The sequence below is a fragment of the Pelodiscus sinensis genome, chromosome 22 (genome assembly GCF_049634645.1).
Source record: "Pelodiscus sinensis isolate JC-2024 chromosome 22, ASM4963464v1, whole genome shotgun sequence".
Taxonomy (NCBI): Eukaryota; Metazoa; Chordata; order Testudines; family Trionychidae; genus Pelodiscus; species Pelodiscus sinensis.
Genome location: NC_134732.1, coordinates 20371845 through 20496853, shown reverse-complemented (window position 1 = coordinate 20496853; position 125009 = coordinate 20371845). Strand labels below are relative to the sequence as shown.

Below are 125009 nucleotides of genomic sequence, written 5' to 3'. Positions count from 1 at the left end.
CCCTATTCCATGTATGTGTTTGCAGGGTAGATCCCTAAAGTTATTTCTAACTAACAAGAATGACAGACACAAGGTAATTTCTTCCCCTTATCCCAGCATTTGGAGGTGGGTCATCATACTAGCATCCACCATCTTCATATGCGAGGCAGAACTAATGCCTCTCTGCTTGCCAAACGTAAAGAAAGAGTATCAATCTAGAACTAAAACTTCATACAAAGCTTTCTTCTAACAATAGTGCAAACAGTTCTATTTAACACACTGGCAGAACCCACCAACTGAAAGATCCATTTACTCTAGTCATTCACCGGCCTAGGTTACTGGTTCAAGTCAAGAAGAAATACATGGTTTAAACTATTTATTCACACATAGCTGTAAGAGTCTTAGCAAATGAGCCCATTTTAAATATAAATAAATATAAAAGGGAACACACCAGCACGCCTCATTCAAATGCAACTATTTCTAAATTCATATTAAAAATAGAAACAACCATCTTGTTTTAAATAACGAGTCTAAATGATTCAAGGATTGCAAGTGTGAGACTATATCATATAAGTGTAAAAATCTAAAACAAAGACCCAGTCTGCAAAAAAATTTTTATCAGATAGCATTATCATTCATAGAGGTGCTAAACCTAAAAGGAGACTCATTTTCTTCAAGTACCTGGGTAACAAGAAAAGTTAGAAATTAAACTCACTAGCTAAAGACCTGTTTTTAAACAATGATCCATTTCAGGCTTTGAAAACAGTGCATCTCTCAAACACGTGTAAAGCTATGGTTGAGATAGTTTAGGGGTTTTAAGAACATTTTATACATAAATGTAATTATAAACAGCATTGTAAAATAGAACATAAGTTTGCCATACAAATGAGAAAGTTTTTACCTAGAGAGAAACCGTGGGCAGTTTAGATTATCTCGTTTGGACATTGTAATGGTTATCAGTTTGGGGACACCATTCAGGACTGACTGGCAAGTGAGAAAACTGTATTACAGTTATAAAAACTTGCAGTGAGAGATCAGATACCTTGGCAACATAGATCATCATCTCCAGTACCAGTGAATATAGTTGTCTTCCTCATCACTCCCACTTGTGACGCATATGGGTTTTATAGATCTTTTCTCATGTCTGTCAGTGTTGCAGGGAACTTTTAGGGACCAAGTGCTGTTTTAGGTGAAATGCCGGTCCATTAAAGAAAAATTAAACACTTCCTAAAGCAAACATAACCCCTAGAATACAATAGCACTGCTATGCCAGATCCCCGCCACTCACGTTTTCCTAATTGTCGTAACCAAGCATCTTTGCCAGCCAGTCAAGAATGGAATTAGCCTAGCTGGGTGCCCTTCTGAGGTAGTTGTTCTGCCAGATGTCTCTGGGGTAGCAACGTTACAGTCTCACACTGTCGCATCTTGCTTATGAAGAATAATCGGTAAGGAGGGTTACATGTATGTATGCATGCTAGATATGCCACTATAAAAACTTTAAACAGTATTTTCACATAATAACATTCTACTGTTTTGCACATGAAATTTCAAGATCTACATTTTAAGTGTTGTTATTTTAGAAGCACAGAGTAAATTACATATAGGAATTATTAAATAGTTACGCAGTGAGACACACTGGATTTCTACAATTGTTCTGAAATATTAACATTTAAAATCCTTTTGCTGTCCCATGGTTAGATCTAGATTTAATTTAACAAATCGGGGTGCAAAACAAAATTGCTGCCTTGTGTATAAATATAGCATGTATATTTACTAAAGAGGTTGCAAAAGCCATTTAAAGTTAGCTGTGTGGAAGATGAAAAGGACTTATGGTAATTTATCAAAACTCTTGTGTTTTCCCTCTGCTTAAAATATTTAAACAAAGTGGAATACTTGTTTGAAAAAAGGTACTTTCTTAAATTTAACAGCCAGAATTAAAATAGACCATTTCTTGTGTTTGATTTTCTATCTGGCTAACACTTCTGGTCTTACTAATGAAACCAGACTAACAACATGGATTATCTAAGTCACAAGTTTTGGATGGAACCTTATTTTTTCTGGACAGCAGTCAATTCTGTACATACACTGACAGTATGGCGCAGTTATCAGAACATTTAAAATAGATTATAAAACACTGTAGTGTAAACAGTGAAATTGGGAAGGACAGTGCCAACTGAGCATAATCTACAAGTACAAAAACACTGGAGGATTTCAGAGGTGTATAAAACAGTCTCTCTTGCTACCATTAGCCATACATAATCATCATCTTCTGGATTTCCAGGCAGTTCTGGAGTAAGGAGTAGTCCTTTTTTTATCGGGTGGTTTGAAGTAAGAATAAGCTGGTGGTGCTGGATATTCCGCATCTGGATTCTCTGCCATCATTTTCAGCTTGGCTTCAATAGCTTTTATTTTTGCACTGACACTGGAAAAGGGAGAGAGTTTGAAGAGATAAGTCTAGCGTGTCTTTTACCAGAGACCAGAACACTGTTCTCAAATAATCCAATATCTCTTGCATCAGAATATTCAGGCATATCAGGAGAAGAACAGGCGTGGGCAATAAGCAGCCCACGGGTTGACGTGGTTCACTAGGGTTAGCCCCTGGCAGGCTGCTGGAGCTTTATTTACCTGCGTATCCTCAGATATGCTTGCAGCTCCTATTGGCCGTGGTTCACCATTTCCAGCCAATGGGAGCTGCGGAAAGCAGTGCAGAACGGGACACCGCTGCTCACCGCTCCCATTGACCAGGAATGGTAATCCACAGCCAACCGGAGCTGTAAGCAGCTGTATCAGCAGACTTGCAGGAAAATAAACAGCTGGCAGCCCACCGGTGGCTAACTCTGGTGCATCCTGTACGGCCCGCAGGCCACTTCATACCCACCCCTGAGTTAGAGGGAGATTCATGTTAACTTCATAAAGGGGGTAAAAGTGGTAACCAAGAATCTATTAGGTTAAGGTCTGAGCTACAGTTGCACTTGGAATGCTCTGAATGTTTTGGCGAGTGGGAGATCTGACCTGCATTACTGCACAACAAATTAAGGGTCCCCTTCACACTCAGATATTCTCGTTTGCTTTGACCCAGGGAAGCATGCCTAAAGTCTTTGCTCTATATGCAAGTTATGCTACCTTATAACCCGTCTGAGCAAGATGTGATACCACCCCAGAGTCAGCCTCATACAGAGCCACTGGGAGTCCCAGGCTGTGTCTACACTGGGCCACTTATTCCGGAAAATCAGCCGCTTTTCCAGAATAAGCTGCAAGCTGTCTACACTGGCCCCTTGAATTTCCGGAAAAGCACTGACGACTTACTGTAAGAAATCAGCTGCTTTTCCGGAAAAACTATGCTGCTCCCGCTCGGGCAAAAGTCCTTTTTCCGGAAAACTGTTCCGGAAAAGGGCCAGTGTAGACAGCACAGCAGTCTTTTCCGCAAAAAAGCCCTGATCGCGAAAATGGCAATTGGGGCTTTTTTTCCGGAAAAGCGCGTCTACATTGGCCACGGACGCTTTTCCGGAAAAAGGGCTTTTCCAGAAAAGCATCCTGCCAATGTAGACGCTCTTTTTCCGGAAATACTTATAACAGAAAACTGTTCCATTTTAAGCATTTCCGGAAAATCATGCCAGTGTAGACGTAGCCCCCGGGAAAAATGCAAGCCAGGCACTTCCTTCAAGCTTCAATGGCATTTTCCAGCCTTAATATACACTTAATAATGTGTCAGGGGTTATACGTATCAATAAAGATAAAAGTTAAGGGTCAAAATTGCTCTGGATCAGATCAGTTATTTTGCAGCAGGACCCATGTTCCCTAAGATACAGTAGTTACAGTAACTGGTTTTAGTTAGGATCCAGAAAACAAAAGAAAAAAGCTGCCCCAAAGATGGGCCCTTTTCTGCTTCCACTGAAGTCAAAAGGGAGTTTTGCCTCTGGACTGACAGATTTGGCCACATTTTAATTATGTAGGTTCCTACCTTAGGTTAGACTGGGTTGGCTCAGTGCTGGAAGATGGTTCAAGACTGATTGGAAGAATTTTCTCATTTTTATTATGATCGTATCTCTGCAGGTGAGAAAAGAGAATTTGAAGTAATTATATAACTTGAATACCAAGGCTCTGAAACCACCAGGGTTTGCCAACAGAGAGACTTCCAGTCTGGATTAACCTCACTTTATTATGCTGGCAAGCGTCTACACAACTTTTACCAAAAAGCCTTTAAGTTAAACCACATGGTAAAATGTAATGATCCTAGTGAACGTATTTGTTTTATTTGAAAAGGCTTCTGTTTGGAGTTCACATATGTCTAAGTATGCTGTATGATTATCACATGCACTTCATTTTGGATCTTTTAGGCTACCACCATTTCTCAGGTTTAGAATTGCTTCTTAGAAGTATGGTGGTGGGGAAATACTTGAAGTGTAGCATATAATAGAGCCACTGGCCAAAGGTAAGTCTACTACAGGGTACTAATACATATGGCCTTTGTACAAGGACAGTGCTGAACCAGAAGAGAACCCATAACGCTTGCTTCCTGTTGGAATGCGGTCATATGGAATTCTGCTGTGGAAATCTTCAAAACCCGTTCCATTCAGCAGAAGGCAGTGTGTGAGCCTCTTTTCTGACAGCAACGGGCCTCCTGAAATATTCACAGTGCGTTCTGCTTCCGTATTTCGCCCAAATTCAGGTTTGTTTTTCTGTAAAACTGCTCAAGATGACAGCATCTTGTAAGGTTTCCTTGCTTTTTAAAGCCTTGGCTGTTCATTTTAAAACCATACAGCGCAGCGTTGGCACTGCCTAAAATAAACACTTGTCACAATAAGCAAAAGTCTCCTGCAGTTAAATCTTTCCATTCAGAGAATTGCAAAGACTGTTGCAAATGGAACTAAAGCTTTTTTGCACATTATTTGCCATACTCCCACACTGCTTGGGCATTAGGGTTTTCTGCAGAATTCCTCTCTATGCAGACATTTGCTGTGCTGACTGAAATTCCATTTATGGGCTGACCATTTTTCACGCATGGAGAAACATGTACTCTTCTACGAGAGAGCTACAGGATTTAAGAGGTCATCAAAATAGAGAACATGTTTCCAACATGTTTTCATCATCTAATAAACCATCTTGTTAGTCTTTAAAGTGCTACATAGTCCTGTATTTTGTTTCCAAGAGTTTGTATGTATTCTAAAAATACTGAGCCTTTAGGGTTTGACAAAAAAGCATGGTGGCCCTCAACAAGTAGGTTGCCTTAGTCTTAGGGAATGTGAAAGGTTAACCGGTAAGCATCGCCCTAAATGGGAAATGCTTACTGGCTCTGGTTAACTGGTAACCGACGCAGGCTGGAGCAGCACCCTGCCTGCCGAGGGCAAGGAGCTGCTCCAGCCCTGCACGGGGCCAGCCGCAGATAGGGGCTGCTCTCGTTCACAGCAGCCTCTGTCCGCGGTGGGCCTGGGCACTCCACAGGCAGGGGCTGCTTCAGCGTCTGGAGCAGCCTCTGTCTGCAGGGAGCCCAGGCCCATTGCAGATAGGGGCTGCGAGCCGGGAGCTGGCAGCAGCCCCAGAGCGGGGCCTGGGAGCTGACAACAGTGCCAGCCCCAGCGCAAGGGATGAGGGAAGGAGCCTGGCAGGCTGAGGGCTGCTCCAGGTGGGCTGGAGTGGTCCTCAGCCTGGATCCTGCTTAGTCAGTTAACTGGTTAAACGTTTGGTTAACCTAACGTTTAACTGGTTCACTGATTAACCAACATTTCACATCCCTATTAGCCTTTTACACAAATACAGCATGAAAGGTGGGAGAATTCCATATGTAACAATCTACGTTGGGTAGTTTGCATTCAACCGCAGCAAGTCGCTCCCAAAATCTGGTTTTCCCAAAGAAAGTTGCTTTGTTAAATACAACTAGAAAAGACCCTAAACTGAAGAAATTAAAAGATAAGAACACACGAACAGCCACAGTAAATCAGACCAATGGCCCATCTAGCCCACTATCCTGTCTTCCAACAGCGGCCAATGCCCGGAGCTTCAGAGGAATGAACAGAACACGGCAATTATTGAGCAACCCATCCTTTCACATCCATGCTCAGTTTCTGGTCATCAAAGGCTAGGGACACCCAGAGCAGGGGGTTGCTTCCCTGACCTTCTTGGCGAATAACCATTGATGAACCTCTTCTTCGGAGCTCATCTAATTCCTTTTTGAACCTAGATCTACTTTTGGCCTTCACAATATCCACTCGCACTGAAGTACAGACACTCCCTGAGCTACAAGCATCTGACTTACAAACTTCCCCACATACAACAGAAGCTCACCTGCTGCCGCAAGGAGCAGGCAAGAGGCACAGGTGGTGGTGAGCAGTGTGAGTGATGGCTGAAGGACTCCAGAGGAGCAGAGGGCAATTGTTCAGCCAGTGGCTGGAGAGAATTGGTGCTTTGAAGAGGCACATATATAACCACTATTTCTCTCCAGACACCGGCTGCATGGCTCCTCCCTGCCACTCCAGAGTCCTCTGGCTCATGATTGCACTGTTCACTGCCTCTTGCTGAGTGGGTACAGTTGGTGGGGACAGGAGTTATTAGCTGGGAAATGGGGCTGATGCACAGCCCTCGGCGGGAGGGGGGCATCAGCCAGAAGTCCCTTTACCTCCTCGTCCTTTCCTAATTAACCCTGCCTTTCCTCAAGCACTAGTATTCAAGGTTAAATAAACTATTTCTACTATTTTTCTATTTCAGCTCCATCATGGGCTAAATAGGCTTTTGCGGGCTAGTCTGAGAACCTATCATTTATAACATCATGTCTATGGGAAAACGTGCAACGCGTTCCAAACAACCAACTTACAAATGAACTTTGGAACACAACCCGTTCATAAGTTGGGGACTTCCCGTACTTCCATTAAGCCTGCTATTAATTGGGTAACCCCTGTGCCTTGTGTTATGAGAAGGGCTAAATAATGCTTCCTGGTTCACTTTCCTCAGACCATTCATGATCTTACAGAACTCTACATCCCCCCCTTAGTCAGCACTTTTCCAAGCTGAAAAGTCCCAGTCTGTTAAAATTCTTCTCATGTGGAAGTTGGTCCATACCCTTAAATCATTTCTATTGCTCTCTTCTGTACCTTTTCCAATTCTTATGCATCTTTTTTGAGATAGAGCACCAGAAGTGAAGCCAGCATGGAAGGTGTTGGTGTACCACGGATTTATATCATGGGATTCTCCAGCTTCCTCTCCAGAGGTGTGGACTTCCCCAGTTCCCAACAGGTGCTCTGCCTCAGGCCTTGCCCTCCTCCCATTTCTTCTTGCCTCTTTCCGCTCCTCTCCCCATCTCTTCCTGCTATGCCACCCCCCCCCCCCCCCGCCCCGTGCCACCTGAATGCTCAATCTGCGGTTGGTGGGAAGTGTGGGGAGGGTGAGGCAGGGGCTGACTGCGAGGGTGGGTGGTGGAAGTGCTCATCTGCAGGGCTGCTGAGCACCAACAATTTTTTTTTCATGGGTGCTCCAACCTTAGAGCATTGAACAAATGCTTCCCCAACACTGTTAGCCTTTTTGACTGCACATTATGGAGATGTTGGAGATCAACTATGATGCCAAGATTTCTTTCTTGAGTGGTAACTGCTAATTTAGATCCCATCATTTTGTACGAACAGCTGGGATAACATTTTCCAGTGTGCATTACTTTGCATTTATCAGTACTGATCAATCAATATTTGCAAACAGACCTTACCACCGTGCCTCAGACCAAAACCAACATGTGTCAAAATGAAAGGTAAAGGTGATTTGCTTTTTAAAATCAGAAGTAATAGACTCTACCACCTGCAGACAAAAGAATCCACCACTTTTAGGAAGCAGAACAGAAAAACTAGTAAATGCAGAATCATTGACCCACCCAGTCCCAAAAAGTACTGGGGGTGATCTATATCCTCAGACTTCCAGACAAAAAGCACATAATTAGCTAATCTTTTGTGGGCAAGTTGTTATGGAGATTTTAAGACCTTCTTCTATAGTTCCTGGGACAGGGTGGTAGAGAGGATGCTGTTTTTGACGGATTCCTGTGTACCAGCTCCCATCTTTCTAAATTATATGAGTATTATATAAATACAATTGATACAAACCTGTCCTTTACTATGTGGCATAACTGATTTTTATGACACAAGTCAAGCAGTCTGTAGGAAACATTTAACACACAATTTCTAAAGGGTCAAAATACGAAAGGAATAAGATGGCCAGCAACAGTCACGTAGCAGAATGATACCAGCTATGAACAAAGTAGAAGCTGAAAATAAGATCACACATGAAGCTTAGGTAAGTTCTGAATGCTTAAATGAAAAGTTAGAGGACAATTATGCAACTCTCCCTGCTTTTGATATAGCACAGAGATAGGATTTTTTTCTCAAATTATTCATCCTCATAAGGCAGTTAACGTTTGCAGTAGAAAGCTTACCTTTACTTGTGCATGTGCCCACCGCACCACCAGCTTTTTGGAGAGGGCCAGTTTACCATTGAGACATTGGATTGCTCGTTCTGCTTCCTGCACCAAAAGACAGTTAACTAAATAAACCAACTCAATCTTTTATCAAAATCTAAGGACCCTTTCTTGCATGTATGAGATTGATGTACGTTAGTTATCCCTGTCAATCATACAATCTATGCTACAGTTCAGTTAGTGTTTCTGGGAACCCTAAGCACCCATACAAGTTACTATATCCTTATAAACTACTGCAGAGATTACTCATAAGGCTTTTACTCATGGCAGAATAAAAACATTACAGAAACTTCCAATAAAGAACAGTGTTTACATTGCTCAGTTACCTATGGGAAACACCTGCAATTTACTATTTGTATCTCTCTCACTAAGGCTTGCCTAAACTATGGGTTTTACACCTATTCTGTTAAATAATTAGTATTACAAAGATTTGAAAATTAGACAAAGGGATAGACTATGAAGATCAGCCACATACTAGAGATGTCAATGATTAACTTTATTAGGTGATGCTTACGAGTTAGCCAGTGGCCAAGCTGGGCTGGAGCAGCTTCCCAACTGCCCCATGTAAGTGGCTAACGGGTTAAACATAACGTTTAACCAGTTAACTGACTAAATGGGATTTTACATCCCTACCACCGACGAAGCAATATAATCACTGTTTTCCTGAATCCTTAATATTAATTGGCTGATTCAGGCCAGGTTCTAGTAGATCCTGCTATTTCTTCCTACCCAACTTGTCTGTCACGGCCTCTGAAAAATGAGTTTCCAAAAGGTTCCATTCAATTGCAGAAGATGGTGGAGGAGGGAGGAAATGACAGTCAGTCTGTTGTTAGCTTGAACTCAGGAGTTAATTTCTTGCTCACTACTTTAAAAAGCCTTAAAGTTCAAATTACAACTGCTTCTTACACTTATTCTGCTGCCCCAAAATGCTTCTATGCAGTGATCCCACTACTATTAACCTTCATGGCTGTATTATTTTCCCAAGTTCCTCCCTATCCTGCATCAGCGGTCCAATGTTACTTCCTGAGCTATCAGGGAATGATACTGAGCTGTATGTTATGGCTTTATTCCACCTCCTGATTGGTGATACAGCAACAAAAGAGGAAGGCCACACAAAACAGACACTTTATCCGTGCAGCTCCTTGCAGCTGCATCCAATCCTAGTTGAACTGTGACACCATTTGTGACCATAATAATACAGGCAACCGAAATGTCAACCCATGCTTTAGAGTATAAAATAAGCCCCACAGGGATCAGGAGGGAATATTTCCTTCCCCACATTCCCAACAGATGGACAGCATTACACAGGTGGAGAGTTGTACAAGGGTGGGGGTTTGTGTCTTCCTGAAGCATCGGGGCTAGAAGAGCAAAAAAACGGGAGGAAATAGCAGTGGTAGCGCTAGGTTTAGTATGCCACATAATTTGAAACTAAGAATTTATACCGGTTATTAACAAGCACCTTCAGTCTATATTAGACCACTCTGCACTCAATCTAATGGCTTGCTCATCCCAGTTTTCGCCAAAAAGCTTTAGCAAAACAGCCCCAGGGAGGCAGTGGGGAAACCACCTCTGTTACTTGTGGGGACTGCACCATATGGGTGGGATGGGTATGCTGAGGGGTTTATGTATTGAAAGGTGATCAGGCACTTTCTTTTTTCCTTCATTATTGTCTTCCATCTCATCTTTCAGTTGATGTAGTTAATTTAGACCATAAAGATAAATCAGCCTGTCACAAGGATCAAATGTTACTAGGGGAAAAAAAAAAAGCCAATGTACCTGTTTAGTTTCAAAATTCACAAAACAGTATCCTCTGGGCTGCCCCTCCAATGCACCTGACTTATGGAAGAGAAAGTCAAATTGCTTTACTTTGCCAAATTTCTGGAGGAGTTTGAGGAGGTGATATCTGAAAAGAAAAAACACAACACAGACATTTATAGGCAACCTTTCACATGAAGTTACAGCAAAGAAACGTAAAGAGTGAAGAAGGCACTGCATATACTTCAGCATCTTAAATCCTGTATTGTGCTCTCTCTTAAGCGTATGCTCTCACTTCCAGATATTTGCCAACCAGTCTAGCATACATCAGCCCTCTGATAGTCACATCTCAGAAGTACCCAGTGTTGCCAATGGCTATTTTGTCAACTCAGAACATAAAAGCCTTAGAATGTATCCATCTCCAGCAGTACCATCTGAATAGTTTGCAATCTGGGCTAAGATATGATCAATCATATTCGCTTCATACCAAAATCAGAGAATCAGCAACATACTGAAGGCCAAGACTCCATAAAGCAGAGGCTGGAGGCCACGGATGCACAGAAAAATCAGTCGGGGCCTGCACACAAGTGAGAAGTAAAAACAAAAAACCCAACCCCTCGCTGACGCTGTGGCCACCGTCTGAGGAGGAGAAAGACACTCCCCGCTTTCCCCTCCCACACCAGCCTAGCAGATTTTGTACCCTCCAGCCCTGCGGTTGGATGGTGGAGGGGCTGGAGTGCTAGTGCAGGCTCGCCCATGCTGAGGAGGCCCCTGAACCTCAGGGGCCAGATCCAGGAAAGCAGGGGGCCGTATATGGTTCCCCATCCTTGTCATAAAGGGATCGAGAAGTAACAGAAGACCAGATGAAAGCTGTTAATGTTTTACTGGTTGAGGCATACAAGCACTGACATGCTCTACTTGCTTAATTTCCACTGTGGACATGAAGGTTGCAGGCACGTCAATTATTTTTGTAAATGTGTTTTGTTAAGCAAAATCTAAAACTCAGCTATATAACTGCACATATTGCTTAAGATTTTGTGCTTGATGTGTTTGTTTTGCAGGTTAGTGCACCAGACACACAAACTAAGGACTAATTTTGTTAGGTGAAAGTTAATTCTGCAAGTTCTCTGAACTTTTGTTGTTTCCCTCCACCACAGTCTCTGAATGATGGCAGTTGATTTGAGAAGAAACTAAATGGACTAACGCTTTACTGGGCCAGACTTCTTCCTCCACAACATGAAATAATACCTGGAGTAACTGCAGCCAGACCTCATTGTGACTTGCTGTACAGATGTAGCAAGTCACATGACTTCTCCGTGCCTATTTTCCACTATGTTAAATGGGTAGAATACTTGCCTCTCTACCTCAAACTTAATATGTGCAACACAATGAGATTCTTGAGTGAAAGAAAATAAAAATTAAAAGCTGCCTATGCACAAACTCATAAGTTCAATTGTTAATCCACAACTGCCAATGTACCAAGGACTTTCAGCAAGATACATGAAAAGTGAGGATACACAGACCTTTTCCCTAATTAAAGCCGGTTTCAAACATTTTTTCAGGCTAAAGGCAAGAGAGTTCCTGGAAACTAAGTAATCTTCCAGGACTGGCTAAAGTGGACGTGCAGGATGTGTGGTGTTTAAAGAGTGAAGGTGCAGCAAACTTTCAGGCCACTGGTAGATGTGAAAGTTGTTTTGGACAGGATTAAAGCATATTTTAATTGATTATCAGAAAAGCCTTCCACCTCTTACAAGCACAGATGAAATACTGATATGATTATCTAAACTATGTTCTGCCAAAAGACTTGTAAACACAATCGCTGCTCAGGAGAATAGGAGCAAGTTAGACATCAGAAAATATATTTAAAAGCTTCTAAGCAAAAATGATGGAATTAATAAGATGCTGGCAAAGTTCACCACTCTTTCCCTTCCTGTTGCATCCAAAGCCACACAATCAACAAATCCAGACAACTTAACATCCATTTCTAGGATGTGCACTCTTGAGGTGCTAAATTCTTCAAGATATGGAGACCACTCCCAGTCACATCATCCAGACCCAGGAAACTTATTGAAATTCCAGGGCCTTTTGAAAGGCATTTTCACATCATTAAGTAATGTTTTATTAGCTATTTTTAGAAGTATGAAAATAGAGCCCCGACCAAACTGTTCTTTCACCAAATATTGTTTCAAAGTAGAAGGAAACAATGTCTCTGACCATATTTTGTTGAGAAAAAAAACCCTAATTTATATAGCGACCTTGCCAAAGGGAACAGAGTTTGTTTTTCTTATGAAAGCCCACTCATCCAAATAGTGACTATTTATTTTTACTTTCTTGGCAGCAGAGTGGTAGTTTGTAAATGTCCTAAAATACGATAATCTGGAAGATATCTCCAGCAGATTATATTCAGGTCACATTTGACATAAACACCCTTTATCATCAAGCCACAATTAGCCAAATTTCTACAAATGCTGGATAAATCTATTCTGGATGAACTACTCAGAATGGCCGTCTCGTAGGAGTAAAAAATGGTAGGCTCAGAATGCGCCTTTTAGCTATTGATACTTTTAGATCATTAATAATAATCAAAAGTTTAACCAAGGGGGTTTACAAATAACGTGAAATTCAGAAGTGAAGGAAGACTTGCCAAGGAAGTATGTAGTCCCAAAAAAAAGTGGTCTGCTGTAAAAATCCCATGTTTGAAAACTTTATTAGACCAATCACTTGAGCTACATGGAGCTTTGAGCTATTCACACATGTGGCCCTCTCAGATTGCTTCAGCCAACCCCATTTTCCACTTCCTGTCATCTGATGCAAATGTGAGACAAACCAGCAGCTCTCCCGTTTCCTTTTCCGTTGGCCTTCCTCCTGGCACCCTGAGCGCTATTCAAACACACTCAAGGCTTCCTCTGAACAATGCTATTCCAAGGATACTGAAAAGGTACCGGGCCACATGCTAAATCTATTACTGGGAATTTTCCCCCATAGGGAGCCAGTAAAATGTCTTAACAATAACTTATGTAAACATTGTTTTCCAGGTAAAACTCATCAGGTTAGAATCTTAGACAAGGAACTGCACAGTGGAGTAAGGAGAAAAACATACTACGGGCTGGAACTCCCAAAATCAGGACTCCCTCATACGGCAACATCCATGGTCCAGCAGGACCACGAGCGTTCCTGGACCAGGGAGTCTCGGCTGGGAGTCCTAGTGGCAAGAGGGCTGGTGGCTCATAGCTTGGCGGGGCTGGGACCAGTGCAGCAGGGACTGTGGCAGTCCCAGGAGCAGGGCCGGGGATATGGCAGCCGCAGCAGCACCGATAGTGGGGCCAGGGACACGGCAGCCCTGATAGCGGGGCTGGCGCAGTCCAGGCTACTGGAGCCGCAGCAGCATGGCAACCCGGTGGGGAAGCGGGTGGGTGGCTGGGGCTGGCAGCGGGGCACGAAGGTAATGTGGGGAGCAAGTGGTCTGGGGAGCAGGGGATCTCCTCTGGTCCAGCAAATTCCCTCATTCGGGACCAGTCAGCTCCCGAGGGTGCTGGGACAGAGAGGTCCAACCTGTATGGACGCTTACACACAGAGTCATTCCTTGGCTACTAAGAAAATGGAAGTCAATACACGTGTAACAAAGTAACATCGTAAATACAATATTTGCTTTTTGAAAATATTCTTCAAGTAATTATCTCAGAATGATTTAGACACAATTAGCCTCAATTGCTGTAAGGAAGGCACTTTAAAAAAAATGAATAAAGAAAGACACAGAAAGATTAAGTATCACATCACAGCAGGTTAGTGGCAGAGAACAGAATCCAGGTGTCTTAACACCTAGTACTCCACTAACTCCTAGAACAGAAGTTTGCAAATTGTGGTCTGTGAACAATAGATGGTCTCTGGAGGACTTGCTAAATAGTCATACACAGATGTCTGGTCAGGTGACAAAGTGGAGAAAAAAGGGCTTTTTAAAACCAGATTGGTTTAATGTAATCATATTTGTCTTTTTAAAAATAAACCAATTTAAAATTAATGTTGAAGTTTGACAGTCTGTATTAAAGGCCTACATTTACTATAATCTATTAAAATAATACAGCCACTCCCTGAGTTACGACCACCTCCACTTACGACCATCCGGACTTACGACCAAAGCGAATTACGAAGGGTGATCTGCGCTTACGAACAGTGCAGTGCGGTCGCCATGTAACTCTATGGGATCTGAGTTACGAACACTTCGAGTTATGGACCAAGTGCTGGTCTGTAACTTGTTCATAACTCGGGGAGGGACTGTATAAATAAAAACAGTGTTTAAGCAGTACATGTTTGCTGCCAAAGTTTAAAGAAAGTCAAACCACTGAACTGGTAGACGTTTCTGGCTAATCACCCACAATCTGAGTTTGTTGAAGTGCTAAACCTGCTTTTGACAGCAATATTCTCTTCTGCACCTGCAGAATATTTAATTTCAGTTTATTTCACTAGTTTACTTCAATGACTAAGCCTTTTAAAGTTAAGAAACCGATTGTGAGCTGAAAAAGCAGGACAGCTACTTAAATTGGAAGAGAATAAAAGTGAAATGAGAGGATGAGAGCTACTAGTTCTAATATCTTAAAGGACCTGGTGACTAGAAACTATCAGGTGAGTTCACAAACTATAGATACTTTATATAATTAATCAGCTTTAAAACAAAGTGTTTTGATGTATTTTTCTTATGTATGCCTCGAAATTGAGAAAGTTTTAACTAAACAATTTAAAAGGCCCTATTTGTGCATTTTACTGAATTCCAATGTTCGTCCAAATACAGTTTGATACAAATCATAAGTATTCGTCATACTCTGGTGAACAAAAAATTTTATCACTCTCTATTTTCTAACAAAAGATGAGGAGAATTTAAGACCTGAATAAATGCATGTGAAAATATATACTTGCTTAAATTTGGGGTGGGAAACCTCAGGCCCAGGGACTGGATGCAGCCCCTGGCTTGCCTGGATCCTGCCCCCTAGTCTCAGGGACTGCCCCCAGCACTGGGGAGCCCGTGCTGGCACTTAAGCCCCTCAGCTGCCCCACTGTGGGGCTGGAGCACTCAAAATCTACTAGCCTGGGCCCCCCTAGTCTCTGGTGTGTGGCAGCTCCTGACTGATTTTTCTTGGGTCCCCACCCCTGTCTTAAATAAATGTGATAGTGCAGCCTCTTGGTTTGCAAACAATCACCAAATTGAACATAAAGGCAACATTTAACTGCAAGTGAACATGTACAGTTATCAACCAGTGATACTCAACCTCTCTTTAGGAACAATCTACCCACCCAACATGTGCTGGCTTACCCTCTTTCTAGCTGCTACCCTGCATTAGATGCTTCCTAATACTATTTTTCCATATAAACATTTGAGATTACAAAGAGAGGTCTGTGCAAATATAACTGGGAGAGGGCATGCCCATGGAAATCTCTCTATTAAGCCACAGTACATATAATGAAAAAGAGAGAAATCCACAATAGAATAATTGCCATGGTATCTGCCATTCTGATAATTTTTAGATAGGAAATAGTCTCCTGAAATCCACATACTAGTGGTTAAGTAATATGCAGGAAGCAACACTCCCTACGCTTAAGTTCCCACTTTTTAATATTCATAACTGTACTGTGAGATTTGTGCTCAAACTTGCACATTTTCTACTGGCTTTACAGCACCCAGTTTGTGGCTATGGATTGCTTTTAAAGGGTTTCAATACTAAGTTCAGTGTTGGGACATCCATTTAAATAAATAAATATAAACCCTGTTCTTTTTGAGGGAATCACAATATTAGCATCAAGAAACTTTACTCAATTACAAAAAGAGGGAATGTAAAAATTCCAGTAGGCAGTTCCCTGAAAAAAATTGAGATCTGCTGCAAACAAAGATTGTCATTTAGTTTTTAGATGTGCTTGTTTCCCTGATTGGTAAGCATAACTAAGATCCCAATGAAAGGCAAGAAAAAGCAAATAGACACAGAGGTGATCAAGAAAAGGCAGGAGCCAAGAGATCTCTTCTGATATGTAAACATTTAGTGTAGTGCCATGATTAAAGATTCAGTTTCTTTACTCAAAGTGGAACGGGGAGCTGCAGAGAAGTAAACTGAAAGGCTGTTTAAAGCCTGTACATGGTTTCGTCCTCTGCTGAAATGATTACATCTTTACCATACCACTCAGCAAAAAAACTAGCAATCCCTGAATTTACAGCAACAATACCCTGGATTACAGGAGGAACTACAGTACTTTTCCTCTTTCACTGTCAATGAAAACAGAATACTCTCCTACCTTTTTTATGCTAACACTAGAATACACATAGATCTTAACACAGAATTACAAAACTTTAAATGAACTTGATTAGTTTAAAAACATATATTGCCAATAACGAGGAATTTTTTTAGTGACTATCTTTAGTGTTGGGAAAAAACCTCAGCACAAGTATAGAATGAGTAGCAGCTATGCAAGAGTCACCCACAACTACTCACCAATGTTTCAATCCTTTTAGAGAGGGACCACTGCCGAGGGTGAAAGTGGAATTCAGCCTTCTGCCTCAGATGAGATTATCAACAAGTGGACCAATTAATGCAAAAGTAACAGTGCGTTTTTGGGGGGTAGGGGGGGTGAACACCTGATCACCAGAAGGAAGTGAACTGAGACTGTAACACACCAAACTAATTTCACACAGGACACCTAAGAGCTGCCAGATGGTAACAACATTCAGTCATTTTTAAGATAGGCTGGATTTGAAGTGATGATCTACAATAAGAGGCTCTAACAAAACATCTTAAAACAAGATGTAAGAACACTGCAGGAAGGAATGTCAGAGGAAGTTATACAGCCAATCTATTTAACAAGCATACTATACTTCTTCCCTCACGCTGACCCTGCATCCTGAATCCCCAAGGACTTTACAAACAAATATTTCCAAGAGGCCATATATCTAATCACATCATCTCGTGCAATTATTGAATGCAGACAAACCAAAGAAATACAACTGTGGGGCAAAAATGGTAATTAATGCAAAAGAGGTGGCAGTAGCCTAGAGCTGAACGATTGAAGAGGATATTACATTAATGATGGTCTCCACTTAGAGACACTATTAGAACACTGCTCTGTTAAAAGCAACTGCACTCAGAGCAAAAATGGATCACTTGCAAAAACATAAGGAGCAGAACAAAAATTGGTTCCAGGACTGAGACACATAGGTTCCCCCCCCAGACTATCCTATTTACTTGAAGTGTGTAAACCTTTGATCTATAAAAAATGCCTAAGATTTTTAGTGTGCTGTACAACTAGCATCTCATATTTTTACAGCAATCCACCTACATCCCTGAGATTTTAACTGTACACTTCAACTGTTCAGATGTGTTAGCATAATATTTAATTTGCATTTAATCATTCCAAGGCCAGGGAAGTGTGATGCTTACACAAATAATGTGACAGCAAAATTTAAGAGATTAGGGTCATACTATATTCTTTGTAGCAGCTGTTCAGTTAACTGACAAGGACAAGATAGTAAAATATCCACTGGGATCTTTCTGCAAAGTGTCCCAATAAGTCTCAAGTTACTGAACACATTTTAGAAAATAAAAGGGCTCTTTTCATCTCCAGATTTCTAGTCTGAAAAGTGACTCATGGAAACATCGCATAAAATGCACTAACACTGTGGCCACATGAATTCTCTCTTATGATAACTGTAGAGCAGGAGCTGTTCTCTGTATCTGCTGTCCACTTCTGGAACCCTTTCTTACTATTTCTCTAGAAGGTACTGAACCATGGTAATACTCAAGTACTATCCTGGCACCCAGGGATATCCAGATGAAAACAAATCAGCAATTCAGGCTAAACACACTATTGAAAACCACTGAGTTAGAGCAATCTGGGGTCCACAGATGAGAAAGGTGAAAACCATTGTTCTAATCCATTATATTATCTTCTAGATCACTTACATATTGAATCACAAAACAGAAAAGGCCCTCCTTACACTACTGAAAATACCATGCTGATGCCATAAATGACAACACTTTAGTATCCTTCTCTTCCCTAAAAGGGCCAGGAGGACTTATCTACTGTACATTTATAAATCTTAAATGTTCTCCAATATTTTACTTCCAAGTGAAATTAAAAGTAGTAAGTTTAACACTTCAGTATACAGTGGGTAGTGGTGACAGGGCCTGATTAAGACCTTTAGAGGCACTAAGCACTGAAAAGATTATGGTGCACCTCCCCCTTATGTAATTCAAAATAAAAACAATACTATACCATAAAATCTCTTCTTTTTTTCTGTGTCCCTGCTAGAAACCCTAAGCTCTGAAAAGATTATGGTGCCCCCCCCATGTAATTCAAAATAAAAACAATACTATACTGTCAAATCTCTTTTTTTGGTGCCCCTGCTTTGCTGGTGCCCTAAGCATTTGCTCCGTCTGCCTATTGGGTAATCCAGCCCTGAGTAGTGAGTAAAATCAACTGGGAGTCAGGTGAAGGCTTCTTCAGCTCATGGATCCTAGGCTAGCCCTTTCACTGGATGGTCCATCTTTCTGATTGCCATTAGTCATTATATACTACCTACCACATGCATCTGACGAAGTGGGTCTTTGCCCACGAAAGCTTCTGCTCCTACACTTCAGTTAGTCTATAAGGTGCCACAGGACTCCTCGTCGCTTTTGCAGATTCAGACTAACACGGCGACCCCTCTGATACGTCACTCCTAGTTTTAATTGTCCCCAACAAGCACTCGTTCTGCTTTCCTTGGGATGCTAATGTAAACACGGTCTAGGCTAGGCATACAACTCTGATACAGTCCGATGGCCGTTCAATCTGACTCCGTATACAGTATTAGCAGCTTTAGAGACGATTGCTAAAGCATCCGTAGGCAAATCTTCAGCAGCAGCAGCAGCTAGACACTTCTACTGACCACTCGCAGGAACAGGGTGGGACTGGAGGCCATGCAGGAAACAGGGGCTGTTTTAAGCACAGTATATTAACGCTCGTGTTAAAGATTAGCCACAGGCGCGTGGCAAAAGGCGGCGGGCAAGGCTCTGAGGATGAGCAGCGCCTCAATGACCCAGTATCGCCAGGAATCATGGCGGGGCCACCCCCCCTGCGGAAGGAGGGTCAGAGGGCCGGGCGGCTGGGGAGGCGCCGCTCTGTGGCCGGGGACTTACTCGGTGATCTTGGGGTCCAGGTTCCCGATCCACAGCCGGTGCCCCTCTTGCAGGGAGCCCTCCGACAGGATGGAGGCGTTCTCCAGAGGCAGGGCGCCGATCTCCGCCGCCATCAATCTGGGCAGGGGACACACAAGCGGCGAGGGCCGGTCAGGCTGCGGGTCCGTCCCGCCGTGCCGGGGAGGGGCCTAGGCGGGGCTCTAGGTCGCGGTGACCGGAACCCGGCCAGGCCCAGCAGGCGGGGCGGGGAGGCCGCTGCCATGGTGAGGCGGCGGGCAGGTGGAGGCCGGAGGGGCCGTTGCCATGGTGAGGCGGGGGCGGGGTGACGGCTGTTGGCCGTTGCCATGGTGAGGGGGTGGGGGGACACGAGCCGCACCGGGCCGGCCACACTCACCAGGGGCCCGCCACTCCGGACCGGCGGCGCAGCGTCGGCTCCGCTCCCTTGGGCCCCGCCCCTGCCTGGGGTAGTGACGCGGCACGCCGACGTCTGACGCAAGGACGTGTCGCGGGGGGTGACGCGAGCGCCGCGCGAGGGGCCGAGCGGCGAGCCGGAGCGCGAGGCCCAGCGGCGGAACCCGAGGCACCGAGCAACGCAAACCAGAGCAGTGGGCGGGGCTTAAGGTCTGGGGCGGGGCGGGGCGGGGCGGGGCTGAGCGAGCAAGGGAGCGGCCTGAGGGTGGGGGCGAGATTGAGTGAGCAGCGTGAGCGCAGGGCCCTGGGGGGCGGGGCTCGGGGGGAGCAGTGGGAGGAGCTGTGCATCACGGGGGCGGGGCTGGAGACTCAGGGGGCGGGGCTGAGGAGCAGTGGGAGGAGCTGTGCATCACGGGGGCGGGGCTGGAGAGCAGTGGGAGGAGCTGTGCATCACGGGGGCGGGGCTGGAGAGCAGTGGGAGGAGCTGTGCATCACGGGGGCGGGGCTGAAGACTCAGTGGGCGGGGCTGGGGAGCAGTGGGAGGAGCTGTGCATCACGGGGGGCGGGGCTGGGGACTCAGTGGGCGGGGCTGTGCACTAAGAGGCAGAGCTCCAGGAGTGGGGCGGCTGGGGGACAAGGGGTGGAGCTTACACTATGGGGTGGAGCTATGCACCAGGAGGCAAAACTCTGGGAGGCAGGGGTGTGGTTTGCACCAGGAGATTGGGCTTGGGGAGCAAGGAGTGGGGTTGTGTAACTGGTGGGCAGGGAAGGGGCTCCTGAGGCTGGATGCCCACTTAGCCTGAATTTCTGATCTGTGACTTCATTTGAGGTCACAGTGATGCGAGAGTCTGTTAAGCTTGAGGTACTGCAGGGTGATCTGTAAAACCCAGGTCTTGGCAACCCTTAGCTGGTAAAGATCCCTAGACATTTATTGCTAACACCACAGTGTGAATGCCTCCCCATAGCCCAAAACAGGAAACTATCTTCTTCCTCCCTCATTTCCTATTGCTGTTTTTAGCTGGGTGTGGTATTTCTCACTTCCTGTCCTAAAACCACAGGGCAGTGTTTGTGTGGCTACCGACCAACCACCACATCCTATTCTCTCTCTCTCTCTCTCGATATAATTGAATTATGCTGCTAATTCTCACTAGTGGTGTGTTTTACAGTAGTTGGTATTTTTATGTAAGTCCCAACTCCTGGATTCGTGTGAATAAGTGAGAATTCCAGCAGTCATTTAATGTTTTTAAAAAAGGTTCACAGCTCCTCCTGGGTGCAGAGAAGTGCTTGGAAATGTGACCTATGAGGACAGTAGGTGGAAATTCAAAAGCAAGAAAGCAAATAAAAAGAATCTCACACTCCTTATTTCTACATGATCATATTTTTAAGCCATTCTCATAATATTTGAATGCTTGGGGTTGGCAGTAGCGTATTACTGCTGCTATTCACTTGTTTTGTGGGAGTACTTTGGAAGCTTGGACAAAAATCAGGTGCCTGTCGTACATGCTGTAAAGACAAGTAACAAAACAGTGCCAGAGAACTTAGAATCCCGGTGACACAGAGGATGCAGAATTTGGACAAAACACACACAAGGAAGATTAAAAACAGCCATAGTCGGGTCAGACCAATGGTCCACGTCGCTTAGTATCTTGCCTTTGACCGTGGCCAGTGCTGGAGATTCAGGAGGAATGTACAGAAAAGGGCATTTATAGAGTGATTCACTCCTAGCTTCTGGCAGTTAGAGGGTTAGGGTTTCCCAGACCGTGGGTTTGTGTCCCTGACCAGCATTGATAGACCTACCCTGCATGATTTCTCTAATTGTTTATTGAATCCAGTTATACTTTCAGCCTTCACAACTTCCCTTGGCAATGAGTTCCACAGGTAGATACTACATTTTGTGTGTACTTCCTTTTGTTTGTTTTCTACCTGCTGCCTAATAGAAGGGGTATCGGTGATCAGAAGGCTGAGGTAGGGTTTATACAAGGATTTTTAAAGAGGCTAAGGAGACAGATTAGAGTCATTCCAACAATAGGACAGCTCTGGGCGGCCACCCCAGGTCCAGAGTTTTTGTTGGCCCCATAGCAATTGCCCCAACCATCCTATGGATGGGAGAGACCCGGAGGATGACTGGGGGGCCTGGCGGGAAGGCAGCAGGGGACGATTCCATCCCCTCACTCACCATGGCGACAGCTCTGCTCTGCTCCGCTCCGCCACCTTCTCCCGACCGTTGCATTTGACTTCTCAGCGGTGGCAGAAAGCAGAGCACCTGGCTCCTGAGCACTCTGGAGCAGCGGGCTGGGAGGGCGGCACGGAGCAGGTTGCCAGGCCGCTCCAGCTCCTGCTGCGTGAAGAAGGGATCAGCCCCTGCGGCTGCCATGCCCCCATAATTCTTCCGTCTGTGTTACTTGGGGGAGGAGACAGAGCAGGGGTAGGGCCTGCAGTGGTGGTGGTGGTGGGGTTGCCCTGCAGGCAGGTTATAAGGCCTATATCACCTGAGTATCTGAGCATCTCGGGGTGACTGTATTTCATTGGTGGGTGAAATGATTCCTGAGTATATCAATGGGGGTGAATTAGGAATGTGAGCAACTAGTTAAGTAGTCAACTATCCAATAAACAAATGCTTATTGGATAGACAACACACTAGTCGACTAGTCATTTTCCCCCCCTCCCTCCTTGCTGCCTCTATCGAAAAGAGGCAGCAAGCGGGGGCGGGCGGGAGGAGGGGAGTAAGAGGAAGGGGCACTTCAAAGCGGCAGTGCCTCTTGGAGCCAGGGGCCAGTTGGGGAGTCCCCAGCTGACCCCAGGCTTCATGTGGTGCTTCCGCTTTGAAATGCTACAGGGAGCATGGGGCCAGTGGCCCCATGCTCCCCTCAGCGCTTTCGCCTTTGAAGTGGAACAACAATCCCAGGGCGCCCTTATCAACTAATCGAATCGTCAATGCAAATCACATCGACGATTCAATTAGTCAGTTAATCAAAATGTAAAGTCCCTAGGATGAATATGAGGAGACCACTCATGGTGACCAATATTGTATTTTTTGCTCCTCTATCAGTCTATAGCCACGTCTTGTCTTATAGTTAGATTGTAAGCACTTTGGGGGCAGGCTCTTGTTTTGTTTGTCCAGCACCATGGGGGTCCTAGCCTAATTGTATTGCTGTACAATTAATAAGTCATTATCGTTATTTTAAAACGGGAAGGGGGCTGACGGATTCTAGAATCTCAATTTTGTGCCATCAAAAAGGAAATTTAAATCTGTATTCCACTGACAGGTGTAAATAGAGCATCTTGTAAAAAAAAAGTGGTATCAATTCCTTCCAGTATTTTAAGCCTGTGGCTAGAGGTTTCTTCTCATCACAGCCTCCATACCCTACTGGAAGATGCCAGTATTAATGCTGTATAAGCACCTTGGGTCCAGTCAGCCTGCCTTTTAAATCAGCAGTAAAACTGCCATGATGCATTAGGACCAGAATCAGGCCTATTGTGCTCTGATGGATATCATGGTCTTACATTTTCAAGTGTAAGATTAATCATTTTTATGGGAAGACTGCTGAGGACGGTACTTGTATCTTCTGTTTTTCCTTTTCCCAGGTGAACTACAGTGAAGTTGTACACCATGGCAATGGCATTAAGGTGCCTCCGTCAGCTGCCTCCCTTGCTTCATAATTCTCTCTCAGGACTCACCAGGCCATCCCTAGAGGTACCTTTGAGGTATACGGCCTTGATCCTGAATGACTGCAGGCAGTGTGTGATCCACCAGACAATGTTCACTAGACATCTCGCTACCAAGAAAGCCAAAGGTAAAGAAAGAAGCCTCTTGACTAGAATTTGCTACCCCGGATTGTGTCTCCCTAATTTGCTGGAAGCAGGTTTTATGTCGTGATGTCGTTTACCTTTTAATGAACATTTCCATTCCACCTCTTCTTCTCCGGAAGCCCCTTTATTATGGCGAACTCAAGGTTTTATTTTCTTCTAAACTTGCCAATAGTTTTAGTTCTTGCACAGCTGAAATGTAATTAAAAAACAGTCACTGAGCACTTCTGTTGCCATGAATGGGATTATTTGCATGAGGAAGGCCATTAGTCCCTGCTCCTGAAAGGACTCCCACAAGAATGTACATCTTTGCAGGATCAGGGCATGAATCTTCATGTGCTACATTGGAATTAGCGTTGCAAAATGCACAGCGTGATACGCAGCTACATTTGGGATCATGGGAATTTACTGTCTTAAAATATATACATTTCAGTTCACGCTAAACTCCTGTTACTAATCTGAAAGTTGTTGCAATGGCTGCTTTTTGTTTTCTAATGTGACTGCTCAGTAAAAGACTGTGGCGTTGTGAGTGGTACAGAAATTAATTGTGTGTGCAATTTGCAGCTAAAGGTAAAGGGCAGAACCAAGCCAGAGTGAATATCAATGCTGCCTTAGTTGAAGATATTATCAGTCTAGAGGAGGTAAATTGTGAAATGCAGGCAGTGATCGAAACTCTTAAGGAAGATTTCAGCAAAAATCTCAATATAAGAACCTCACCAGGTCAGTAACTTGCTTGTATAATTCTCTACTGTCTATAAAAAAAAAAACCCACTGAGCCTTTGCAGCCCAGATCTGTGTCTTTAATTTTCTGTAAATTGATTTTCGTTTTATTGAGTTACTCACTGGGCACCCAATTACAGCAACCCTGAAATCCCCAACTAAAGACTTTCTTCACCCTGAGCTTGACCAGGAAGAATCCATTTTTGTTAATAACTTCCTGAAAATGGCTTTTGTAAGTGGGAGATGTCAAAAATGTCTAACGGAACTGTTTGCAGATGTGATGAAGAAGCAAGTTGTCAGCTAATGGTGCAGTAGGGCAGGAAAAATCCAATTGCCATTAAATTAGCCTTTTGGAAATTGCCATCGGGCTGGTGTCTGGCATATGCAGACTTCTTCTGCAATGCATATTTGTGGTTAGTAACCTTTACAGACCCTATTCACTTAGTGAATTCTGTGTTCATAAAGAAACGTGAACATATTTGACCAAGCTACAGTTACTCCAGCACACTGAAGACATGCATTTGTAAGACGTATCCAGTTTCAGGGAGAAAACTTAACATTAAACAATGGCCAAATATGGATCATTCACCACCCCCAACTTAGTCTCTAATGGAGTTAGAATGTGCAGTGCAATTGCTTAACTATTTACTTTAAGCTCGGGTTTTTTTTCCTTTCAATTATACTGATAAAGTGCCCCATCTCCCTTGTGCTTTCTGGCCTGTTAACATTTTGCAGCAGAAACTAGAAAGCAGATTAAGGAGATCTTGGAGTGAAATAAAATACTTTAAATTAGACAATGAACTGCACCTCCTGTGGGGACTTAGTAGAGGAATGCTGCCAGCTTAAAAATCATATAAATCTTCTTTATGTGTGTTATAACAGCTTAGATCATTTATATTGCATGAATTTTAAATAGTTAATTTCCTCTTTACTATTTATATTCTTTGTTTACCTTTTCCATTCTGGCAATGAAAACAAACTAGTCAGTTTCACTTGCTGGTTTTCATGCACTAGCATAATCCTGCCAAGTTTGGATGGCAAAGCCACAGGGGGTTGTATAAATACAAACAACAGGACTGTTTGTTCTGCAAGGGAAGAACAGACATTAAAAATATATTGTCTGTATTTTGCATAACATGAAGAGGTAGGAGTTGGAATGCATATTGTAATTGCAATGCTGTTCAGTTGTTTTAAACATTGTTATTTTGGATTATTTTAAGGGGCTCTTGATCATATAACGGTGACAACAAACGATGGAAAGTTTCCATTAAACCAGCTTGGACAAATCTCGCTGAAATCTCCTCAGCTCATTATTATAAATATGGCTAGTTTTCCAGAGGTAAGTGGACATAATTGAAAGGATATGAAGGTCCAAATGCCAGGAAAAGGGGATTGAGCAATTGAGAAGCATAAGTATTGTATCTCCAAAACCAAAAGGAATATAATTACTGTAGGAATAATGGAATGAAACTGAGCAAAGGAAAAATTTAGACTAAATGGGGCAAATTCCACTCCAGTGGAACTAAAACAATTCTTATTGACGTCTTACCTCTGTGTCACTTCCTGATCTTACAGTAACAGAACTCCGAGGGGTTGCTGTGTTAGTTGGAATCTGCAAAAAAACAAAGAGCCCTGTGGCACCTTAAAGACTAACAGGTTTATTTAGGCATAAACTATAAGTTTTTACCCACAAAAGCTTATGCCCAAATAAATGTTAGTCTTTAAGGTGCCACAGGGCTCCTTGTAGTATAAGGACTGGATGTTTCACTACTGAATGTACATGTTGACTTTCCTGTGCTGTCCTGTGTTTTGGGTGCCTCACCTTTGCAGCAGCACTGGAATGTCACCATTGCTAGATGACATACCTACTCCATCAGTATCAGGAGGGAAAACCCTGAGTGAGCCCTTTTAGCCTTGTGGAATAGTCTCCTAGCACTTGAATCATTTAAAACGGGCCTGAATAAAGCTATAGAGAATGTACTATAAAGGGAAATCCTGCTCTGGCAGAATTCTGGCTTGCCATGGCCTGAAACAGGGGTGGGCAAAATATGGCCTATGGGCCAAATGCAGCCTGCCAAACATTTTCCTCCAGCCCTCCATGACCCTCCAGGCCGGGGCTCCCAAAAGTCCGGCAGCCCAGTGGAGCACTTAGATAGATAGGCTGCCTGCTTGCTGGGGTCCCAGCCGTACCACTCACGGAAGCAGTGCAGCCGGCTGCTGTCGTCAAATGTGCGTCTGCATGCCCTTTGCAATGAGTCTTTACGTTTACCACTCGCCCCAGCACCATCCACCCCACACACAGGTAGCTGGTCCGTGAGGGGAGCTGGTTTTTAAACTGGCTCCCCTTGTGGACCAGCTCCCACCTGGCACCTTGTGCTGCTGCTTCTGAAACAGAGGCAGCAATGTGAAGTGGCAGGGGGCTCCTCAGGCTGCCAGCCCCACCCCCGGGGACTATAGACTAGTCGAGTAAATGAAAAGAATTCATGAGGTTAATCGACTATTAAATTTACCGATATTTAACATCCCTAGTGGAAACAGACCCTTCCCCTCTCGAGCCAAGCCCCATTTGCCTTAGTCATGGGCAATGTTCCGAAAAACCGATTAGATGTTCTGTGAGATGGTTGTTTTTCTAACAGGAGTAGTTCATTTGCTGGAACAGGGTGGGGGTAAAGTTGTATTTTTCTCCTTCCTTTGTCTCAGCCAATGTATATGTTAAACAATATTGCTTCAGCTGAGCATTTCCTTCCCAAAGCCCAGACACCGGTCTGTCACATCACGTGTCTATGGCTTTAAAATGCTGAACTGATTTACTACTTTGGGTTTTCTCTGTTCTCAATGTTTTTAGCTTTTTTTTTTTTTTTTTACTTTTAAGTCCTCTTAAATGCTAGTGATTTACGCCATATTTGTATGCAAATGCAACACAGCTTCAAGGGGTGCCTTGATTGATAAATGATACACACTGTAACGTGGCCTTAGTGTTTGACTGTATGATCAGAAATCCCTGAACAATGGAACCCAACAAAAATCCAGTGTGGGATTGATCCAGGTTGCATTCAAACAGAATGCTTGTCATTCCTGACTACGAGACACACTCTTTGCATCCTTCCCCTAAAGCATCAGCTCTCCAAGTGCTGTACAGGCTGGATCTCCCAAAACCAAGACTCCTTCATCTGGCAACATTTGTGGTCCAACAGGGGGCTGCAGCAGCGCCAGCAGCAGAGCCGGGGACGAGGCAGCTGCGACAGCCCTGGTAGCGGGGCTGGACCGGGGTGCAGCAGCCCCTATAGCAGGGCTGGGGCCGGGACTGCAGCAGCATGGCAACCTGGCAGGAGGGCAGCTGGGGACGGCAGTCCAGAGGGAAGGATGCCTGGGGAGCCCGTGACAGGGGACCTCCTCTGGTCTGGCAAATTCCCTCGTTCAGAACCGGTCAGATCCCAAGGGTACCAGACCAGAGAGGTCCAACACGTACTAAGAAGAACCAGTGATGCCACACCACATCTTATGGGCTAGAGAGGGTTGCAACCAAACCTTGCGTTTGGAAGGGATAAGTTGTGTTAAAGAGGCAGGTTTGTCTTTCATGGCTCCTAGGGAGATAAAACGAAGCAAAAGGCGAATGCGTTTGAGAAGAACTCACACAGAAAGGGATCTGCGATCTGATGAGGCTGTGCAGCTCCCTTTAACATTTCAGGGGGGTCCCTCACGAAGTTCTCGGACAGGTGAATTTTAAAACGGGAGACGGCTGTTGCATCTCAGGTTCAAAGCCCTGATTCAGCAGAGCAGTAAGCAGGTACTTAGCTTCCAGCACCCGAGTGGCTGTTCTCAGTGGTTTTCTTTCATGTTCTTTTTTCTTCACTTTATTCTGCATTTAATACACATCCCAGATAGATGCTGCAAAACACCACCAACAGGTCCATAATGCCTAAGTACACCACTGACTCAGGGTCTAAATGGACTGTCAAGCCATGTGGGCCAAATTCATCGCTGGTGTTGAACCGTTGAGGACAACTGGAGTCACCTTCAGGAGCCCAGTTCCTTTAGTCAACAGAATAACTCTGTTCTTGTCTGTACTCCATTCCTATGTCACATGGAAGCTGTTGGGTTGGTTTGGACACTTTGCTGTGACCACGCATACCTGTTGTATCGGTACTTTGCCATCCACGCAGTACTGGAAAGTTGCCAGGGCCACAGGAAGCTGGCATGCAGCAGCCACCTGGGAAAGAGTTATAAAAAGTTAAACATAAATGATGAGACACTTAAAAAATACAACAGAGCCTGGTTGTAAAAGCCCTGCCTGCATTCCCCAGCCACCAACAAACGTCTGGATTTCACCCAGCGTGAGTGTAGTGCCGCATGAGTTAAATTAGTAACTTTTTTAAATTGGCACAATGCGATTTCTCGTGTAAAACATTCAACAGGAATTTTTAAAGGCCGAGAATCTTTCATCTCCCTTTCCCCCCATACAGGCTCTCCCATGGGGATTCATTGTGGTTTTGCTCTGCATTGCCTCAAACCATTCAAATAGTTTCAAAGAAGTAAAATTGTTTTCTTTTGTTGTTGCTTTCTCCCCCCTCGCCACCCCTATTACCCTGGTACCAAGAATGGGTGTAGTTTGCAATTCCATTTGATCAAAGCACTCTGCACCAATGTAACTTCCTGATCGTACTGGTAACAGAACTAAATGTTTCCATGTTCTGGTGAGATGGATTGCCAGCTATCGACAGAGTCCTGGCATCTGGTAATAATTATTTACTAATTCCCTTTACCTTTTGATCTGGTTTACAGAGTACAGCTGCAGCTATCAAGGCTATAAGGGAGAGTGGAATGAACCTGAACCCGGAAGTAGATGGGATAATAATTCGGGTGCCAGTTCCTAAGTAAGTAATTATAATGACTGTCTGTCTAGATTCATGGTTATATGAGATGATGTAATGGGCTGCAGTGGATTTCCATTTGTGATCCTGGTTGCATGGACTCCGGGGGCTAAGCGTGCATGGTTACTGTAAGGGCTTGACACAGTCGCTTTCCGTACGGTTACATCTGGGGTTTAGAAACCCAAGCCTGTAAGAAATATCTGATGGAACCTCTTCCAAGTGTCAAGCCAGAGATTCCTGCAAATTCTCCAGCCTCGCAGGATCCATTCTTTTGATACACGGGGCTCTGCTTCACTGGGTTTTTTTTACCAGTTTCCCACTGTGCAGAAGGGAGCTGGACAGTGGGTGGCCGCCAGGGGTGAAAGTAACTTAAATTTCTCACAGATACTATCGTCTGGCCCCCCCAGGGGCTCAGGGCAGGGGTCTGCAATATGACAGCGCTAGTACGAAATGTAAGTGTGGGGGGCTCAGGACAGGGATGGGTAATGGGGGGTGCAGAAGTCTGGGCAGCAGTTCGGGGGTGTGGGGCACTCAGGGCAGGGGGCCAAGAGTGGGAGAGGGTGCAGGCATCAAGGTTGGGGTATGAGGAAGGGCTCAGGGCACAGGGTTGGGGTGTGTGTGGAGCAGTGCAGGAGTCAGGGTTGGGGAAATGTGGGGGGTGCAGGCGTCAGAACTGGGAGTGTGTGGGGCTCAGGGAAGGGGGTGGGAGGTGCAGGAATCAGGGCAGAGAGTTGGGGTGTGGGTGCAGGAGTCTGGGTAAGGGGCTGGGAATGTGAAGGGCTCTGGGCTGGGGTCGGGAGTGGGCGGGGACAGGGGCACCATTTGCAGGGGGGGGCTGATGCCTTCCCACACCCCAAGATTGGTATCAGGAGGCTGCTTACTCTTCCCCTTCCCAGGACTGTCAGGGAGCGAGGGGAAAGTCCCCAGCGTGGATCGCTCGATCCTCTGACCCTGCCTTGGGCAGCCAGGAGGGAGAGGAACACAGGCACCCAGTGCCCTTTCCCCTCGCTCCCTGACAGCGAGGCTGGGAACAGCAAGCCACTTCCCGGTACGAATCTGGGTGGGGGGAGCTTTATCCCTCCCCCCCGCCAAAGGGTGGCCTGGGAAGGCTTGGGGCTGGGTCAGTCCCAGACGGATGCGGGGCATGTTTCCAGCCGCCTGCTGCTTAGCCTTCCTAGACACAACCCCACCTCCTCCTGTAGCGGTGCCTCCTTGCAGGAGCGGCCGACGGGGGCACACCGCCTTGCTTTCACCTCTGGGGGCTGCAGCATTTAGCAAGGCATCAGAGGCGATGGGCAGGCACCCACACGTTGAACTTTCCTAAGAGAGCTGATTTGAATGCCCTGTTCCAGGCCTGATTCGCTGCAGCCTTACTGTAAATAATCGGAGTTACACCAGTGTCTAACCACATGGATGCAGTGATGAATCACCACCGTGGAGATGAACCATCACCCCGCTGCTGAGGGAGCAGCAGGGGGGAATGACGGCCAAAGAGGCCGAGAGGGAACCTGTAACGATCAACATCTTTCACTTTTCCCAGGAAACTGCTATATGTTATTGCTGTGCAGCTGTTACACAGCCATCGAGTTCTGCCCCAGAGGCAGCTGCATTACAGTGGTGGCTGACGCACTTCCTGTGTTTATAGTAGTGCAAATCCAGAGTAACGCCGTTAACTTCCAGACACAAACCAACGTACTGGCATGCAGAATGCCTCTCCATTGTGAACCTGAGATGAATTACGGCAGGGGTGGTCAAGAGGCAGCCTTGCTGGCACCCTTACTACAGAGCAGCTCACCCTGTTTTAATTAGCTGGCTGCTGATTGCTCTGCAAGCTGGGGAGGAAGAGGAGAAGTTGGGTACTATCCCCGCCCCCAACAAAATCCTTCCGCTCCCATTGGCCAGTTTCTGGCCAATAGGAGCTGAGAAATGTTGCTGGCAGCAGAAGCAGAGAGAAGCCTCTTTCCTCCTCCCAGTGCTGGAGCCGAGCCACATGGAGCAGCCCTCCCAGCAGATAGGCAGAGAGCCTGTCTCAGGTTCCTGCTGGGCTGCTGGTTGGAAGCCACCTAACGAAGCGCCTTCCAGCCAGAGCCTGCCTCTGGCACCCCACTCCTCCCCCCCTCCAAACTACCTGCCCAAAGTCCCCAGCCCCTCCTGCCCCAGGTCACCACCCAAACCCTCTATATCCCCTCTCGCCACCTCCCTCCCAGACCCCACACACCCTCCATAGAAATGTGGCTCTTGACTGCTTATCAAAATCTTGACATGGCCCCCCAATTACAAATTATTGCACCCCCCCTTCCCGAATTAGGGCATGATCCAGCTCCTGTTGAAGTCAACAGTGAGAGAAGAGCTGATGCTGGGCGGGGTGGACATTAGTATATTTTACAGCCTCAGCCCCTCTCAGGAGGCTTTGAAGATTAGCGACGTCTCTGTTTATTGGTGGTTTAATTCTGCAGAATACATCAGACAACATTTCAATAGGCCAATCAGAGTATTCATTTATTTTTATTCATTCTGACATCCACAAAATGCTTATCCACAGATCCAGACACATGAGCTACGTCTAGACTGGCATGATTTTCCGAAAATGCTTTTAACGGAAAAGTTTTCCGTTAAAAGCATTTTCGGAAAAGAGCGTCTAGATTGGCAGGATGCTTTTCCGCAAAAGCACTTTTTGCAGAAAAGCGTCCGTGGCCAATCTAGACGCGGTTTTCCGCCAGAAAGCCCCGATTGCCATTTTCGCAATCGGGGCTTTTTTGCGGAAAACAGTATTGTGCTGTTTACACTGGCCCTCTTGCACAAATGATTTGCGCAAGAGGGCTTTTGCCCGAACGGGAGCAGCACAGTATTTCTGCAAGAACACTGATGATCTTACATGAGATTGTCAGTGTTCTTGCGGAAATTCAAAACGGCCAGTCTAGACACAGCCATGGTGAGGGCACTAACCTAGTACTTAGGAGATCCAGGCTCAAATCTCTACTCTGCCACAAACTTCCCTTGACCAGAGGCAAATCCCTTAGCCTCTCTGTGTCCTAGCTGCAGTATTGCTATGCAGCTGTTACACAGCCATCGAGCTCTACCCCAGAGGCAGCTGCATTATGGTGGTGGCTGAATAGGGATAACAGCCCTGTCCTGCCTCTCAAGAGCGCACTGAGTGTTATTAAATATATGAGACACCACTGCCCTATAGTCAGGGCTTGACAAATGGTGGTGAACTCTACTTGTCAGCCCTGCACTGTGCATGCGCAAGACCCGCATTGCACATGCATGCCCCGCCGGTGAAATCTCGCTGCCACGGGCGAGTAGAAACAGCGATTTGTCAAGCCCTGCCTATAGTAATGGGGGCCATATCCATGCTTCAGATAGATAGAAACCTGGCAGAATTGACAATTGACATCCCAAGCCCTGTGAATTAGGGCACACATCTCTGAGAACGGTCTGGAATACTGGTGTAAGGGCCCTGGTGGATTCTTACCATATATTTACAAGTAGGTGACTTTGGCTAAGAATAGACAAACTCGAGTTTGGTTGTGTGACAGATCTGCTTAAAGAAATGACATTGTGTGTCAAGCATCGCAATCAGAGAAATCTCGAATTGCTGCTCTCTGTTGCTTTCAGGAAAGCAGAGTGGAATTTTCATTCCATTTGCTGGTTCTCTGTCTTGCGTATGCTCTCTCCCCTTCCCCCTAAGAAGGGGCAGGATAGAAGTGGAGAGCACTATTATCTTCATAATTGCCTAGGATCTTGGGTTGCTACATAGTAGTTTGATTGTTAATGGGCACTCGGGGCACCCTTGAATATGAATTACAGGGGAGGAGGAATCCATAAATAGATAAATCCTTTAACAAAAATTTGTTGTTAAACAAGTGTGTATGTCCGGTCACTTTTTTTTCATGGCGCTACAGATGAGGTATGCATTGCAGTGATGTTGCCTGTTCATCTATATTGTCAGCGCTAGGAAATCTGTCCCACGGATTTCATTGTCCCCTCTGGGATATCTGTTCATTCTTTGTTTCACTTTTCCTGGGTGTTTGGCAAGTCAGGGAGTCCCAGCTTAAAACAACATTGTCTTTCTTTAGCAGTCCCAGTTCTAACTGAGGACATATGACCAGCAGGTCTCCTGCACTAGTTCACATTTATCTCCATTTCCCACTTGTTCATTTGTAAGAAGACTAGATATTAACAGGTTCAACTAGCCTTTAAAAAGGGATGCTAACTTGATTAGTTTCAAACCAATTGCAATTTTTTTTAAACCCAGTGTTTGATAAAAGTGGCTTTTTTTAAATAGTATGTCCTCAATTTTTTTTTGTAGAAATTCTTCTAAGTTTTTAATCCACTTTTCTGCTCCCTGATGGCATTCACAAAAGAAAAACTTACTGACTGCTCAAGAGAAAGTGAAATTGACTATGCAGAAGTGATGTCCACTGTGCATAATGAAAAAGCCTGAAATGTTTTCCATTTATCTTTCTTCAGAAAGAGTTATTTTAGGTATTGTTTGTACCAACGATAAATATAACACTTTCCACACAGAGATGTGAGGGATCAAGTTTGACATTATCCCTTAAAGTGTCATTCTTTAGCTACGAATCATACTTTAAGAAATCTAACTACTCTGCAGTGTCAGTGGTGGTGATAACACAGGTAATTACAGTCCTGACCAAGCAACCAGATACATGTGGGTGTCAGAGATCCAGTTGCAAGGTCACGGCCTGCAATTATTATAGCATAACGTTTTCACAATCTAATTGGCTGTTCTCTATGCTGTTTGTTTTGTTTTTGCATTCCTCTCAGCTTAGACAACTAAAGGAGGCTAGTCAGTTTTATTTTTGTCTACTTTTATTTTCATGTCAATTTCCCTTTTAGGGCCTCTGGCACAAGCCTGCTTCAGTCTGTGTGTTGCAGGGGCGATGTTTATTTGTGTTTTTTAAAAAATGATTCTGTTCCATTTCTTTTTAAAGTCATGAGAAATGTTCTATCAGTTTGATTTCTCAGCCAGATCTGACCGGACATGTTGCCCTTTGCGGCACAGTCTCATGTTCGGAGCCATCTCTTTTTCGCTCTGCTGTGAGAAACTGGATGTTGTTTGTACATTAGTAATATTTTTACACACACTTAACTTTCAAATGACTCACTGGACTGTCAGTTAAGTGCCTCTGCTTTAATTCTTTTTCTTTAAGATGGACCCGCAGTCCTCAGTATGGGGCAGAAGGACTCACAAAATGTCATTTGAACAAACCAAAACAAAGCTGTTTTGGAACCTCGTATTCCAGTTCTTTCATCATCACCCGACTATGTCATTCTCACCTCGTTGTGGGTAATTCATCTTGTACATGAACTTTCAGCATGTATCTCACATCATGCAACTGGAGTATCCAGTTGCACCTAGGTACTTCTTCTTGATCCCTCTCGCCCACAGGAAATTCCTAGCATTTATGCTACAAAACCGTTCTTACCGAGGGAAACGTCTTCCAGGGGAGAGCAGAAGTGGCCTGCATTGTTTTCCCTCTGTCTTTGTGCCTGTGCCTGTGCCTCCCGCTCAGAAGAGAGCATCGAAATGCAGCTGTGGTTGCATAACTGGCTGTGGACTGAAAGAGATGAAGAGGAGGTGTCTCTAGCAAGCTGAGCCCTGCACACTTTGAAAAGTATTGGGTTTAAATTGCCCAGGTTTGGGCCTGGTTTTCTGCTCAGAGCTTGGTGTTGGGCATCACCCCAGCCAGAGCCTGCTGGAGTTCTAAGGGCAGGAAGTGTCTATGCCTCAGCACAGAGCCAGTTCCGTGGGCTGGTGTGAAAGGGAGATGGAGAAAGGGCAAGTGCCTTGATCCTTTTCCCCACTTCTGATTGGATCCCTCGGGCTCCCCTTCCAGCCCATTGCTTTAAAGAGGAGACTGGGACAGCAGTTCTTCCGCCCAGAGCGAAATGTGCACAGATCAGCTGTGACATGGGCAGAGCTGATGGCAGAATCCCCACGTTGAGGGGACGGGTGGCCTTTCCAACCAGCTGCCTCATATTGATGGATTCCTGAGCAGGAGCCGCGGCTGCCAGAAAGAGAGACATTCTTGTGGCATGATTGGTGGTAGGACCTCAGAATCTACATACAATCTCTGTGGAATGTAAAAGCCACAAAGAAAGCTCTGTGTCACTCCACATTGATACAAAGAAATGGGCATTAATAAAGACAGACGATGAGATGTGTGAGCTGGTGCCAAGAAGCAGAGGAAATCTGGCAGCGCTGCATAAACAAACGTTTCCTTAACTGTTCAGCAGCTCCGAGCAGCCAAATGATACCCTGGGCAGGATCCGCAAAACATTTACACACGTGGGAGGTGAACAGAGTTCATACTGGATCTACCATAAGTCAGGGGCTCCAGACCCCCACACCTCACCATCCAGCAGGGAAGTCAGTGAAGAGAGTCCTGTCGAGATTTCCAGTCCGCAGAGTAGCAGACGGAGATGCTCCCCTGAAAACATGGGGAATCTGACCTCACTTTTGCGACACTAAGCTAGGGGGAGAGGTAGATACGTTGGAGGGCAGGGATAGGGTCCAGAGTGACCTGGACAGATTAGAGGAATGGGCCAAAAGAAATCTGACGAGGTTCAACAAGGACAAGTGCAGAGTCCTGCACTTGGGACGGAAGAATCCCAAGTATTGTTACAGGCTGGGGACCGACTGGCTAAGTAGTAGTTCTGCAGAAAAGGACCTGGGGATTACGGCGGATGAGAAGCTGGATCTGAGTCAACAGTGTGCCCTTGCAGCCAAGAAGGCTAATGGCATATTAGGGTGCAGTAGGGAGCATTGCCAGCAGATCTAGAGAAGTGATTATTCCCCTTTATTAGGCATCAGTGAGGCCACATCTGGTGTACTGCGTCCAATTCTGGGCCCCCACTACAGAAAGGATGTGGATGCATTGGAGAGGATCCAGCAGAGGGCGACCAAAATGACTAGGGGGCTGGAGCACATGACCTATGAGGAGAGGCTCAGGGATTTGGGCTTGTTTAGTCTGCAGAAGTGAAGAGTGAGGGGGGATTTGATGGCAGCCTTTAACTTCCTGAAGGGGGGTTCCAAAGAGAATGGAGAGAGGCTGTTCACAGTAGTGAGGGATGGTGGAACAAGGAGCAATAGTCTCAAGTTACAGTGGGGAGGTCTAGGTGGATATTAGGACAAACTGTTTCCCTGGGAGGGTGGGGAAGCACTGGGACGGGTTCCCTAGGGAGGGGGTGGAATCTCCATCCCTAGAGGTTTTTAAGTCTCAGCTTGACAAAGCCCTGGCTGGGTTGATTTAGTTGGGATTGGTTCTGCTTTGGGCGGGGGGTGGACTTAATGACCCCCTGAAGCCTCTTCCAGCTCTATGGTTCTATGACCCCTATTTCTGAACAATAGCAAAGGAAGTTCTTGGAGGCTGGGGCCATTCATGGCTGTTAGCCAAGATGCTCAGGGATACAGGCCCAGACTTGGAGTGCTCCTAATCCTCCCACCGGACAACAGAGGATGGCTCACTTCATAATTGCGCTGTTCTGTTTGCTCCCTGTGAGGCACTTGGCATTGGCCACTGTTGGCAGACAGGATCCTGGGCTCCGTGGGCCCTGGGCCAGCATGGCCGTTCTTACGAGCAGCCTGTGCTGTTTTGGCACGTGTGGCGCTTTTCATAGGCCACAGGATTGCTGGTTCGTAATTCCCAGGCGAGACGCCCTGAAAGGGTTGGTGTTCTGTTTCACGGTTGCGCACGCCTACGTCAGTGGCTAAGATGCAGGCTCCAGTCTAAGATGACAGATGTTTGCCCTGCATGAAATAAACAGACGACCTCCATCCAGGCCTCTCCAGCACCAAACTGTACGGCCCCAGTGGCCCTTCCTGTGGACAGGTCGCAGCAGAGGAGACAAGATGCCCGTTGCCAGACCGCAGCAGCAGCGCTGTGGTGAGGTGAACACTGCTGCCGCACTGGATGTGCCCTGGACTCCAGTCCGAGTCTGTCAAATCCTGCACTTTTCAGACACTCCTAGTAATAATCGAATCATCAGCTCTGGAAAGTCTGTATTCCCTCCTGCCAACCTGGGGTAGAAGTAAATGAACAAGCGTCTGATTGGCCAAGGCCTCAGCAAACATCTGCCTTGAGCAACGTGGCTGCAAAGGGAAGAACTCCAAGGGAGTGTGACTTATCAGACAGCGAGCAAACTAGGAAAGGGTTCAGCAACCGCTCGGGTAATGAAAGACCCTTTATAATTAACACCCGCAAAGGGGCATAACGAACATTGCTAAGGGGACCCTAACTCCCCACTTCCTGAGTGCCATGCAGCGACCTAGCCCTGTGGCAGTCAATTTCTAAATACTCCTGTGAAATGTTTACTCTGCAATATTTCCTGCTAGCAACAGACATTCTCTTGCTAACGATATGTAGCGCCAGCATCACGGCACTTTGAAAACATTAGCAGAATAATTCATCCTCGTGGTAGGTGCTGTCGGAGCACTGTTTTCCACACAGGGAGAGTGAGGCTAAGTGACTTGACAAAGGCCGCTGACAGTGGCAGCTCCTTTGCCCCATTCTCATGCTCAGGCTCCTCAATGCCACTTTCTAGAGCAGAAAGGAGAGGTGCTATCAGGAGAGTTTTCTGTGCAGTGTTTGACTGCAGTTCCTGACCCACTATGAAGAGTGGGACTTATGAGTGACAAGTCTGGTTTAAGATCCCTGCCTACTAGAGTTGGATACAAACTGAACTAATTATTTTAGAAAATGTTGCAATATGGTCTCTTCTCAACCAGCATGTCAAATACGCACAAGGAGAAATACCAGCCTGGCTCCTGCATGCCAATGACGAAGTGGAAAATGGGGGAACACAGCGATTCCCCCTGTAGTTGGTGTTGCTCCCAGCTATCTTTTGCAGACCGTTCCAGTTGCACGGAGAGGATAAGGGGTTTCCTTCTGCCCCTTCACAGCTTTACAGCAGGATTACACTTTTCAGCTCAGCGGCTCAAGTTTGGGGGTTGATACTCCCTCCTCACTCTCACAGATGCCTTGGCAGCACAAGAAAGAAAAGCCTAAACATTTCAGCATGATTTCCAGGCCCTGCACAGACACGTAACAAGATCTGATCCAAATCCCTAAGCTACTGCGATGCCAATTGCCTTCCACTCCAGCCCTGAGACTTACGTGACTTAGTTTGAAAGGTGTCGGTCCCCAGCGGATTGTACTCTCTCGGCTTGTCAGTTTATCCTGCACACATGCATTGCAGTGAGTAGATCAGCTATGTGCTGTGCCTAATGCCTTTTCCCTTTGCTTCTCCCGGCTTAGGGTAACAAGAGAACACCGGGAAAGCCTGGCCAAACTCGCCAAACAGCTTACGAACAAGGCTAAGGACTCCTTGCGAAAGGTCCGGAGCAACGCCATGAACCACGTGAAGAAGGCCAAGAGCACAGTGTCCGAAGACACCGTTAAGATGATAGAAAAGCAGGTATTTTTTCCCCGTTGGGTGTGTTCCTTGACGATGGGGAAAACACCATCAGGGAGAAGCTAAAGCTGGGCCAGATATGGGTAACAAAGTGGAAATTTCCAGAAACCCGTGTTAGGAGCTGGGTCCAGGGGGCCGTTTTGAGAGGGCAGAGGGCCTACCGCCGTGTGTACCGGGACACGACTTGTTCTTCCTCTCACACTCCGGCAGCGAGATGAAAGTACACAACTTGTCACATACTCCTCCCCTCCCCAGCCCGGAGTGAGGCACATGCCGGCAAGCTGTGTATTGTCCCCTCTCCCTGAGCGTGAGGGGAAGGGGAAGCAGAACAAGCAGCGTCCCGATACACATGGCTGGAGCCCTCCCAAAATGGCACCTTTGCCCTGGCTTTGAGGGGAGCCTGGGGCTGCGGGAAGCATGGCCCCTTTTTAGCGGGTTTCTTTTCTTTAACGAGTCGTAACTGCTGCAAATCGGCGTTTCCACTTTACCGCTGGGAAAACAGACACCAGAGCTAGGGTTAGACATCAGGAGAGCCTGGTCCTGAGACATGCATGCTCAGACCAGTCCGTGTGCACCTGTTACCATGTTGGTGGCAAGACGCATCTGTCGGGGGCAGGGGGAGGAGGGGCGGTTGTTAACAGCTTGTAAAATAACAAGCAGGCCTGTGGCACCTCAGAGACTCACACATTTATTAGCTTTCGTGGGTAAAACCCACTTCATCAGACCTGATAAAGGTCATGGCCTAATAAATGTGTCTCTCCCTGAGGTGCCACAGGCCTGCCCGTTTTTACGGTTACAGACTTGCAGGGCGGCCCCCTCCTGAAGCTTGTGAAATATGTGTCTGATCTTCCACACGCAGTCAGTTGGCTTCTAGTCTTGGTTCCTCCAGGAACAGGCCATTGACTTCAGAGGAGTGACTGGGTTTACACAGGGAGCAGAATTGAGCCGGGGCTTTGTGCTGGGGAGCAGAATTGAGCCGGGGCTTTGTACTGGGAATTGCCCGTGTAACACAGGGCCCTGTGACATTGCTCCAGATCCAGCAAATGGCAGACGACGCTACCACAGAGATGGAGAAGCTCCTGGCAGGGAAGACCAAGGAGCTCCTCAGCTGAGTGAGCGTGGACAGACAGTCACTACGGACGGCAGAGCACCGCCGACCCAACGCTCCGGGCTTGGGCCTAGCAGCCGCGTGCGACAGGCCAGGCGGACTAGCTCAGACCTCACGAGGCTGCAGTTGCTCAGGGGATGGGCCATGGCCGTGGTTGCGGTGGGGGAAGCCAGTCGGCGTCTCCCTGATTCAAGCAGTGACAAAGGAATTCGGATTAAAGAAGCTTCAGCGGAACTGAGGGACACGGGGCGGGGTGGCTCTTAGTCGTCACTCTTCACCATGGCCACAGCAGCTTCTCTGCCACTGGCATTAAAGCACCAATTAGTGAATGTTTGTCCCCCTTGCAGAGCTTTCTTACACCCCCTGCCATGAAATTCCCATTAGGGCCTGTCTACACTAAGCTCCCTTGCTCTGGTGTAACTAGGTCCCTGTTGCGAAGTGGGGTTAGACGGGGCCTAAAAGGCAACCGCAGCAGCAGGGCCATTTGGCCCTCAAGTCGGCAACTCCGCAGGTGTCTCCCCCAAGGGGCTTGGCTGAAATTTGTGCCCTGGCCAGGGACGCAGTGTAGCTTTGGCCCAGTGGGACCAGAGGGCTCAAAAAGCCCAGAGCTGGCGATAGCCTGAGTCCAGTCACGCGGCGCAGAAGGCTGGCCTGGCAGGAGCCTCCTTTCCCAGAAGGCCCGGTGTACCACTCAGTTCTGAAGGCTCTGCCGTCCTTTGGGGGAGCCGGCAGCCCACGCGGACTCAGGGGTGAGAGAGGAAATGGGGAGGGGGCGGCTCTGCACTCCTGGAAGGGGGGGGGCCTTGGGTGCAAAGAGGCAGGGTGGGGCCAGGGCCAACCAGCATGATGTGCTGTCCAGAGCGCGCCACGCCATCCCCCCAGCCCTCCGAACCACACGGAGCGTGCAGCGCGGTGCTTCGGCGGCCATTTAACGAGCCCAGGCCTCTGCTGCATGGTGACAGCCAGGAGCCCTGCATCCCTTTGAATCGCCAGGGCAACGGTCCCCTTTTCTCCCCCTCTGCCGCAGCCTGGACCCCAGCTATCCCTCACCCTCAAGCTGGGCGAAGAAAGGGAAGTGCCGAAGGGGAACTCGCCTGCTCCTGGCCCAGCTGTGCACCAGGCCGTGGTGGTTCAGCTACAATACAATCAGAAAGCAGTGTTCAAAACCAGCCCTGGCCGTTCCCGCTCACTCCAGTCCCTTCCCGTCGCAGGAGGGTTGGCGTAAGGCTCGCTGGCTGCTGGGCACGGGACAGCTCCGCGTGCAGCATGCCAGCCGGGACAGCTCACTGCACAGCCCAAATCTCCATGTGGCTGGACGCGGCCGTGGTGACGGCTGCCAAACCCACGAGCTCGGGGGCTTGTCGTGCTCACTGATAGGCTCGGCTGGTCCTTGGCCCAGAGTGCTCCTGAGCAGAGAGAGGCGTGTGTGTGTGGGGGGGGGGGATTTCTGTTGCCTGGGTTGTAGCAGTTTCCTGAATACAGAGATTTGAAACTCCAGAGCTGTTAATCCAGCAGCTTTGGCCAGCACTAAACTCGCCTGAAGAGAACTTGAAAGCGCAGCGCTAGAAGCCTCCCGAAAAGCCACGTTCTGCGCCCCGCCCCTGGCTGCAGGATTTCCAAAGGAAAGCGTGGCCCCGGTGTGGAGCACAACTTGCGCTAAGCGTCGGGTGCTTTGTAGCAGCCGCCTGCCCCTCATTAGCAGCAGGTACTTCCTAAGAACACAGTTTATCCTCCTAAACAGAGGAAATAGTGAATTATGGAGTAACCCAGCTCCAAAGGGCGTTTGGGTCTGAGTTCTCTGTAGCCTTTAAACAAACAGCCAAGAAAAAAAAGTTATTTTGTGCACAGACCAGGGGGTGGGGGCGGGACTGAAAGATTTTCTAGACTTGGGCCCCACATGTCAACAATTTCTCTGCTTTGTGTATTTTGGCCGAAAGCGTCTCTCATGATAAATGAATAAAGGAAAACGGGAAGCCCAAGGCGGTTCCACGGCTCAGCAAATTGCTTTCAGCTGATTACTTCATTTCTTTTGACATTTATCAAATAGTTTTGGGGTGGGGGTTTTTTTTTTTTTTTTTTGCCAGTCACCAAGGTTGCCCCAACAGAAGAGCTCCCCTCAGACCTGCACCGACGTGACTGCGGGGAATGATGAGCATGCTCAGAGCCGTTTTGAGGGGAAGCAGGTGTGGTGGTTTAGCAGGACTTGGGTAACCTACACCTCGACTGGGGGGGTGTGCGCTAACCCATGGAGTGGCACTGACAGAGGAGGAGTTTGCTCAGCAGCTGTAGCTAGGAGCCAGGTGGCTTTTAGCTCAGGCTGAGGAGGCTTCTTATGGGGCGGGCACCTCCCGCCTGCCCCCCCCCCCCCCACGGCACCTCCCCCCGTCTCCCCCCACGGCACCTCCCCCCGTCTCCCCCCACGGCACCTCCCCCCGTCTCCCCCCACGGCACGTCTCCCCCCACGGCACCTCCTACTGGTCGTTCCAGGAATCAGCGCTCCTGCCTCAGAGCGCCCTCTGCTGGTCGGTGTCCCAGCCTCTGTGGCTGGTCATCTGCGGGTGCAGCGCAGTGTCCCTTCCTGGTCACGGTGTCCTTTCCTCCTCAGGCTGTCCTAGGTCAGGGCCGGGTCCTCCTCTCCCAGGAAACCCCCAATTTCCCTACACCCACCTTGCCCCAGTGACCCAGTGCCTGTCGTCATCTAGCCCCTGCCACAGGGGCAAACTACAGCCTGAAATGGCCCACTCGGCATTGGCAAAGGGGTGTGGCTCTGCCGCCTCTTCCCAGCCTGGCAGTCCCCCTGCCGCTCTGGTACTCTCAGGCCTTGCTTCAGCCCCAAGCTCTCCAGCTCTGCCTGCCTTTCCCCAGCCCTGCTCCGTCTCAGGAAACCTCTGGCTCCCCAGCTGGCACAAGCGTGGGTCTGTCTCCACCTCTCCAGGAGCCCTTATTTATACAGCCCCCGCTGGGCCCTAATTGGCTAATATCTGCCTCAGCTGTGGGCTCTGCTCTCAGCCCAATCCCAGGGCTGGGTTTTAACCCTTAAAAGGGCCCGTGTGGGGCAGACGCCCCATCACAAGGCTCACGCACGAAGCTCCAGGGGTCCCGGTTTTGGGGCTGCCTGTTGCAGAACCCAGCCTGGCGTACCGCCGCCTCGAACGACTGCCCCCTCCTTCGGGGCTGGCTCTGCACACCTCGTGCGCTGTCACACGCAAGAGGAAGCCTGTGAAGGTAGCAAAGGGTGGTAGGTTTGGCTCCTGCCCCCCACACTCTTCCACAGGCCAGGAATGGGGCGCCGGTTGTTTCTGGGAGCCACTGGATGGAGGAACGTGGTGGGCCATTTAGAGATGCACCAGCCCCGGGACCGTAGCATCTGGCTCCCGCTCGTGAACTAAACCCGTAGCACCAAACAATACCACGCAGGCTGGGCGTGGCTCCAGCCGCTTGAAAAGTGACTCCCTCAGCCGGGGTCTGGAAGGCTGCCACCTTCTCGCCAAGCACAGAGGAAACTGGTTCCAGCGACACGGGTGCAGGCCTGCCAAACCTTCACCCGCTGGGGTCTCTTCCGTCCAACTGGACATGCGTAGGCAGAGTCACTCAGCTAAAGAATTTACTAAGCCCCCTGCAGTTGGTTGGGGCTGAGAGTGAAATAAAGAGCGCTAGCTACGCAGGTTAGAGTGAGCAAGCCTCCGCGAGCCAACAGCACCCGTAGTAAAACCGAAAGCACCGAGAGCTTAAAATCTGCTTGAATTCTCCCCGCATAACGCCCTTCCTGTCACTGCAGCTAGGGCAGATTCCCCCGAAACCGGAGCAGAATTTGCCCACTAGAACGGCGACAGCAGGACCGGCATGAACCAAGTGCGCCTGTCAGGATGCAGTGTGCATCCCCTCGGCCAGTCACAGCCGATCAGAGGAAGACCAAACGCTTGGAGTACGGGGGCAGACGCAGTGCTGCACTCTGCAGGCTGCCCCCCGCACATGGATGGCCACAGGCATGTGGGGAGAACTGGCTGACGGGGGTAACTAAGAGCTGTGATCCATGGCACGAGGTCAGCCTCGGAGGCACCATGCAGCACTGCTCCGGCTGGTTTTCAGGACCCTATTTCTGTGGCACCAGCCACAAAGAGCAAGTTACTTGAACATGCTGCAATGCCGAATTTGGGCAGAGCTGGGAGGGCCTCGTGTGGGGGGTAAATCTGGAGTGCCTCCTAGGGAGGAGGGAGAGCAGCGCCAGTTGCTCAGGACCTGATCTTTGGTACGCTTGCATGGTATTTGCACTAGTGCAAAGTGAGTGTGAGACACTACCATTGCAACGTGGCAGCAACTTATGCCCATTTTGTTCTATGTGTGGCTCTACCAAACACAGGCCAATGCCAAGTCTGCGCCCCAGCTTTTAGCTCCGTCCCTGCTCCGGGTTAGGCACTTGGTCCAGGTCTACACTAAAAGGGAAAGTTGAATCAAGATATGCAACTCCAGTTACAACCTTGTTTCGATTCCCCCCTCCCCATCCCCACAGCAAGAGGCCAACAGGCACAAATGCTCCCTTCGACTCCCCTTACTCCTCGCAGAAACAGGAGTACCAGTCGCCAACGGGGGTGCCCTCTGAGTTCAATTTAGTGAGTCTTCACTAGACCCGCTAAATCAAATGCGGGAAGATTGATCGCGGCATTGAGCTTCCATTTAGTGAAGACCTGGCCTGACTAAGTAGCAGCAAAGATGAAATAACGGAGGATCTTAGCAATACAGGGGGAAGTCTCCCTTTGACTTCCATCTCACCCTTAGCGGATAACAAAAGTTGACTAAGCAGGTGCAAATGCCAACAGAGGCATTTTGAGGAAAGACAATCCTGGACAGGCTAGGAGCACTCAGCAATGCTAGGACAGTCCTTGAGTGTAAGAGAACATGATGCTGTTGGCAGCATTGGGCTGACATGGCTGGCCCCGGGGTCTGCTTGGTTGTTCAGCTGCAAATGACAGTGGGCAGCCAGTTAGCTGAGAGGTTGCAATGGAATACAGGGCGTCCCCGCTATACGCCCAAGATACATTCAAAAAAACATGGATGGGTAGCGAAAGGCCAAAGTGGGGAATTTTTTCCCCGTGGATGACTTCCATTTGCGCAAATCGGGGTGGGGTTTTTTTTTTGGCGTGACAGAAGAACGGGGAATGGGAGGACTTAACAAAACAGTTCCCAGAAGCACCAACGATGCTAGGGCGGAACCAACATTTACCAGGGTGACTTAGAGCGGGACCACCCTGTATAGCACGGAAGAGAAGACAGGAGCCAAGCATCACGGGGGTGCCTATTTACCGTCGCAAACCAAACCTCTCCAACAGCCCCACATTGCACCCTTCACACTAGGGCCGTAAGAAATTTAACTGGTTAACTGATAAGCATCAGCTGATTGCTTCCAGTTATAGGTTAAATTGCTGGTGGGGCCAGCAGCATTGACCCACGTAAGCAATTGCACTGTAATCTGTTACACAGTTAGTAAATTTTAACTCTTTTTACATCACTGCTTCAAATCCTGTTTTGATAGCGTCTCATCCCGGCGATTTACGAGTCTGGTCCCTTCCCCCGACCTCCCCATCTGACTTTCAGAGTGTGAACTCAGAGGTAAGGCTTGTGGCTTCCTTTTGCTTGGAAAGAACCCGCGGAAACAGCTGGGAGACCACACGAGTGCCATTCTGCGGAGGCTGCACCGCGAGCTGACGTGTCTTTTCTTGGCTGCAGAAAGGGGCATGGGTTTTAAATAACTTGGTTCCTTTCCCACTCAAGTTACTAAGAAAAGGCAAATGGTAACATTCAGCCCTGTGCAGATGGCCTCACGGAGCCAATATCAGACCCTCACTAGACCAGGACAGAAATCCCCTCCCGTTCAGACCCTCAGAAGATGAGGATTGAGGGGGGACATATGAGTGATGTGGAGGCCGCATAAGAACGGCCAAACTGGGTCAGACCAAAGGTCCATCTAGCCCAGCGTCCTGTCATCCAACAGTGGCCAATGCCCGCTGTCGCAGAGGGAGTGAACAGAACATGGAATTAAGTGATCTTTCCCCCGTCACCCATTCCCAGCCTCTGTCAAACACGCTGTATCCGTGCAGGTGGGGATTCACCCCACAGAGGGACGCCCATGGTCTCGTTTTCTGAGAATCCCTTGGTGCTATTGAATTCGTGGTTGTGGCAGGAGGACCAGACGTGGGTCTTGGAGTGAGGAGCAGGGGAAATTCCAAACCCCCTTTCAAATTAAAAACCCGCCGTGGAGACAACATGCAAACTGGAAACGACACGAGGGAAAAACTCGGAGGAATCTGCAAGCTCTCCACATCCTTAAAAAAAAAAAACCCAACACGGCTCTTTCAAAATAGATGTGATTGGGCTCCTTATGAGTCATCGAGCAGAGCCACCAAGATTGCTCTGCACCGCGGACGAGCCCGGGCGCTGATTGTGAGCTTCCTGGATTTGTATAAACCCGAACACGGATGGCATGTCAGAGTTTACAACTTGCATACATTTTCGACAGTGAGCTTTGCAAAACGTATCCGTGCAATCTCTGCCACCTATATTCAGTGTTGATTAGACACGATTTCTGGCTGGATTTTCAGAAAGCTCAAGTGCTTTTTTAATCACTACAGAAGCTCATTACGGCTTTCCAGTGACTCTTATGTCCTTCAGTTCTCCTTTCAGATTAGAGTCTATAGTCAGATGAATATTGGATGATTTCATTACATACAAATGCAATCAACAGTTTTGCATAAATTTCTCCTCTTTTCTTGAGTTTCAATTGACCTCAGCCCCCGCGGAGGCAGGCGCAATACACATGTAAATGAGCTGGAGTTGCTGCAAAGACCAGGATCCAGAGAAACAAAATAAACTACGGGATGATATTGGAGCTTTTAAGGGAGACCAGAATACTTCCTACAGTCCCACCCAGCAAAACAGCATCTGCCGCGGATGGGAGGTAGGGTCGGCTGGGTTCGCTTTCTGGCTATGGACAAATGTCCGGGAGCGGGAAATACCCAACCCCTGGGCTAAAGGATTTAGTAGGAAGAGTCCAACTAAGACTGCATGGGTGAACAGGCATCCCCCGGAAGGGTAGGTTAATGAGAAAACCACATGGCAGGACTGTAGAATGACATGTAGGCAGAGGTTGAAGAGGCCTAGATCTGAGCAATGGAAGCAAACTGACTCCAGTGATTATTCCACGGAGCGGATTGATCGGTGACTGCTTTATGGAATTTCAACAAGACCTCGGAGGAGGATCCGGCTCTTCTGGAAGGCGATGCAGCCCTGCCAGTGTAACACACACCCCTAGGGTACGCCTAGATTACATGTCTCTGCCGACAGAGGCATGTAAAATAGGCTACCCGACAGTCAATGAAGTGGGGAATTAAATATCCCCGGCTTCATTAAAATAAAAATGGCTGCCGCTGTGCCGGCTCAGCTGATCATCGGCACAGCGTGCGAGTCAAGACGCGGATCGGTCGACAAGGGAAGTCTTTGTTGACTGCTCGCTTATATCTCGTGAAACGAGGTTTACAGGAGCGGTCGACAAAAGCGTTCCCTGTTGACCGATCCGTGTCTTGACTCGCGCGCTGTGCCGACGATCAGCTGAGCCGGCACAGTGCGGCGGCCATTTTTATTTTAATGAAGCTGGGGATATGTCACTGACTATGTCGGGTAGCCTATTTTACATGCCTCTGTCGGCGGAGGCATGTAGTCTAGAGTAGACATACCCCTCGTGTGGTTACTGAGCAATGCAAGTGGTACCTAGACCACAGCAACAATTAAGACCAAGAGACCTCTACAGCATGGGCTGGGAGCCAGCTGGCTTTTAGCTCAGAGGGCAGAGGTTTCTATACCCCGCTTCAGAGGTTCCAGGTTCAAATCCACCTGGTAGTAGTTACACCAGCGTGCGGCAGGCCGGGTTGTCTTGGCAAGGCCCATTTCACCAGGAACTGGGAATGAGAAAGAAAAGGAATGGCTCACATCTTGAGTTTTGTGAAGAGGGGCAGGACTGAAGCTGCAGGTGCTCGAACGCACAGCATGCTCCCATCCCCCTTCTGCCTTCCCAGAATTCCCCACAGCTCTCCGTCCTGTCACTGCACTGGCTGGCGTGTGGCTGAGCACACAGATAAGAACTGGGTCAGACCAAAGGTCCATCTAGCCCAGGATCCTGTCTGCCAACAGTGGCCAATGCCAGGTGCTCCAGAGAGAATGAACAGAGCAGGTAATCATTAAGCGATCCCACCTCTGTCACTCATACAGAGGCTAGGGACACCATCCTGGCTAGTAGCCATTGATGGACCTGTCTTCCATGAATTTATCTAGCTCTTTTTTAAACCCTGTTAAAATTCTGGTCTTCACAACATCCTCTGGCAAGGAGTTCCACAGGTTGACTGTGTGCTGCATAAAGAAGTAGCTCTGCTGGAGAGAACAAGGCTTGCTTGGGGACTGGCTTGGACCTGTCACAATGTCACACCTCTAATGGCTGAGGCCTGGAAAGAAAATGTAACACACCTCCAATGAGCCCCACAGTGCTCTGGGCGGGAGGCTGGCATTGAGAGCCCTGTGTTCCAGGCAGCAGGTACAGCATGGGGACTGCAGGGTGCGCTGTAGTCATCTCAAAGCAGGGGACTGTCTTTTTGGTACTGGCTTGTACTGTGGACTTGTATCATGATAGCCTAAGACAGGGCTTCTCAACACATGGCCTGCAGGTGGGATCCCTTGAACATGGCCTCCACTGGGAACACGCTCCACAACGGCAAGGCGTCTCCCAGGCGGGGTGAGCATTGAAAGACGCAAGCGGACGGGCTGGCTGGAACAGATGGGTACAGGATGTCGGCGTTTCTAGCCCCCAGGGAGGAGGTGCCAGGAGCACCAGGGCATTGTGGGAAAGCGACTTGCATCTATATTTGCATGTCTATGCAACCACACTTAAGTTGCGGCCCTCGGCATGTGCTGTGAGTATCATTGTGGCCCCCGGGGCTTCCAAAGTTGAGTAGCCCTGGCCTAAGACATGCCCAGCGGGGTTACCACCTGGCGGGTATTTGAGCAGCCTGGCCAGTGTTTTTTTATGGATTTCCCAGTTGCCAGAAAAAGAAATTAATCTGCTGGGGATTTTTTTTTTAACCTAGGTCTAAAGGGGCGGGGAACCTTTTTTGGGTCAAGGGTCGCTGATCCACAGGGAAAAAAAAAATCAGTCAGATGCCGAACACTAGGGAGAAGCCAGAAAAAAACCCAAACCCCTTCACTAACTTGGCCCTCGACTGAGGAGGAGAAAGACGCTCCTCACGTTCCCCTCCACACCAGAGCCTAGGAGGGGCCCAGGCTGGTTGGGACTGTGTGCTCCAGTCCCATGTGGGACAGCGGGGGCGCTGGAGGGGGAGCCCTGAGCCTCAGGGGCTGGATCCAGGCAAGCGGGGGACACATCCGGCCCCCAGTCCTTAGGTTCCCCACCCCCATGCTAAAGATTCGCATGATCAATACAATAGGATGCTCAACGCTGCTGCAGCAGCGTCCCCACCTCTGCACTTGAACAGATCCCAGCCCCTGAACGTACAGCAGCTGCGCGCCCACCACCCGGCTTGAGTCACACGAGAGGGAGGAGACAGGGGAGGCACATGAAACCATGGCAGATCAGGGGCGGCGGAGCAAGGGATCCTTCTACATCCCCAGGAAAAAAAAAAAGAAAAAAAGCTTCCATCTAAAACTGCACCTTCCCTGACACATGCCGACATGAAACTGACAACGGGCATGTCCAGCTGGCAAAACGCACTGATAAAACAACCCCCCGTTTGTGATCAGTGCGGCCGCTCATCTCCCCCGTGTGCGCTCTCCCCCCAGTGCTCTTGTAAGCGGCGGTTGAAGGGGGAGTTGCCGTGGGGCTGGGGTTGTACCCCGCTGGCCGGGTGCAGGGAGGGTGGGTTTGTTGCATTTCAAAGGTGGTACCCTAGTGCACAGATGCTCACAGAATCCCTCCCTGCCAAGGCAGGTCCGGCGCTCCGCTCCCTCCACGGACTATGCAGGAAACATGGCTTCCCTGCGGCTAGCGGGGTTCACTTTCCCACGGGAGTCGCTGCCCCAATTGCTCCACGGAGCAGGCAGATGTGTCACGACAGAGAGAGGGGCCAGCGAGGCGGGGAAAACAACGAAGGACGGCGAGAGCCAAGGAGGAAATTCCTACCTGCAATTTAGGAGGCAGGGACGGATTATAGGGGCAGGGGGTTGACCGTGGGGCAGGGGAATGGGAGGGAAACACGGGTGGACAATCCTGCTCCTCTGAGTGTTTTTTGGTTGTTCCCAGCCCTGCGTGTCCAGCCAGTGGGATCCAGCTCTTGCTCAAAGCAGAATGTGGGCTTCGTGGTGCACAGATAAAGCACCTTCTCCATCCGCATCCCACTTCTCGAAGCGGCCGAGGGGCGAGGCTGGCTTGCTCGGGAAGTGTCGCCCGCCCGGCGAGGGGGACTGATTGCCAGCTGTCTGTCCGATTTGGGAAGAGCCCCCCGGCCCCGCGACTCCGAGAACGGCAGCGCTGTTATTCCCACAGGGCAGCAAAAGGATCAGATTGGCACAAAACCATCACGCTTCCGCGGCACAGAACCGCACCGCTGCTCGGGGCAAACATCTGAGCCCCCAGGGGAAAATAGAAACACCTCTTCCAGGGAGAGCTGCAAGCGAGCCCCCTTCACTGGGGTGTCCTAGACACTATAGTGAGGTCGGCCACCTTCCCAGACCAAAGAGCCAAATGACTAAAATTCAGAACGCGGGGTCCCCAAAGAGCTGTCATAATGCCCCTGTGCATGACTGAAAACACACAGCTTCATAGGACCGGTAACTGACATGCTGGTTAACAATAGCACAAAGGAAACGTTGTACTCACAGACTTGATTTCAGGGGTCTTCTGCCACTGCATCTTTTCGCACATTTCTTTGAAGTTTACATCTAACTGGTCAAATCTAGTGCGTTCAGGCTGTCTTCTGTCAATCTTAAGGCAGGGGGCTGGGGATGTGGGGGTGCAGGAGTCAGCGTTGGGTTGTATGAAGGCCTCAGGGCAGAGGGTTTGGGGCAGGTGCAGGAGTGTTATGGCAGGGGACTGGGGAAGTGGGGTACAGGAGTCTGGGTTGGGGTGTAAGGGGCTCAGGGCAGGGGGTTGGGGGGTTGCAGGAGTGTTATGGCAGGGGACTGGGGAAATGGGGTGCAGGAGTCTGGGTTGGGGTGTAAGGGGCTCAGGGCAGGGGGTTGGGGGGTTGCAGGAGTGTTACGGCAGGGGACTGGGGAAGTGGGGTGCAGGAGTCTGGGTTGGGGTGTAAGGGGCTCAGGGCAGAGGGTTTGGGGCAGGTGCAGGAGTGTTATGGCAGGGGACTGGGGAAGTGGGGTGCAGGAGTCTGGGTTGGGGTGTATGAGGGGCTCAGGGCAGGGAGCTGGGGTGTGTGTGAGGTGTGGGAGGTAGCAGCAGTGCCTGGACGAGGGACCAGGCCAGGATCGCCGCAGCTGGATCGTGGCTTCCCCTCCTACCTCTGCCGCCAGCCCTTCCTGCACCCAGGACTGCGGGGCCAGCCCCAGGATCGGAGCCGGGGACAGGACGCTGCCCGACTGTGGCATTGTTGGCACACGGAGCAAACCGCCCGTCACATGGCCCACCCCGGAACCATGCGGCCCGCTCTGGGCTGGCACACGTGGGAACAAGACAGGTAACATTTTATGCTGATGCTCCACCCGAACCGTTGGGGCTACTAGAAACAAAATCATGAAACTGAAAGGACCTATTGGCCAGGAAGCGGGGGACGTGTCGGCACCTCTGCAGGGGGTCGCTCCGTCAGCTCCGAAGCCCTTACCTTTAGAGGAGTCATTTCAGTAAAAACGCTCCGGATCTGGCCTGTCTACTTGGCGACAGGGGCAGGAGGGGAGAGAAACTCTTGGGTTTCTTCTGATGCCTTCACTCGCTAATCGTCTTCACCGATTTTTAATTAATGGGCACGGAGCACTCTGCCACCGTGAACACTGTTGGTGCAATTGACGGCTGGATTAGTCCCATTATACGCACAAATCGCTCGTCTCCAGGCTTCCCGGCCCCCCCGGGAGGTCCCCCCACTGGACATGCCAGGCAGCCCCATTCTGAAGCAATTTTGGTAAAATAAACTCTCTAATCAGGTAAATAATTCCATAAGGTAAATTGCTCCCTTCCCGCAGCGTCCCCCTCCCCCGCCGGGAACCTGCCTCCTTTCAGGGGAATGAACCAGGCCTCCAATTACAGGCCCATCTCAGATTTGAAAACCAGGCTGGGAGAAGCCTGCAGCTCTGAGGACCCCTGGAAATGCAGCATCACAAGAATTCAAGCGTTTAAGCTGTCAGTCGGAATAGGGGAGAAGGCCTGATTACCTGGGGTGGAAACACAGTGTATTTAGGTTCGTGTCTGTTGCAATTTCCTGGCCCCCAGCGTTGATCCCGAATGACTAGTGCTCAGGTCAGGTTTCCACACGGGGTCCCTCAGACACGTGGGCTCCGGTCTCGCTGATCCTGACCTTTGGGCCATTAAGGACGTCCAGGGGGTAATGATCCTGGAGAAGTGGAAACGTACAGCTGCCTGGGGGAAGGGAGGCTCGCCCGCTCGCCGTGGCCGTCCTGCTCCAGCGCGGCGTTCGCCGACCTTTGAAGAGGGGATCGTTGCCTGGCCGTTAACGCAGAGGCCCTTGAGATCTATTCCAGACTATGCCACTGACTCACCGACAGGCCTTGAGCATGTCACCTGTTGAGCACTGCTGGGCCTCAGTTACCCCTTCTATTTACTCAGTTCCTGGCTTGCTTGTGTCTACATCCAGTGACTGGAGCCATGCAGTAAAGGCTGGTTTCTTACCAGTATTCCTGTGCATGCCGCTTGCTACAGGGCCCATGCGATAGAAGGTCCCTCCGAGGGGAAGCCATGCATCAGGCTACCTGCAAGCCTGCTCTCCCAGATGGTGCATGGGGCTGGTTCCTCTGGAGCACCAGAGAACCCTGAGCAGCAGGAAAGACCTAAATTTTGGAGCCTGCAGCTCTCAGACTCCAGGGGCTGGATTAGGCCCTGCCCTTATACAGCTGTGCTGGGACATCATAGGAGTATAAACAGCTGGCCCTTTGCATGGCACAGCAGGGCCAACCACAACTGCTGCTGTGGTGTCGGGGGGGGGGGGGGGGGCATCTAAAAGGCTTTTCCTGGGGCCAGCTGCACAGATGGGGTGGGGTGAGGCAAAGGGCAGGGAAAGCTAGAGATTTGCCCCCCATCACTTGCTGGCCACCAGAGTAGGCCATGCTGGGAGGGGGGAGAGGTGCAGCTCTCATGGTGTGCCGTGTTCAAAGCTGCACTGCATCCGCAGCCCTGTGCTGTCCCAACAACAGCGCACGGTCAACCTGTGGAACTCCTCGCTAGAGGATGTGGGGCAGGCCAGGACTTGAACAAGGTTCAAAAAAGAGCTAGATACATTCATGGCAGGTAGGCCCACCAGTGGCTGTTAGCCAGGGATGGTGTCCCCAGCCTGTGCGTGTCAGAGGCTGGGAATGGGTGACAGGAGAGGGATCACTAGATGATTCCCTGTTCTGTTCACTCCCTCTGGGACACCTGGCATTGGCTGCTGCCGGCAGACAGGACACTGGGCTGCATGGACCTTTGGTCTAATCTGGTGTGGCCGTTCTTATGTGACCACCACGCTGCCATCCCGCCGGGGGGCTCTCTGCTCACAGGCCAGGAAGAGCAGCCAGGAGGCAAGGCGCACGTTGCTTTTGGGAGCCAGATCCTCGCAGCCCATCCTACCACCGCCGAGGGGGCAGTGACCCCGCTGGGCTTGGCCAGGCGTTCGAGGATCACGGACGGGTTTACAGCCGGCTTCACGCAACCTCCCGCTGCAGGACACACGGCGCCGCACTGCGCAGGGCAAGAGGTTCCAGGCTGGCTCCAACCAGCCACGTCCCGCACGTCACAGGCCAGAAGCTCGCTCGTGCTTTCTAATCCGCCCCTCACACAGTCCCTGCTCTGGAGGTCGGGGCCATTCAGAACGCTCCTGCTCCAAGAGATCGTAGGCGCCGAGCCAGGGCTGGAATTGGCCACGTGGGCCAGTCTGGGTTGGGACAAATAGCCGACAAGATTTCCCCTGGCGTCTTTGCTCCGTGCCGTGAACCCGCCCCATGCAGACTGTTCCCCTGCCTTCGTCTCCTTTTCTGCAGTCGGAGGCCGGACATGCCAACACAAGTGCCCAAAGGAGCGCCCGCGGCCTGCGCATCCCCCCTGGCGGTGGTGCCCTGCTGGGCGCGTCACACACATCGCCAATGCCGTCACAAGGCCATGCGTGGATCTCAGCTGTGCTTGCGAACGCCTTGATCAGTTACTGCCATCCCAAAGGGGGGGGGGCCTCGCGAGGACCACCCCCATTTCTACCGCACATCGCCCCCAGGCGCGCGCTTCATCCGCAGACAATTGTCAACACCGATCCGGCCCGGCGTGCAATTCCTCCTCCTCTCGCTGCACGCCAGCGCGCCACGGGGACATCCCCACGTAGCAGGGCTCCTTCGTCGGCTCAGACCCTACGACAATCAGAAACACGCTCCCTCAGGGCCAGTCCGAGAGCTGAAAGCCCAGCGCACGGAATACGAAGCCACATTTTCCCGGGCGATTATAAAAATTGAACAGAAATGAGTTTTTTTTCCCCCCAGAAAGACGGGGAACTGAAATGACTAGAAGGCGGGTGAACAACCGGTTGAGGGAGGGACCGTTCAGGGGGTTGAGCATTGGCCTGATAAACCCAGGCTTGGGAGTTCAGTCAGGGCTGGCCATTCCATGAGGCGAACTGAGGCAGCCGCCTCAGGTGCCAGACTATGGGGGGGCACCATGAGGACCCAGAGTGCAGAAAGTTGTGTCTGCTGCCGGTGCCTGTGTATTCTCTCTGCTCTAGATGCACAGAGAGGATGGAGTGCTGTGCTGGAGGAAGGAGAGCACAGAGGAAGAAAGCAGAATTGAGACATTTCAAAGTTTTGGCCCAAGCAAGGGGCCATGGGGGGTGTCATTTCACTGTCAAACTGCGGGGGGCAAGTAGGGTCCAGCAGAGCCAATCCTGGGTCTAGTCTTATTCCAGGGGTTTAGTGGTGCCTTGGCAGCGGACAGCCGGGAGGCGTGGCAGGCACTTTGGTGGGCAAACTTCCCATTCAAAACAGCCTCGACGAACTGGAGACGTAGCCTGCATTCGAGAAGACGACGTTCAGGCGAGACGTGGGCAAAGAACGTCACGTAAGGAGGACGCATCAAAGGGACGGTTCGAAACAGAGCTGGCGAGGCAGCCGTTTGGCTGAAAAGGATCGGGGGTCGTGGCGGCTCGCAGCCCGAACACGGGGCCAGCCTCTGACGCAGCTGCGGGAAGGGATAATATTCTGGGGTGAATCAACGGGACAGGCGCACGTCGGGCACGGGAGGGAACGGTCCTGTGTTGCCCAGCACGGGTGAAGCCTCAGCGGTGTCCAGCTAAAGTCACCGCACGACAGGGAAGATGTGGACGAATTGGAGAGAATTTAAAGGGCAACAAAAAAAGGCCAGAGGCTTGGAAACCCGGCCTCTGGGGAAAGGGTGAAAAACCTGGCGTGTTTCATTTGGAGCAGACTGAGGGGGACTGGTGCATCTTCCGCAGGGCTGCTGGGGGAGGGGGAGAAACGGGGCCGAGGTTCCAAGGCCTGGTGATTTAAACAGGACAGGAAGCAGCCGCAGCCCAGCCCCGGGTCCTTGAAATTGCCTCCAGAGCCCTGGGCAGAGCTGGGGGAAGCTATTCCTAGCCCCATCTCTTCTGCCCAAGGCCCTGCCCCTACCAGGATTCTGACAGCCCTGGTTGTCAGGTGTGCAGAGAGCTGGTGTAGAGAAGAGTTCTCCAGGCCCTGGAGGGCCGGCCAAGGAGCAGTGGGTTTAACCCTGCAGCAAAGGAGCGCAGGTCCGATATTAGGCAAAACTCCAACTCTCAGGCTGTGTCTACACTGGGCCACTTATTCCGGAAAATCAGCCGCTTTTCCGGAATAAGCTGCGAGCTGTCTACACTGGCCCTTGAATTTCCGGAAAAGCGACGACGCTCTACTGTACAAAATCAGCCGCTATTCCGGAAAAAACTATTCTGCTCCCACTCGGGCATAAGTCCTTATTCCGGAACACTGTTCCGGAAAAGGGCCAGTGTAGACAGCCCAGGAGTCTTTTCCGGAAAAAAGCCCCAATCGCGAAAATGGCGATCGGGGCTCTTTTCCGGAAAAGCGCGTCTACATTGGCCACAGACGCTTTTCCGGAAAAAGGGCTTTTCCGGAAAAGCAGCCTGCCCAATGTAGACGCTCCTTTTCCAGAAAAACTGAAAACGGAATAGTATTCTGTTTTAAGCATTTCCGGAAATTCATGCCAGTGTAGACACAGCCCCAGGGTAGTTTAGCTCCGGCCCAAGCTCGCTAGGGAGGCCGTGGGATCCCCTTGCAGGAGGTTTTCGAGAACAGGCTGGAAACTGGGATGGTCTCTGTTTATGTGGCTCTGCCTCAGCCTCGGGGCTGGGTTCGACGCGTCCCGGAGCCTCCCTGCGACTCTCCACTGTGCCCTAGGAGACAGGGCTGCTCTTCCCTCAGGAGTTCCTGCTTCCCCTGGGACGCGCACGCCGAACAAGACCCCCTGAGACGGAGCCTCAGGGCCAGACGCTGCCATTCAAATGCTGTGGTCACCGGTGCAGCGGCGCTGTGGGACGCCAGCCGAGAGCTGGCCCATCCGCTGGCAGCCGCCTGGGGGTGCAGCCGTTAGTTCCATCCAGCACGGGCCTATCAGCAATAACGCCCTTCCTGGGCTTGAGGGGAGCCTGTTCCCCAGCACCCCCAGGTCGCAGGGCCAGGGCGGGCCCTGGCTGCAGGATCTGAGCTCCGAGCACAGATCCCCTGGCGGTACTGGCCCGAGAGGGGCCGGGGCGCATCCCGCTCCTGCTCGCGTTGGCAGAGCGGTGCAGCGGCAGCGTGATCATTAGCTCCTTTGGGAAGGGGTTGGACACCCGACCCTCCCATCGACTTCAGTGGGAAGTTGGGGCACTCAGGGCCAGGCAGGATCAGAGGCACATGCTCTCTGCAGATCCACAGCTGCCTCCAAAAATCAAGTCACCCTCTGCGGCAAACTCAGCCCTCCAGGCTGCTGGGACGGGGAGACGTACAAGGAACCTCCTACTCCCTTGCGCTCCGACACGGCCTGAGCCTGGGGAGTTTTTAAATCCAGGTTTGGGGGGCCCAGAGAACTCTGGACCATGGGGATCTAGGTCCCCCACATCCCTGCTCCCTACGACTGGGGGTGTTGGCAGCCCGGGCGAACAACGCTGCTCACACTTCCAGCTCCCACCCCCTGCCGGATCCCCCAGCTCGTCTCCCTCGTCAGCCAGCAGGGGAGGGAGCCCAAATATTGGTCAGGACCAGAGGTGTAGTGGGAGGTAGCCACAGAGGGAAAACCAGCCATGGTACCGGAGGTCAGGGCCGGTTCGAATCATCCACAACTCCCGGGCCTTCGCCAGCAGCCCATCTCGGGATCTCTTGGGATGCTGCTCTCCCCAGACTGGATTTCTGAGGCAGGAGGGGAGGGATTTCCAGGGCTGGCTCCCAGCACTGCAGGAGAGAGCGATGGAAGAGATCTGGGTGGTCCATTCCTGACTGGCCAGGGCAGCACTGCTCCTCACGGTGCTTTTCCTGGTGCTTTGCTAGCCCCGATTCTGCGTGCCGCAAGCGCTGGAACTTCCTTGGAATCGCTGCCGTGGGAAGGGGGCAGGACAGGCACTGGAAAAGATTCCCTTTTTACTTTTCCCTGCACGGTTCCCCTGGCATGTCTGTTTCCCATCACCCCCACAGAACCACCGGAGAACCCCCTCCAGGGCTGGTCCCGGAGAGAACCACAGGATAACGATGGAGAATCGGAGAATCCGAGGGCGGGCAGAGACTTCAGGAACATCGAGTCCAGCCCTCTGCCCAACGCAGGAGCAACCCCAGCTCAATCAACCCAGCCAGGGCTGTCAAGCTGGGACTTAACCTCTAGGGATGGAGATTCCACCCTCTCCCTAGGGAACCCAGCCCAGGGCTTCCCCATCCGCTCGGGAAATAGTTTTTCCTAATCTCCAACCTAGGCCTGCCCCATTGCAACTTGAAACGATTGTTCCTTGTTCTGCCATCTGCCCCCACTGAGAACAGCCTCTCTCCATCCTCTTCGGAACCCCCCTGCAGGGAGTTGAAGGCTTCTATCAAATCCCCCCTCGCTCTTCTCTTCTGGAGACTCACTAAGCCCAAATCCCTCAGCCTCTCCCCATAAGTCATGTGCCCCCATTCCCGAATCATTTTGGTTGCCTTCCGCTGACTTTCTCCACATCCTTTCTGTAACGGGAGAGCCCAGAACTGGATGCAACCTTCCAGATAAAGCCTGAACCTTTCTTCCTGAGAGCAACCAGCATTTATCAGAACATCTCGAAACCCCCAAGAAGTTTGCCTGCCCAGGCTCATCCCTGCGTGAGACCAAGGTGGAGAGAAACAGCCCCGGCACCCTGCCATGGCCGAGTTCTCGCCGGATCCTGTTTGTTACTCTGCTGTCCTGGACAACAAGCAGCCGGGGGAATCCTACACCGCGGGAGTAATTGGCATCAGATGCTTCTTTGACCTACAATATCTCCCCGAGAACCTGGAAGCATTTATTTGTCTGAAAATATAAATCTATCTCCCTCCGTAGGAAGGCTTGGAGCTGGGCTAATGAGTCCGAGCTGCGCGCCCATGATGAATATGATTGCTGAAAGCATTTTCCTGAGTTCTTCTTTCCTGGGGATCACGTTACAAGTTACCAGACTTCCTGTCCAGCCCAAGCTTTTCATTTCTTATTTGTAGCCTTCTAAACACTGTCTGTCAACTCCCGGCGTCGGCGGAAACGGCTCCGTCCCTTCCCCACCCACCACAATGGGAGGGCCTGCCGACCCCAGCTGTTCCCAACTCCCGGCTGGGCGCTTGTAACGCGGCCACCTCCCACAGCGACAGCCTGATCTTGGGCCCAGCAGCCCCAGAGGGAGTTGGTTTCCTCTCCAGCCCGTTTCAGCCCTGGGCACGTTCTGCTTCGCGGGGCTTCCCCAGCGGGTGCAGATGCTGTTGTAGTGCGGCCAGATTCACAAATTAACCCGCGGGCTCCAGCGGCAGGACCAGGGAGGCAGGAGCCCTGGATTCCGGCCATGACCCTACCACGGGGCTGCCGGACACCTTGGGCCAAGTCGCTGCCCCTCCCCGCAGCTCCGCCTGCTCATCAGCCGCTTTGGGAAGCGCTTTAAGCTCCATGGACCAAAGCAGCCTGTGAGAGCAATGTCTGAGCACTACGGTTGCCAGATAGTTTAACCAAAAAAGCGAACAGCCCCCCCCCTCCCAAAAAAACCCCAAAACACTGTTAAGAAAAAAAAAGGGGGAGAGCAAAGGGATCCCGACAATTAAGAAAAAAAAATACAAAAAACTAGCATGGCCCCTTTAAGGCCTTTGGGGCTTTTTTTGCCGGCAACCATCTTGTTTTCTTCCTCAGTGCCAGAAGACAGCTTCCCTGCAGAACCAGGTAAGTGGGGGGCGGGGGGTGGGAGGAGGAGACCCGCGGGGGGCCGTCGCCTGGGGGCTGGGCCTGGTTGCTGAGTGTGTGTAGGGTTGCCAGGTGTCCGGTATTTTCTGATTTTTTTTAACCGGACAAGAGGTGAAAATACCGGACTGTCCGGGTCAATACCGGACCTCTGGCAACCCTACTGAACACCCAAACCCCGGCAGAGCCAAACCAGGGTCTTGTTTCAAGCTGCCTGGCCCAGGGCACTTTTTCCTACAAGCCATAGGTTTGCCAGGGGCCTGGGAAGGCCTTTCAGGTCTGGCTTGCTAGGGTTGCTCTTTGGGGCCTCCCTCTTCTGTCGGTGCTTCCCTTACAGCCGTGGTCACCAACCAGTGGATCGGGATCGACTGGGAGATCTTGGGGCCTTTGACAGGGGATCCTGACAGGTTTGGCCGGGAGGCTGTCAAATGCCGGCCCTTCATCTGCCCCTCAGCACTGCCCTCTGCCTTGGAACTGCCCCTCGCCCCTGGGAGCCTCCTGCTTGCTGTGCAGGGCATGGGAAGAAGAGGAAGGGGGGGGTGCTGATCTCAAGGTGCCCCTCCCTCCACCCTGTACCCCATCTCCACAGAGCGGAGGGGGCAGGGAGGGAGTTTGCTGGCTGCTTTTGAGAGTGGTGCAGGGTTTGGACGGGGGGAGCCTGCCTTAGCCCCCTGCGTCACCCCCCAGAAGCCACCTGTGGTAAGTGGTGCCCAGCTGGAGCCCGCATTCCGAACACCGGCCCCAGTCCTGAACCCTCCTGCACCCCGAACCCCTGCCCCCAGCCTGATAAAAGAGGAGGAGGATGGGGGGGGGGGGGAGGACGGAATGAACAGGGGCGGGGCCTCAGAGAAGGGGCAGGAAGGAGGCGGGGCAAGAGTGTTTGGGTTTGAGATAGATCCTGGATTGCACGTAAATTCAAAAAGCTTAAAAAGGTTGGAGGCTGCTGCCTTACAGGCTCTTCCGCCTGCTTCTCCCCTTTTTTGGCTTGCCTGCACCCTGCTCTCTGGAGCATCTCAGCCCAGCGTCAACCCCCCACCTCACTCCTATCTCTGGGTCACACCTGCTCCCTAGACAGGCACCGACTCAGCAGCAGTGAGCCCCTCCCCTCACCCCACAATGGATCCTGGGGGGCAGCCCTGTGAGAATCCGGCAGCGGATCACCCTCCGCCAAGCCGTTACCCCCTTTGAGCAGGTTTCTCAGGCATCCCGCCAAGGCAGAGGCACCGGATGGACAAAGGAGACCCAAGGAGAATTACGGCCCCTCCAGGTATCTTCCCCCTGCCCCGCCCCAGCCAAGGACGACGCCTTGTGGGTGCTGCACAGGGGGAGCAAGGAGGGAGGTTAGATGTTACCTCCCTCCTCCATTTCCCATGGGGAAACTGAGGCACAGGGCAGGTAAACGAATCAATCACGGAGCAGGGAAGAGATGCCGGCTCCTCGGTTCCTAGGGCTGAGTGTTAGTCCTTGGAGGATGGTTGCTACCCCCTCGCCCCCGGGTCACCTCCAGGCCTGTGCGCGCTGATACTGCACCCCAGCGGCTATGGGCATCCCCCCAAACTGCAGGAGGGCGAGGCAGAGCTAATGCAGCACAAACTTCAGGCCTCTCTCTCCTTGCACCCAGGTAGGACATCGGGGTGACCATTGGCTGTCCTGCTGGCAAATCTCACAGCAGCCTTTCACCCCAGATGCCGATCTGCTCAGCTTTCTTTAAGGCTCCATGATTCAGAAACGCACAGGGCTGAGTGCGATTTGGTAGCCACCAAAACCCATCCTCTGGCCCGGACCCGACCGCCCCCACCCCTACGGGGTGAGTCCCACGGGAGACACAGGGTCAGCTGCTGTATTAGCACAGGGACGGGAGCAGGGTCAGCCCGGGTTCAAGCCGCCAGCTGCAGGAATCTGGGATGCTGCCCGCAGCTTGGGTCTCTGAGAGGTGCCGAGGTCCCAGGGAGGAGGACCAGGACAGATCCAAGAACGTCTCCCCCCCATGCAGGGAGCCGCAGCAGAGGCTGGAGCCAATGATACGGAGCACTTTACAAGAGCCCCTGGAGGGCGCAAATCTATCTCAGCCCTGTTTACTCGGAGAGGTTGAGTGACTTGGCCAAGGCTATAGAGGGAGTTGGTGTCAGAGCCGTGATCAACACTCATGACTTACTGGCTCCCCTCTCCACCGGTGCTTGGGCCCTTCCTGGCTCTAGAGCTGACTTGGCCCATTAGATCTTCGCCACCTCTGATTCCTCAGAGAAATTCCTAACGAAGATCATTTATTTTTCTAAGTGGGCCTATTTGCTGAGCCCATCAATTCAGCCTTTCAGTCACTTGACCTCCCGTGGCCCCCTCAGAGCCGGAGGTCAAAGTCCTTCCCACGATCGGCCGGCTGGGAATGCCCATTCCAAACACCCGACTGAAACACCTGCTGCCTCCACACTCCAGACCACACGCACAGTCGGCTCCGACCTCCAGCGCCTTGCGCTCCCTCCCTGCCCCCCCTCTGCAGAACAGCCCCTGGGCGAGGGTCCCACAGGGAGTGGTCTGAGCTCCCCAGGTGGGCAGCCAAGCGCTTTTTCCCCCGTGACAGGTGAAACCCAGCAGAGGGGACAGAACGGTGTTAGTTACAACCCCAGCGAGGCAGCAGCTGGCCTTAACCCCCGGAGCATCCTCCCCTTGGGCAGGGAGGCTATCCCCAGCCCCGCCTGGCCAGAGGCCGCAGGTACCAGCGCCGCTCATCGAGATGGGCATGGGCTTGCTTTAGGGAAGTTGGGTTGTGGGGCTGGAGGCAAACCCTGAGTCCGAGGAGCTGAACTGAGCCCCACGTGGCTGGGAGAAACAGGCAGCCCCTCCAGGCCCACACCCTCCGCCAGGAAAACATGAGCAGGGATGAGGCCTGAACAGCAGCCGAGCCACGTGGCCTGAGGGGGTTCAGACTCTGGGACTGGTGAACCTGTGAGAGCCGTGCCTGGGCGAGAGACACTCCAGGGGGGAGAGACCCCCGGCCACGCAGGGACCGAAGCCGGGGGCGTGGAAGCCCGGTTTGGGAGAGGTCTAGCGCGGTTTGGGGTGCCGGCGAACGAGGACCCTGTCCCTCGATTGGTTCCTGAGCCCCTTTCAGACGCGCGACCGAAACACCTGCTGCCTCCACACCCGGCTCCGTCAGCCAACGCGACGGCTCCGACCTCCAGCGCCGCGGGCTCCCTCCCCACCCCGCGCCGCGGAACAGCCTGTGTCCAGGGGAGCAGGACGGTGCGTACTCGATGGAAATAGAAACGCTGCCCCAAAGGAGTCCCTGCCCCTCTAGGTCAGGGGTGGGCACGAGAGCCTCCACGGGCTGGATCCAGCCCACCAAGCAGGTTGATCTGGCTCACACACAGCCTGCCACTCCTCCGCCCCCGCCTAATCAGGGTGTGGGGGCAGGAAGTGTCCTGGCCCCTCCCCGTCTGCCTGAGGCCCTGCCGCTTCTGGGGCAGCAGCCAAAAATGTGTGACGTGCCCCCCCCCCCCCCTTCTAAAATTATTGCCCACTCCTGTTCTAGGTTCTCCTCGGAGCTGGAACACGGACTGAGTTCTGGGCTGGCTGCCTGGGTCGAGCAGGGAAACCGGACAATCCCCCCCCCCCCCAAAAAAGGAGCGGGGTGGGGGAGAGGCACTTGTCTGCAAACACACGGTGGGACTCTCCCCACTGGGCTGGGAGCCTTCTCTGCAGCCCTGCGCTGGGAGCGGCTTCCCAGAACCAAATCGCACGCCGGGGAGCACAGCTAGGGAAAGGGCCCCGACCTGTCCCAGAGCAGCCGTTTCCCAGCCTGGTGACATCGGGGAAAGGTTCATGGTTCTCCAGCCTCGGCAGAGAGAGATGAATTAACACCTGGAAAAAGCACAGAAGGGAAACTCAAGGGATTTGCTGAGACTGAAACTGGCTGTGGGAGCCCAGGACACGCGGGGCTAAGCCCGAGCCAGACTGGAGCTGGCTGGCTTGCGCCCCCTCACCCCCAAATCGTCTTTTGTCTCGCTTTACAGAGGTGGTGCTTTACTGCCATCCTGTGGGAGAAGGCGGATTAGCGAGGGTTTCCCTCTGTGCTTCATTTCCCACCCGTTTGTCCCTGCCCTAGGAGGATGTCAACTTAACAGGCCGGAGTCCTGTTAACGGTTCTCCGATGTCACCCGGGCGGGAAGCCAGAGCGTATCGGCTCTATATCAGGAAATGCAAACGTGGAGGCACCGAGAAGAGATCCCCCTCAGCTTTACAACGGGGTTACTCCCCCCATTTCCACGGAGATACTCCGGAGTCACTGGGGTGCGAATGAGACCAGAAGCCGGACACACAACTCCAAAGTTAGTCAGAGGGCGAGACTGGGAAACGCCACTCCTGGAGGAGATCTGAAATGCAGCCCTAGGAGCCAAACCGACCACACAGGCTCGCTCATGATATGCCCAACGACCACTAGGTGGCCTCACTAGCGCATCTTTCAGAAGGGTCACCGGGGTCGATTGTTTCGGCTACACCAATAACGAGTCAGGTGGCACTTGAAAGACTAACAGATTTACTAGAGCAACAGCTTTCCTGAGACACACTCACTTCCTCAGAGGCTGAAGAGAAAAGGAAGACAACAGAAGAGGCAGGGATACAGAGAGGGGAGTGCGCGTCAGCAGATGTGGCTCATCTCCAGTAGTGGTGAGAAGGTGGGAGCCCCTGCATGGGAAAAGACCTGTCGTAATGGGAGAACCACTCCCTGGATCTATTTAAAGTTTGTTACAGGGTGTCAGATTTGCACATGAATTCCAGCTCGGCAGCTTCTCCTTGCAGTCTGGTTTGGAAGAGGGTTTTGCCCTGTGAAGGGTTCTCCCGCTGGTTTTTGGATGTTGCCTTTCTTAATTAATATCGGATGTGTGTCCTTTTTTTGGCATAGAAACAGTCCAGTGTGTCCTCTCTACATGGCAGAGGGGCATTGTTGGCACATGATGGCATGTGTCACATTAGGAGACGTGCAAGTGTATGAGCCTTTCATGATATAACTCAGTGGTTCCCAAACTTTTTAATACTGGGGACCGGCAAACCCATTCACAAACTTTTGGCGAGCCAGCATCATTTTATTTGCATATTCATCATGCAAATGATGCACATGGAAATAAAACATTGGCATGATCTTGCGCAAAAACTCTTTTAGCGCAAGAGTTCTTGCGTTAAAGTAGTTGTGCAAGAGAGCGTCGACACTGGCATGTGCTTTTGCACAAGAGCATCTGTGCCAGTGTTGACGCTCTCTTGCGCAGGAAAGCTCTGATGGCCATTTTAACCATTGGGCTTTCTTGCGCAAGAAATTCACGTTGCCTGTTTACACTGGTCTCAAGAACAGTTGAGCAAAAGGGCTTATTCCTGAGTGGGAGCATCATAGGTCTTGCGCAAACAGCCCTGATTTCATACAGCAGAACGTCAGTTTATTTGTGCAAGAACACGCAGCCAGTGTAGACAGGCAGCAAGTTTTTGCGCAAGAGCGGCTGCTTTGGCGCAAGATTGCACCAGTGTAGACACAGGCTAACAGTCTGCCAAAAACCCACCCCCAGAGCCAGTCCTAACCCTTAATCCCCCTCACCCCTCTACTACCCTCTAGAGCCAGCCACTGATCCCTGAGTCCCCTGCACCCATCCCCCTTAGTGACAGCCTCTGCCCCCAGAGCCCTCAGGGCCAGCCCCCCCATACCAGCCTCCTGTTTCCAGAGTCCCACTGCACCCCCTGAACCTCCTCCAGGCCAGTCCCCAATATTAGCCCCGTCCCGAGCCAACCTTGCCCTCATAGCCCCCACACTACTAACTCAGCCTCCAGAGCCCCCCAGCACTAACCCCACTCCTGGAGCCCCCCCGGGCCTGCTCCGCCCCCCATCAGCTAGCCCTGCATTGCTGCCCACTTTACGGCGGCTCTGGGGGCAGGGCTGGGGCACACCGCCCAGCGCCTCCCCTCCTGCCACGGATGTTGGGAGAGGCGCGTCCTGCCCTGCCTCTCAGCCAACCGGTACCGGGCAGGGGCGGGGTCTCTGGTTGCGGAAGAGCGCTTTCCTGCATAGCGGGAGGGCTGCACAGTGCGGAATTTCCTCTCAGCCATAGGAGAGTGGGAAGCCTGACGCCTCTCCCAACAGCCGCGGAGAGAACGGTGTACCCCAGCTCCGGCCCCCAGAGCTGCCGCAGCCCGGCAGCCAGAGGGCCACGGCCTGGCGGTTGGGAACCACTGGTATAACTGATGCAATTAGGTCCTGGGATGCTGGTTACATTTACTCTCCCCTCCCCTCCCAAGACCTCACCCCATCAGCTAGACCAGGGCTAGTCAACTCTGGAAGCCCCGGGGGCCACAATGATACTCAAGGCACATGCTGAGGACCGAAACGTAAGTGCGGTTGCAGATACATGCAAATATATGCAAATAGCTTCTGTCACGCGGAGGGGCATGCATGCAAAGATGAAGGCAAGACGACAACACGCAGGCCCCATTTCAGTCAGTTCTACTGAGATCAATAAAATGCACGACTGACCCGATTTCCCCCACATGTCAGCACTGGTAATGAGAAATGACAGTCCAGGAATGTAACTACTAATACTATTGACTCACCGTTGCGGAGCGTGTTCCCTGTGGAGGCCACGTTCAAAGGATCCCACCTGCAGACCATGTGTTGAGCTCAGCGTAAACCCAAATGGCTCCGTGGGCCGCAAACAAAAAGGCCGCGCGTTGAGTAGTCCCGCTGTAACGGCTTAGACTCGCTGCCACAGCGCCTCCTGCTGGTCAGTAGCTCTGTGCAGCTGAAGTGCGCCACTTTCGGCTGGTGTCCCGCCCGTCGTCCGCTCTACTGTCTCCGCCATGTCTCTCTGGGCCCACATCGCCCCCTGCACCAGGAAGTCCTCTTTAGGATGTTGCCCACCGCCCTGTTCTCACCCCCTTCCTGGCGTACAGCACCCTCAGCTTGGCCCCAAATCTAGCCCCTCCCTCAGGAGCAAGCGGCAGACCTTTGCTTGGCCACTCTCTGCAGCAGCTCGTGGGCAGAAGGCGTGGCAGGCCACCCACTTCTCTAGGCCCTGACCCACGGACCCTGGAGTGGCAGCTTCTTACTATTGCCTGCCTGTAGGGTTGCCAGGGGTCCGGTATTCACCCGGACCGTCCGATATTTTCAGCTCCTGTCCGGTAAAAAAAATAAAATTCAGAGAATACCAGACACCTTTCCTCCATTTTTCCTCAACTTTTTATTGATCCCAGCCCCTACCTCCACACACCCCACTGGCTGCCCTCAGCCACCTGAGCCCAATCCCATCCCGAGCTATCCTCAGGGTTTCAGCCTTATCCCTGGCACAGAGATTGTTATTTTCAGGGGTTAGACCCCGATAGGTACATCCCGAACCCATGGCAATAACTCTGGGCTTCCATGTAGCAGCTTTGACATCTAAATATATAACCTCCTTACCAGCCATGCAGCTGGAAGTGCATGTGTTGTTTCCCATTGCTGTCCCTGTGTGCATTTAAAAATGGGGACCCTCGTTTGATCCACCTATTATTCATTTGCCACACCATCTCAGGCACATGGCCATCCCACCCCTTCCATTCGTCCTTACATGCAAGGCCCAGCCGAGTATTTACAATTCTATTGCTGCGTTTCACTTTTCCAGCAGCCTGGGACTAATAAGGTCTGTGGAAAACCCACTTGATTCCTGTCTTTGCACAGCCCATTCAAACGGGTACAGGGGTCTAGCTATATGGGCAGTATTTGGGATAGGATTTCTCCAAAACTTAATAGCTCCCCAAAACTTCTGTCATTCCTACTTGCTGGAAGGTGCCTGCCAGCTCAAGATTTTATCAGTGACAACGTTTGGGATTACGTGTCTGCTGCTAGACCAAAAAATACCTACAAAAGTAACTTCCTGGGCAGGTCCCTGAATTTTACTGGTTTTAAACCTAAATTCATGTCGCGTTAGGTGTAACAAAATAGCCTGCCCCACTGCATACACTTGCTCTGGGGTGTCCGCCCCCCCCCCCCCCCCCGATCATGCTATACGGTTGGAGGTACAATTCTGAGCACTTCCAGTTTCTCCAATAATTTAGAGAATACTGCCTCACTGTGATCTCAAAGATTGCCACTTATCCATTAATCTTTAACTTGTATATATTGCAAATTTAGATTTTTAATTTTGAAAATTAACATGAAAATATTCACTCTGAAATTAGAGATTAAAATATCATTTACTGCAAATAACTTTCCAGTTCTGTTGCAGGGCTGTAATGCAAAAAGGGTGCTTATCAGAAAAGCAATACAATTAGTTTAAAAATCTACTTCTCGGTCAATATCATAAGGTTTTTTGGAAGAATTAATCCCTGGGCAACCCTCCCAAAACCCCCAGTTTTATATAGTTTTATAAATGTGTTGTTTACTCGTTTTTGCATTATTGTAACCTGACATCAGAACTAGTCAGTATCTTCCCTGAATCCTTTTTTGAATGTGAAAATTTCTATTTGCCATGGAATGGTTTAGAACAGTGTTTCTTAAACTATGTTCTGCGGAACACTGTTGTTCTGTGAATAACTCGCAGGTGTGCCAAGACCTCTATTTTGTTTTTGTCTGACAATTGTTTTTTTTTTTTAAGAAAATTTTCATAGGTGTTCTGCATAAAAAATAGTATTGTTTTGTGGTCTCAAAAAGTTTAAGAAACACTGGTTTAGAAAAACAACATTTGTAGCTTTATAATATGCTATTGTTACATGATTGCCCTGGGACTCCGTTGTTATTCAGTGGTACAGACTAAATATTCCTCTAACCGTCCTAACTTTGAATGTAACAAATAACCACAAGAAAAGTCAAGTGTGAAAGTGCTCCAGAGCGCAAAATATTTTATTTAAGAATTTACAGTGTCAAATCCAACACTTCGGAAAGATAGCAGCTCCCAGCTCAGAGGAAGCCTTCTTGAATTAAAAGGTATTTGGCAGTCTCCACTGAAAGAAAAATCAGTCGCACGGCTGAAGTAGATGAAGCCAAGTATCTGAACAGGCTTTCGGTTGCAAAAGAAAGCCACACTGATTGCTGCTGACCAAAGTCCAGGCTTTAGAGTATGGACCATTATCAGAAGGCTAGTGAGATTCCTCCAGATCACAACATTTTATTTCAAATCATATATAATCCCTTTGGAAATATACTTAAGGCTGTCCAGATCTCAAAAAGGTGGCATTACTCAGCAAAAGAAAAAAAAAGGGGGGGCCAACAATTCCACATGTACATTATTTCAACTCATGGGCAGAAATGCAAGTAACATCAATCAGCTTCCTCATCAAATCCTAAAGAAAATGATCTAATGATTTAATAAATATTTGAAAGTTTATTCTCTCTCCTTGCGGGACATTTAGACTTTCCAATGCATGTGAACGTTACCCCTCAATTGTGTTCAGAATTTTCTATATTAAACCTAAAGCTTTTCAAGTCCATCAGTAGAGGTCTAACCCAGATAGTTGAGTATGAGATTCGGTTGTTAGCTATTTAAGACCTTAGTTACTGTATTAATGGAAATTCAAGAGCAGAGTATTAGGAATAGATTCTGGCACACAATAGGAACATTATTTTCAAACAACTTTCAAGCTGTTATCACCTTAATTACATAGTGCCAGTAGTTTGAGAAAGCAAGTAACCATATTGCACTTAACACTCATCAGAAAATAGTACAGCATTGACTATTGTACAAAGAGCTTCTTTCAGACTATACAATTTGTTTTACAAGGAGTCTAAAACACAAACTACATACATACTAGATAAAATCCAAATCAGACTAATTTTAGATTTTATTACAGTCACAGTTTTAATTCACTATAGGTCAATTTATTTATTTGGATGAGCTGTGGCCCCCCTCCCCTAAAAAAAAAAGCATGTGAGGCATTTCCTAGATGAGCATCTTAAACCTTCATATGTTGGCAAATGCCAGTATTGTTTTATATGCATAACAGCTGTGCATGGTCCTGTTAAGGCCATAGAGTATTCTGTTAAAAGGTGGACATGTATGTCCTACATTGGGAAGGAAGCGTCCTTCAGAAATGATCCTGAAACCTAATTTGTATCTTCAAGTCACACTGGTAGGTTTAAAATCAACCAAACTCCCCCCTTTGGTTGCAGTTTACAGTTGGTTTTCACAACAGATAGCAACCATATCCTTTTCCGTTCATTCTTCTCCAAACCCAATAGGAGATTATACATTTCTAAATCAGGTTTTAAGGGGAAATATATTTTTTCTAGTTTGGTAATGATTCATGTACATGAGCTACAAGTTGGGAAACCCATGACAAAGGATCAGCCAGCATTAAATTACTCTCATGTTAATTTCAAGATAGTAATGATACTACTATGTGCCATAAAATCTGAGTAGTTCTTTGAATGTCCAGAACTATGTAAAAGTGATCCAAATGTCATTATATTCTATTTCAATGTTGGATATTTCCTCTGTCCAATTCTTCCCAGTCTTGAACTTCCAGTAGTTGCAGGAGACTGAAAAAGAAAAAGGCTTATACAACTCAAGCAACTTAATGGTTCTTCTCACCTGTTAAAAGTCCTGCAAAAATCTTACTACTTTTCAGAACAAACACTGATCTTTTCTTTCTGCTTGAGAAAGACAGAGGTTTAATACATTAGAAGTCTGACCCAATTCCTAGTGATTTACATGGGAGCTGGATTGGTCCACAAGCAAATTTAACATCCTAGCATCAATGGGAATTACTTAAATATGAAACCAAAATGTATCAGCGATTCAGTTAGCATGGCAGATAATAATTTGCTTGTGCGCTGCCACTAAGTGTTAAGATACTCAGGCACATTTCAAAGTAACACGTATTGCATGCGTGAGCACAAATTCAAAAGTTATGTGCAGGATGGGAAGGCAAAAGAACCTGATCTGCTAATAATGACAGCTTGCTGTGTGGCTATCTCAGTATTCCTGTCTCCTAATAGCAAAGCCTGGAAAAAACAAAGTCTCCCATGCCTCTTCTTTTGACCCTGCATACTTGGGTTGAGACAAGCAAATGTAAAGGACTATGGCTTAGCATTTAAATCTTATTAAGTTCCAGAACACTATGGAGGGCAGGACAAGCAGGAGCAGGCCAAGTCATTTGCAAAATGAAGAGACTGGGACCATAGAAACAAGGGATCAGAAAGATGAACCGGAGCGAATACAGGACAGAGTATGCAGAGATGAGACAGAATGAGATAAAGGGCAGCAAAGAAGGCAGAGCGCTCATATCTTTGAGGTACTGGTACTTGAGGTCATGCCCAGTCATTTTCTGAGGTAGATGCAAGAGGCAGAGACAAACTCAAAAGCTTCACCATCATTGTCAGCTATGTTGGCAACATTTTGCTACTTGGCTTTGTGTTCAAGATAAGGAAGTCCACACAGTTCCTCTAGCAACAATGAGGGTTTCACTCACTTGTGCAAATTGAGAAGGGTTGTAGAACTGAACAGTTCCTGCCGGAGGTCCCCCAGAAGGTGGCACACTACGGAGAGGCTAGAAAGCAGATTACATACCATTAACGCTATGTACAGTCTCACCCAAGTTTTGTTTGCTTACTAGTAGAAAGAAGAAATAGATACAGAGCAGCAGATTGTAATGGATGCAAAATGTGTCAGCACTTTTTGCAATTTTTTTTTATTACTTGCTTAATGTCGGTTTTCGCAAAATAGTCACATGCACAAACTGTAAACAGCTCTGAAAATCCAAGCATGCAAAAAACAAAAGTAACACCACACCAGTGCAGCTTTACTGAATTAGTATCTTATGGTTTTGTTAGTACAGCTTAGGCCTTCCCAAAGAATAAACTGTCCCATCGGTGATAACTGTTGTGCTTTATTGTAAGTACAAAATTTTTATTATGTCAACTCTTTACTGAAATTTAACAGCAGAGATGAAGCATTCCTTTAATTCCTACAGGGGTTATTTACAGACATAATGGGCAATGTTATCACTACGGAGTTCACAGCATATTAACTGTTTTTGTTTGTTTTTATGTAAGGCAACTGACTACCTTGGCTCTCTCATTAACATAAGGACAGAGTTGAGCAGAATTACCAAGTGACATACTTCAAAACAAAAATAAAACAAGCATGCCTAGATTATGTGCTTTTTGATAAATGTAATGGTAAAATTTTGAAGGCCCTGCTTGTGTGTTAAAAGGAACACTGCATCATAAGTTATTTTTAATGTTAAATCTGTGAAATGGAGAAGGGAGAAAATGATGACTTAAAAGTAGCATTAGTAAGAAACTGAGCAAATAAAAAATAAAGGGGAAAAAGCCAATGTAAGTGAAAATGGCCAGCCACATGTACCTGATTAAAATGCTGGCTTACTTCACGTGATAATGAACTCATTGAACTAGAGCGCGAAAGCTACAAAACAGCAAGAACACACACATACAAAAAACACAAATAAAAATGTCGTCATGCATGTCACTGCCCCAAGCTTTCAGTCATTTTATTTAATTAAAAATGAAGTTTCACTCTATGAAAGGTTTAAACTAATTTCAAATTAAAAAAAATTAAGAGCCAGAAGTTAGTTTAAATCAAAGGATTTGTTTAGAAAGCACAAAAATTATAAAGAAAACATTTAGTAGGAACAAAGGTGGCCTGGCACATGGCAATCTATCCCCTTTTTTGTGTGTCAAACATTTAATATTAGTGAAATTAAATGCATGAACAAAGGCGAGACCCCAAAGTACTGTTAATGTGAGACTGTTCTGAAAAGACCATTTATGATTCTGTTCAAAACAGAACAAGGTGCTCTTGCAGCAATGAAATTAAGAGACATAGCTTGTACTCTGCTTATGGAAGTAAAGGGGTCTTTTTGCTTAGATTTTTAAAGGCAGTACCTAAAGTTTTCTCCTTAGCTATTCACCAGCAATTGCATCGGTTATTTGCTGCTTTAGATTATGCAGGTTAAGACCATTACAGCCTGATGGTTAAAATATGCTGCACAGAACCATTAACTGACCCACTCTGAAGCAACCCTTACCTCTCCTGATTGGGAGCCATCTGGATTGGAACCAGGGAGTTCAGAACCAGGGGGAAGCATTGCAGAGTTTAAATACTATTAAAAAAAAGAAAAAAAAAAGAAGAAGTTACTGTTCATTTTCAATATTTTAAGTCAGTGAGGTCACATGTTGATTTCCAGAGGGATTCTGTTTTGCTTTATACTTGTACTAATACAGATTGAATCCTTCTAGTCAGGCACTGTCTGGTCCAGCATGACTTTAGTTAGCCAGATGTCCACTTATCATGAGTGTGTCCAAGTTTCTCGCAGTCCTAAAACATTAGTTTCCAGCCACCGGTCCTGGCTCTCCGTGTTCTGTGCTGTATTTAGCTCTAATTTACCCCTACATGTCTCCTAAAAGTCGAGGAAGCAGTGGAAGTGTTGGCGATGCTACTAGACAATACTGACCTCCTGTGATTCGGCAAATTCTCTGGTTTGGCATCAGTCAGGACCCAAGGGTGCCAGATTAGAGGAGTGCAATCTGTACTTCTGAAGCAACTACCAAGTAATACACTGAGCGATCACACACTTGATAGGACTAACACTGCTCAGCAGGCTGCCATGTTCTGCATGATCTGAAGCTTTTGGGTGTCTTTCATGCTTAGCCCTGTGAAGACCCTCTCTCGAAGTTAACATTTGTCAGCTGACAGTTTGAGAAATACATAGGAACCAAATGTACGAACAGAAATTCAATGGCAGCGATTGCAGGGACTATTTAGGACTCAATTTGTACTAAGCTAGCACCCAGAGAATCCAACCATGATCGATCCCCCATCATGCTACTGCAACAGAATCTCTGCCCCAAAAAGCTCACAACGTAAATAACTGAAATTTACATCTTAAATATGTGACAGAGAAATAGAGCATTATATTAATAGGTTATTGGTATTACAAAATTCTACATTTTGGGAAGAAGTCATAAGACTAACGAACTCCTGGCTATGTACTGACTGATATTCCAACAACATAAATGCGGCTTGACTACACAACACAGTTATGAGTAAGATGAATAATAAGGTGAGTAGCATTGAAACATGGAAAAGATGCTTCATCTCCACAGAGCAGCAGATCATATCACTCTCAGGCTACAAGCTACCATTGACATACAGGTTTCAGAGGGGTAGCCATGTTAGTCTGTTTCAACAAAAAACAACAAGTTGTCCTGCAGCGCCTTAAAGACTAACAAATTTACTTGGGCATAAACTTTCATGGGCTGCGACATATTTCATCAGATGCTTATGCTCAAATACACGTTAGTCTTTAAGCTGCCACAGGACTCCTTGTTATTTCAGTTATATGGAGAGTGACTACCTACATATTATATAGTAGGAAAAATAAGAGGTCCTAATCCAACAAATGCTCTGCACAGGACCCAGGCAAGGTTTTCCATTTTATTCTTCTGTGTTTTCTCTTCTCTTCCTAGTTTTTTTCCCTTCTCTCTTTAAGGTTTATTTAGGTACAGGTATCACATGCTTTTTAGGTTATACCACTAGGAAATTGCAACTGTAATACTTGTTTTTTTCAGCCAAAGTTATAATTGGATATGAATGGCGATTGCATCTTTACTGACCTACCTGTGGATCTGCAGTTGCATCAGCGCTGACTTGATTTGCAGATGTCACCTGCTCGCCTGCCCCGCTCCCTTCCAGAGGTTGCTGCTCCTCAGGAACTACAAAAGAAACTGGTTTTAACCAAAGATGAACACTGTATCAAGCCTTACAGAGATATGAGGAACAGGATCAAGAGTAGAACTAGGTTTTCAGAGTAGCAAACTGCAATGGGAGACTGATTTGAATTAAAAACCTCATCTGGAAAGTGACACTGGTTTGACTATATTCAAGGAAAAAATATTAGATCTATTTCCTCCATCTCCCCTCTAAGGGTATGTCTACACTAGCTCGGTAGTTCGAGCTAGGTAGGCAAATGAGGGCAACCGGAGTTGCAAATGAAGCCCGGGATTTAAATATCCCGGGCTTCGTTTGCATCTTCCCGGGCGCCGCCATTTTTAAATCCCCCTTAGTCCGAACTCCGTGCCCGCGGCTACACGCGGCATGGAGTAGGTAGTTTGAATTAGGATCTCACGAGGTGTACCGGTAGTTTGAATTAGATATCCTAATTCGAACTACCTACTCCATGCCGCGTGTAGCCGTGGGCACGGAGTTCGGACTAAGGGGGATTTAAAAATGGCGGCACCCAGGAAGATGCAAACGAAGCCCGGGATATTTAAATCCCGGGCTTCATTTGCAACTCCGTTTGCCCTCATTTGCCTACCTAGCTCGAACTACCGAGCTAGCGTAGACATACCCAAAGATAGTGGCAAGTCTTGTTCAAATGGAGAAGTGTACAGCCAATTAGCAATACGGAATAGAAGCATACACTTTTTATATGGGAAATCTTAGAGCAACCCAGTAAATAGTAGGGATGTAAGCGAGTAGTCAAGGACTCAACTAGTCGAGTCCTCAACTACTCACTTCCTCCCAGCCCTTGCTGCCTCTGTAGAAGAGACAGCAAGGGGGTTGGGGGGGTGGAAGAGACAGGAGCCTATTCTGGGGAAAGCCAGCTTAAAAGCCGGTCCCACCCCCTAGCACCATCTCCGCAGCACCTGCCCTTGCCCCACCCCTGCTGCCTCCATCAGCACTTTTTGTCTAGCAAAGAACATACATTGCTTAATCAGATTACTCTATGAAATGCTCTTTTGTGGGTAAAAACTCCCATGTCTTAAATTCAACTAAGAGTTACTGCATAGCAACTCTTGTTTAAAACTGCCCTCTTGTTGAGAGAACAGGTGCTGGAATCACGAAGATCAGTTGTCCTGATGGCCTAGCTGCCTATGACAGCAAAGACATAACCTCTCTTCGTACACATGGTCTAGAGCAGTGTTTCTCAACCAGTGGCACGAGTGCCCTCAGGGGGATTCAAGAGAAATCTGGGGAGTACAGCAACACAACTGAAATTTGGAGAAAACTGAATGTTTGTTTTAAGTTTTACAGCGTTTTATTATTTTTGTACTTTTTACATCCAAAAATGTCATCACCCACCCGGCTATGATTAAGTTGTTTAAACAAATGTGTTGCAATGGTAGAAAAAGAATTGTGTGTGTGAAAACTGTAGGTACTGAGGGTACTTTTTTTTTTTTTTGATAAAGGGTACTTTATAAAAAAAAGGTTGAGAAACACTGGTCTGGAGAACATGGTTTGTGAGGTGCAGAGTAGCAGCTGTTTTCGCCTAGTGGCTGTCTCCAGGCTGAGAGGGAATTCAATGACTGTTAAAGAAGCTTTAAAGTTTAGACCAATGGGAACAAGAGTTCACTTTGGGTTTTTTTGTGGGTGAGGAAAGAAGACTCAAAAGGCTATCTGTAATATGCATCATGGAGAAGTATTAAGATACCTGCTGCTTGCAATTTATCTGCATTGGGTTTACACACCTGAGTTTGGAACAAACAAGTTTGCAGGAATAGGCATTGGTGCCAAGGGGGCAAACAGGTCTAATGGGGCAGGAACAGCACCACTGGATTTTGCTCCATTTGGGTTCAGAACGTCAACATAACGAGCTCTGGTTCCTGCTGAAACAGGACAACAAAACATGGAAATACGTCAGCCTGCAGCAAAAACGTAAATCAAAACAGAACATTATTTCTGGTTACAAAATCTTTCAGGATCGGAAAAAAGCAGGCCCCAAGATTAAGATGGTAAACTGCGAATCACAGCATGTGGCACTGGCAGCAGTCACAAGGGTGATGCTAGCTTACCCAGCAAAGCTGATATTGCCCTCCACTCCAGGATGTGGCAAACTGCCAAGTGCTCATCAAAGAAGCTGCCGCCTCCAAAAAGGTGGCAACTTCACTTTTGAGTTCTGCACAACAGGGATAATAATCTTAAGCTTTCCCCTTTAGACTGAGGAATGCCATCCCCTACTGCACAGTTACCTGCTCTTCTGGAGAACATGTTCACGCTGGGTGGACCACCAGGCCCAGGTGGAGCAGTCTGAGGCGTTTTAGGAAAACCTGTTGGAGGTGGCGGCGGTGGCTTGCTCTAGAAACAAAAAGCAGTGTTAGCCTTTGAATGGCATTTTTCAAGCAAACATTTCTCCTCAGTCACTCCATCAATAACAGAACTGGACACACACCCCTTGTGATCTTGCTCAGAATGTCTCAACCTTTCCAGGCAACCCCTTATTTGAGATCAAACATTGACTATAGAAGCCTAAAAAAGTATCAACAGCAATATGTAACTGTAAAGAGTAAGAGTGTGCAGGGCGGAATATTTTGCTTAACGCTGTAAAAATTTGACAGCTTGGGACACCTTCTCCCACTGCCTTTATGCCCCTCCCCTTCCATGAGGATCTGGATGAAGAAAAGTGGCATAAATGGTGCCAACTACCACAGATCATATTCTACTTTCACTTACTCCAATGTACATCAGTGTAAGTTTCACAGTACTGACTGGATCCTCAGTAGTAACAGAGGACAGAAATGGACTCAGAAAACACATGCTTCCTCTGATTTATGTAAATTGTTTACTAATTACAGCAAGTGTCATGCTACACATTTTAACTCCAAGTAATCCAGCAAAATGACATTTAAGAAGCACTCTTTGAAAGTCCAGTTATCTGACAATTATCCACTCAGGCAAAGAAAAGCAAACTCCTCAGATTTTTACCTCCTCTTCCGGCTCATCTAAATCAACCCAGCGCTGTTTCTTTTCATCCCAAACAATCTATGAAGAAATCACAGTTCAAGAATTAAGAATGCAAATAGATATCACAGCCAGTAAGCAGGAAGTTATTTAGAATACTCATTTTGAAGCCATGTATAAAGATTTTTTGGCCACAAGAAAAAAAAAATCCATAACCTGTGGATTAACACACTGTTGAGCAAATTAACATGTATGAGGTGTGCTATGTTTTAGGGCCCTTACTGATTTGTTCTTATCATCTGGAAGGTGAGCTTCATTCTTTCCTTTTCCCATCAGCCATCGAAACCAATTTGCACCACCCTAAAAATAAATACAAGACTTTTTAGTGTATTCGTCCAAGAATCTGCTAAGAGCAGATTAAAAAAAAAAAAAAAACACAACAAAAAACAACTAACATCATACTATTCCATTTCAATTAGTCCTTCATATAAACTGTATCCCAAGAAAGTATAAATGATAGCCAATAAAAAATTAAGGCTCATAGAAAGGAGAAAGCTTCCACTAGTAGAAATATGAAATTATTAATGTCAAACGGAGGCAGAGGGATACTAGAAGGTTGAGTCAGACAAAAGAAGTTGTAGCGGGGAAAGCTCTTTTCAGCTGAAACAGATGTACGTTTAGTCAAGAGATCAGTGCTAACTGAACAGAAATGAGTAGTAAAGGGGGAGTTAAGACAAGTTTTGAAAGATTGGTTGAAGTTCATTTTGGAGGGACTGAAGTCAGAGAAAGCAATTTTGAACTGGATCTTAAGGGCTTGTCTTCATTATCCAGAGATTGATGTTCTGGATATCAATCTCACAGGGTTCAATTTAGTGGGTCTAGTAAGGACCTGTTAAATCGACCACTGATGGTGCCTCGGTTGACCTCAGTACTCCACAGGGACGCAAGGAGTAAAGGAAGTTGATGGGGACAGTTTTGTCCATTGACCTCCTGCAGTGGGGATGCTGCAGAAATTCAACAAAGTATATTGACTTCCGCTATGCTACTCTTGTAGCTGGAGTTAGGAAACTTCCTAAAATTGACTAAAGATACACAAGAGAATAAGAAGCCAACTGCAACGTGCATCGTTCTTTGGTGCATTCAGTGAATGTTGGAAACCTAAGTGGCAGTATTCTGCACATACCGGAGTCGGGGTCTCAACTGAATATGTAGACTGAGGTTTCAATAGTCAAGACAAAAAATTCGTCTGATTCAGGTAAACAGCCTCTCCCCCATGTTAGCACCATGATTTACAATAGCTGCCATTAATCACTGCTACTTGTAACTAGATACCCATTTTCAATGTACCTTTCTCACTGCTGTCTCCTTCTTGATCTCTTTGTTGGTCTCTTTCCCTTCAGGTATGGATGGAGGAGGAGGAGGAGAGGGCTGCTTTGCTGTAGAGTTACATCTTTCTCGCCCTATCGAATGGGTGGAGGATTCTGAGGTGGTCCGAGATCTTCGCCCATAGCCCTGTATTACAGATATACAAGGGTTTTAAATCATCTTACTATTAACCTAGAGGGATTATATTTTATTTTGCTTAAGAAGTTCCTTCTTTTGAAATATCAGTGCAAACAGAGATGCAAAATCATTAGAAGTGAGTGAAATGTAGATAGGAAAGATGAGATAGTGAAAAACAGCCTGGTCGTGGCATACCATGTGTGCTGAAGACTGAGAGGTGGATCTGGATCTTCGTCCTGGTGCCTGGTTAAATACAAAGCCAGCACATGCTTTAATAAGCAAGCAACTGAACACAAAGTAGACAGTAAAGTCCCCTCCATTTCCAATCTTAATGTACATGTTCCCAAACAAAATGCAAGACATTTGAGTTAGTTATTCAGGCACATCTCTATCCTCTGGTTTAGGTGCATAGTACAGACGCAGAGAAAGCTGAAACCTAACGATGCTTTCACAGTAATGTGGCTGATCTATTAAAGAGGTAATCAAATCAGGGCATCCCACTGCATGGACTCAAAGACTGTAAAAATATTAAAAAGTGACAAAAATATTGCCATGAATAATGATGTTTGGCTACATTGTCTGTAGGTGACCTTTAAATGTTAATTTAGCAACGTTGGTATTAAAAATACCACAGTTTTGACCTGTACTTTTATTTAACAAGTTGTTGCGCCACCACTTCATCCATTGGCAATAACATCCCTAATTAAGCAAAATTAAAATTAATTCTGTTTCAGTTAAGCAACTATTACCTTATGAGGCTAAATCAGTTCCCTAAATGTCCAACTTAAGTGACTAATGATGAAAACACCTGCTGTGCATTAAAACATGTGTTCAAAACCTAGCCATGTATAGTTTGGGATAACACCACCCATTGGTTCAATGCAAACCAATACTGCCTTTTCAAAGCACGGTCAGAAGATTTGCTCATTAGGATCTGCTTTTCTCTCCTCTGATAAATGTTTGAGCCCTGCTGGGTTGTGGCAGGTTGGCATATAAACATTTTAAAATCCAACATGTCTGATTTTCCACTTCCCAGATTATTTTAAAATATCAGATCTAATTTCTCCTGGATTTTTAATTCTGCAACAGAAGACTGGACTGCTGCTGAGGTGCACTTCACATACTTAGTGTTAGAGTGCCACTGAAAAATGAGTTCCATATGTACGGAGTGAGATTTGGAGAAAGCAGTAAAGATGTAGACTATTAAAAAAAAAATACCATATTTGCCATTTTGCCATAGAAATCCTCCTCTTTTTGTTCAGGGAAAGTCTGTTGAACTGGAGATTCCTGGTGAATTCTCTGAATTGCTTGAAAAACAAAAAGAGAGCAAGTTAGTGAATTTCAGTGTTTTCCAACACACAACAGATATCTAAACAGCTGAGCTAGATGTTCCATAAATTTTACCCAACTCCTCATTGGTTAGAGATGCTAGTGCTAGAGAACCCGATGCTTTAAAGAATTAACACTAAATTTCAGGGCACATGTGAACTGCATCCAGGGTCCTTTTCTAACTTTATTATTCATGTGCAGCGCTCGACAAACTGCTGAATCTACTCGCCATGGGCAAGTAGATTTCAGCCGGTCGCTCCGTGCGCCCCATTTACCGGCGCTTTGCACATGCGCAGTGCCGATCAGGCGAGTGGCTCTTGCTGGGGTTTGTCAAGCCCTGTTCATGTGTATTTCGTTTCTTAAAAAGGACGGTCAGAACCAGCTAAGTGATGAACGCCTTAAGATGGCGGTGCACAACTGTGTCCGCGTACTTCAGCCTTGACATGCGGTATCTCTCTTTAAATTCTACAATTTCCACGGTTCTAAACCTTCACTTAAGAGTTTGAGATGAACGTCCTCCGATTCCAATCAAAAGCATTTCCAACAAAAACTGCCCACATGATTGCAATAGGTCAGAGTTGAGACATAAGTGTCCAGAAGGGAATTGGTTGTGACTCATTCACTTACCCTGGATTTATCTTTCACCCTTAAATCAAGCCTGATATGCAAGGCCAGCATTTTTTGCTTCCTTTTAAGTTTTCACACTACACTCAGTTACCCAAGATTTACTTTATAATTTTCATTATTGAAACAAGTTACCATGTGCTCAGTCTCCAAAAAAGACTTTAGTGCCCTCAAGGGTAGGGAAGACATTTATTGAGAGCACAAACCTGTTTCCTGGTTGAACTGCTCTTCCTGCCGTGTTTCTGCTGCTTGAGGTGGTCGTCCTCCAGGTGGCACTGTAGTTCCCAGGTACAGCAGAGACTGTTCAGCTCCATATTGGTTTGGAAAGCCTGGTGGTGCAAAGCCAGACCCTGGCCCGACAAAGGGAGGGGCTGAAGAATAGAAAGGAACACCACCCACTGTTTCTTGCTGGGCAGGAGGAGTCACAACTGCTGAGCCTTCAAGGATAGTCTGAGGTGCTGTAGAACAAAATTTAAGAAAATTACTTGTAATTAAAAAAAAGGGGGGGGGGCGCAAGAGAGAGAGCGAGAGAGGGGTGGTCTAAGCTCTGGTTGGAGGAGCCAGGAACTGCTCAGTTCTAATCCCAGTACCAATTCCAACAACCACAGCTGTAAAAAACACAGAATATTCGCTTACTTTCCAGGGATGCATTTTATTGCAGTTCATGGAGAATAAATTTTCTTTAGTCTGTGTTTACTTGACAGAAGTTAAGCAAGAATTCACTAAAAGTTAAGCAAGAATACCTGGAGAATACATTTTCTCTGAGGAAGATCTAATATAGGCTGCATCTCTACAAACCAGGACTCTCTAGTTTGGCAACACCCATGGTCCAGCAGGACCACAGATGTTTCAGGATCACAGAGTCCCAGTGCAAGGCAGCAGGGGTGAGGGCAGGGCCGGGAGTGCAAATCAATTGGGCTGTGGAGGAGAGCTGGGGAGCCAGAAATGACCTCCCTTAGTCTGGCAAAATCCTTCATCTGGGACCACTCAGGTCCCAAGGGTGCTGGAGCAGGGAGGTCCAACCTGTACCTCCATATGGAATGCTTGCTTGAAAGAAACCAGCACAAATACTTCAACTGTTGCTACTTGGACTTTTTTACATCTTTAGTTCTCACACTGGCTCCTGTGACAGTAGTGAAGAAGTAGGATTAGAAGAATCGAATGTTCAAAAGACAGTTTTTTAAAAAGCAGTGAACTCTTTTGAAGTCAGTATACCTTATTTCTGGCCCCATTACAAATGAGACAAACCTGTGCCTTTATGGGTTTCTATATGAAGAACTGTACAATCTTTACAACTGTTTATGTACAATAGAAAAAGCTATCTGGCAATTATGTAACAGTGTTATTCTTATTTCTAATGCTACACAAGTCTAAAAAAGTGTATTTACTTTTAAAATGTTTCTCTTTTTAGTATACTATATGGGTTCTTCCCTTTGACATCCACATGGAGAACAATGTGAAATACTAACCTGAAGGCATTAGCTGCACACCTGGCATGTGCTGCACCATATTAGGTAACAAGGATGCCAACAATGGATTTTCAGTAGCAGGGCCCACTTCCTGTCGGGATCCTGTTCCATCATATTGACTGACATGGTCTAATTCAGAGCTTGGTGTGCTGCAGGCATACTGCTGAGGGGTGGATCTATCTGCGTTGTAAGCTATCGTACCATCCTGTAGTGAGAAAACAGAAGCCAATGAACCACCATAAGAGATTAAATTCATAACCCAGAAAGAGAATATCAAGGAAAGTCTTCTAAAAATAGATCATTCATTTGTTTCTTGAAGGTGAAGAAAGAAAAACTTTACAACTAGATTTTCCAGTCATAACTCTCGCAGGTAAAATATAAGTAAAGGGTCACTGTTGAGTCAAGTTCGGTCCAAAAACACAGATGTTTAAAAAAGCCTCAAACATACATAAAAGATCATTAAAGTGCTGATAATGGTGGTGGCATCATCCTGTGACAAAGAGGAGTTGGTAGGCAGTGACGAATCGGGGGGAGGGGGAGTGACTCCTCCGTTGCTTGGAACACCTCTGATTGTTGAATCGATGCGGATGTTCAAGGTGTAAGAGAGGCAGCCTGTTTAGAAGGGCTCGCATGCAGGCTGTGGTGTCTCCTGTATGAGCCCCAAGGACTCCAATAAGGCCATTATGCCGGATACAGTACGGAGGATGCATCCAGTGGTGGCCATACCAAGGAAGAATGGCTCTTGGATCGTATTTGGGCTTGTAATATTGCACTGGAGGGCTGCAGTGTGGCGAGGAGGCGGCCTGTACCTCCTCTTCATCATCAGCTAGAGAAATGTGACTGCACCGATAAAGCCAGTGATGTCATCCACACAGGCGAAGCATCGGTGCCAAAGAGTGGTGATTGAGGGGGCAGATGTGACTGCCAAGTCAGCCCATTGCATGTACTGCAACAGTGCCACGAGGATCGGTGCTGAGGTCTGTAATGTGTCTGTACGGTACATACGGGATGGCAGAGACCACTGGTATGTCGGCGGTACCAAGTATATGAGCAGTGACGATGGTGCTGACGAATGAGGTACTGTCGGCACAGTGGAAACGGTCGGTGCCGTAGAGCCCGGTACCGACAATGGCGTTGGTGCCATAGTCATCGGTACCGACGAAGCCGTCAGCACCGGTGGTGTCTGAGCTGGTACTGATATAGATGATGGTACCAAGGTCCATGCCGGTACGGTCTTAGGGTGATGGCTGAGCCCTTTGCCATCGGTTCCGGCAGCGTTCGGCGTGTGCTGATGCGAGGCCTCTGCGCCAATGGTTTGGGCAGAGACCATTTTCTCAAGGAAGGTGGTGATGGGGCACAGAGGAACTCCTCTTTTTGGGTGCCTGCTTGCCCTGAGGTGAGCCTGGGGGGTGAACGTTCCTCCCTAGTTTTCCCAGGACTGAAGCTGGGTGTGCCTTCTTTTCCATAGGCATAAATCAAGTGAAGTTCTGGCCTTAAGTTTGGCACAGTGGGGACAATCTTGCGAGGAATGGTGTTCTCCTAAACATCTGACACACTGCGAATGTCCGTCCAAGATAGGCATTGTGTTTCTACAGGAAGCGCAGCGTGGAAGCCCGGAGAGCCAGGCATCACAATTTCTTTTGGAGTGTGTGTGTGTGTGTAATTATTACTAACTATCAAAACTGTTAACAACACTAACTAAAACTAAGAATTAATAGCTAATGAACAATGAAAGGTATGAACAAGGTAGAGAACTGCAGAGGTCCGTCTCAGGCTGAGGGCAGTTGAGAAGGAACTGGAGGGTGTGGGCCCCGCATGCAAGGTGCCAACTAACACGGCGCACACCAGTTGGTGCCGCACATGAGCGGCCCGGTGGGGACTGCTGCAAAATCTCCGATCTATGTGCCGAGACGGCACCAAGACCAAGCGTGGAGCATCCACGGGGACCTCTAGAAGAAGCAGCTAAGGTCCAGGGGCCAGATGCGGCCCTGGGGTGCCTCGCTCTGGCCTCCGAGGCTCAGGGCCTTCCCCACCAATGGGGAGCCCGTGCTGGCGCTCCAGCCCCCTTGGCATCTCTCTACAGATCCCGGCCCACTACTGACTCTTCTGTGGGTCAGCAGCCCTTGATGCAAAAAAGGTTCCCCACCCCTATCTTATAGGGTATGAAAACCATGGAATTTTACAGTTCTCCGTGTACAGGAATGCACGAAGTCTATCCCCCACCCTCCATCCACCCACCCCACCACCTTTCGACTTTTACACTGAAAACTGGGGCATTCACTAGACTGCACATCACCCTGATTTAAGTGATATGCAATTGGATAGCTTTAATATCCAATAAATTAGAATTTTATCATTAGAACAGAAAGCATAGCACAAACATTTTATGAAAAGGCTCTTAAGTCAAAATCTTAGCAGGGAAGCCTTTAATTTTGGAAAGCAGATTTTTTTTTACCTTGATCTGTCCATCCAACTGCCGAAGTCGTACTAACCATGATGGTTCAATAAATAATTCCTGCTCTGGTTTCTCTTTAATCTGTGGGTCGAACAGGAGCAACTGAGATGATATCTATCAAAAGAAGCATTTTAAAAATGAAAAAAGTTGGTAAAGAGGTCAATAAAATACAAACAGAGATTTCTAAGCTTTCCTTTATGAACCTATATGTACCAAGCCATGAGCGCTTAATTCTAAACAATATTCATCCTTATAGTACCTGCATAAGTTGGCTGATAAGCACAGGTGAATAATAGTAGGGATTTTTAAGAACTGTTTTGGAAATCACTTCACAGTAATGAAATGCTTGTGCGGCGAGTCCCATCTCAGCTAGTCGGCAAGCATAGATGAATTTGAAAACCTGTGGAGTGCAAGAAGATAAAGTTATAGTACAGGCTCACATCATTTTTTAAAATGTAGCTGTCAGCTGGCCGCGTCCTCCGCGGCTTGGCTCTGCTTTGCACCCCCCCCCCCCGTCCCCCTGGTCTGCAGACCAGGGGGACGGGGGGCAAAGCAGAGCAAAGCCGCGGACCAACCCAGCAGCACCCCAGCTGCTCTGCCCCAGGCGTCCCCAAGTCGGCCGCTGCTGAAACTGACCAGTGGCTGACTACAGGAAGCCCCTGTCCCAGGCTTCCTGGAATCAGCCGCTGATCAGTTTCAGCAGCAGCTGACTTGGGGATGCCTAGGGTTCTTAAGTTGAATCTGTATGTAAGTCAGAACTGGCGTCCAGATTCAGCCGCTGTTGAAACTGATCAGTTTCAGCAGTGGCTGAATCTGGACGCCAGTTCCGACTTACATACAGATTCAACTTAAGAACAAACCTCCAGTCCCTATCTTGTACGTAACCCGGGGACTGCCTGTACTTGAGAGAGTACGCAATGAAAGTGAACACCACCCCATTCATAAACAAGGTGAAAGAGCACCTCATACAAAACCTGACACACAACATTAAGAAAAAAAGAATCACTCCTAACCTGGAAATTGGGTAAACAGCAGGGCTGGGTTCCCAGTGACTGTGCATATTCATACGCTTCTGTTCTTTGAATGGCTTCATTGGTGGCAAACTTTAGAAATGGCAGGCTGATAGAAAAGTGAAACACATAAACCTGGAGATATCACTTCTAATGTAGATAATTTCTGATGTGCGAGTAGCATCATAAGTCACATGGCAGTACTGAGTACAAAGCATAAGATCAAGAAATTTCCATGCTTCAAAAAATAAGTGGTGAGGTCCTAAACAACTTTAATTAAGAGATTATTGTGGAGTGTTACTTGTTAAAATACTGTAGCCCATTTCCTTATATTTTCATCTTTTAATCTAAAAGACGATATTTAAGAGTAGGTTAGATAAATGTCTGTCAGGAATGGTCTAGACAGTACTGGGCCCTGCCATGAGGGCAGGAGACTGAACTTAACCTCTCAAGGTCTCTTCCAGTCCTGATCAGCTGTTTGTCGGCTCAGCATGGCAGCCATGTAAATTTAAATGAAGCGGCGATTATTTAAATCGCCACTTCATTTTCCTATGTCTGGTAGCCTAATCTACATGCCTCTGCGACAGAGGCATGTAGTCTAGATGTACCCTTAGTATTCTATGATTCTATGATAAATAATTTTACAAAAACAGACACGTAATTTGAATTCCACACCTGTGATTTGATCCAAGTAGGACAAGCTTTGTTGTTTTCTTTGTATAAACACCAAACCCGACCTGGGCCATCAGGTAGCAAAAATGAGCAGCATCTAAAAGGCCTTTTGAAGCTGAAACAAAACACATAGATCACATAGGAAATAGTACCTTAATGACACAACTAATTCATAGTATCTTGAATAGTTCACAGAACAGAAATCTGCAGAACTAAAAGAGATTCACTTTTATTGTATAAGCAGCAACTGTTAGTTTTAATAAAACAAACCCAGCAATTTGTGTTTAAGAAAACCCTTCATTTGTTCATAGCCCACATCTGTGCTATTGCTCCCAATATAAACAGCCTTGCTATTTACCCACTTTATGCTCTATAGATTCAACTTCAAATTAGTTACCAAGAGTATCTCCCATGGTGGTAATAGTCCTCGATTCCACATCCATGTTATTGGTCAAGTTGGATAGTACCATAGCAAGATGAGGCCTCCAGTCTCCCCATTTCTCATCCCCACAGCACTAGAATTAGAATAGATACCCATCAAGCCATAGAATGGAAGGGTGTGTGGGTAAAAATTACAAACTGAGTAAGGGGTAGCACAATTTTGCATTCTAGGTAAGATATGCAAGAACTTAATGGCCAAACTACTCGTTCATCTAGCTTACTATCCTGTCTTCCAACAGTGACAGTACCAGATACTTCAGAGGGAATGAACAAAACAGGGACTTATAAGTGATTCATCATCCCATCCCAGCATCTGACAGTGAGGTTTTGAGACACCCAAAGCATGGGGTTGTACCCTGACCATCTGGGCTAAAAGCCATCGATAGACCTACCCTCCATGAACTTACCCAATTCTTTTGGAACCCAGTTATACATAAAAGCATACTGCTGATGTGCTGCAAGAGGTAATTCACAGCAGAACATACACAAGCATTAACTGAAGCTTTTTCTTAAAACTCACTGTGGATGCTGCTGGCATTCTTCCAGACATGAGCTGGTAAACAGTTTGCAGAGGATCATTAATTGGAAGACTGTTGGCAAATCTAGATGCACATTACAGAAAAACAAAAGTAAATAGTTGTAGGTAAGCAGCTAACATTTTTAGTTTAGTTCACTGAGTCACCTTTAAAAAAACATTTACTGGCTAAACTATTAGACCTGCAGTATAGCCATATACAAATACAATGATAGGAACAACCTCACGAGTCAGGCTCCTACTGCCAACAGACAGTAGGTGTAACACTGTTTCAGAAGCTGTGGGAGGACAGAGAAAGCTGTTCTTATCTACAGACAGTCTTTGCTGGAAGATAGTTGCTTCTTTCCGAAATGAGAAGGAGCAGGGCCATAACATTAGTCAGGTATTAAAGTCCCAAAAGTAAGGGAATAAGTAGCCACCCAAAACTCTGACGGGAACACAAACATACACAATGTATTTGAGAGGTAGTGGGGATTGTATTCACTCTGCTTTATGTCACACGTGATTTCTATTGTCCTGTGGTAAACCTGTATGTGCGCACCACCATTTCCCTGAGCACTGCACCAATTGCTAGGTGATAGGAATTTCAGGGTGATAGTCGACCTCATGTACACAATGGTTGATGCTTTCTGTAACCAGAGCCTGAAAGAGGGTGATGTAAACGGTGACATCTTTTGTCAAGCTGGACAAAGGCCAGCTGCAGGGCTGGGGCAGGCTTCTGGGTGTGAGAGTTAGTCTTACTGTCTTGGGGTGCAGGGCCCTTGGCTCTGAGCCCCTCCCCCCCCCAAGAAGGATTGTACTAACTGCTTCCGGTTTCTGTGCTGCCAAGTCTGTTCTATTCTGTATCCCTGTCAACAAATAAACCGTTTGTTCTACCTGCTGAGAGAGTCACATCTGACTGCAGTTGGGGATGCAGGGCCCAGCGAAGCCTCACGCCTTGTTGACAATATTTAATCCCTTGAGTGTGAAAATCTGGGTTTTGAAACATGAAGTGCAGCTAATTCCTACACTAATGGTCTGTAGTTTGTATGGCATAATTCTTCGAGTGCTTGCTCACATGTATTCCAATTGGAGGTGTGCACGCGTTGGAAAGTTTTTCCCTAGCTGCTACCCATTGGGTCGGCTGTAGAGCCCCCTGGAATGGAGCTGGTGCAGTGCACTATATATGACCCTACCAATTCAACCACTCCTCAGTTTCTTCTTACCGCCAGTGATGGCTGTTGGAACTTGCAAGTGCCTTGTATCCCTAGCGCTTCCCACTATTGGTTGTGTAAATAGTTAGATCAATAGTTAAGTTAGTGTTGGAGTTAGGAATGGGAGGTGAAGGGGATTTTCCTTTCACTCCAATGATCCTTCAGGGCTTGGGGCATGCCAAAGTCCCAGGGCTGCAAACCCTGCAGGCTTTATCTTAAGTTTATGCCAACTAGTGACCGCCACAACTCGTATCTCTGGTGTCTGGTGGGGAGCCCTGCAGACTGACAAGTGCAAGATCTGCAAGGCCTTCAAGCCACGCACCAGCAAGAAGTGGAACTTTTGCCTGGAGCAGCACCTCATGGAAACCATTCTCCAACTGCAGGATTCAGCACCAAGTGCTTCAGCGTGCAACACACCTCCTTTGGTTCCGGGACTGGCATAAAAAAAATAATAAGACCCTCTTGGTACAGTTGCGCCCCTGTGGAGTCTAAGTGGTGCTGCTCATGCTCCCCAGGGTGGCTTCCAAAGAGGCCTAGCCTTGACGTTGGTGCATCCAGCTCCGGTTTCCCACTCTGCACCGCCAGGATTAGCAGGCCTGAACTGCCAGGCCCTCCCCCATTCTCTTGGGCTCCGAGTGGTGAACCATTGGTGATGAGCCTGTCCTCCATGCCAGACACCTTCAAGGCTGCGTGGGGCATCATCAAAAGGATGCAGTCCACATCGTGGGACAAAGGTCTCCACTTCCCGCCAGCCTGCCTGGGGGACGCCAGCCATCATGGGCCCACCAATTCCAGCCCCACTGTCTCTCTACTTGTAATCCTGGCATAATCACCCCCAGTCTGACTCGTGGTCAGTCATTCTCACAGCTGGTTCTGTCAGAGCTGCACCCACTCCCGAGGGGTTCTGTGGAGAGCAGACCTGATCATTTATTCCATACTCACCCTCCTTCCCAGTATCAGAGCAGCTGGCAAGAAGGAACTGAGAGGTGGTTGGGTCAGCAGGGTCATATATAGTGTGCTATACCAGAAACACTCCAGGGGCTCCATAGCCAACCCAATATGTAGCAGCCAAGGAAAAAAAAACTTTCCACCAGTCGTGCACGTGGTGCGCGCACACCTCAGTTGGAATAGATAGGAACAATACATCTCAAAGAACAGCAGCTGCAATGGAGAGTGACCACTTTTTCTACCAAAGCAAAGCAGATTTGTTAGTCAGCCAGTAAGTCTGTTTAAGACCCATGGAGGAAGTCATGTTACAGTGAAGGAGGTGGCAAAGAAGCTCTTACCAACAGTCAGACATAAGAATCACTGCAATTCTGTGAAGTCTAACGTCCCTGAAACTCAACCTGCAACATGACTTAGATCAACATGCAGACTTCCCACATAAACACAGGAACACATAACAACTTTGGCCTCAATTTCCGAGGCACACGAGTTTCTCTCTTCAATGGGAAATAAATGTCTATTCCATACTAGAAACATTCTAATCATCATCCTCAAGTAATGGAGCTTTACCTGGTCATGACTCTCGCATGTGTTCTGCTATCCATTTTACTGGCAAGCAACAGAGCATGACCCCATAATCCATGCTTCATAGCAGACTCCAAAGCATCCTATTAATGCAGAAAGCATAAGAAAAATAAAATCAGTTTACCAGGGAACAAGTTTAATACACCACTCAGTACAAAGTACTAATGATTTCTAGTGCATGTAACTTCTGACTATGAACTGAAAATGCTCATTAAGTCACATGCTAGAGCAATACAATATAATTTAGATTTGAATTGCGAATTCTTTGGGGGCATGGAGGTCTCTTTACTGTAGAGTGCTAAGGACATTGATAGTACCATAATATTACACATTAATATGTTTAACTTTCATTTTTATTACTTGATATTTTAATTATATGCAAGCCACTAGAGCTTTAAGAGCATGTGGGTTTTGGAACAATAAATCCAAGTAAAACAAACTCAACCAGTCCTTTAACAACAATGTGATCATTCACCTTCTTACGACCGTAGAGCAGAAGCTCCCTGAATCTCTCGATCTCTTTTTCAAGATTGTCAATTGTGGTTATAAGACTATCGGTGAGAAATGAGAGTTGAGCTTCGACCGACTCCTCTTCCACTTGCTCCAAAGCTTCATTAGTGAAGTCAATCAAGTTTGCTTCATTGGGAGATTTCCCAGGAAGCCAAACTGTTTTGTGATCTCGTAGCAAAAGCTCTGCAATGTCTGTGCCCACTACAGTCTATAAATGAAAAATTCAAATCACTAAAGTATTTCAATTAAATTATTTCAGTGTTTTATAGCTGAGACACTTGAAGTCTAATAAGTTAATTAACACAAACGATGCAGTGGGTTGGATAAAAGGAGACGACTGGATGTCCCAATCTTCAGATACCCCAGCAGGACTAAATCAACAAAGCCTCAGTGCTCTCCTCCTAATTGGCACTTCAAGCAGCAAGACTAAGGAGGAATACATGCCTGTTGAGCATCTGACCTACACTCTTGGCCCAACACACACCTTATGTACTCTTGCCACTCACATTAACGAAGTGCCTATATCTTAAAGATTCTTATCTAAAACCTAAAGATAAAAGCTTTGAAAATGGACCTGAGGGCATCAAGGGAAAGCTTACAAAGATTTAAGAAATAAGACATACCCCATTCTGTCTGCACAACAATACAATAAAATCCCAAATCAGACTTGCAGACTCTTTGTCAATTAGATTTTCATTCTGAAAGCACTGTGTGGCTCTGTTTTGTGCAAAATTAATGACATCCACTTTATGGGTTTCATCTCTGGAAGAGGAAGAAAAGTGCACAATGAAACAAAGAATCAGTATGACGTGTCCGACATCATCACCAAAATGAATCTGTAGAAGTTAAACCTTCAACAACATTTAGGATTGTGGAATATAGATAACTGATAAAACCAGTTTAAAACAATCTATTATTTGCAGTCAGACAAAATAAGGAAAAATTAAACTTGAGAACACTTTAAAATAGCTTATTACATCCATAAAACGTACTTAGCCAGAGGGCCCGGAAAGGCTCTCATCTCTTCTTGTTCTGGCATATGTTGCAACATAGTCTAAAAAAAATGAAGCAAAAAAGCAAGATGAGAAACTCTTACTGCTATAAATTCCACTATTTGTACAGTGATTTGTTTTGTACCCAACAATGTATCCGAAAAAGCTACATGTTACCTATAGTGTCATCTACGCCATCGTTCTTGGACAGTAGAGCTGAGTTTTTTACAGTATGTTTGTTAGGGCCCCATCCAATTTGGTTTAAATGTTTTAATTACTTTCCATGAGAAATTATTCCACAGCGTAAGATCTCATGGGAAACATTTCCTGTTGCTAACACTATATTTTCCTTTTCCCATCTCCTTAGGACATTCAATATAATTCCTCTGCCTTCTTGCTCTGTACATCATTAAAATACTAGTAGATAATGGTGTTCTATCTTGGTCACATTCTACTCTTCAGATCCCAAACTTCCCATCACTCTTCCCTGAATTCTCTTCTATCAGTCCACATCTAGCTGGTGACCAAAACTTGTACTCCTTTGGCCCACTGGTGGAGTTGCAAGAGAAAGAGAAATACTCACGTTGAAAGGAGATCAAATACTTTATAACATCTACACAGTGAATCTCCAAGCCTGAGTCAACAGTGTCATGCTTGAATTTGTGCTAAAAATGGCTGTGTAGATGATGTGGCTTAGGCTGCAGCTTAGCTGCTTAAGGAGATGGTGGGCTTGAGAGCCCAACCAACAACATCTACACAGCCTTTTTTTAGCTTGGTAATGCAAGGTCTTGTGGGCCTGAATTGGACAACACAGGCTCAGAGATTCACAGCCACAGGCCATACACCAAGATAGCCAACTGTCCCCATGGCTGCTGGCAGAGAAATGTACAAATGCTCATGACTCAGTCAATGGCCGTGTACAAAAAGAAAATCAAGACCCTAACCTTCCTAGGAGTTGGAAATCCTTTTTTAAATTATCAAATGCCTTAGTAAGAAAAGAGGATATTACACTAAGGCTTGCAGAAGAAACTGAAAGTGAAAATAAGGAAACTTACAAAAACAAAGAATTAACATTTGTTTTTCTATAAACTAATGGCTTTCTGTTGTATGGGCATAACACCACGGAAGTGCCCCCATTTTCCCTTTAGGAAAAATAGACTTTATAAATATAACACATTTGTACTCCTGATGTACTTTTGCTTTACCTCCATACTGTGTATCTCAACCAAAGCTGGCTGTCCTTCTGAAGGCAGGTTTGGTAGCACTTTTGTCAGATGACCCCCAGGACCAAACCTTGCACAGACATGAGGCACTAAAAATTTCTCAGGTGTCAAGGGCCTTGATGGGACTGCAGTAGAGCAAAAAAATCAAAATTAAGTGACTTAATTACCTTGCAGCAACTTAGTTATTAACATTTCATTTAGTTTTCTATATAGTTTATATAGAAAGCAAACATGAAATAAACCTGCTACTGATGTTGGCTGAATATGATCTTTAAAAAGGTAACAGCTATCCTGTTCTATCAATGCAAGCCACAGTACTGAGGACAGACCTCTCAGAAATTAGCTATTATGAGAAAAAATTGTGTACAAAAAACTTAATACGATATTTTCCCCATAGACATACTGCTTATCAATTCTCAGTTCATTTTTATGCATTTCTAATGTTTTAGGACTTGAGACAAATATATTCTTAAAGAAATGCCCATACTTTAGGAAGTGAACAACTCTGTTTTTAGAAACACTGCTGTTTAACTGCAAGAAGCAAGGGTAATAGAAAAAAAATCAGATTATATAAACAGAATTGTTCCTAAACTATATTTATTTTAAAAAGATTCTCCATGAAGCAAAAAGTAGATCTAATTCAAAGCATGCCTGGATGCAAGAAAGTTTTAAGCATCCTACTAGTATACACACAGTTCTACACCAAAACACCACAAATGCAAATAAGTGTGCAGTACTTAATACATAACCAGTAGCAATTAATAATTGACCATAAAATAAGGGAACTGTTCAGTGACAGTCTATTATTTGTGCTATCCTGGGCTATTTTCACAGTGAGCAAAACTTAACATAGGTATAGCTCACATCAATGACTCTGCAAATAGGGAACACATTCTACTGTTATCGGTTTAACATCTACTATGTACACAGGTGTTTTTACCACCAGTAGGCTTGATAAATGTTTGTATAACATTTTAAAGTTGAATGAAAGACACAAAAGCAAAGAATTGTCAACTACTCTCTCCCAACCTTCCCCACATTTCTGCAAATACCTTGTTCTACTGATGACCATTCAGTTTCAGCTGGATAGCCATAATCTGTAAAAGGCTGTTGACCATCAAAGTTTGCAGGGTATCCTCCGTATGGATAATCTGTGTGAAGCGAGACTGGCTGGGTGGTGGTTTCATATGCATTAGCTGTCAGATCATGGTTGCTTCTATAAAGCTGGCTCTGAATAGAACATTAGTAATTGCTGTATTAAAGACATAATAGCAGGAGGGGAAAGAATCACGTGGGCTGAACAAAGTGGCGAACAGAATGGAGTTGCTTTTCATCTCCTACTCAGAAGCTATATGGGCTCCTTTTACAAGTATTTCAATACAGTAAGTTGCCCAGGACTTCATTAGACTTACGCAAACCGCCTGTTGAATCAAGTGGCATAGTGGACATGAGCTAAAATAGTTTAGGTGTGTTTTAATGCTCTATTTCCCTCTGATCCCCTCTTACAATCTGATTTGCTCACCTCAGTCTGCATTTGTGGGCTTACTTCTCTCGCCACCAACTCCTCTCCCCATCCTTTAAATGATTATGCATGTTCATTATGCTACAAATAAAAAGCCATATAGTGCTTGTGCATCTGCAACTCAGACAGGATACCACAACCTCTCTTATAGTGCCTTTTCTGAGTGAGAAAATCCAACTTGACTAAGGATGGATACTCAGCAGAAATGCCTGTACGATCTCCAGTTCTCCATGTCCAATATCAATGAAACATTTGGGTCCCAAATGGATGACTATATTTAAGATTATATCTGGATTGCTAAAAAGTTAACATACGAGACTAGAGATATGTAAATGTAGACTCTACTAACAGTATACAAGAACCATCTACTAGTTAGAATGTTTCAGGAAGTATCTGTGCATTTGTACTGAAAAGCAGATAAGTAATCTAATTTAAAAACCTAACAGAAAACTGTTCTACATATCAATTTAATGGTCCAATCTCTTTAAATATATTCCACATTTTAGACCAGAATTAGATTTTAATGTCTGTGATGATGGGAGGAACAAGACATATACAAATATAAATGTGGATCCATTCTCAACTTTAGCAAACTGTAGCAGTTCTCCTATGCCCAGTAAATTGTAGGATCGAGCTCTTAACTAAAGAGGCAGTTTCTTCCTATATTCTTATGTGGCACCAAGCACATCTTGAGCCCTGGTCCTAATCAAAAAATCTACCAAATAAATATTTTAAAATCAAGTGCATGCTATGGCACAAATGTTCAATCTCCAGTTGCTGACTATGAACTTTCAAAATATGCCTCTATTACCCAAGCTAAGAACAGAAGAGTAGCCTTTGTATATTATGATCTTCTAGAGATTTGGTCCAAGATATTGTCAGGTCACCTCATTCCCAGCATTAAACAGGTTAACAGAATAAAGTCAAACACCTGATGCACACATAGGAAACTTACTTGCTGAGAGCGAGAACTGAAGCTGCTCTGACGGCTATGAACACTGTGGGAACTACGGAGGCTATGGGCAGAATGTTCACTGTGGACACTTCGTCTGTCAAATTCATCACCGTAAGGGTCTTTGTGAGGCTCAGCTTCATCATCAAAGCTCCCAGCAAAGCGAGGATCATATCGCCAGTGATCTTCATATTGGTCAGGTCTAAAGAGCAATGAAATACGAAAATAAAGATAAGGGCCTATACTGTGGGAAGAATTAAATTCAGTGGATTTTTGTTTCCATTGACTAGAGACTAAAGAAACAACGTCACAGACTAGCCCACAGATTTAGGCTTTGTATGACACAGTCCAAAACCAAATGTAATAGCAGTATCTTCAATTATTTTTCACTTGAGAATATTTTCTTGCTGTGATTTAAACCCAAATTTACAGCAAGTACATGAGAACCAAAGAGTGAAACTGACTAATCTTGTGTTCACTGAGAAAAATAAAGTGCAAAAAGTAAACAGATAATGAAGAATATAGTTTTAATTTTTTAGTCATCATGTTAACAACAAAAGCATGAAAATCAATTTTTAAAGAGACATCATTTTACTCTGACAGTATCCCTTTAACCAAACCTGCTGACAGGGAGGGCAAAGGAGGCAGTTGCTCCGGGCCTGGTGATTCAAAGGGGCCTAGGGCTCCAGCCACCAGCCAGAGCTTCACCTCTGCACCACACAACACTTGAGGGCTGGGAGAAGGGAGGGCAGTACCATAGCCTGGGTGATGCTGCGAGCTGATTGCCCATAGTTTCACTCCTTTCGGGGGCCTGGAACTGCCCCCCGCTCCAGACACCCACCCACCCACACACCTTGCCCCAAGGTGGCTATCTACCCTGCTGCCTTTCACCATATAATTTTTAGAGAAGCTGTTGAAGAGCCTAGTTTTTTGCAGTTTAAGACCAACACCCCATTCTGAATTCATCTAACACAGAAAACTTCAAAGAGAACATTTGTCTACTTTGATTTCCATTTAAACTCTGTACTTATTTATTTAAAAAGCTAGTTACAAAATAAATTCCATTTTTCTTAAAAATCAGTCTCTCAAAACTGGTTTATCTAAGATACCTCAAGTTCCATAAAAATTCTCCTAGCCATCAAGAACACATGCAGATTGGCAAAAAAATCCTGTTTTATCTCTCTAACACTTTAAGAGTCTGCCATACAAAAGATTTGCCTACCTAGACTAAGTTACATTTCCTGGAAATCAAATTAAAAAAATCATTGCCCAGAAATTTTACAGAATAACCTGAAACTTTGAACCTTTCTGGATAATCTGGATAGTAAATTATGCAACAGAGCCAACTCTCAAAACCTCCAAATAAAAGGCCTGGATTACAAACCTGTTGTTATATGGATATGCCTCTCTCTTTTGATATGGATTGTGTTCAGCATCATACCAGTATCTCTGGTCATAACTTCTGGGATCTCTATATCTGGAGTCATATGCTGATGGATATGCTGATGCCCAGCGACTTGGGTCTTTAAAAAAATACAAGTTTTAATTTAATATCTTAATCCAGTACATTTCTCACAGCATTTCTCTATTTGTTCTCTACCGAAATGCATCCACCTATGTTTTGTTAGCATCTGAGATAACTACTGTACAAATCCACTAACAAAACTGAGATACTAATTTTTTAATAGAAATATGTTAATTCATAGTTTTGCCATAATCAAATGAGGCCAAATGAAAGTCAGACTGAACTGTAAACAAAAAAAGCTGTAAATCAATCTCAAGTCTCTGTGATACATTTGGTTACACCCAAGTATAAATGATCAGATTATTGTTATATACCGTAGCCAGATACTATACTGTACTCTTTCAAAAACATGGGCTCTCAATCTAATAGATGTTTTCCAATCTAAATTATTATGAGGCTAAATGATGATATTATTATGAAAAAATTATTTCCACAAGAAGATATGGGATCCCCCAATGTAAAATCCTAGAGTTTGGAGGAGAAATTCTTGCAGGAAAAGAGAGAACTGTAACCCCAATTCCCACTGGTCTGACAGAATTCAAGGGCTGACCTCCAAAACACTGTTACACCATGGATGACTGGGGAGCATATGATTTGTTTAGAGCGCAACATTTAGAAGTAGAGTCAATTTATGCTCTGATAACTAGTTTTCCATTGATTAAGAGCCTGTCTACAGTACATGTGTTTGGGCACAAGTAGGCACGGTGACATGTTATACACTACAGCACGCAATTCCATACATGTCACTGTATAATTTTACCATGGTAAAAGGAAAGTTTGACCACTTTCCTCATTGCCAAATAGGGAATCAAAATAATTAATTCAAATTTAATTTGTTGCTTTTTCCTCCTCCTAAGCCAAGGATAGAGAGAGGACAGCAGAGCATTAAGGACAACTGCAATTAGGGATGTAAAGTCCCATTTAAAAAGTTAACTGGTGAAACCTTAAATTTTACGGGTTAACAGGGATCCAGCGGGCGAGCAGCTGCTCCACACTGGCTGGGCCTGCCGCACCAAGTGATGCTTACCAGGTAACTGGTTAAGGATCTAAGCAAGTCGTCAAGTCAACTACTCACTTCCCACCCCCTTGCTGCCTTGGATACAGAGGTGGTGGGGGTGGGAGCTGGTGTCACTGGTGCCTCCATGTTGCCACCGCTGCCCCTCTCCCTCCCCGCTCCCTCCCCCCCCGCCCTGCTGCCTCTATTGGAGGCAGCAGGAGCCAGGCCCAGGACCTACCCCTGCTGCGCCTCTGCAGTTTAAATGTAGTAGGAGTTGAGTTGCCTACGTGCCTGGCTCTTACTACATTTAAGAGCCGCAGTGGGGGTAGCTCCCGGACCTGGCGCAAGCAGGGACTGAGCAAGCCTTCCCTTATCGACTACACGATTAGTGAAATACTCGCCTCTTAATAGCCTTATAACTGGTTAACCCTTTATATCCCTAACTGCAATGCAGAAGATCAGTTTTCAACAAACTAAAGGTTTTATTCTCATTAACAGGGCTTGACAAATCTGCTTATCTACTCGCCCATGGCGAGTAGATTTCAGCCAGTCGCCCCGTTCACCGGCGGTTCGTGCATGCGCAGCGTGAGGCTGACAAGTGGTTTTCGCCGCGGTTTGTTGAGCCCTGCTCATTAGCTATGGCAAACGTGTCAATGTCACAACTTCAGCAAAAGGCCACAAATTTAGTTTTACAATAGTGCTCTGATGCTTTTTTTTTTTTTTTAAACACACTTCCCAGCTCCTCAAAAAAATCAGAATTCATTGTCCATCTGTACCTCCATAATTATATGCGTTTGCATAGTAGTCTGCATAGTAATCATTCCAACCACTTTTTGAATTATAATAATCTTCGGTATAACCCTGTCTGAAAGAGAAAAAATACACAAGATAAAATGCCATTATTAAAAGAGGCACAGTAACTATTCTTAAAGATGTTAGAAAATAAATACGTAGCTTTTGGTTATACTCACAATAACAGCAGAACAGCCATTATAATAATTTTTAAAAAATGCAGTTACAGGAAGCGGAAGGTTCAGGGAACCAGAACCTATAGACCAGATAACTATTCAAATCACATTCCATGCTATCAGCAACTAAAAGTTGTAACAGATTAGTCTCTGTGAATGGATTTGGTTGTCAGTCCAGTCACTTATGGACAACTAAACATCACGAAAGCCATTGCTACAATTGGCTTATCTGAGGCTGCCAGTAGCTAACTAGATATTGAGAATTATTCTCAACTCGAGACACTCATGTGAAGTCAGGCACAAGTGTGTAGTGGAGACTGACTTGTTAGTAACCAATGCCACAAATTAAATGAATATGAAAGTCTCTGTCCACACCACAAACCCATCACGTAATTAGTGTACAATCCACAAGTGGCTAAAGAGATCGTGAAAGGTGCAACCAGCGTAACAGGTGCAACCAATTCCCATTTAGATCTTTTAAAAATCTTAACCCACCACTGAGAGCCAGGGCCAAGAGTTAAGTTAATAAGACTGCACAATAAAACACTGATTTTTTTTTAATAGAAATTTGTTAGTTTGGGTAGGGTTTTGACTAAAAAAAAATAACTCCATTTTGCTTAGTCTTAAGAGTAGATATGAACTTTATAAAAGCATTAAAAACATTTAATAGAAGGGACAAAAAAGCTGTGTTACTGAATAAACTGTCAGGAATATTTATAAATCCAAACAAAAAATCTATTATAATGGAGACTAAATTTTATGTGTCTCTTCAAAAAAAAAAAATTTACAGCAAGTAGGTAAGAATAATACTTCAAGGCTCTGAAATACTATGTGTAACAGTGATGCACTAAGAACAATGCTATGAAGATAGTGCAATCCCATTAATTTATCTTGTTACAAATTCTCACTGTGTTTTTGGAGGTTCAAATGTGCACAAAACTATTCCAGCTGCTTGAACAGGTTATGGGTTTAAGGAGCAGTACCATTACTTTTAGAGGCTGTCAATACATAAGATATGAAAGAGTTTCCATGGCAGATTTGTATCTGAAAACTATAGCTGATGGTAACTGCCCGGGGGTTCGTAATTTCTAGTGGATGATCCATTCTCTCAGAGCCTACTGACTTCTTAACTACATGTCATTGCTACAGCAACATCTTGTGATGAATGAAAAAGCCTACAAATCACTCATGTAACATTCATTATAAGCTAGTTACTCTCAAAAACGGTAACTGGCTCCTTCTGATTGACCACGGTAATTTCAATGCATTCCTTTCTTCAAGCTTGTTTTGCCACATTTCTTCCTATAACTCTATGCTACTTTATTAGTTAATTGGATAGAGCTTATTGCCATCGTGAAAGTCATCACTAAAAAGTTGAGCTGATGCAGAACTGCGGATTCTCTCATCTGACTCCCACCCTCTCTCCCATTTGAAAACAAAAATCTCTCTCTCAGTAGGCAACCTATACTGGAATGTTTTCAAAAGCAAATCCCAGGAGGTACATGCAAAAATGTAATTTCTTAACAGGATTGAAGAATTTACCTCTTACAAAGCTGTGCGTAAGAGTTACCGTTAAACTCTGGGAGGCTGCAACCTGCGTTACTCTCTCAGTGGACAGCTTTGGAAAATAGATATCATCAGTAGTGATTCTCTTATTGAGCCCCCTTTGAGGGGAAAAAAACCTGTAATGGCAGCCTACAAATGGGCATGAAGGAGACGACTACGATCATATCACTGTAATTTTAAACATGGCATAGTGTCCCCTCACATTTAAAAAGCAACAATATGCAATTCTTACTTTGGGATTATGTGTTTAATAGAATGTAATAGATTATATCTGTAATAACATGTGTAATTTGAACTTCGTCAATACTGACACTCATTTCACACCATCTAGCTCTCATATTGCACAAGACAAAAATTCATTATGAATAATTAAATGTAATACATCAGAACACGCTAAACCTTTGCAGAGTTCCATAATTACATACCTAGAAGGAGGTCTGTCAGAGCACTGACTAGCTCTGGAACTAGGACGCTCAGGCTCACCATATCGATAACCACCAGGCTCCACATAGGCAGGATTGCTTCTATCATAGGGTGGGTAGCGGGGGCCGTATTGTCCATAGACGTCCTCCTCAAGAAGATTAGATTATATATATAAAAACCTATTAGTTAAACTGTTTGAAAATCTGACAAGAAATAAAAAACAACCACCTCCACACACACACACACACACACACACACACACCCTCCTCCTCCCTCTCCTTTCCCCGCTATGGCTATCCCTTTTCTAAAAACTCAATTTTCTTTCTTTCCCCTCCCCCACCTTAAAAGTTTAAAATTGAAATTAGCACCCACAAGAGTTGTTGCATTGGCAGTCCTGGATATTGAAGGATATTATCTTGCCACAAAGGGTATAGAAGGCTACACCGTTGCCTTAAAACCAGATTTAAGAAAATACTTCTGAAATTGTCAATATTCCCACATGGGAGTTACACCATTTTTATGATTTGGACACCCAACTCACCAGGACAAGGTTGAAACCTTTTTCCCCACACAGGCCAATACAACAGTGGTCAGATAGGAGTCACTGTCACTTCAGGTTTGGCCTCCCTGGTCCAGCACACTTGGGACCTGACCGGACCCAGATGAGGGATTTTGCCGGACCAGGGGAAGTCATTTCTGGCTTCCTTGCCGCCAAACTTCCCAGCACTGGCCTGGCCACCGGCCTCCCAGCTGGCTCCTCACTTGCCACCGGCCCTGCTATCCTATCAGGCCTCTTGGTACTGTTGGGCAGCCCCACTACTAGCAACCCACTGCCCTGATAGTCTGCAGTGCTCCCGGCTGCCAATCCTCTTACTAGGACTTGCTGATCCTGGAACATCCATGGTCTTGCTGGACCACAGATGTTGCCAGACCAGAGAGTCCCAGTTTAGAGAGGTTCAACCTGTATTAGAAATTAATAGTAAATACCCATTTCCTATCTTAAATCTGCTTCTAATTTAAACTCTAAGAACCTCATTACCCATTATTTTCAATTCGGTCTGGGTTTTCACACTCCTGATTGTAAATTTATTTTTCTATGGATTTCGATTCTGCTTTCTAAGGATGTTAAATATCTACTAATTGACTAATCGAATAATTGATGCATTGTGCATTGGCTAGTCGATTGATAGGGCAAAAGTGCCGTGTGGAGCCCAGGATCAGCTGAGGACTCCAGCTGATGCCAGGTTCCACACTGTGTTTCAAAGAGACAGTGCCGCACGGACCTCCCGGTCAGCGGGGGAGTCCCCAGCTGATCCCGGGCTCCACATGGCGCTGCTGCTTTGAAAAGCCATGTGGAGCCTTGGGACATCCCAGCTGGCCATGGGGTGCATGCAGCGTTTCAAAGTGGTAGCGCCACATGGCGCCTGGAGTTTGGCCCTGGGCTTCATGTGGCACTGCCGCTTTGAAGTACCCCTTCCTCTCCCCCTGCCTCTTTCTGATAGAGGCAGTGGGGGGAGGAGGGAAAGCGACTAGTCGACTACAACAGTGTTTCTCAACCCTTTTTTTTTTTTATAAAGTACTCCCACCCTTTTTAAAAAAAAAATACTCCCAGTGCCTACAATTTTCAGACACATTTTTTTTCTACTGTTGCAACAGATTTGTTTAAACAACTTAATCGTAGCCATGTGGGTGATATTATTTTTGAAATTTTTACACCCAAAAATTTCAAAAATAATAAAACGCTGTAAAACTTAAAACAAAAATTCCATTTTCTCCAAATTTCAGTTAGGTTGACGTACCTCACAGACTCCTCTTGAATACCCCTAAGGGTTTTCGTACCACTGGTTGAGAAACACTGGACTAGGATGTTGACTATCCGATAAGCATTTGCTTATTGGATAGTCGACTAGTCCTTCACATCCCTATTTCTAACATCAGATATGAATCATGTTTGTTAGCTTTAAAGCTGCCAGTTAGTAATGAAAATGTTCCCAAAAAGTCCTTCCACAGGCTCTCCCATTACCTAGTTTTGGATGAGTTCTTGCATCATGTTAAGTCTACAGTAAAATAGAAAGTGAATCTTTCAAGATAAATGCTATACTATTAATCTCTTCAAACACTTTGTTATGATTCAAAGACAAAAAAAGCTACCAAATACATCAATACAATTAGGAAAGAGAAGAAAAAAGTTCTGGCTCTACCTGGTAATAAAGTTGAGCTGCTGTTCTAGGATCCACGGGAGGATACGGCTGTGGATATGGAGCCTGATAAGCATCATAAGGATGCCTGTAATAGTAGTAAGGGTTTTGTGTTGGCCCAAAGGCATCCTGAGGCGTCTGAGGTGGTGGTGGATTCTGCTCTTGCTGCATGGTTGGCATCGCTGGCTGACTACTGGTAACAGATGCTGATGAAGTTGGAGCACTCAGTGACTGAGCAGAAAATGATTGTTTATCAGGGCTTATTTGACTGCAGCTTGTGGGTGGCTGTGTTGAACTACCCTCCGGCGGACCCGCTGGATAATACCTATTAATTGGCACCTGATTCTCTTGTCGCTGTGGTGCTTGAGTAGGTTTAATTTCTGAAGCCATCTGATAATTTGAAGGAATCGAGGACTGCCCACTAGGTACTATTTGTGGTGTTTGAGCAGTCTGCTTTTGTTGCTGAGAAAGCAATGCTCCCTGTGGGGCTCTGTCTGAAGGAGCCTGAAGCTGCACATCTTTTGTTACCTGTTGATAGAAATGTTGTTTGTCATGTGCATCTGGCCCCATGGAGCTGGCATGATTGACTGGTTGCTGAGGAAATACCGGACCACAAGAAAGTAATGGATTATGCATCTGTACAGAATTACTGGTTTTGCTCTTCTCCAGTGTCCGTGTTACTGTAAAATCAAGTGCTCCAGAAGCTTCTACATGACTGTATGAATCATTTGTAGAATTATTATTAGGCACCATGGTATTCACTGGTGGGACTAACACCACATTTGCATTTCCACTGGGGATGTTTGTCCCAGGAGGAACAGTTGAGTTAGAGCCAGGCATACTGGTAAATTCAGGCTGGCAACCTTCTGAACTAGCATTTCTTTGAGCTTCTGGAGCCAAATTAAGTGGAGTCTGAGATGGAGGTTGCATCAGCAAGTTTGTGGACGGATTTGAGGTGATTTCAGAAGAATGAACAGGGCTTTGTAATAAATTAGAATGTGACGGATTAGAAGATTGAGGTGTATTAACTAAAGATCCAACCTGCATCATAGACAATGGTATACTTTCCCCAGAGAGGATTCCGCCAGCATGTGGAGTTTGTAGTCCTGTTACAGATTTATCTTCAACTCCAGGATCTTTCAGTGAAAGATTATTTTCATTCCTGGCTACCTGATTACACAAAGAAATAGAAAAATTAATTGGCTGAGCCAAATTATAACTCTGATTGGGTTGGGCAATCAAGATAGGCTGATTTTGCAGAGACTCCGTGGGTGGAGAAGACAACAAACTTGCATAACCGGAACTTGCCTGGGACTGAAGTGTCTCCTCTTCTCCGATTTTGGGAGGATTCTCAAGGTTTTCAGAAGATACATTTCCATGCTGGGATGGTTGCACAAGAATAGACTCTGGTTTAGTTGGCTGCTGACTGGACAGCCCTTCTTCCGGTGGTTGAATAATTTCCACTGTCTGTTTGGCAGGTACATACACTGCAGGAGCAGCCGGGGCTAGAAGAACATTGCCCCCAAAGTTAGGTAACTCATTTTGAGCCCAGAGAGTTGTTGCTGGACTCTCACATTTTTTAGTTGCTCCCTGTGCTCTTGTGGAGGGTCTTTTCTCAGGTATCAATTGTATGTTTTCCATAACAGGTCCACTAACAGGCTGCAACATGTTTCCAGGTTCCCCAGTGACTGTAAGAGGCAATGGATGTACTTGGGGCATGAAAATAGTTTCCAGATTATCTGGTGGCTGTTCAAGATTACCAGGTGAGGCAGCTGGCACAGCCGTATTTATCTTAATATTCTTTTGGTTTGACTGATTCTCTCTTAGTTCAACCACCATCTTTGCTTGGTCAACCTCTGCAGGTTTTACCCCAACCCCATGGGACCGGACTGGTTCAAAAGAACTATTTGCACTTGCCTGAAATATTCCTGTAGGTTTGGGGGGACTTGGAGTTGGAGGCTGGGACAGATTACTGTGGTAATTCTTGCTGACATGTGGCTCACTTGAATCTCCTCCCAAAGGAGAGGAGTCAATTTGCTTAAAGAAACTGGTAGAGGACTCATCAGGCTTCCCACTTTCTTGCTGAATAAATGTGCCAACAAGCTCTTGGGGTCTTGTTGAACTAGAAACACTCCTGTGGCTTATGTTGCTGTAGTTTGAGGATACACTATCAGATCGGACAGGATGAGGTAATGAGTCGGGTGCCTCTAGATTTGGTCCTCCTCCTGTATGGCTCACATTGGTGTTCTTTGGAAGCAACGGCCCTGGCAGTGGCCCATATCTGTACAGATCAGAACCTAGACTTGGGGACGAGCGATTAATATTCTGTGGTTCACCTGGCAGAACTTCTTGATTCTGAATGCATTCCAGGTTCTCAACATTTTCATAATGTGACCCAACATTCCCATGAGCTTTGCTGACATTTGCTTTGTCATCACTAATATACATAGAGTTTTTACTGACCTGTGTGTCAGGTTGGTTGCTTATAGTTTTAGAAGAATATGGGGCATCTGGTCCCTTCTGCACTGTCTCATTAGCTGAGCCTATGTTAACCTGTGCTTGAGACAGAACATTAGCTGCAGCCTGCTGAGGATGCAGTGGCTGATGATACGTATGTCCTGAACTGAGCTGACAAGCATCCAAGTTACCTTTACCAGACAGATCATGTGTTTCTGATGAAAGTATTTCTTCATTTTCAGCCTCATCCCCTTTGAAAAACATGGAGATAGTTCCTGAATCTGCATGGGTGGATGTCTGTCCACTTGGTGTTTCAGATAAATGTTGAGATTGATTTTTGGGGTTGTTTTCCTGAGTGATGGGATTCACAAAACCAGAATCTGGTAAAAGAGGTTGTGGGTAAAATGGTTCTTGGTAAGGTGGACCTGGCCAAGGATTAGTCATCCCTATATTCTGTCTAAACATATTTTCAGGCTGAAAACTATTCACATGGTGGTTGGCAACTGGGAAGCTGCTTATTTCATTCTTTTCATGACCAATGGGCGAAGGTGCTAGCATGGTACTTTGTGGAATATGTTGATGTACAGGACTCTGATGCAGATTTGCCTGGGGTGGAAGATGGGATGTAACAGCAGAAGAGTGAGCAACACTATAAACTGCGTTCTGAGACGGTGGCTCAACATAGGGCCAATAGTTGTGAACTTGAGGCTGCAGGTTCTCTCGACTGGATCTCCACTGAGGTGGAGTTTGCTGAAGAGGTGGTGGGAGGAATGGCGCTGCTGTAGGTACTGAATTAGTGTTGCTTGGATCCCTATTAATATCTTGCCTGCTTAGGGGCCTGTTTGCCACATGTCCACTGATAGAATTTTCAGGTGTTGCTCCTGTATTAGAAAGCGACTGTGCTGAAGAATTATAACGTCCATGTTCTGCATTTGGATGCATTTCTGCCGTGCTATTTATAATACGTGCTGGTGATGAAGGAATCACCACATTAGAAAATGTGTTTGAGTTTGTTCCTGGTTGCGATGCGGATGTTCGTAAAGATGTAGGCAGTCCATGAGAATTCTCCCCTGCATATGATGGAAAAGAATGCACAGCAGCTGGACGAGGAAACACTGATGGAGTAGGACCTGGCGGAACCAGTGGATTGCCTTTGGATGGATTACCTAACAGGGAACCTTGCGGAGTTTGCCTCCCAAACGCAAAAGGATCTGTCACAGGTTGCACCGGGGCAGTTGCTCCTGAGACTGGTGCATTTGCCCGTCTACTAAGTGGGCTGTTACGCCAATACGTATTCCGAGAAATTCCTGCAGGAGGCGGTCCACCAGCCCCTGCTGGAACTGTCTGTGGTGGTGGCTGCATGACAAATTTCTAGCAAGGTCAAATGCTGTTTGGAGAACCACGAATGAATGCTGTAAACAGGTTTTCTTTTTTCCCACGCTGCAGAGAAGAACATAAGACAAATTAGTTTCACATTCCACTAAGTAAGTTCAGCATTAAACAAAAAACTCATTCTGTTTTTGGTTCCAAAAGACAGTTTTCAGAAAATAAACTAGGGGGAGGTACCCCTGCTCGCTACACTTGCCAACCCTCATCTCTGGGGGTAGGTAGCCCCAGTTCCCCCCCAGCCGCTGGGAAAGGCCAAGCCGAGGCACGGAAGCCATGGCCTGTCTTGCTCTCTGGCACCAGCTGCCAGGGCCCCCTCCCCAAGGCCAAGCCACCCCAGCTCCCTCACAACCGTCAGAGGGTTGGGCTGGGCCAAGGCTGCAGCTGACCCAGCTGCCAGAGGGCTAGGCCTGCCAGAGGGCTGAGGTCAAGACCGCAGCTGACTCAGCTCACTCCCTCAGGCGGACAGGGGGTTGGGCCAGAACAAGGCCATGGTCGTCCTGGCTCTCCCCCGCCTCCGCCCCTGCTCTTGCCTTCGCTGGCCCTTTCCCCCACCAACCAGCCCTAGCTCTTTCCTCCCCCCAGCTGCCAGGGAGAGGGGCTTGGGCAAGGTTGCGCCTAGCTTCTCCCCCGGCAGCCGGGAGGGGGAAGAGGCGGCTTGCAGGCCCTGCATGCTCTTCATCCCCAGCCACCATCTGGGAAGGAGGGCCCTCCAGGGCCTCACTGGACCTGCGCTCTTCACCCAGGCTGCCGAGCACCAAGGAGGCAAGGGAGGAAGGGGCTGCGGGATGCAAAGTGACATGATGATGTCATTCTATCATCCACAGGAAAAGTTTTTTTAAATATAGAGAGATTTGCTGAAGGCATTGGATGCCTAAATAAAATATTTGCTGGTTTTTCCAGAATGTATATTTGTTTCCACACATTAAGCTATGACCCCCAAGAGTGAGACACAAACAAGAGACAGTGATGGAAAACCTAGCAACCATCAAAGAATAACAGTGGAAAAACCTAAGATTAACACTGTTGAGGAATGAAGGATTGTGGTATGACACTGCTATACCCATGGACTCCAATAGGAACTGACATGTATAAAAAAGAAAGTTCTTGCCATTAAACTCTGGATTCAGTCCTGCAAAGCCAAGCCTCAGAGGAGTCTCAGAGGAACCCCAACTCCTCACTCAGTCCATCCTGTCTCGGCAGCAAGACTGACTTGAACCATGATGGACAGGTAACTATACACCATCTGCAGGACCTGCGTGTGTGTATGAATGCATATGCTGCTTTTCATTTTGCATTTTCAATAAACACAGTGTATTGCCTTTTCCCCTGAGAAAGACCCTGTGTGCTTCTTATAAGCATAACAGACTTATAGTTGTATTTATACACAAAGTTCCATCTAATGCTGTTTGGCCAGTCAGTGCAAATAAAAGCAAACTATTTTAAAAAACAATGTAAAAATCTCCACAGGAAAATGGCTTTAAATACAGTTTTGACCCAGGCAATGTTTAAACTGGCTCTTACACTTATCACAGAACTGGAAGGGACCTCCAAAAGGTCATCGAGTCCTATCCCCTGCCTCACAACAGGACCAAGCACCGTCTAGATCATCCCTGACAGATGTCTGTCTAACCTGCTCTTAAATATCTCCAGTGATGGAGATCCCACAACCTCTCTGGCCAATTTATTCCAGTGTTTAACCACCCTGACAGTTAGGAAGATTTTCCTAATGTCCAACCTAAACCTCCCCTGCTGCAGTTTAAGCCCATTGCTTCTTGTTCTATCCTCAGAGGCCAAGAAGAACAATTTTTCTCCCTTCTCCTTGTAACACCCTTTTAGATACTTGAAAACTGCTATCACGTCCCTTCTCAGTGTTCTCTTTTCTAAACTAAACAAGCCCAATTCTTTCACTCTTCCCTCATAGGTCATGTTTTCTAGACCTTTGAGCAACAAAAATGATTTTCTCTGGATCTTCTCCAATGTCTCCACATGTTTCTTAAATGAGGTACCCAGAACTGGACACAATACTCCAACTGAGGCCTAATCAGCACAGAGTAGAGTGGAAGAATGACTTCTCGTGTTTTGCTCACAACACTCCTGTTAATGCCTCTCAGAATCATGTTTGCTTTTTTTGCAACAGTGTCACACTGTTGACTCATGCGGAGTTCTTTTATGACATTTCATACTAACAGCTCCAATTGCGGTAGCACTAGTGCAGTCATTTCAGCAACTGAGCTATACTCGGAATCCCACCACTGACAGCACCAGTAAGCGACAGTGCACTAGCGGAAGATATTAAGGATGTTAAGATGAGAGTAAGTGACTAATCGTGTAGTCGATACAAATTGTATCGACTACATGATTAGTCGATAAGGGAAGGCACTGTTTCCGCCTTGCATTGGTCTAGGAGCAGCTCTGCAGTTTAAACATAGTAGGAGACAGGCATGCAGGCAGACTGGCTTCTACTACATTAAAACAGCAGAGGAACAGCGGGGAGTAGGTCCCAAGCCCAGCGTGAGCCAGGACCACTGCAGCTCTTCATTTTAAATGTAGTAAGAGCCGCAGCAGTACCGTACCAGTGCGAGCCGGGCCTGAGCCAGGCTTGCTCAAGTCTCAGCTCACAACAAGTCCAGCAGCCCCTGTTTGCGGCTGCCCATGAACAGGGGCTGTTGTTGAAGCAGTTTCACAAAGGCTGCTTCGCAACAGCCTCTCCTCCCCCCCGCCCAGCTGCCTCTGATAGAAGCAGCAGTGTGGAGGGGGAAGGCAGCACCACAGAGATGGTGCTGGGAGGGAACTGGCTTTTACAGAGGCAGGGGAGGGGGGAGCGTGCAGTTGAGTAGTCAACTCGACTACCCAATAAACTTAGGCTTATCGGGTAGTTGACTACTCGCTTACATCCCTAGAAGATATTACGAAATGCCCATACTTTCTTTGAAAGCATTTTCACTGGAGCTATATTTAAAGATGGGACTGGCATCTTAGACATAAGGTCAAAGAAAAATCATATTACTTTCAGAAAGAAATCCATATAGGGAGCACACAATGTTATCTGCATTTATTCAACACATTCCACTTTTGTCATGGCAAGACATGGGGCAGAGGGGAAGATATTACCAGAAGCAGAGTATTTTTAACTTTAAATACAATCTAAATTCTCCTGTTAAGTTTGTTAAAATAAATATGCTCTCTGGTTAATTTTAATAGGACTGTTTTGGAAGCTTTCCATCTCAACTTTAACTCAATGGAATCAGTAATAAAATAAGTGGGTTGCGCAATAGCAGTTTTTATGAATTAGTTAAGACCTTTATTTTGCCATTTATAATACTGTACACTTAAAAATCTTAATATAAAACAAGGAATGCAAGATCTGGAGCATTATTACCAGACCTGTACTACACAGTGAGACTTTCTGCATAATAAGATAGGTTTATTTAATAGAAAGAGTCTAATAACGTCATTCACAGCATGGAGAAAAAAGTATCTACAACCATTGTGTCACCTACTGGATATATTTTTGTTTGTCCTTAATAAAAAGCAATCAAAAGCTGTGCAGTATTTTAACAATATGACTCTGAAAATCAATAGCAATCAGACAACTAAAACCTAAATAAAGCCACTTTTACATTTTCGGTATTTTTGATAGCAAACGTTTTATGTTAAACTATAACAGAAAGATGTTTGTTATTGGTTTAGGAGCTAAGCCACTAAAGAAAGGGTTAAATGCACCTCTCTCTGGGATTTCAGGTTTAATCAAAATATAACCTTGGCAAACAATCTCTGGCTGCATTTATTTTGGAAAACTTTAAAAATCAGTAAACTTCAAAAATATAAAGCATATTAAGCCAATGAGCAGCACAGCTCTTATATATTCCCCCAAGCAACTTCTGGCTTCTGATCAATACAATCTACTTGTTTCTATTTATCATTTGTATTACAGTAATTGCATGCTTAATCCATGTCAAGAAAGTTTGTTGCTACAAAACACATCTAACAGTTCAAAGAGTTTTCAAATATTGCAATCATTTCTCTCTGCATTGATATCTAAGATAAAGCTTTCCAGCAAGGCACAACTACTGCCAACCAGGATGTTACCAGGAAAACCGGCCGAGTCAGTGAGCAGTTCCTGATTCTGAACGCTCTGCAAATGAACATGCTTCTAAGAATCTGTTTCAGACTTCCTTTCACATTTATTTTTCTATCATTACATTTTCAAGTTGTTGCACTAAAATTATTAGTGTTTATTCTCATTGTACTAGTTGTCATGCTAGTACATGGGAAAGTGGAAACAAAAATCCAAGACAATAGTCCAAGTGGAAACCATAATTTCTTGTGAATCAAATGTTTATCTCCAGTGTATTTTTTTTTAAATTTACACAAACTTTTTGAAAATGTAGTTCAGTAGAGAAATCAGTTTTAAAATACAGATGTTGACATCCACATTTCTCAGAGGGACTTTGTTCTTGACAGTATTTTAAACATGCACAAACCAGCAAAATTCTAATATCTTGAGTGTTCTCATAATCACTGCTAATTAGCAAATTCTACATTAGCATAGGGTGCTATTTTTCATTAATTATTTGCTCTTTTTTATGGACCTCAAGAATAAATTAGGGGTGTAAGTGACTAGTTAACAATCCAATAAGCATAAACTTATTGCATAGTCAAGTAGTCCCTCGACTAGTCGCTTCACACCCTCCTCCCACTTTGTTGCCTCTATCAGAGAGAGGCAGCAAGGCGGGGGGGGGGGGGGGGAAGAAGCCAGCTTAAAAGCTTAACCCCCCCCCCCCCCCCCAACACTGTCTCCGCAGGGGCCAGAGGAGGCAGAGGCATTCCTGCTGCTACACCTCTCCCTTTGAAATGTACAAGCAAGCAGCTCTTGTACTCTTCAAAGGGAAAGGCACAGTGGGATAGCACAGTGGGATAGCAAGCGCTCTCCCTTATCAACTAACTGAATACTCGATTAGTTCATTCATCAAAATTTAACATCCCTAGAATAAATAAATAACTAACCAACCACAGGCTTAGTTTAGAGGCCCAAGCCAGGAGAATGTACCCTTTACTAGATCAAAGTGAATAAATCACAGACAGCAAGTATAAAAGGTGTGTAAGATAGGGATCTTAAATTGCATTTAATCAGCTAATCAAGTAGTCAATGGAATTTCCATCAACTAGTCGATAAGGGGGGGAACTCCAGAGTTATAGCAGGGTTGGCTCTGGCCACAGGAGCTAACCCCGCTGCGGCTCTACCTTTTAAATGTATTAAGAACTACCAGGCTCTTAATACATTTAAAAATTAGAGGTGCAGCACCTGGGACTAGGCATGAGCCAGGACAGCTGATTCCCAACTCATGCTGGTCCCCCGCTAGACTCTGCCTCCCCTGCTCCTCTGTGGAGATGGTGTTTGGAGGAAGCAGCTTTTAAGCCAGCTCCCCCTCAGCACTGGCTCCTGCTCTCCACCCTCCCCATTGCTGCCTCTCTCTGATAGCATATGCGTATCAGGTAGTCAACTAGTCACTTACATTCCTAGTGTAAGAGTTTAAAGGCATAAACCATGCATATTATTAAAATGATGTAGGCAGGTAGTTTTAACCCACAATATCAAGTTTGAAAAAAAACACTTTTTTTCCAAAACTTAAACAAACAAGGGTTGAGGGTTTTTTGTTTCAAGTGAGAACAAGGGTGGGTATATCTACATAATCTCAAACCTCATCTGACTACCGTTCCCATTTAGAAGAGTTTCCATCCTATATCTCATAAAGTGATAATGCACAATAACCTACTAAATTTTTTTTAAAAAGTTGCTACTAAATGTTACCTAGTGACTACAGAAAATCTATAATTGCATAAAAATGGCAGCCTCAAAAATGATTACCAAAACCAATTCACAAATACTAGGCCTTGATTACACAGGAAGTTTTACCAGTTGTTTCAAAGTGTAGAAGTTTAAGCTAAATCAAATAAGTCACTCATACACTGGAGTAAATGTCCATATTGGGTTGTATCAGAGTAGATACACCTCTGATAAAGAGGCAGCAAGGGCGGGGGGGAGGGGAGGCTGCATATAGTCATTTGGATTAACCGATAAGACCAGGCTTATCGGTTAATCATTTACATGACTGTACGTTAACATCCCTAGTTTACATTCATTCCTTTAGTTATACTAAAAAAAGCTTTCAATGCCTAAATGAAGAGAAATGAACTGTTTAAAAAAATTATTAGAACACCATAAAAAAATCTCTCTAAAATCCAAAATTTTGGGTGTAAGTCATAGCAATATATAAAAAAGGTACAAATATATTTCAGAACAGTCAAACTCAAGATCTTAACATTGTGTGATTGCTCAAAGTAGTATTTGGGAGCAGGTTTACCCAATCGATTGTTCTGTGTGAAAAATAATTCTACTAAAAGCTGCTCACATGACTGAATTTCCTGAGGCCAACTGATAAAAAACTCAGATTGCAATGCAATTTCAGGAACCACACGGTAGCTTTTTCCCCTTTCTTGTTGCCTCTTAGCAACATGCTTTACAAAGAGACAAACCTGTGTGCTCAGTTAATTTAATCATGTCCTGTAGGTTGTGACTTCACCACCAGATCTAACTTTCAGTGTTTTGCACAAAGGATAAAACATTTATGCCTGCATTTTGATTAGTGTCTTAGTAGATATGGTACTTAATTCTAAATCAAGTTCTGCATTAACTAATGCTATTACATTGCCCTATGTCAGTTTATTCAAAAAAGTATAGCATAAAGAGTGTTTCAGAAAGATCAACTCCTGTGTGTCTTACACATGCATTATTCACAAACAGTTCTCTACTTAAGCATACTGAATAGCTCATACAAAAACTTTTTTCCAGCTCACAAATTTCCTGCCATTCACATTAAGATACTTATATAAAAATGGAGGCTCATATGTATAACTCATTGTGTGCCAATAGTGGACTCTTAATAGAAGTTTAAATGTATGCAATGGCTCAGGACTTGAACCCAAATAAGAAACCATTGCAACTCACTGAATAGCATCTGCAACATTCGTGAAGTTTAGCGTACTTGAGGTGGTTATCTAAATAAAAGTTTATAATATTATCAAAACCAAAATGGTGTCAGTGTTTACAGCTTTCTTAATTCTTTGAAAAAGATCTTAATGGAGCAAATGACCATTAATTTGGAAAATCAATTTGGAAAATTTCTCTTTGTGTTAGGATTTTCTGTAGAGATTAAACAGAAATTTCTAAAGTTAAATGTAACAAATGTTAGCATGAAGTAGCAAACACTAAAGGTCTCCATAGAGTTTTTCCATCCTGTATGTCTCATTCCTAACATCCTTTGTGTATCATAACTCATGTACAATGACACTACAATATGAACAAACCAAGGTAATTAAAGAATTTGTTAACAGGAATATGTGAACAGCACAAATATAGTTAGATAACTATAATCAGTATTCTGTTTGAAGTGTTTGGGTCAAAACTGAATTAATTATGCATAAAATATTTATCAAAACAGTTCCAATTAATCAATTTTAACTATCAAAACAAAATCCAGGGACAACTGTGGTTTTGGCTGAGATGACAGGAATCCAAAGTTTCCTCAAAATCTCTGCTATGCTTTGGACACAAGAAAAGTAAGAGATAAGAGTTTGTGAACTGAATTTATATAATCACAGAATACCATGCAAAAGGACACCAGTGGATAAAGCTGTAAGTGAATCCTATTCTGCAAGTAGTTTTCCTCCAAAACTAGAAACAAACTTTTTTAAAAATTCAATTCTATGACTTATTAGTCTGCCACATTTTTTGTTACTGACTGTCATATTAGGCCACAACCCTGCAGTCACATCTGTTTGAGCAAACTCTTGTATTTGTATGGATCCAATTACAGGATCTGGACCATACACCATAAGCTGTTCAGAACAGGAACTTCATCTTTCTACATGCATGGATGACATTCAATATATTGTGGACACCATCATTCTACAAGAGTAATTAAATCTAAAAACGTCCTACAAGCTTGCACATAGATGCAAATATCGCTCTGATGCTCCTAGGATCAAGAACATAGACCTGAATATGCAGCCCTCGGACAACAGCAACATCAACCTTTCCACCAGTTTGGAAAGGAAGTAACTAGTTAATTAGGTCAGTGGTTCTCAACTTTTTCAGGCAATACTCAGCCATTATCAGCTGGTACTCACAGTTTCTTATTCAATTATGCACAGGGCTAAGAAGGTGCAAAAGTCTGAAAAAAGGAAGAATCGGATTTTCAAGAGATCACTTTACATGTCTTCTTAAAAACAAAGGCATTTACACTGTATGACACTTTTAAAATAGCCTTAATTCACCACATCTACCTGCAAGAAAGACCTGCAACTTATACACACAAACACCTACTGTGGAGCTTGGGTTGCCTCAACACAATCCAATAGGTGGGGGGACAGAATCTTCAACTGCCATCTTTGCAAATTCATCTGACTGTATAAACCTATACATTGTAACATCTGAGCCTCACCATGTCACAATATAATGAAATGTCATATCAGGGACCCCATTCCAATTTCAGGATTTCCAAGAAATCCCTTTTCTACAACTGTTTCTATTGCTTACAGGACACAAAGGCATCCTAAGGAAAACCAGAATTGTCTAGTTTGGGTACCATGATATGGGAACCAATATGACTATATATGAGAAGTTGGAGTAATTGTAGGCAGTCAGTCCCTGAAGTACCCTGTACTGGACCTTCCACCCCTAATGACTATACAGCATACTGACTCGACACCCATCACTCAGTAAGGCTACGTCTAGACTACATGCCTCTGGCGACAGAGGCGTGTAGATGAGGCTACCAGGCATAGGAAAATGAAGCGGCGATTTAAATAATCGCCACTTCATTTAAATTTACATGGCTGCCGCGCTGAGCCGATCAGCTGTTTGTCAGCTCAGCGCGGTAGTCTGGATGCGCGGGTGTCGACATCAAAGGCATTTGTCGACCACCCAGGTAAACCTCATCCCAGACTACCGCGCTGAGCCGACAAACAGCTGATCGGCTCAGCACGGCAGCCATGTAAATTTAAATGAAGCGGCGATTATTTAAATCGCCGCTTCATTTTCCTACGCCTGGTAGCCTCATCTACATGCCTCTGTCGCCAGAGGCATGTAGTCTAGACGTAGCCAAAGTGCCTTGCAATCTTTAACTTATTTAACCTTTAGCTAAGGATGTGAAAGTGTAAGCATTTACATGGTTAATCAATGGCTTGAGCTTATTGGTTAACATGCATGGTTACAAGCAAGCCCCACCAGCCACTGCTGATATAGAGGCTGCAGCACCGGAGGGAAAGAGGCAGGCAGAAAACGGTACACACATTGCCAGCATGCAACGTTTCCTCACAGATTCCGACTCCTGTGGAGTTGTCTTCCCTTCCTCTCTCTGTGTTGCTGCATCTGTATCAGATGCAGCAGCGTGCTGATGGAGAGCAAGCGAGAGCTGGCACTCGCAGAGAGCTGGCTTAAAAGTTGCCTCTCAGCACAGACTCCTAGGTAGCCGCTTTGCGTGTAAATGTGTAACTGCTGAAAGTTAAAGGCATTTTAACATCTTTACATATAAATCCCTGCTTGATAGGGAAGTGCTCAGATCTCTATTTTACAGGTAGAGAACTGAGGCAGAGCATCTAAGTGATTTGCCCAAGGTCTCCTAAAGTAGCACCTTACCCACAAAGCATTCCTGTCTCTCAATGTGAGGTGTTGCCTCCACATTTTACACCCACAGCCCAGCACCCCTGTACCCACATTCCCAAGAATACGCCCCCCTCAAGATAGCTAAACAAATTACTTCCAGACTTCTCCCATGCAACATCTGCATCTCTTAACGCCAGAGGCCTCAACAAGTCAGGCGGCACCCTTAAAACCCCAATGTCCTCACTTCATGGCCCTACATCTCCTAGACCAAAGCTGCTTCCATTTTCCATGGCCCCCTAAACCACACCTAGACTCTACTACGAACCTTCACTTCCTCTCCACCCCCCAGCTTCCCTCGCCCCCCCGCTCTCTGCCCCTCCCCCCAGCTTCCCTCGCCCCCCCGCTCTCTGCCCCTCCCCCCCAGCTTCCCTCGCCCCCCTCTCTGCCCCTCCCCCCAGCTTCCCTCGCCCCCCCACTCTCTGTCCCTCCCCCCCAGCTTCCCTCGCGCCCCCCGCTCTCTGTCCCTCCCCCCCAGCTTCCCTCGCCCCCGCTCTCTGTCCCTCCCCCCCAGCTTCCCTCGCCCCCCGCTCTCTGTCCCTCCCCCCAGCTTCCCTCGCCCCCCCCACTCTCTGTCCCTCCCCCCCAGCTTCCCTCGCCCCCCCCACTCTCTGTCCCTCCCCCCCAGCTTCCCTCGCCCCCCGCTCTCTGTCCCTCCCCCCCAGCTTCCCTCGCCCCCCCACTCTCTGTCCCTCCCCCCCAGCTTCCCTCGCCCCCCGCTCTCTGTCCCTCCCCCCAAGCTTCCCTCGCCCCCCGCTCTCTGTCCCTCCCCCCCAGCTTCCCTCGCCCCCCGCTCTCTGTCCCTCCCCCCAAGCTTCCCTCGCCCCCCCCACTCTCTGTCCCTCCCCCCCAGCTTCCCTCGCCCCCCGCTCTCTGTCCCTCCCCCCCAGCTTCCCTCGCCCCCCGCTCTCTGTCCCTCCCCCCCAGCTTCCCTCGCCCCCCCACTCTCTGTCCCTCCCCCCCAGCTTCCCTCGCCCCCCGCTCTCTGTCCCTCCCCCCCAGCTTCCCTCGCCCCCCCGCTCTCTGTCCCTCCCCCCCAAGCTTCCCTCGCCCCCCCCACTCTCTGTCCCTCCCCCCCAGCTTCCCTCGCCCCCCCGCTCTCGGTCCCCGCCAGCTTCCCTCGCCCCCCCCGTTCTCTGACTCTCCCCCCCAAGAGCTTCCCCAACCGGTGCCCGCCCAAGCGCCGCTCACCTGGCGGATCCCGGCGGGCCCCTGGGGCGCGCGCAGCAGGCGAGGCCCGGTCAGCAGCAGGCGCCTCCCCCCCTCACAGGAGCCGCAGCAGCAACAATCGCCACCATCTTGGAATATCCGGCTCCAATGGCCACCGCCGCCGACGTGTCACGCTCCGCACGCGGTGACGCAAACACGTACGCTCCGGCGCCGCACACATGTCATTCCTTTCCGCTCTTCGTTGAGGCGCTTAAAGGGATCGTCGGTTGGGGGGGGTGGGTAAACTCAGCTGCGTCGGCGGACAGAAAACCTAACCATCCCTTTAGGATTCGGCTCTCACGAGCGGCCGTCAGCCCAAGACGGCCAGGAGTGTGAGCATGCGCATTGGTGGGGAACGCTAACCAATAGGGCTTCTGGAGACTTGAGGTTGGCAGGTTCGAGCCCCCGGCAGGGAGCTTTCGGGGAAGCTCTGGCCAGACTGAGCAAAATTCAACTGTTATTCCCGGCTGGGCTGTGCAGTATGTCAGGCCTGCCCACCCAGACCCTACCTCCTTGGGGCACTAGGATCCCTGCCATTGCATCTGGCCTGCTCACTTGCATTGGACTGGCAATGCATTATTAAACACAGCCTTTGGGGCAGATGCTGGGGAGCGGGTGCCTGCCTCTCCAGTATCCCCTGCACTGCACGGGCTCAGGGGTCCTCCCTTCAGGCCCATGCAAAAGCCTGCAGGCCTGGGAGCGCTGTCAGCCCCTGTACTGACAGCCCAGGTGCTGCCTGGGACAAAGATGTCTGGCTGCAATGCTAGCTGGGCAGAGGCGAGCACGGACTAAACTGTAAACATAACACCAAAGGGCAGAACCGAACCTGGGATCTCTGCAGCTTAGTGCAGGAGCTTCTGCAGCTTAAACTATAACAGCAGCTTGCTCTGAGCTAAGGCTGTAGAGCATGATAGAGAAATGACACCCCATAAGCCAGATCCGATCCACAGGGTTAGACCCTGGTGGGCCGCTGCCGCTATGTTTGCCTGCACCTCCACAGGTATTGGAGGATTGCAGCTTTTGGCTGCGAATTGCCATTGACGGCCAATGCAAGTGGGGCAAACGGTGTCCTGGTCCGTGCCGCTCCCATTGGCCACCAACGGCAATTCGCACCCAGCAAGAGCTGTGATTACCCAACACCTGTGGAGGCGCAAATAAACATAGCGGCAGAGCCCGCTGGGCTGCCATTTTATTGCCCACCCCTGTGGAGAGCAAACTCATTCTCTCTCTGTAAGTGGTCTCAGTGCCAGTACATGGGACAGTGAATCATATCCAGTAGGTGTGTGGGTTACACCTGTGTGACCAGAACCCTGATCTGCAGAACTTCCCTGATCTCCCCAAGGTGTCACCAGGCACAGCTGGGGGAAGTCGTGGAAAGTAGGCACTACAGGAAGCACTGCCCAAGGGACGCAGCGTGACCATGCCCTCCAAGGGCACATCTACACAGCAGGGCTAAAGTCGAATTAAGCGGTGCAACTTCAGCTACATCAACTCAGCTTTAGGCGCTGTCTACATTGCAGGAAGTCCAAGGAAGAGCACTCCTTTCTCCTCGTGAAATGAGGGTTACCGCGAGTCAGAGTAAGAAATCTTCTATCATATCATAGAATCATATCATAGAACCATAGAACTGGAAGAGACCTCAGAAGGTCAAGTCCAGCCCCCTGCTCTAGGCAGGACCAATCCCAACTAAATCAACCCGGCCAGGACTTTGTCAAGCCGAGACTTAAAAACCTCTAGGGATGGAGACTCCACTATTTCCCTAGGTAACTCATTACAGTGCTTCACCACCCTCCTAGTGAAATAGTTTTTCCTAAAGACATTATTTTGAAATAAAGGCTTGTCGTGTAGACACGCTCTTTCTTATTTACTAGTGACGTCAGTTATTCTGAAATAACACTGCTGTGTAGACATAACCCAAGTGGCCACGTGCACTGTTTAACCCTGGAGGGTGCGCAGAACATTATCTGGGAAATCACCTAGATTTCTGTGATTCCAAACCTCACGGCTACGTCTACACTGGCCCCTTTTCCGAAAGGGGCATGCTAATTTCACAGGTCGTAATAGGGAAATCCGCGGGGGATTTAAATATCCCCCGCGGCATTTAAATAAAGATGTCCGCCGCTTTTTTCCGGCTTTTAGAAAAGCCGGAAAAGAGCATCTACACTGGCCCCGATCCTCCGGAAAAAAAGCCCTTTTCCGGAGGATCTTATTCCTATTTCAAAGTAGGAATAAGATCCTCCGGAAAAGGGCTTTTTTTCCGGAGGATCGGGGCCAGTGTAGACGCTCTTTTCCGGCTTTTCTAAAAGCCGGAAAAAAGCGACGGACATCTTTATTTAAATCCCGCGGGGGATATTTAAATCCCCCGCGGATTTCCCTATTACGACCTGTGAAATTAGCATGCCCCTTTCGGAAAAGGGGCCAGTGTAGACGAGCCCCATCTGATCTCCCAGGGTGGCTGGAACCATTTGTTTAGTGGGCGTTGTGATGGTGCAGTTCATATTCTTTATAGAAATACGCTTATGAATATAATCAGGGCTCGACAATTAGGGCAATCTACTCGCCCGTGGTGAGTAGATTTTAGCCCGGCACGGCGCCACAGCACGGTCTGCACATGCGCAGCGTGCCGAACCGTGCAGCTGGCGAGCAGGGCTCGCCGCCGCTTGTCAAGCCCCGAATATAATTATGCATAATTGGAAAATGATTTATGCAAAATACTTATTGCACGGTATCACTGGAAAAGTTATAATCCGCAAAATGTGTATATTGTGTTTGTGTCCATGTATTATTCCCATATTGGAAATCAGCAATAGGAAGTAGTACCCTGTGTTACTGATGTAGGCATGCTTAGTAGGGGCCATTAAGGGAATTTCAGAAACTTGAGGGCTCATTGCTAAGGAAATGGGTTTTTTTTCTATGAGCCAGCCCCTAGGAGAGTCCCCACAAGGACCATTAGCGATTTAGTATTTTTCCACAAAGTGGGGGAGGAGGAGACTGGCCAACAAACAAAGTCTTCCCACCTTCTGGACAACCTATTTAAAGGGAGAGGCTCTGGAGCAGGGGTCACCAAACAGTAGATCGGGATCTACTGGTAGAACTTGGAACCTCTGACAGGTAGGGTTACCAGATGGGTTTCAAAAAAAATACCGGACACACATGATCTCAGAATGGGGGGACTGGCCGGGAGGGGAGCAGGGCTGGCCGCGAGAGGGGTGGGGGGAGCGGGGCTGACCAAGTGAGATTGGGGGGGGGGGGGGAAGAGGGGACCAACCAGCAGGAAGCAGGGCTGGCTGGGAGGAGGTTTGGGGGGAGCGGAGCTGGCCAGGGGGGAACTGACTGGCAGGAAGCAGGGCTGTCCGGGAGGGGGTTGGGGGAAGTGGAGCTGGCTGGGGGGGAAACTGGCTGGTGGGAAGCAGGGCTGGTCAGGAGGAGGCTGGGGGGAGCGGGGTTGGCTGGGGGAGATCGGGGGAAGGAATTGGCCAGCGGGAAGCTGGGCTGGTCGGGAAGTGGTCGGGGGGAGCGGGGCTGGCTGGGGGGGGAGTAGGGTTGGCCGGGGGGGGAACCAGCTGGCGGGGAGCGGGGCTGGCTGGGGCGGAGCGGGGAGGAGGAACCAGCCAGCGGGGAGCAGGGCTGATCCAGGCGCACACAGATCCCGGGGTGCTGCCCGTCCCGCGCATGGTCCTGGCGGGGCACACGGGCGAGTCCGGCCCTGGGGATTCCATCCCGCCTCCGCCCCCCTCCTCTCTACTGCCTGGCTGGTGGACATGCTCACGCAGTGTGAGGGTGTTGACCAGCCAGGCAGTACGCAGCTACGTACTGATACTCCTGATAACAGAACTTACAGAATTAGAAAACACCCGACATTTCTATCTCCGCTATTTTCTCATTTGTTTCCCGGACAGAAAGCTCAAATACCGGACTGTCCGGTTCAAAACCGGACACCTGGCGACCCTCGTGGGGCGGCCTGCAGAGCGCGGGGGCAGAGGCAGTTCTGTACTCCAATCGTCTGGGCTTCCTCTGATCGGCTAACTGCCCTGCTGACGGGCCATCCTGACTGGTCTGGCCAAGACGCTATCAAGCGCCTGCACTTCAGGTGCCCTTCCCCCCACTGCTGCGCATCTTCGGCCCTTTGCCTCGGAGCTGCTTCCCTCTACCCCTAGGAGCCTCCTGCTTGCTGGGCAGGGCAGGGCAGGGCAGGGCAGGGCAGGGCAGGGGGAGGAGGGGTGCTGATGTCAAGGTGCCCCCACCCCATTCTCTATCCTTGCTCCATAGAGCAGAGAGAGGGCACGACAGGACTTGGGAGGGAGTTTGCTGGCCGCATTGGAGAGTGGTGCTGGGCCAGGACAGGGGTGAGCCGTGTTAGCCCCACTGCACCTCCACCCAGGAGCCACCTGAGGTAAGCAGTGTCCAGTTGGAGCCCACACCCCGAAACCCTACCCCAGCCATGAACCCCCTTCTGCCCCCAAGTCCTTTCCTGAGCCCCAAGCACCCCTGCATCCAAACACCCTCCCAGAGCCTGCTCCTAGAACCCCACCGGTACCCCGACTGCCTGTCCCAAGCTCAGCTCAGAGCCCCTCTCACACGCCAAATCTCTTAATCCTAGACCAGAGCCTGCACCCCAACCCTCCGCCCTGCCTGGAGAAAGTGAGGGAGGATGGGGGAGGGAGGGAGCAGGGGCGGGACCTTGGAGAAGGAGCACAAAGGAGGCGGGACAAGGGTATTTGGGTTTGAGGTCGATCTTGGATTGCACTTACATTCAAAAAGTGATCTCATGCTTCAAAAGGTTGGAGACCGCTGCTCTAGAGGGATGGCCACCAGTCCTGAGAACACCCTTGTTTACCGTCTAAGATGGAAACAAATGAAATTGAACACTAAGAAGTATTGGGCCTAGATTGGCGTCTTTCCACTCTGTGAAAGAATATGATTAGGGTAAGGGTATTGTTAGGTTAAGATATTACATGTAACAAGTTTCTTAGTGCATTAAGCTTAGCTGGCGTGTTTTGCTTTCTTTTGCTTAGTAACTTACTTTTTCTGTATGCTATTACTTAGAACCACTTAAATCCTCCTTGTAGACTAAATACAATCAGTTCTGTTTATTACTAAACCCAGTGTAAATAATTGTTACCAGGGGAAGCAGCTGTGCGGATCTCTCTTTACGTAAGAAAGAGGGCGAACCACATGACCTTACCCCGTATAAAACTTTATATGCAGAGTAAGATGGATTTATGGTCCTGGGTGCCGTGGGAAGTCCCTGTAACTGAGCCTTCGCAGAGCTGAACTGATCCCAGCGTCTGTATTACGCCGCATACGGATGTGACCCCATCTCTGTGTCAGAGCCAGAAGAGGCCATAGAGCCTGGCTCAGCATGACAGAGTAAAGGAGGTGCCCAGGGAGGTTAGCTCAGTGATATTGCAGTACGTCAAGTGACCGTCACAAGAGAATATCTGTGACCAAACCCATCACAGCTTTTGATACGGTCTCCCACAAAATTCTTGCCAGCAAGTTAAGGAAGTATGGATTGGATAAATGGACTGGAAGGTGGATAGAAAGCTGGCTAGGGGTATGTCTACACTACCCCGCTAGTTCGAACTAGCTGGGGTAATGTAGTCATCTGCAGTTGCAAATGAAGCCCGGGATTTGAATTTTCCGGGCTTCATTTGCATGAAGCCAGCCGGCGCCATTTTTAAATGCCGGCTAGTTTGAACGCCGTGCCGCGTGGCTACACCTGGCACGGACTAGCTAGTTCGGATTAGGCTTCCTAATCCGAACTAGCTGTACTCCTCATTCCTAATCCGAACTAGCTACTCCATGCCGCTTGTAGCCGCGCGGCACGGGGTTCGAACTAGCCGGCATTTAAAAATGGCGCCGGCCGGCTTCATGCAAATGAAGCCCGGGAAATTCAAATCCCGGGCTTCATTTGCAACTGCGGATGACTACATTACCCCCGCTAGTTCGAACTAGCGGGGTAGTGTAGACATACCCTAGATTGTCCGGCCCAACGGGGACTGATCATTGGCTCGATGTCTGGTTGGTGATCGGTTTCAAGCAGAGTGTCCCAAGGATTGGTCCTAGGGCTGGTTTTGTTCAGTATCTTTATGAATGGCCTGGATGAGGGGATGGATTGCACCTCAGCAAATTTGCAGATGACACCAAACTAGGGAGAGTGGTAGATACATTGGAGGGCAGGGATAGGGTCCAGAGTGACCTAGACAAACTGGAGGATTGGGCCAAAAGAAATCTGATGAGGTTCAACAAGGACAAGTGCAGAGTCCTGCACTTGGGACGGAAGAATCCCAAGTATTGTTACAGGCTGGGGACTGACTGGCTAAGTAGCAGTTCTGCAGAAAAGGACCTGGGGGTGACAGTGGATGAGAAGCTGGATATGAGTCAACAAGGTGCTCTTATAGCCAAGAAGGCTAATGGCGTATTAGGTTGCATTAGGAGGAGCATTGCCAGCCGATCTAGAGAAGTGATTATTCCCCTTTATTCTGCACTGGCAAGACCACATCTGGAGTAAAAACTATTTTCCCAGGAGGGTGGGGAAGCACTGAAATGTGTTTCTTAGGGAGCGTCTGGAATCTCCATCCTTACAGGTGGTTAAGTCGCAGCTTGACAAAGCCCTGGCTGGGATGATGGAGTTGGGGTTGGTCCTGCTTTGGGCCGGGGGTGGACTCGATGACTCCTGAGGTCTCCTTCAGCCCTAGGATTCTATGATTCCATGATTCACAGGATGCCGAGAGCCACTGAATATCATAGGAACCCCTTCAAGCCAGGGCGTGGGGCTACCCCCCAACATTCCAGCACCCTTGGAGGCTCCTGATTGCTGTTCCCCAACCATAACCCTACTTGGTCCCTGACTTTTGCTTCCTGATTTCAAGCTGGTGCTGTCTCTGCATGTGAGCCTGAGTCCAGTCGGGTGCTACCGCTGCTCTCCAACCCTGGCCAGATGCCGACCCTGCCGTTGCTTATTGAGCCTGACCGTCGTGAGTCCTCTGACCCCAGTGCGCGCAGGACCCTCCTTGACTTGTGGGTCTCAGTCCTAACCCGACTGGGACGATGACCTGGTCCCTTACTTACGCACCCACTTCCAAAGAGAGAATGAAGCGTCTCCTCTTTTTGCCACGAGAAGGTTCCGCCCCCGTCCTTCCCTTTCTTTGCGTCTTTCTTGCAACGCGCGTCTGAGTGGAAGGGCTCTGTCCCTGCCGATTCACCCGGAAAGCTCCGTTTAGAAAAGGCAAGGAGAATAATCAGGTGGTTTCTTGCCAGGGGCTTGCTCCGTGTTCTCACTAACCACAGAGCAACCAGCTATTCTTACGCTGCGGACATTCTCCCCGTACAAAGCACCGAGAGGCGGAGGTAACATAGGCGAGGGAAAGCATTTCTTTCCCCCGCCCATGCTCCAGGAAGACTGGGTCTGCGGCTCAGCTGCCCAGCCAGGCAGTGCTCTGGCCAGCCAGGAGCCTGGCTTCTCTGGGGGAGCTGGGGCCATGTGGCTGCCTTCAGGGCTGGAGTGGGACGGGGGAAAGTGGGGGCTGGTTGGCTGCTCTGAGAGTTAGGGAGGGAGGGGAGCTGTAGCTGCCAGTTGCTCCATGGGCCGGGAAGGAGGTGGCTGGGCTGCAGGGGAGGGACACTAGCCTTGGGCAGGGACTAGTGCCATAGAGGATGGG

At 47.4% G+C, this 125009-nt stretch overlaps 3 protein-coding genes and 1 long non-coding RNA gene across 11 annotated transcripts; 1 reads left to right on the top strand and 3 right to left on the bottom strand.

Moving 5' to 3' along the window:
* Positions 1-340: 340 nt before the first annotated feature.
* On the bottom strand, positions 341-19864 carry RBM18 (RNA binding motif protein 18). The gene is made up of 6 exons (XM_075905396.1): positions 19730-19864; positions 19336-19452; positions 10205-10331; positions 8387-8473; positions 3941-4026; positions 341-2401 (listed from the first exon to the last, which is right to left on the bottom strand). The coding sequence occupies exons 2-6, from the start codon at positions 19446-19448 to the stop codon at positions 2242-2244; spliced, it is 573 nt and encodes a 190-aa protein (XP_075761511.1). The 5' UTR covers positions 19449-19452; positions 19730-19864; the 3' UTR covers positions 341-2241.
* On the top strand, positions 19516-40022 carry MRRF (mitochondrial ribosome recycling factor). 3 transcript variants are annotated; one of them, XM_075905395.1, is made up of 7 exons: positions 19516-19641; positions 23332-23540; positions 24118-24273; positions 25494-25612; positions 29056-29147; positions 38429-38588; positions 39620-40022. In XM_075905395.1, exons 2-7 carry the CDS (start codon positions 23357-23359, stop codon positions 39695-39697), a joined length of 789 nt encoding a protein of 262 aa, XP_075761510.1. In that variant the 5' UTR covers positions 19516-19641; positions 23332-23356; the 3' UTR covers positions 39698-40022. The 3 variants fall into 3 exon arrangements, with proteins under 3 accessions (XP_075761510.1, XP_075761509.1, XP_014427848.1); XM_075905394.1 differs by lacking the exon at positions 19516-19641 and adding an exon at positions 19820-19956; XM_014572362.3 differs by lacking the exon at positions 19516-19641 and adding an exon at positions 20448-21624.
* Positions 28244-52634, bottom strand: LOC142819319 (uncharacterized). The gene is made up of 3 exons (XR_012897172.1): positions 52066-52634; positions 51522-51687; positions 28244-28483 (listed from the first exon to the last, which is right to left on the bottom strand). It is a non-coding gene; the product is annotated as an uncharacterized LOC142819319 (long non-coding RNA).
* A 15471-nt stretch (positions 52635-68105) lies between these two features.
* On the bottom strand, positions 68106-117487 carry SEC16A (SEC16 homolog A, endoplasmic reticulum export factor). 6 transcript variants are annotated; one of them, XM_075905393.1, is made up of 33 exons: positions 117328-117487; positions 103871-106463; positions 102570-103732; positions 100371-100516; positions 98188-98276; positions 96274-96412; positions 94893-95091; positions 93468-93645; positions 92398-92540; positions 91193-91254; positions 90824-90962; positions 90166-90408; positions 89676-89773; positions 86953-87034; positions 86389-86506; positions 85995-86106; positions 85323-85428; positions 84569-84709; positions 84310-84423; positions 81855-82059; positions 80592-80843; positions 79651-79739; positions 78628-78675; positions 78277-78441; positions 77212-77289; positions 76954-77010; positions 76221-76326; positions 75720-75857; positions 73870-73964; positions 72278-72352; positions 71596-71655; positions 70700-70777; positions 68106-69767 (listed from the first exon to the last, which is right to left on the bottom strand). In XM_075905393.1, the coding sequence occupies exons 2-33, from the start codon at positions 106383-106385 to the stop codon at positions 69699-69701; spliced, it is 7302 nt and encodes a 2433-aa protein (XP_075761508.1). In that variant the 5' UTR covers positions 106386-106463; positions 117328-117487; the 3' UTR covers positions 68106-69698. The 6 variants fall into 6 exon arrangements, with proteins under 6 accessions (XP_075761508.1, XP_075761502.1, XP_075761504.1 ...); XM_075905387.1 differs by having other exon boundaries at positions 102570-106463; XM_075905389.1 differs by having other exon boundaries at positions 75720-75854; positions 102570-106463.
* Between the last annotated feature and the right edge of the window lie 7522 nt (positions 117488-125009).

What these genes read in the sequence shown, in the direction of transcription:
- RBM18 (XM_075905396.1), bottom strand. Translation starts at nt 19,448, where the DNA reads ATGGCGGCGGAGATCGGCGCCCTGCCTCTGGAGAACGCCTCCATCCTG. An exon ending in CTGGACCCCAAGATCACCGA is followed by an intron (nt 10,332 to 19,335) that starts GTAAGTCCCCGG and finishes TTTTCTTTTCAG; the next exon opens with ATATCACCTCCTCAAACTCC. An exon ending in TGAATTTTGAAACTAAACAG is followed by an intron (nt 8,474 to 10,204) that starts GTACATTGGCTT and finishes CTTTTGGTGCAG; the next exon opens with GAAGCAGAACGAGCAATCCA.
- MRRF (XM_075905395.1), top strand. Translation starts at nt 23,357, where the DNA reads ATGGCAATGGCATTAAGGTGCCTCCGTCAGCTGCCTCCCTTGCTTCAT. An exon ending in CAATATAAGAACCTCACCAG is followed by an intron (nt 24,274 to 25,493) that starts GTCAGTAACTTG and finishes GATTATTTTAAG; the next exon opens with GGGCTCTTGATCATATAACG. An exon ending in TTAAGATGATAGAAAAGCAG is followed by an intron (nt 38,589 to 39,619) that starts GTATTTTTTCCC and finishes ACATTGCTCCAG; the next exon opens with ATCCAGCAAATGGCAGACGA.
- SEC16A (XM_075905387.1), bottom strand. Translation starts at nt 106,385, where the DNA reads ATGCAGCCACCACCACAGACAGTTCCAGCAGGGGCTGGTGGACCGCCT. An exon ending in CAGCTCAACTTTATTACCAG is followed by an intron (nt 100,517 to 102,569) that starts GTAGAGCCAGAA and finishes AATCTTCTTGAG; the next exon opens with GAGGACGTCTATGGACAATA. An exon ending in ATGGCAAAATGGCAAATATG is followed by an intron (nt 78,676 to 79,650) that starts GTATTTTTTTTT and finishes GTATTTAACCAG; the next exon opens with GCACCAGGACGAAGATCCAG.